The 144179-nt window shown below is 37.9% G+C and overlaps 5 protein-coding genes across 8 annotated transcripts in view; 1 reads left to right on the plus strand and 4 right to left on the minus strand.

Annotated features, from left to right (window-relative positions):
* Positions 1 to 3686: 3686 nt before the first annotated feature.
* On the minus strand, positions 3687 to 8152 carry FAM32A (family with sequence similarity 32 member A). Its single transcript, XM_074306177.1, has 4 exons — positions 7992 to 8152; positions 7711 to 7849; positions 4878 to 4931; positions 3687 to 4228 (listed from the first exon to the last, which is right to left on the minus strand). The coding sequence occupies exons 1-4, from the start codon at positions 8063 to 8065 to the stop codon at positions 4160 to 4162; spliced, it is 336 nt and encodes a 111-aa protein (XP_074162278.1). The 5' UTR covers positions 8066 to 8152; the 3' UTR covers positions 3687 to 4159.
* An 11366-nt stretch (positions 8153 to 19518) lies between these two features.
* Positions 19519 to 35509, plus strand: CIB3 (calcium and integrin binding family member 3). Its single transcript, XM_074272794.1, has 6 exons — positions 19519 to 19569; positions 20520 to 20554; positions 30071 to 30182; positions 32697 to 32844; positions 33414 to 33609; positions 35259 to 35509. Exons 1-6 carry the CDS (start codon positions 19519 to 19521, stop codon positions 35278 to 35280), a joined length of 564 nt encoding a protein of 187 aa, XP_074128895.1. The 3' UTR covers positions 35281 to 35509.
* Positions 35510 to 49043: 13534 nt separating this feature from the next.
* On the minus strand, positions 49044 to 74238 carry HSH2D (hematopoietic SH2 domain containing). Its single transcript, XM_074306191.1, has 6 exons — positions 74147 to 74238; positions 62409 to 62538; positions 60058 to 60147; positions 56936 to 57101; positions 52751 to 52873; positions 49044 to 50244 (listed from the first exon to the last, which is right to left on the minus strand). Exons 2-6 carry the CDS (start codon positions 62504 to 62506, stop codon positions 49861 to 49863), a joined length of 861 nt encoding a protein of 286 aa, XP_074162292.1. The 5' UTR covers positions 62507 to 62538; positions 74147 to 74238; the 3' UTR covers positions 49044 to 49860.
* Positions 74239 to 86350: 12112 nt separating this feature from the next.
* Positions 86351 to 114148, minus strand: RAB8A (RAB8A, member RAS oncogene family). Its single transcript, XM_074306200.1, has 8 exons — positions 113174 to 114148; positions 110313 to 110373; positions 108590 to 108650; positions 107216 to 107293; positions 95882 to 95971; positions 90229 to 90294; positions 88034 to 88084; positions 86351 to 87180 (listed from the first exon to the last, which is right to left on the minus strand). Exons 1-8 carry the CDS (start codon positions 113295 to 113297, stop codon positions 87088 to 87090), a joined length of 624 nt encoding a protein of 207 aa, XP_074162301.1. The 5' UTR covers positions 113298 to 114148; the 3' UTR covers positions 86351 to 87087.
* A 6383-nt stretch (positions 114149 to 120531) lies between these two features.
* TPM4 (tropomyosin 4) overlaps positions 120532 to 144179 on the minus strand; it is a 33391-nt gene continuing 9743 nt past the window's right edge. For 2 of the 4 annotated variants that reach the window (XM_074306214.1, XM_074306231.1), the window contains 7 exons: positions 138265 to 138398; positions 134391 to 134508; positions 133677 to 133747; positions 132402 to 132477; positions 129943 to 130005; positions 129797 to 129866; positions 120532 to 122189 (listed from right to left, as the gene is read on the minus strand). In XM_074306214.1, the coding sequence (XP_074162315.1) occupies positions 122107 to 122189; positions 129797 to 129866; positions 129943 to 130005; positions 132402 to 132477; positions 133677 to 133747; positions 134391 to 134508; positions 138265 to 138398 (615 nt within the window). In that variant the 3' untranslated portion in view covers positions 120532 to 122106. Of the gene's footprint in view, positions 122190 to 127673; positions 127941 to 129796; positions 129867 to 129942; positions 130006 to 132401; positions 132478 to 133676; positions 133748 to 134390; positions 134509 to 138264; positions 138399 to 144179 lie in introns of those variants that run through there. The other 2 variants (XM_074306222.1, XM_074306237.1) reach the window with 1 other exon arrangement.

The following is a 144179-nucleotide window of genomic DNA, read 5'->3' on the forward strand; positions in this document are numbered from 1 at the left end:
GGGAGGGGCCTTGGAACCCGGGAGGTCAGGGCCGGGAGGGCCCTTGGAACCCGGGAGGTCAGGGCCGGGAGGGCCCTTGGAACCCGGGAGGTCAGGGCCGGGAGGGCCCTTGGAACCCGGGAGGTCAGGGCCGGGAGGGCCCTTGGAGCCCGGGAGGTCAGGGCCGGGAGGGCCCTTGGAGCCCGGGAGGTCAGGGCTGGGAGGGCCCTTAGAACCCAGGATGTCAGAGCTGAGAGGACCCTTAGACTTGCACAGACTTACAGGGCCTATGTCAAAGGTGAAAATGGAACCAGGGTTTTCCTGGGTTCTAGGATAGGTCTTGTATCACATCGGCTACATCCCACTGCTCTTTTAATTTGAGTTCCTTTCTGTAACCTTTATTGAGCTCACATGCCTTCTAATAAGCTTTCCTTCCAATATGCTTCTCTGAATTTCTTTTATCCCCCCACTAGGCTTTAAGCTCTATGAAAGCAGGGGACTTTTTACCTAAACTTTGTATTTTCCCCATTGCCCAGAAACAATGCTGCTCTGCGTTGAAGAAGGAAAAACAATAGCTAATTGCTGGAACTCTGTCTTCCCAGAAATCAGCTGGAGTCAGGATAACTAAATGTCTTTATTCTTGATCTTTTACAGTCAAGGTCAGGGGGTTAGATCTCACACACAGGTTCCTCCCTCAAATGCCTGGAGAGACTGAGTCAGCTTCTGCGTCTCAATTCCTCTTCCTCCTCCCACACATGTCACTTCCCCCTTTTTGTCCCACCAATCAAGTCAGCACAGAACAGCTGGGGAGGGTCAACCTTCAAACAAGTTAATAGGGAACTGTCCAATTGGCAATTAGTCTCACATGCTTCATTATCCAAGTGCATTGCTCAGTTCTAGCCCTTTACAGCTAATATTGATATGATACTTAAAGTTCTCAGGAACTGTGCTAAGTATAATTAGTACTTCATTTGACTGGGAGGCGAATCCTATTACCCCCCCCCCCCACTTTACAGATGAGAAATTTAAGGGAAGCAGAGATTGTGACTTGCCCAGGGTCATTCAGTTAAGTGAGCTTTGGTTTTACTGACTCCAGGCCTAGCAGTCTGTGCATTATGGTTTCACACAATTATTTGTTGAAAGAAAATAGAATTTTAGAACTAGAATGTAACATACCCATTAACTAGCATTATATCTGAGACCACCACCATTTGAGGCAGCTAGTGCGGTAGGGATGGGAGAAGTAGGGAGAGCCCAAGTTTGGAGTCAAGACCTGAATTCAAATGGTCTCAAATATTAGTTGTGTGAAACTGGACAAGTCATTTAACTTTGGCTTCCTCAGTTGTAAATTTCCTCAATTGTACAATCGGAATGATAATAGGATTGTGGTGAGCACAGTGCCTTGAACATGATAGGTGCTTAATAAATGCTTATTCTCTTACCTCTTCTCTTTTGCACCAGGGATCCTTAATACAGGTCCATGGATAGGGAAAAAAAAGCCACATTTTTATTTCATTTCTTTTGTAATCTTACATGTCTTACTGCATGCATTTGAGAACATTTTTATTTTATTGTTGGGATTGGGTCTCCTGTTTTGTCCAGGCAATGGCCACTGCTGACTTGTGGGAAGATTTGCCTTGCTCTATTTCTGAGCTGGGCCAAGTACCCCCTTCCTTGGGTGGTGCAGGGTCTTTCCTCATTCTCCTCCACAATTTGGCTCTCATCTTGGTAATCAATAGTGATGCAGGTAACCTGATCAATTTTAGCCCTATTGCAAGCTCAGAATTCCCGAGCTAAAGCAATAATCTACCAGCCTTGGCCTTCCCAGAAGCAGGGAGGAAAAGCCCACAAAACTGCACTTTGACAAAATTATGATTCTGAGAAGGGGTACACAAGTTTCACCAGGCTGTCAGAGGATCCTGGACTCCTGCTCCCCATCAGGGTAAACTTCTCTTTATCTTTACCAGCAAAGATCATTTATCTACATATCAACTCAAATAAGCAGGCACTTTTGTTCAAGGCCGTTTTCTTTATCCCAGGCTATTTTCCCTTCCTTCACAAGTCAAATAATCACTATCTTAAATGTAGCCTCATTCAGAGAAGGATGGGGAGGGAACCCATGCCCAGAGGCCACAAGGCAGGATATACATGACTAGGTTTTGCATCCTTGGACCTGAGATGATTCCTGCCCAGACCCACCACCATCATCTCTAGAAGCAAAAGTGACTTTAAACCTTAAGCAAAATACTAAATCTGCCTCAGTTTCCTCAACCAAAAAATAAGGGTAATTATCACATCTACCTCCCAAAGTTGTGAGAATCCAATATTTAATAAAAGCCCTTAGCACAGTGTCTGGCCCATAGTAGACACTAAATGTTCTCTCCCCCCTTCCCTTTCCTTTTAAACTAGTTTATCTCCACATTGGGATTGCATACCCTTGTCTTAGTTTCTCAATCCCTTTCTTCCTTAAAAATTCAGCTCAAGAGCCATTTCTTACATGAAGCCTTTTCTGATCCCTGCAGCTGCTGCTAGTCTCTTTCCCTCAGAAGTTACCTGGTTGGTTTTTTTTTGTGTTTATACTTCTGTATGTATATATTATCTCCCTGATAAAAGAGGAAGCTTTTTGAAGTCATTATTGTTCTGGATAACTGAAGTTAGAACACAAGTCCATATTCTTTAAGAATGTTTAACACCAATGTGAACTAATTCTGTTAGCCAGTCACTTTATCAGAAAACATGGCTTAGTTCCTGGTGGGGTGACAGATCATGGTATGCATGTGCATGTTTATCATAAAGTTAAATGGCTGTGTAAAAGGAGATGGAACAACGATGGCAAGGTAGCAGGATTCGATATAGTGAGATCCCAAACTTCTTTGGAGATTTGGAGAATGCACCAGACTGAATCCTAATGGGGAATACAAAAATTGTAGTAATGAGGCAGACTGAATGAGACACAGGATAGAATATGATCAAATGGGGGAGGGGGGGATTTTAGCACCTAAGGAATGATTGTGAATCCACATATTGGATGCCAAATACAAAGCTGCAAGTTCAGGTTACCTAGCAGCTTTGTCACCCACTTTCTACTTTCAAGTCATAGATCTAATTCAGAATGAGGAAAATAGTTTTGGAGTGGTTTTCCAAGGCTGTGTCAAGGATCAATTTCAGAAGCAGTAGCTGTAGCTTCTGATCCCAAGAGTAGAACAGGATTTCAGTTTCATTCCAGCTTTTAGCCTAGTATGAAGTCTGCAAAGGAAAAATGAGAACCGAAATCCCAAGCCAAAAGGGAACCTACAATTCTGTCATGTTGAACTTGCAGAGCTTCTCAGATGGCTGATAGTGGCTGAGTCCAATTAGCCCAGAGAGGGTGAGGCAACAATCAGATACTGTAACACATGCCAAATACAGCAGGCTACAAGCAGCCTTGCTTCTCCCATGTCCTTCCTGAACCTTTATCAAAACATGGAAGCCACTCTGAAAGCTCCCAAAGACTAGGGCCCTGGCACACAAATTCTGGCAACCTACCAAACTAGGAAGGCTTTGAAAAACAAGTTGCAGTAATTGTCTATGAGCCTGCTGTGTGATGAATATCTAGCTCTGATAAGCTGGCAGCTTCATTACTTAGATTAGTCATCAAGTGACCACCTATCAAGTGATCACTAGAGCCAAGGCTGGGTGGAGGGTGAACATATACTCATGAAATCATCTTTTAAACATTGAAACAGCTTTATTATTTTCAATTAGGAAAGTAATGGAACGATAACTGGCAATAATTAGCATCTGTTGGTACTGGTGCAGCAAGGTTTTTTTTCCCCCTACAGACAGTGGAATAAAAGTAATTGTAAGCTCAGAGGCTGAATTATCACTCTCCTAATTGAACATCCTTATTTGTAAATAAGTGTCAATGACCTTGTATAAATAATTGATATTTTAAAATCTAAAGATCAGAAATTTTTTGTCACAAAGAAATTTAAATTACCACAAGTCTCACTTTAATAAAGTGTGACAAGTTACTAACTTGATTACAGAACCTTTAAAAATAATCTTACTGAGAAACATCCAGAAAAAGGGGAGGGAGAAGGGGAGGGTGGAGAAGGGTGGAAGCATTTATACAACATGCCACAGTTATCCAGAACACAGTCCTCTTCCTCAGGGCCACACCACTCAATATGACAGGAGTCTATTTTGTCCAGCTGACTTTGGGGATGTCGTAATGTTCAGTGAGAGTATCTAAATGTCTGTTGAAATCCTAGAGGGGAGAAAGAAAATGTTTCACCACAAGTCCAGAAAAGTCACACAAATTCCCTGCCTCTGCTCCTACTCCCCATAGTGTCCCCCTTTCTAATTAATGCACTCCCCCCACCCCAATCCAATCCATCCCAACATAGGCTGGAAGATCTTTCTTTTTGCTTTCTTTTGCTTTTTGATCAATCTACAAAGGGGCAATAGCACAATGGAAAGAACATAGGCTTTGGAGTCAGAAAACAGGTTCAAATCCTAATTCGAATGAGTCTCTTTTCTTCTCTTAAAGGGAAATAATTCCAACATCTGTCAAACCTGGCTATTATTCGACTAAAGAGCTTTTATAAATAAACCCCAAAGCATGTGATAAAAGCTTTTGTTATCAGTTACACTTCCTTGAAAATTCCTTTCCCAGTCAGTATCACCCAGAGTTACGTATTTGATAGACATTATAACATTTATAACATGCTAGTTTGCAAGAATCTCAACCAAACAAGCTATATAAGCCAATCAAAGATAAATGCCTCTTCTCAAATTCTTCCTTTCATCATTACTTCCTGACCTACTATACACTAAAGATGCTACAAAAACAGAAACAGAATGTCTGCTAAACCTAGAGTTTTAATCACGATTTTTTACTGCTTGGTAAGTCTTACCTCCACTCTCTGCTTATGAGTTTTGGATGCTTTCTTTAAGATTCTTTCCATTTGCTTAAAGAGGGGAAAACAAAGAAAGAAAGGTTATAAATGCATACATATTAACACAACCTGGGCCCACTTTAGAGCAAGGTGTAATTCAACTGGAGGTAACTGGCTTCTGTAACATTTTGAGTGGTTTCTTGAAATGTAACAGAGCAGCTAGTTCCATGGTTAGACAATTTCATGTGCTGTTGACAACTGGCAGAAGAGAGTTGAAGGATTTTTAACCACTGTAGTTATAAATTGTTTCTGAACAAAATCATAAAGCATGACTTCAATCTCCTCCTTATTCTACCACTCTCCACATTCTGATAAACTCCCACTGTCATAAACAAACTGTTCCATATTTTTTTTTCTTAAAGAACATTACATGCAAGAGACTTCACAGATCATCTAGTTGCACCCCTTAATTTCTAGATGAGGTAACTGTGTTTCCCTCACACTCTTTGCCACGATTACAGCTCGCCTCTTTCTACTCTCTGGCTTTCAAATATGTCCTTCAAACATGGCTAGATAACACTTTCTCACAGTCAGATCTTGTCTGCATTGGGTGGGTACAGTGGAAAAAGCACTGGACTTGGGAGAAAGAAAAGTCTGGACTTTAAATACTACCTCGATTTTTACTAGTTATTTTTACAAGGTGAGGCATTAGATCTCTCTTTGCCTCAGTTTCCTTACCTGTTAGAAGGGTAACCCCTTCTAACAATTGGATGCACCTTTCAGGGTTGCTGTGAGATTCAAATGAGATACTATAGGTAATATATTTACAAATCTTAATGTGCCCCATAAATATTTGCTATTTTTTGCTTTAAGATTTTCCTATGGTAATCCAAAAAAAACTTTGCCTCTCTTTGTAGGGTGCCTTTGCTCTGAACAGTCCTGCCTGGATGTTTTTCCTGGAATTTTATGTATCTGTAATCTTACAAGCTAAAAGCTTCCATGACTTATGAAAGGAGCTCCATCTCTACAACTTTTCCATCTGTGACATCAAGGTTAAAACAAAAACAAAAACAATCAAACCCTCCTGGGCATGGGATCCTGTCTAATGGAAATTCCTTTTCCCCAGCAGTGAGCATAGTGTTCTGCACAGGGGAGGTATTTTTAAAACCTAGATGACTTGACTTGAAGTTGGTGAATTAAAAAAAGATTCCAGAATTAGACAGATTCTTAGAGATCACCTGGTTGAGTCCTCCTGTTATAACTGAGGAAAATGAGTAATTCAATTTGTATTATAATTATCTTTGTATATGCTCTAACCTTGCACTTTGTGTTAGATTCCATGAATTCCAGGCAGTGTGGTATGGTACAAAGATGGAATGTTTTGACAACGGAGTAAAAAGTCTAATGTCTTCATTATCTGTGTGATAATGTGCTGGCCTTAATTTTCTCATCTGTAAAATCAAGAGATTGGCTTCCACGATCTCTTAAGTCTTTTCCAGAACTAAATCCTATGATCTCATAAGGAGTTTATCCAAAATTCATTCTTCTTCTAGAGATGGGCACATATTCCATGGACATCTAATGAAACCATTTTCTATCTCTTGTAGAACCATGATTTCTAGAGTAGGCACTACATACCAATACTGGCTGAATTGTTGTTCTAATTTGTGATCCATTTTCCTGTCAGGTCTTTCAAAGGTCAAAGTACATACAAGACCATGAGGACCAAACCTCAAATGCACTGCAGTGAATCCCACCAGAAACGAAAAGTGCACAAGAGTCACATTCTGAGAACTGGATGGGATCTCAATGTCCACTAGCCTAATTCTCTTACTTTAAAATAAAGAAAGCTGATGCCCAGAAAGTTCAGCCCTTCTTGATTCTGGCCCTGCAATGATCATAGTTTTATGCCACCATTTAAGTATTTTACTTGTGATAAAATGTCGGTGCCTCCTTTTGCTGCTGCTATTGTCATCATCAAGTAACTGGGATGTTGTGATGTGGAAAGGGACAGAGGTTCAACAACTGTCACGGCTCTTGAAAAATTATGTTCAGTTCTCCGCCACTGTGGAGCTTCAGAGTAAAACAAAGGTCCAGCTATTCTTACTCAGTGTTTGAAGAATTATTTTCATGGTTATTGGGGGGGGGGGGGAAGGTTGGTTTTATATAGTACCTGCTCAGGCCTTCACTTAATAGTTTACAATCTGAAAATGCCCAGAATATACATCAAATAATCTCAATTTCAAAATAAGGAGGGTTTTTAAAAACTTCAAAGGCAAAAATTCTTTCTAAAACCCAACAATTTATGAAAAATCCCAAAATTATCCTGGACATGTATTAATCCAGCCCTCTACTAATGGAGATTTATATATTGCAAGGCAGACCAACGTTCCATGCTTAATAGCAACTCTATAAGGCATGCATACAACCAGTAAGACAGGTGTTACATACAAACGACCCCTATTTTTTACAGATAAGGAAACTGAGGCTGACAAGTGCAATCACAGCACATGTCAGAGGTAGAATCTGAACCAAGAGTTTTCTTACAAATGCAGCCTAACCCTGCCTCTGTCACCGCTCCCGGCCCGCCTCCTCTGCTCTATCCTACCTTCTGCGGCAGAATACCTAAAACCTCTCTTCCCCAGGACCACCTTCCGGATGACGTAAGGCAGCTGCTCTTGCCCCTTCTTTCCCAAGTCTCCCTCCCCCCAATCTTCCTTCCGTTTTTCTCCACGATCTCCTGGGGCTTAAAGGCTGGCCCTCGGAACCTAACAAGGCTCCAGGGGGTCCCGGGCAGTCGGGAATCCCGCGCTCCCTCCTCAGAAGTTTACATGACGCCCCCGCCGCTCACCCGCTTCTCCTGCATCTTCTCGTAGGCGATCTGCGCTGGGGTACGCTTGTCCAGCCCCCTCCGCTTCTCTTCCTCGTTCTTCTTGCTCGTCACGATCTGCTCCAGGACCTTGCTCTTGTCCTTGTCCTTCCTCTTCTTCCTGCGAGGGGCAGACGGAGAGACGAGGCCTCCTTCAGTGCCAGGGCTCGACCCCTGCCTCCCGTCCAGTCCCTGCCCCCCCTCTGTCCCTACCCCCGTCTCTCCAGCCGCCCTGACAGTGCCGTCGTTGACATAGCACTTACCGCTTCGTTACGCCGAGTTCCGATACCCCTTTAAGCTTCAGGGCGCTCCTCTGTACCTGCTCGTACTCCGCCATAACAACTTCCGCCCGGCACTACTCCTACCTCACTTCCTACTTAGCGTCACGCGGGGCACGACGGGAAAGACGCGAATCGCGCTTAGGGTGGGGTCCTTTATGTGTGCCGGCGCCTGGACGAAGAAGAAAGGCCGCGGACGGCCGGAAGTTAAGCAGCGCGCCTGCGCAGCGTCACTGTCGAAGGAATTTAGTGGCCTCGGAGGACCTATAATAGACAGTGCGCCTGCGTAAAGTGTCAACCGCTAGAGGGTGGGGGAACCACTAGAAGGCGGGGAAACCGCTAGAGGGCGGAGAACCGACTTGTTTTTATTCCCCTTAGGGAGAGACGGAAAGGCTACTTCCTGAGGCGGGGGTGGGCGTAACTGCGTGTGTGAAACTAGCTCAGCTGTTTGGGTTGTTGTTGGTCCCTTACTATTGACTGTGTGACGTCACTCACGCGCCCTCAGATGCCAGTCTCCCCTCAGTGAAAAGATCCCCCCCCGTCCTCAGAAGCAAAAATTACGTCAGTTCCATCCTGTGTAAAATGGAGATAACGGCATCTACTGAGTAACTGGGGGCTCAACGTGCTTGTCTGACAGGCACCGAGCCCGGCGCTGGGACGCGGAGGCGGACAATTAACTCTCCCAGGAGAATCGGGCTTTCACCCGGACACGTGTATTTGAAAAAAAAAAAAAAAAAGAGGGGGGAGGGGGACCCGGCCATCCTGGAAGGCTTCCCTGAGGCCGTGTGACTCCGGACCGGCTTCTGCCTGGGGCTAGGATTTCCAGGGGAAGTTCTCACGAGGACGGTTATGACTTCCTTGTTGAACTCTCTCTTTGCCTGTCCTCCTGTCTCACAATTTTTGAACATTTTTTTTGCTGTTTTTGTATTCCCAGCTCCTAATGTAACGCCATGGATACAATAGTCGCTTAATAAATGCTTATCAATTGCAATTTCATCTACGTAAGAAGCTCCCCCATGAGGAAACCTGCAATCTATAGTTTTACAGAGGAGTCTTGTAGATAAGAAGAGAATCTAAATTTTCCAAGCACATAATACTAGAATTGAGGCCACTGAGAGCAAAAGATTTCTTTGCCAGAATAAGCCCGAATTTGGGAGTGAAGAGATCTGGTCTCTGGAGAAGAGCAGAAATTTCTGAGTAGTGGATCTATTGGAGAAACACAGGGATTTCCCCTGTGATTCCAACAGCTTCAAGTGAATTAAAGCTGTTTCGTGGGAGAACCAGAGGTTGCAATCTTGCCAGTCACTATTACTGTGAATTATTTTGAAGCGGGTTGTGGTCCCTCTAAGAAACTGTTTCCGGTTGATCTGTGATCCCTTTCAGATGCTCAGCTCCTCCTGGGGAAGGCATACCCTCCCCCCCACTCCCCGCAGATAAGTTATCTTTCCAAAGGATGCCAGGGCCTTTGATTCTATTAGAAATCCTGGTCAAAAAGCATTCTTTGGAGGGTGTTTAATTCCAGTAGGAGATCCAGGTTGTCCCAGCCCCCAATATAACAGCTCCCTTCCGGAAAAGTCTTTGCAGATGGACTTAGATATCTCATTCAGCTATCAGGACCCTTCTGTCCACTGAGAAAGTCCATTTCCATCCAAAATAAACTTTCATTTTGCAACCAATAATTCTGGAATGAGTGAATTCACTCCTAAAACCTGAGGCCGATTTAAAGGGGATTCTTAACAACTATCTTACTGCCATTAATCTCTAGACCACCAGGCATTGAGACCACTCAAACCGCATCAGTTTGAAAAGTACAAGTTTGATCGGAAAGGAAAAGCACAGTATCCCCAAGACTTTATTTGCCTTCTGAAGGAAATCCAAAACAGTGACACAGTCTGACAGGGCCTGCGCTGAGCTGAAACCTGTAGAGAGGTTCACTGTTGGAATCCTTTCCCGTTAACAATTCCAATTTTAGTTCTGAGAAAAGTTTATCTATTATTGTGAGTGCTTTGTATTTTTCCATCAATTTATACAGTCTAATGAATGCTTTGAATCTTTTGTATTTTCTGTATAGTGAAATAAACACTGTCTTCTACCAGATATGCATTTGTTACCTTGAGTGCTTATAATGCAGCTAGTGACTTTGTTAGTTACATTTGTGGAAACCTACATAGAAGCATATTTTGAGATTCCTTGAGGAAACTGAGTGAGAGCAAAAAGTCAAAGGTAATTGACCCTTTGGGGGTCAATCTTTCTGGACTGGACTCAGTCCATTTGAACCCAAGTAAGGATCCTTAAGATCCAGCTAGGAGGATAGATTTGGGCCTGGAAAAATCCTTTGGATGAGGAAGGAAAGTTTTAGTTGCTTTCCTTCTATAGATCATAGACATAGAGTTGGAAGTGACCTCAAAGAGCAGGGGTTCTCAAACTACGGCCCTCGGGCCAGATGCAGCTGCTGAGGACGTTTATGCGTTCCACGGGTTATGGCCAATGGGCTGAGGAGCGGAGACAGAGTCTGGCCCTCCCACAGTCTGAGGGACAGTGAACTGGCCCCCTATTTTAAAAGTTTGAGGACCACTTTTAGAGGATATAGTATAATCCTTTTATAGATAAACTAAAATTAATTGACTTACTTTAAATTAAATCAATAGGCAGCCAGGTGGCACAGTGGATAGAGCAGGAGGGCCTAAATTTGAATCTGGCTTCAGACATTTACTGGATGTGTGACTCTAGGAAAGTCACTTAATCCAGAATATCTCAAAAAAACCCAAAACAAAATTTAATAGCAAGTAAGTGGCAGAACTGGGATTCAAACTCAGTTCTCTTTCCATTGTGTTTCCCTAATAGAATATAAGCTCTTTGAATACTTTTTTTAAAATAGGGGCTCATAGTACACACTTAATAAGTAAAGGTTTGTTAATTGCATCATAACTAATATTGATATACGTTATATGACAGCCAAGTTGGCTGTGCCTTGTACTTTTCCACCATTAGATTTTTCCTTTTGGCATTACTCATAGCTGGAATGTTTCCTCCTTCATGTTTGTCTGTTGAACTTAATTCAAAAACCACCTCCTCCATCAACAATAACTTGCCCTTTCAGATATTTTGTATTGTTTGTTTGGTACATTAATTATGTATTTATTACAAATTTTGTTTTAAAGGTTTGTAAGATTTCTTAGCTTCTGAAAGTGGAGCCTGGCAACTGAATGAATTCTCCCTCTCTTTTTATGTATGATGTGAAGAAAATTATGATTTGCATATTTATTGATATTGACTTGGTGCAGCCCTTAGGAACGTTGTATGCTACCCAAATGTAGCAATGATGTTGTGGAAACTCCAGTACTGGTAGAGGACAGAACCCCTGGCCTTGGGAATGATGTAGTCACCTTAGGAATGTAGCTAATTGGGAATGATGTGGCCCAGTCTTGGAGAATGTATGTGAAAGAAAGGGAGTTGGGCCTGATATCTCTATTCCACTAAGCTATCCTTCAAGGATGTCTGGTTTCTCATCCAAGAGTCGGGACTGCTATCTCAAACCTGGACTCAGACAATGAGCACTTTTTAAATTCATGAGAGAAGAAAAGGGGTTGTTGTTAGTCCCATTACCAAACTTCCTGTGAACCTCAATCCCATGATGTACTTTACCGTGCTGTGTCCTTTGTTCTGTACTCCCCAAATCCCTATAAATTTACCTATTTGCCTCCTGCTCTTTGCTATCTTCTTGCCTTGAAATTTTGCTCATTTTAATTGGTTACAATTAAAATGAAACTTTTCTTCTTGACTTAGAAATTATGTAAGCTTCCAAATTCTTCTGGAAGTCCAGAAGTCCAAAGGTATAAACTCCTTTTAAAGGTGTGAACCAAAGGTGTGAATTCTGAGCTAGAGAATTGCCAAGTACTGACTTACCACCTAGTAAGAACCGAACAAAGTGTGGTTCACAGCATTTTCATTCTTTTATTGTTGTTTGTTTGCATTTTACTTTGCTTCTTTTTTTCTCATGTGCAGCACAATAATTGTATACATATGTATGTGTATATTAGATTTAACATATATTTCTACCATGTTTAACATATATTGGACTTCTTGCCAACTAGGGGAGGACATGAGGAAGAAGGGGGGAAATTGGAACACAGGGTTTTGCAAAGGCTAATGTTGAAGAATTGTCCACACATATGTTTTGGAAAAAAATTTCTACCTTTACTGCTACAGGTTTCCTTCCCAGGAGAGCTTCTGGTTAGCAAATCACATTTCTTCTTCTGAAAGTGATTAATTAAAGCACCACATGATCTAGCCTAGAGACACTTTGTGTGGCTCCAGCTATTCTCAGTTAAAATGGGCTAAAATGCTCTACGACTAAGATATAAAAGAAATGGCCAAGCCTTTCTTCTCTGAGCTCTGAGCTGAAATAACATTTCAGCTGAGAAACCAGAGGAAACCCATAGGATAGTTTTACAGGAAGCCTTTTCAAACCCCTCAACTTTACTCTGTTAAATATTTCCTTGCAAAACCATAAAGGACCCACATGTGCAAAAATGTTTGTAGCATCTCTTTTTGTGGTGGCAAAGAATTGAAAAACAGGTAGATGCTTGTCAATTGGGAATGACTGAACAAGTTGTGATATATGAGGATAATGGAATTATTATTGTTCTATAAAAAAATAAAAAGCTTATTATAGAAAAGCCTAGAAAGATTTACATAAATTAATGCTTAGCAAAACAAGTAAAACCAGTATATAATGTATACATTATATACAATAACAGCAAGAATGTGTGATCAACTATGAAAAATTTGGTTCTTCTCAATAGTTCAGTGGTCCAAAGGAATCCCAATAGACTTTGGACAGAAACTGCTATCTGCATCCAGAAAAAGAACTAAGGAGACAATGTAAATCAACATATGCTATATTCACTTTTTTATGGTTTTTTTTTTTAAATCTCTCCCATGGTTTTTCCCCATTTATTCTGAGTTTTCTCTTCCAACATAATTCATAAACCAACGTGTATTAAAAACAAACTAAAACAAATTTCATTGCTTGTTTTGCACATACTTATTTGCATATTGTCTCCTCTATCATATTGTAAGTTCCTTAAAGGGAGGGATTGCCTTTGGCTTTTTTTGTATCCCCAGCACTTAGCACAGTGCCTGGCACATCTTCTAGTTTAATTGTTTAGTGGTATCCAATTCTCTGTGACCCATTTGGGATTTTTGGCAAAGGTATCAGAGTGATTTGCAGTTTCTTTTTCCAGCTCATTTTATAAATGTAGAAAATGAGGCAAATAGGATGAAGTGACTTGGCCATAGTCACACAGCTAGATTACTATTATGTCAGAGATGAAACATGAACTCCATAAGTTGAGTCTTCTTCATTCCAGGTCTGGTATTCTGCCCACTGGCTGCCCAGCACATAAGTGCCTGGTACATGATAGGGACCATTATCCTAGATCATTGTAGTTGCTGAATGGACTTTCCAGTATCAACTGGACAAAACTGGCATCTAATCTCTGGATGGTTGGGATTGCCCAGAGCAGGAATCAAACAAGTTTAATTTCAAAGTGAGAGAAAACAGCTCACAAATAAGGAGGCAAACTAGACAGATGTGCTGGGACCTTTCCCATCTTAGGGGATTCAAATTAGTGAGTTTAAACCTTGATACCCTATGCCAATGGCTAGCCAGTGAGCTGTAATGTGACAATAAGGATTAATAACAACCATATAACAAATTTAATTCATAATAAAGCTTCATGACCAGAACTTATCCAAGCTTTTCTGGTGCTTGTCTGAACTCAGAAAATACCTGGTGATGGCCAAAGCAATATAATTTATATGTGATTTTTCTAGAGGGTGAGACTATCTAGAGATTAAGCACAAAGGATTGTTGTTATGCTAAACTCAGAGCACAGCTTGCATGTTGGAACTTAGCTCTGGAAACAGGATGTCTCTAATATTTTGTCATCAGATCATCTAGCTCAGCCTTTTGATTTTCTAGATAAAACTGAGGCTCCCAGAGGGGAGCTGACTTGCTAAAAAAAAAACAAAAACAAAAACAAAAAAACATAGTAATTGACGGAATCAAGACTCAAATCAAGGTTTTCTGAACCTAGATTTCATGGCTTTTCTCCTTACCTCTTAAGAGTCTCCAGGCAAAGCCTACACATCAAGTTAAAGGAATGTAGTTCCTCAGAATTACATTCTGAAGGGCTTTAGAATTGCCCAGACCCACTTTTGGCTCACTCATCTAGCCAGTCAGTTAAGGTACTTTGAGGAGCCCTTAATAGCTAGTTTGCATCTGAAGCAATTTGGTCTCTTGTACAGCTGAATCATGAAGTCAATTTAGCCTCAAAAAAATCATTCATTTGTTTCACAAATAAAATGATTAGGTGATTGTTTTTCCATCTCCCACCATTATTTCGTAGGACTTACGTGTCCTATGAAAAGGGCCAATTATAGAGGTAAAGCCATATACCTGTGGTAGGTGCTCTGTGATTCCCAAGTGCAATAGCAGACATTCCTCCCTACCCCCATACACTGTATCCCGAATGAGCCTTGGGAAGATCATGGAATTTCAGGATTCTAAGATAAATTGTGAAATAATAATTTACATTTCTCTAGTCCCTTGTGGGGGACAAAGTTCTTTCTTCACAACAACCTTATAAAGTAGGAAATGCAATAAAATTTAGTTTTCTTTTATATATGAGAATGATGAAGTTCAAGGTATTTAAATGACTTGCCCAGGATCATACAGCTAATACATATTTAACAAATTCAATTCAATAGTGCTTATTGCAGACTAGACCCTGAAAAGATATAAGGAATAAGGGAAAAAAATCAATAGTTCTTGCCCTTAAAGGGCTTGCAATTTACTGGGGTTATGGATATATTGGAGGTAGGTTGTAAACTGGAGAAGGAAATGTCAAACAACTGATGCTAAGTGAAATGAGCAGAACCAGGTGATTATTATAAAAAGGCAACAACAAGATATCCCATTGGTTAGCTCCTTTCAAAGTCTCTATTTTGAGAAAAGGCCCAAGGCCAGCCCTCCTTTATTCCTCTCCCAGGTATATTTAGTGGAAATCTATCTAACAGATGTAAAGTCCTTGAAGGCCAGAACTCATCTTTTTGTTTGCACGTTTATCCCCAGTGCTTAGCACTACCACTCCTGAAACTTGTAGGTGCTTAATCAATCTTGGTTGATTGAGATTGTTTGATTTCCCCACTTCTGAGTATAGTTCTCCTATAAGCACTTAAATGTTTTTTACTCCCTATTTGAGTCATTCAATAATTCCCTCAAATAGAAGTAATCTTGATTCATCAAACTTTTTTACAAATTTCTCATTGGTACTCAAGACATTCTCTCTTGAATATACATATTTGTGTGTATGTATGTATACACACACATAAATTGTGTATGTATTTATGAAATAGCTTTTTTTTGTTGGTTTGTAACATCCTTAAGGAAAACTGTGTTTTATTTTTCTTTGAATGCCTAGTATTAAACATGACCTTGTAGACAGTAGATGCTTAATAAATGTAGGTCAAATAATATTTGTGCAGAACTGCATAATATACTAACCCTCTGCTTCCTTGGTCAGATCTCAGCTTGAGTATTGTGTTTAGGCCTGGGCACCACACTTTAGGAAGGAGTTTGACAAAGTAGCCCTTGGCTGATGGAGGGTAATCCAAATGGAGAGTGTAAAGTTAAATCTATGGCATATAGGATTTGATTTAATTCAATGAACATTTATTTAGTGCCAGATATAAGAGAAACGTTAGAGATACAAAGATATAAACCAAAAAGTCTTTAACCTCAGGGAATTTACATTTTACTTCAAAATACTGAGGTGAGTTGGGAAGGAAGAAAAATAAAGTATTTATTTGAGAAGTATTTGAAAAAGAAAGTATTTGAAAGCGGTCATGTGGAACAAAAATTAGATTCCCCTTAGACCATGAGCCCTATGAAAGCAGGTGCTGTTTTTGCTTTTTGTTGTATTCCCAGCACTTGGCATAGTGCCTGCTACATAGTAGGCATTTAATAAATTCTTGTTGATTTGATTTGCTTTACTTCATCCCAGAAAGCTGAATTAGGTAGGAACGATGGGAGAAGTTACAGAAAGATAGATTTCAGTTTGGTATAAGGAAAATATCCTTACAGTTAGAACTCTTCAAAAGTAAGATAGCCCATGTCAGGAGTGACTTCTCTACCATTAGAGGTGTTGGAATAGAAGCTAAATGATCACTTGTAAGGGAGAAAGGGATTTCTAGTAAGGTACAGGTTAGAATGGAAGATCTCTGAGGTCCCTTCACATTCTGATGTACTCTCATTCTATTGTAAAGCTTGTATCAGAAGTTTTATTAGAATGAAGAGCTTGGTTATACTGGGGAATTAAAAAAATTATCTTGGAAAACAATCTCAATCTAGGAAAACTAGAGAAATGTTTACATAGTACTCCTAATATGCTAACACTTATTTCTTACTTATTAAATGTAATAAGTTTACAAAGGAAGAAAGTAAATTTTATTGATTAATCAAAGGAAACCCTTGGAAAATGTACAGATTCTCTAATGAACAGCCTCAAAATCTATAGAAATTCCCAGTCATTTTGAGTCCCTAATGAGTATGGAATAAATAATAACTGATTCTTTTACAATGCTTTAAGTGATTTCATATGTTATCTCATTTGATACCATTCTTAGTAAACAGGTTCTCTCTCTCCCTGTAAATCTTAAATGCTCATAGTGAAAGACCATTCTGCAATCCTACAGTTGCTCGTTATTACCAGCAGGTGATGTCAGGAGCTACTGTTCTGACTGCAAAGCTCCTTCAGAAAAGCCAGCAAGTATTAGCAGATATTTCTTTCTATTTGAGCCCCTTCTCTAGCTCCTTATGCCAAGAGCTACAGGTATGACTTCAGATGTGGAGGTAGAAATTTGGATAAGACAGCAGATACAGTGACTACACACCTTAATATCCTTTCTCCCTGATACCTGGGAGAGATGTCTTCCATTTCAAGAAGCAGTCTCCATATCCCCAATAGTTTAAAAATCAAGATAGCATTAGAATTTCTCCTAATAATCTCCTATTGTAACCTTGGAAAGAAGTAAAGATACTCTTATAAGAGGGAGGCTGATTAAAAGACTTCCCCCCAATCAATTTGATAAATTTAGGTCTCTATAGACTATGGTTCTGCCCAGTGGTACCTCATTAAGAGAACAAAGAAAAGTCCAGATTTTCTGTCAAAGGGAGATTGGTTGGCTTGGTATCATCCAAGGGGCTAGATTTCAGTGACTGAAATTATCCCCAAGATAGTTAATTAGCTAAAGGCTTAGGCCTGAAGTTGGGATGGCCTGAGTTCAAATGTGACTTCCAAGATTTTTATTAACTGTATGATCCTTAACTTGTGTGCCTCAGTTTCCTCAAGTATAAAATGGGGACCTTTAAGAAGAAAATGGCAAATAGCCCCCATATCTTTGCCAAGAAAATCTCCTATGGATTCACCAAGAGTTAAACTGAAATAGTCAGACTAAAAAACTATTTAACAACCACCACAATAGGACTCAGGAGGATAAAGTCTTGTCAGAAGAGGCACCCTTGGTGAAAATTTGTAACAATAAAGTCAGCTCACCTAAGCTCACTCACAGAAGGGGACGGAATAAGCATTCTATGGCACTTTCTATGTGTCATATATTTTAAGTGCTTTACAAATATTAATCTTATTGGCTCCTCACAACAACTCTGAGAGATAAGTCAAATTGTCTTCATTTTGCCCTTGAGGAAATTGAAACAAACAGATTTTTTTAAGTGACTTGCTGAAGTTTGCATAGCTTATAAGAGTCTAAGGCTGGATTTGAACTCAGCAGAGTAGACCTGAGTTTGGGGAGAGGGAGCAGTCAGTGGGATATATGTACATCTTTGTACTCTTTTCTAGCTAGGAATGACTTTCTTAGTGCAGAAGATTTTGGCATGTGCTGAGAATAACACAGTGATCAATTAAGAGATTATAACCTCCAGGCTGGGGATGGATAGTAAGAGTTTCTGCAGACGCACAGAGCAGAAATAAATACATTTCCCCTCCATTTGATCCAAGAAGGAAGGGGTTTATATTCTTAAACCCAAATTCAATGCAAAGGAGAAGGAAGAATCTTGATTTCTTAAGGAGTATGATACCTGAATTTAGCCTTCTAGAAAGAATGGAGATTTCTTAGCCAGTGTCAGCCTTAGGATGAGAGAGAGAAAGAGAGACACAGAGACAGATACAGAGACACATAGAGAGACAGAGACACACAGAGATAGAGACCCAGAGAGACAGAATCACAGACACAGACACACAGACACAAATAGAGACAGACAGACAGATTTTGAGAGATAGAAGAGGATTTCCCAAGTGAGCACTATAGTTGGAAGAGCCATAAGAGTTAAAATCTCAACCAAAGAAAGCAAGAGATTAGAACTTTGCCTCCCTACTATTAAAATAATTCAGACAGTTCAATTCTAATGGAAAGATGGTTATATATACAGTAGCCCAAAGTATTTTGGCCTTCTAGAATTTATTGTGCATGGAAAAGGTGGGGTGCCCCCTACCCACCATGGAACCTATGGTCACTGCTCCTACACGGTAGTGGTCCCATGTATTTTTAGGTAAACCTGACTTGGACTTTGGGTTCCTGGTTGCTTTTCATGGTTTATTTTTCCTCTTATCCCAAGCATAGGTGATAATCCAGAGATTTATTTACCTGAAGGACAAAAAGAAATAGAAATTCATAACAAGTGTATAAAATGTTATAGGGCTGAAGGGGATCTTAGACCAAACAACATGGAATGCCAGATCTGGGATCAGATGCCTTAGATCATAGATCACAGAATACTGTGGGTGATCTTAGAGATCTTCTAATCCAGAGATTCTTAGCCTGGCATCAGTGAATTTATTTTTTAAAAAAATATCTTGATAATTGCATTTGAATATAATTAGTTTATTTTCTAATCCTATATACTTTATTTTATGCATTTAAAAAATCATTCTCATTCTGATGAATCCTTCAGCTTTACTGACTACCAGAAGGATCCAGGACACAAACATAATTGAGAACCTCTGATCCAGTTTAACACCCATTATTTACAGATTAGAAAACTGAGGCCCAGAGAGGGAGCATAATTTGCAGAACCAGGATGAGAATTTGTTTCCCAATCCAGGTTCCAACCCATTCTTTTGCCTACCATATACTTACTCGTTGGACAGAGGATAGAACTGGACAAGATGGGCAGCAAGCAGCTTTGGGCCCTTCTCCACGAGAGACTGTAATGTGAGTCCTATTGAAGGTGGGGGCTGGGAGCAAAGGGAGGGCATAGGTTGCTGATGCCAGACAAGGATTTTGCTTAAATACTCTCCCGGGTGATTTAGAAATCTTCACAGCTGGCAGAAAGCTGACTCCTCTATGTGAGACTCTTACCCCTACTTTTTAAATCAAGTGAACACTGGGTTTAAGAAGAAAACCAGTAGAACTGATCCTGAATTAAGACATGGGCAATAAGCAGACAGTTTTCACTCCGGAACAGCTGGAAGCATATCAGGTAAGAGCCCTGAGAGGGAGAAACCAGGGTCTGCCATTTCAACCTAGTTTAGTTCAACATTAATATGTGTCCAACAAACTAAACGCTTGACCCTGGAGAAAAAAAAAAAAAGAAAAACATCTATTTCCCTCAAGGATCTTACAGTCTAATAGGGGGATAAACAGGAATAACTATAAGACTAATTGGAATGTGATAAAGACATATATGAGATTAAAAAGAAAAGGTGAGAGCTTTGGGTCAGCTAGAGTCACTTCAGAGAAGGCTTCAAGGACATTTATTTTTTATTTTAAGAAAGGGAAGGATTTCTATCAGTAGAAATGGGTAAGGGACATCTATTCCAATTATAGAGGATGGCTTGTACAAATATATCGAGATAGGGAAATATGAAACTCAAGGATGTTGAGTTCTGTAGTTTGGTTTGAGTGAAAGGGGGTAAATTGCCATTAAAATCAGATTATGAAGGGCCTTGAATCAGGGAGTTTGGCTTTTCTTTTGCAGGCAGGGAGCCATTGACAGGTTTTGAGTAGTTCGAGGGAAAGATTATTCTGGAAGCATGTGAAGGGCAGAGTGAAAAAGGCAAAATTCTTGGGATCTGAGATGGATGACTTTTACTTTGACCATGTATTTTATACTACTGCATCTTGGATTATAGCGATTACGCTCACTGACCTAGACTATATCTGTGTGGTGCTAAAACAATGCTACCAGAAATTCAGCTGGTTGAGGAAAAATACTAGTCAAAATGATTGATTTGTGTTGTCGTTTTCAGGACCATGGATAACTGACCTCTCAGATTAGATGTTCATGAAATCCAAAGGGGATTTTATTACCCTTATAAAAAGGCATGTTTGTGGCACAAATGGGAGAATTTTTGCTAATTCCCTGCTCTCTGAAAACGAGGAGGGGCAAGCTTTGAAAATCTAACATTCTCTATTCTACTTTCTTTGCAGGATTGTACCTTCTTTACAAGAAAAGAAATTCTGCGGTAAGTCTCTTCTATGACCCACCCTACAATCACTGGGAAGGTTCAAGCTGAGGATAGGTGGTTATAGAATCATAGGATTTTTTAAGTTTAAAGAGATCTCAGAGATCAAATAGTTCAGGGGTTCTTAACCTGGGATTTCAGGATGCCTGTGAATCTGGAAAAGATTCTTCTTTATTTAAAAAAAAACCCTCTGGATTTTATCTTATGCCTTTGAATAAAATTCTTCTGAGAAGGGATTCACAGATTTTATCAGGCTGCCAAAGGAGCCCATTATCCCTCCAAAAGATTAAGAACCCCTAATCTAGTCCAACTTCATCTTACAAATGAGGAGACTGTTGTCAATATTTAAGTCACTTGCCTATGTCCATACATGTAGCAAATAGCTGGTCTGGGATTTGAATCCAGATGCTTTAATTTCAAATTCAGTATAAGTCTGTTTGTATTGCTCAAAACAATGTATCTGGGTAAGGCCATCAGATAGCAAAACTTCAAAGCTGACAGTTTGTCTTCAGGGCAGAGAGGTTTGGAATGATTTTGTCATACTTTCTCAAAAGAGAGATACAACAGAGAAATGTAGGGGGAATAGAACATACTCTCTACATATTCTTAATCAGTCATTAGTGAGCTGAATTGTCAGTAAGAATTGTAATTGGTTTTCATGCTATGGCTAGTTTGGCTTGATGTTGATTGACAATTCATTCAGCCAGTGACAAAAGAATTTTTATTCTAACCTCCTCCTCCCCCCTTATTTGTGTCTTAATTCAACAGGTAATCCCTTACAGTGGGAAGTACATCATCTTCTCTCTTCTTCACCCCTGTCAAAACATGTCTTTCAAAGCCTTCACTGAAACTAAAGTATAAAGGACTAGAGCAACTGGGATTAGATCTGTTCTGCTTGGCCCCAGGAAGAGAACCAGGGGCAGCAAGTAGAAACTATAAAGAGGCAAATTTAGGTTGGATGTCAGGAAAAGCTTGCAAACAATTAGAGTTATCCCAAAGAGTAGTGTACTGCCTAAGAAACTCTAGGTCTCCTCATTGAAGGACTGTAGTAGCCTCTGGATAGCCTCTTCTTGGGTAGGTTATAGTAGGTTTAGTCATGTATAGTAGGTTTATAGTCATGTATAGTAGGTTTAGTCATGTGTAGTAGGTTTATAGTCATGTTTAGGCTAAACTAGGTGATTGGGGAGTTCCCTTCTGTCAAAATATGAGATTCTTTAACTGATAGCTTTAAGAATGAGTCCTGGCAGGATACTGGGGAAAGGAGTGGTGGATTGTAACTGAGATCAAAGTTTTAAGTTAAAGGAATGCAGTTTAAAGAATAGATAGCAAAATTTAGAGCAAAGAGGGAACTTAAGAATTATCTAATCCAAATGTTCTTATCTTGGTATCTGTAAAAGCTTGGGCAACTATTTCAAAACAGAGTGACCCCTACCCTTCCAAGTCTTAGCTTTAAATAATAATAGCTTAAAACTGATAAAAATTACACAGTTTTAAGCTATCAAAATTGAAAACTAAGATTCTAGGGACACTCTCTAATTGGCTTTTTTTTTTAATAACCCTGTCTTTTATTATTCCAAAAAGGGACCCATAGGCTTTGCCAGATTGCAGAAGGAATCTATAACACACAAAAAAAGGTCAAGAACCCCTATCTGCTTCAACTTTCTCATCTTAGTGATGGAGAAACTGAGGCTCAGGAAGGTGTAGACCTTAACTAGTTAATGGTTGAAACTAAAGCGTTTGTGGAGGCTGTGCTCAGCACAGGCAGAGTTGTTTAGTAGAAAGAACTTGGAGTCTAGAAACCAAAGCCCAATCCTGGTTTTTACACTATCTGTGAGACTTTGAGCAAAGCATTTCATGACTTTAGGTCTCAGTTTCCTCATCTGTAAAGTGGGGATAAGAATATTGTTTTCCAAAATATTGCTTGAAGGAGAGTGCTTTGTAAATTGTAAAGCACTATAGAAATGCCAAATGTTGTCATTAAGGTACTAAATAAAGAATAGGTGGGGTAAAATTCTAGGCCAGCTTATTAGGATCTTGAACTTTGTGGAGTTGAGAGGTGGAGAAGAGGAGAAAGAGATGTGACTTAGAGTTTGCCAGAGAAAACTAAATGCCAGCAATTCTGTAGGCTACCATGATCTCTCAATGACCTTTCTTCTTTTGGATTCCATCCAATGTCCTTCACATTTTTGTTTCTGTCACTTATCTTTAGGTCATTCTTCCAACTTTTTCAAAAAACTTTAGCTCCAGGTTCATAATCTTTTCATTCAATAACAAGCAATTATTAGGAAGCTATTATATGTACAATACTGGGTTCATTTGAAGAATTACTGGGAGATTATGAAGAAAAAATTATGTATTTTCTAGGATTTTATCTGTTATTAGGGGAAATGTGATATCAGTACAGCTTAATATAACACAAAGTGATGTGTGATAGATGCAAAGGTGAGAAGACAAAGAGCTCTAAGAAAATTTGGGAAAGAAGAGAACACTTTTAGTTTGGAGAACCATGAAAAGCAGTTGGGCTGTAGCTTGCTAAAAAAGAAAGATTCTGAAAGGCAGAAATGAAGGATGGATTTATGAACATTGGGCATGATTTGTGTAAATACATAGAAGTTGAGATGGCATGCTAAGTTTAGGGAAGCTACTTAAATTGGGTAGGAATATGGACTGCATGAATGGGGGTGTTTCACTTGCTTCCATATTAGGATTTGTCTCAATGGTTTGCCTTTCATGCTACCCATTCTGGAATGCTCCCATACTCTCTACCTTTGTCAGAGTGCCTCATTTACACTATTGTGCCAAGTTCTGAGCATCACGTTTTTGGAAGGACCTTTAAAGTCTGGATTGTCTCCATTCTAAATAATAATCCTATTAACCTAGCACACGTTTAAAAGTTTAAAATTTTGCAAAACATTTTATCTTATGATCACATTTGATATTTGATAACCCCTTGAGAGTAGGCATCATATATATGATTACTCTCATTTTATAGATGAGAAGATTGAAGTTGAGAAAGGTTAAGTTACTTATCCAGGATTATACATCTAGAATGCAGGATTTGAATACAGATTTTCTCCTTTTCCAAATCTAGTACAATATTCATTTTATCAGTCTGGAGAAGTAGGTTGGAATCAAATTATGAAGAGTCTTAAATCCCATCTCCTTTTATCATCATTGATGATCCAGGGTGAAGGATTTCTTGAATACCTAACATTTGCCAGGCACTGTGCTAAGCACTCAAATATTATCTCATTTGATTCTCAAAATAGCCTTGAAAGATAGGTTCCATTATTATCTTTATTTTATAGTTGAAGAAACTGAGGCAAATGACTTGCCAAGGGTCACAGTAAGTGTCTGAGACTTATATCCATGTTCCACTATTTAATGCTGCCATTCTAGAATCCCACTGTATCTACCCTGCTTTGAATACATCTAGAGTTTGTGTCTAGTTCTGGCCTTCCTATTTTGTGGAAAATTGTACTATTTCCATGAAAGGGCAACCATGATGATGAAGAAACTCCAAACCATATAAGAATGAGATGAAGAAATTGGGAATGTTTGGCCTGGAGTTGAGAAGATTTAAGGGACTGTAATAGTTCTTTTCAAATAATTGAAGGATCATTGTGTGGAAGGAAGACTTAGTCTACTTGGCTCTAGAGGGCAGAATTGGAAGGAATAGGTGGAATCAGATTTTAGTTCAGTAGAGAGGGATAGGGACTGGGCCATTTATTTTATTGGTACAAAGCTCAGCTATGAAATAAAAAAAAAATCTGGATAACTTTTGCTATATGATTGGTGTCCACTGTAGTCTTATGCATTTTATTTTATGCATGTAACAAATTGATTCTGAGAATGGATCCATAGTTACTAAACTTGACTGCTGAAGGGACTGAGAATACATAAAAAGATTAGGTAGCTTTCCTCTAAATTTATGATGAAGCAAAAGGGAATAACATACACTCTCAAATGGATATAGAAATATTTCTTACCCTACAGCAATCTAGGAGAGGAAAGGAATTAGATGTCAAGGTACTAGAAGGGAGGACAGATTAGAGGAGGTGGTACTTTTGAGGAGGGACAGAGTGAAAATCCAGAGAAAATAGAATAAGCTATGGTAACTGTGAAAAAAATTTGAAGCAACTATCTCTGATAAAAGCCTCATTTCTCAAACATATAGAAAACTGAGTGAAATTTATAAAAATAAGAACCATTCCCAATAAGGGATCAAAAGATATGAACAGTTTTCAGATGAAATAATCCAAGCTATCTATGTCATGTGAAAAAATGCTCTAAATTACTATTGATTGAAGAAATGAAAATTAATATAATATAAAATAATATAACCTAAGATATTACTTCATACCTATTACATTAGCTAATAGGACAGAAAATGAAAATGACAAATGTTTGAAGGGATGTGGAAAAAATGAGATATTAACATACTCTTGATGGACTTGGGATCTGACTTAACATTCACTGGAGCAATTTGGATGCCCAAACATGCCTTTTTACCTAGCAATACAACTACAAGATATCTATAAAGAGATAAAAAACAAAAAGGAAAAGGACTTATATGTACAAAAAGATTTACAGCAGCTCTTTTCTGGTGTCAAAGAATTTGAAATTGAGGGGATTTCCATTAACTGGGGAAATGCTGAAGAAATTGTGTTATGTGACTGTGGTGGAATATAATTGTGCTATAAGAAATGATGAGCAGGATGCATTCAGAAAAACCTGGAAAGACTTACAGAAACTGATTCAAAGTGACATGTTCTTTATACAAAGTAACAACAATATTGTAAGATTTATGAGTTGTAAATGGTTTAGCTATTCTCAGCTATACAGGAGTTTAAAGCAATTCTGATGAAAAATGTTATCCATCCCCAGAGAAAGAATTGATAGTGTCTGAATACAAATTGAAGCATACTTAAAAAAACCCAAAACTTTTTTTTCTTGAGTATTTTGTCTGTTTTCTTTCACAACATGACTATTATGGATATATGTTTTGCATGACTATATATGTTAACCTAAATCAAATTGCTTGCTTTCTTAACAAGAGGGGTAGGGAATGGGGGTGAGAGAGGAAGGGAGAGAATTTGGATCTTGAAATTTAAAAAATGAGTGATAAACATTGTTTTCACGTGTAATTGGGGAAAAACAAAATGTAAACAAAAAAATGATGAAGCATGCTACTTGAAAGAAAGGTAATGGACTCAAATTATAGAATGAGATATATTTTCCAGTATGGCCAAGTGTAAATTTGTTTGGCACTGTTTATATTTACAAGGGCCTTGAGTTTGTTGTTGTTGTTGTTGTTGTCAATTAGGGAGAGTGGGAAAGAGAAGCTAGAGATATCTCCCTCTGGACCTCTAAAGGTGAAAAGAATAGAAGGAAGTTCAGAAAGTCACAGATAAATAGTCCAACATTGAAAATTGCATGGAAGGAGGGAAGGAAGGAAGGAAGATAAGAAGAAAGGAAGGAAAGTGAGAAAAAAAGGAAGAAAAGCAAATAATTAGGTAGCATGGCAGATAAAGTTCTGGCCCTGAAGTCAGGAACACCTGAATTTAAATCTGGCTTTAGAGACTTACTAGCTGTGTGATCTTGGGCAAGTCACTTAGCTTCTAACTGCTTCAGTTTCCTCAAGTGTAAAATGGGGATAACAATACCACCTATCTCACAGGGTTGTTGTGAGGATCAAATGAAATAATATTTGAGTGCTTAGCATTGTGCCTGACATATAGTAGGCACTTAATAAATGCTTGTTTCTTCCCTAAAGTGGAATAAGTGTCTCCAGAGCCTGTGAGTTCCTGGCACTGTTTGTTTCCAAGCAGTCTGCTTGACCACTCGATAGGGATTCTAAATTGTAGAGGGAATTTTTGTTGAACTAGAAACCTCTAAAGTCCCATCCTACTATGATATAATTCCATGATTGCAGATCATAAAAAATATATATTTTGAATACTAATGTAGATGTCACTATATCCTAGATAACTTCTTTTTGCTACAGAGACGTAGATTGTTCCCAATCCTGGGAGCATCTTAATAGATCTCTCTTTCACTGATTTAGAAATCTGAAGAGGATTTTAATGGACTAGAATATCAGACTCAACTTAATGAAATGAATAAGGGCTTGAGGAAAAATGTTATGCATGATTGTAAAAATCCATTTCCCAAGTCCAAGAAGAGAAATGGCATTTGTGACAAGTACTTAGTGGACCTCAAGCTTGATGCAACCTTAGAAGCTATTGTGGTCTTAGGCTACTTTTAAAAAGCTACAGCTTCCAGTTATCTGAAGCTGGTGGTCCTGTCAGGCTCTGTCCTGCTCAGTCTATATATTGAAGTAGCAGTAATCAGTTTTGCATGATAGATTTAAGAAAAGACCTAAGTGATATGGAGAGCAACCTAAAAGGACAAACAGCAGGATGATAGTTCTTGAGTTCATGCCATTAAAGGATCAATTGAAGGAATAATTTAAACTAGAAAAGATATTTTAATTAGGGATATTGAAACCAGAGAAGATATTTAAACTAGAGAAGAAAAGACTTATGGATGATTTTATAGCTGTCTATGAAGCTGACATACATCCATTTAATATGTTTCTTTCATTGGTCTATGGAATAGAAGCATTTATTTCTTATGTATAAAGCAGAAAAATGGCTGTTTCATATGGTTTTCTGTCATTTGTCTATAAAGCAGATATGTGTCCATTTAATATTTGTTTTATGTATATGAAGTAGATACATAGCTATTTTGTGTGTTTGTTTCACGTATCTATGAAAAAAGACATATCTATTTTATATGTCTATGAAGGACTGTCACCTAGAAGAATTGGTTGCTTTGCTTGGCCTCTCAGAGGGAAAATCCAGGAATAGTAGCTTAATTATTAGAACTATTCCAAAGTGGAATGGAGTGCTTTTGGAAATTCTGAGTTTCCCTTACACTAGAAGTGTGTCTTTGAGCCAAAGCTAGATAAAAAGGTTGTAGATGGGATTCTTTTTTTTTTTTTTTGGGCAAGATTTAGACTAGATGACTCTGAGGTCTCTTCCAAATCCAAGATTCTGTGGTTTTGTGACCCTAGACATTAGGTCAGACAGGTGGGAGGGAAATGGTTCTCCCTTGCAGGGTACTTTCAGCACAAATTGCTCTCAGGACATTCGAGAAATCATGGAGTCTTCAGAAGGCTTGGGCTGGGCCATGTCACTAGTTATATAATTCATCTGCCCTTTGCAAGACCCTCATTCTATTGTATTCTTTACCTGAAGCCCAGACTGCCCGGGTCGGGAAGTCTGTCATACCTGAAACCTAAACCTGGGTTGATGTTTGATCATGTATTGATTGGAGGCCAACCCCATAATTGTGTCAGGAATAAGGCATTTATTATTGATGTGAAATCCTTTTCAAAATACTGCTCTATTGTTCCCAAGCATGTCCAATGATGACAGCTTTAACTGGGGCTTGTGGGCTTCATCTCAGAAGGAGACGCTCATACAGAAGGGAAAGTCAGAGTCACATGTCAAATGAATCCTCTAGATATGATTTTAATAATAATATCTTACATTTATGGAATACTTTATAATCATAGCATATTTTAGTCAACAAGTCAGTCAATAAACATTTGTTAAGGGCTTACTATGTACCACATGCTGTGTTGGAATATTAAGTATTATTTATTAAGTGTTGGAAGTACAAATAAAAGTAGAGAAAATGGCCCTTGTTTTGAAGGAGCTCATAGGCTAATGCAACATAGATTTTTGATCCTTTTAATGGCATGTCTTATTAGCCCCATTTATACAGGAGGAGAAACTAAGTCTCAAAGAGGAAAAATCACTTTCTCAAGATGGCACAGTAAAGTCTATAACTTGTACTAATGCCCATAAAGTCATTGAAATATGACTCTAGAGATGAAATGGACTTAAAGATCATTTCACCCAATCCTCTCATTTTACAGATAAGGAAACTGAGACCTGGAGAATTAAAGTATCTTGCTCCAGATCACACAACTAGAAACATTACATAATCAACCAACAAGCATTCATCATATGTGCTAGGTAAGAACCAGTGCAGTTTAGAGAGATTAGAGAGCCGGCTTTGAAGCTAAGAAGACTTAAGTCCCCAGTCCCTTTGACCTATATTGCTGTTTCAGCCTGGGCCAGTCATTTAACCTCTCAGTTCAATGATCCAGAGGTAGATCACTTAGGAAAAATAGTTAAAGAAATATGTTAAAAGTATTCTTTATGGCAGATGTGATAGGTGAAATTTGAAATAACAAAGGTTTGAGTTTCTGAGCATATTGATTTATTAAGCAATGCGTGCCAAATGTATATCAAATTGGGCTTCCTCAGCTTGGCACTAGGCTCCAAATATAGGGGTAGATGGATTTTTATGCATTAAAAGAAAATAAACAGGATATAAACCAGGATACAAAATTACATAATCTGATTTGTAATTGTGGAAAACGTTTGGGACCTTCCAATTTAGGAGGGGGAGAGTGAACAAGTGCAATTCCTTGAAAAAAAAAATGTCCCTCCCAGTCAATGCCTGTATTTAGTATTTAATAAGGAAACAGTAACTGATTGACCAGTGTGGGCTCAGTTTTCTTTTTAAATTTTTAATAGTACTTTATTTTTCTAAATTCATGGAAAAATATGCAATATTTACCTTTGCAAAACCTGGTGTTCAAATTTTTTTTCCCTCTCTCCTCCAGTCTCCCCTCCCCAAGACAGCAAGCCATCCGATATAGATTAAACATGTGATATTTTTCTAAACTTATTTCTATATTTGTCATACTGTGCAAGAAAAGTAAGATCAAAAGGGAGAAGAAAACATGAGAAAAGAAAAAAAAAAACAAGCAAGCAAACAAACCACCACACACACACACACACACACACACACACACACACACACATGAAAATATACACATTCAGTTTCTCTTATTCTCTCTCTGGATACCTTTGGCACTCTCCAGCAGGTTCAGTTTTCAGATGACATGTGGGTTGCTTGAGATGTATAATTATGAGAAAACTTCTTGTATCAATCCAGATTTGATTGGATTTTTGGTCATCAAAACCTAGGTCCTTAAAATTAAGGATCTCTAAGCAATGAGTAGTCTCTTAACCTTATTTGCCTCCATTTTCTCATCTGTAAAATGAGCTGGAAAAGGAAATGGCAAAATATTTTAGTATCTTTGCTTGGAAAACTCCAAATACAGTCAGACGACAAGTCAGACATGATTTAAACAACTGAACAATAACAAAGTTACAGGTAGAATTGGTCCAGCTTCCTAGTCATGCAGGGCTAGCCTTAAACAATATAACAAACTTATCCCACAATCCCTTCATAATTGAATCAAATCTTCTCCCAAGTCAAAAATTGGATTAGACCCACAACTGAACAGAAAGTGAATTGAACTAGCTCTAGAGCAGATTTGCAATATGGAGTCACACAATTTCCACAATTCTCTCACAGAATCCTCAAGTTTACATCCTAAACAGTTGTTTTTCTTCTTCTGTATCCTAGGTTGTTTTATCGTTTTCAGGATCTTGCTCCTCAGCTGGTTCCTTTTGATTACAGCAGCAATCCTGATGTGAAGGTGCCATATGAAGTCATCAGCAGCATGCCTGAGCTAAAGGTATAAGCTAGGAGGGAGAGTCTGAAAATTCATGGCAAGGGCAGCCCTCAGAACAACTATGAGATGATACTGATAGTCAGCTAGGCTCTCTACTTACAAGACTTTCTTTCCCTGGGGCATCTTGGAGCCTTCCATTTTCCCTTCTTTCATTGCTTTGGAATTCCTCTCCTCCTGCTCCCTGACCCTCTTCACCCAGCCTCTCCTTCTTACTAAGGCTTAGTGTCAGCCATTCAATCTGACAGTTAAAAATGCTGGTCAATCTATTCCCATGAGATACCCCTTATTTGCAGTCTAACTTACAAAGAGGGAGGAGGAGTTTGCACAGACCCTTCATCCTTCCTTGTTCCTTAAAAATAGCTATCAGCTATTGTTTGAAAGGAATAAGGGCAGTCCATATGTAACAATATTGTTTACAAACTTTTGTGGGATCTGTTTTTGGTACTTGGAGAATTCTAATGCAGCCCTAAGGTAGTTGACTAGTCTTAGCAATTTCAAAATCCAGGAGTTTCTCAGTGCCTTTAGGAGTCCAGTTGCCAATATCCCAGCTCTCATCCTATCAGAACTGTTCCTTAACTTTTTCATAGAATCACGGAATTTAAAAGCTGAAAGGGGTGATTTACCATCTAGTCCAATTCAAATATGAAGGAACTATAAAATACCATCCAGTCTATTCCTGAAGACCTCTAAGAAAGGGGAATCTCCTACCTCTTCAGGCAGCCTACTCTACTTTTGGATAATTCTAATCATTAGAAAAAATTCCCCTGACATCAAGCTTTGATTTGTCTTTTTGCAACTTCTACCCATTTCTTTCCATTCTGCCCTCTGAAACTAAACAAAGCAAATCCAATCCTTCCTGTAAGTGACTGCCCTTCAAATACTTGAAGACTATTTTCATACTCTAACCCCAATTCTCTCTCATTGCCATTTATACAATCTACAATTTTGTTGGCTTTTTTTTTTTTTTGGTTGCTGCGTTGACTCATATTGAGCTTATGATCCATTTAAATCTTCAGATTTTTTTTTCAAACAAACTGGTATTAATTTGCCTTTCTCTGGTCTGTATTTGTTCAGTTAACTTTTTGAGCTTAACAATAACATTTTCCATTTGTCCTTATTTAAATTCATCTTCTTAGATTTGGCCTCTACTCATCCACTGAGATATTTTTGGACCCTAATTCTGTTACTCAAAATTTTATTTATCTCTCCTTGGTTTGTTGTTGTCTTTCATACTCGAAGAGAATCAAAATGACATCACTACATTAGAGTTGAATTACAGTGTGTCCAACTGTGGCTGATCAAACCAACATGATTTCACAGGTTGGATTCAAATAGTCCATATGAACATTTGGGGTGGCTTCTCTAATTTTGCACATCTCACATTTCTTTTGGACTAATTCAATTCTACTTTGCTCATAGAGCCCAGCACCTTCTCTGGTGAGGGAATGCCATGCTGGTTGGTCCTGTGTCAGTCTCTCCCATGTCATATAATTGATTCTAAAGTTCTTAAAAGAGACTTTGAGAATGTCCTTGTATCACTTTTTCTGACCACCTTTGGAGGCTTGCCAGGTATAAAATAATTTTTTTGGCAAGTGTTATTTGGCATTCGAACAATATGGCCAGCCCAAAGGAGTTGTGCTCTCTGCAGTAGAGTTGCGATGTTTGGCAATTTAATTCGAGAAAGGACCTCAGTGTCTGGTATCTTATCCTGCCAGGTGATCTTCAGAATCTTCCTTCTATCTTCATCAGTATCCCAATTTATCAGTTTCCCAGGCTAGAAGTACAGTGGCCACTTATAGGTCTGATTCCAATGCTGATTATTATGATTAACTTGCTCCATTTTCTTTTAATTTCTTAGGATAGCTTACCCATCCTTAGCCAGTCTGGCAGTCCTGTCTTTCTGGGGCTCGTCATACTAGTGATACACTTAGTGTACACACTTAGATAGGTTTTAACCCTACTGCAGCTCAGGACTTCTATACCCAAATGATTCAATAGCTTCAGCATTCCCCAGTAACAGGGATGTGCCTGGCTATCAGCAAATTTGGCAAGCTCATCATCTATAGTTTCATCCAAATTATGAATAAAAATAAAAATCTAACAGAATAGGATTAAGAAAACATCCCGGAAGCAGTACCTTGGATATCTTCTTCCAAATGGACAATCAAGCCATTTAATTCAATCCAGTAATCACTTTAAAGACAAAAATTCAACAGTCTCTGCCCTCAAGGGATCTTACAATCTACTAGGAGAGAAAATTTATAGATAAGTGAGAATAAAATGATATATACAAAATGAATACCGGTATTAGGATGCTTACTGCTGGGAGGATTGGGAAAGTCTTCGTTGGTGAAATCCTCAGCTTGGTACTGGGGATGCAATGACAAAACAAAAAACAGGTCCTCTCCTCAAGATCCTTAATGGATCTACTGGATCCATTAATCCCTTTTGTTTGGGTTTGACCTTTGAAAAAGATTTTCATTTACCTAATGGTGCTTTTAACCCCTTTCTTTTTAGGATAACCCATTCCGTGAGAGGATTGCTCAGGTCTTTTCTCAGGATGGGGATGGGAACATGACCTTGGATGATTTTCTGGACATGTTTTCTGTGATGAGTGAAATGGCTCCTAGAGATCTAAAAGCATATTATGCTTTTAAAATTTATGGTAAGTGAAAGAAGCCTGGCCATGAGGCAGTAGGGAAAGATAGGAACTCTGATGTCAGGTATTGTTTTTTTCATCTAGAATGTGGTATTAATTCTGCCAAGTCCAAATAATGAGAAAATAGTTGAGAACTGGGTTCGATTCCCAGCTCTTGCACTAACTCACTTCATCATCTTGGCAAGTAAGTTTGCCATTCTATTCCTTAGTTTCCTCATAGATAAATGGAACTGGGAATGGCAAAGTGAGAATAGAATATCTTTAAGGACTTTCCAGTTCTAATAGATTTTAAATCATAACCATCACTGACTGCTTTTAATAGATCCATTGTGGGCCAATTCTCATCTCTAATACTTGTGTCCCTAAGAACTGACCACTTTATTCCTTTATTCAAATGGAACCTATCTCTATCATCCTTACCCCTGAACCTCACTCGATTCCTGGACATTGCTTGTCTCCTCATCCCCAGACAATGCCTGCTTCTCACAGTCCCTCAACCTCAGGGCACCCCTCCCTCTCCATTTTGATTTTTGCACTAAGGCCATGGTGAAAGTCAATGATAACATTTGGCCCAGATTTTAACAACGATGACTATATCTGCCCATCGGACCTAGAGAAGACAGTGAACAAGCTTACTCGAGGTGAGCTGACTCCTGAGGAAGTTGGCCTTGTATGTGAGAAGGTGCTTAATGAAGCTGATGTGGACAACGATGGCAAACTCTCTCTAGATGACTTTCAAAACATGATTCTACATGCACCAGACTTCCTCAGGTAATTGCCTTTAATCAAGGCTCTGCTCCCTATTAAAATGTACTTTTCACTTCCATCCCTAGACAGGTTGTGCTTTAAATTTTTATTAATCATTTGTAATTTAGTGTAAATTATTTCACATACTTTCCTGAGAAAAGATGTAATGTAGAGGGAAAGCTTCAAAGGACACCAAAAGCTTGTGAATAATAAGGAAACTAGAATCACTGAGTGCAAACTTGCTTAACATTTTGTCCACCATCCATCCATCCATCCATCCATGTTTTCTACTCACCCATTTATTCAGCTATCCATTTATCCAACCACTTTCTCATTTATCAACTCATCCATCCATTTATTCAACTGTATATTCAAATATCCATTTATCTATTCATTCATCTAATCTCTCATTTGCTCATTCATCCCTTTATCTGTGCACTTATTTGTATCTTTCTCAATCCATCCATTTGCTCATCTATCCATTCATTTCCTGTCTACCATCTATACATCTGTTCATGCCTCTAAATTTGTTCATGTAGCTGTTCATCTCCTTGCTCATTTAATCTATTCACTTATTAATATTCTCAATAATTTATCTGTCTACATACCTGTTTATTTGTCTATCTAGCCACTTATTACTTTATTCATCTTTCTATTCACTTATTCATTTATTCCTTTCCTTATTTATTCTTTCCTTCACCTAAATATCCATACATCCATCCATTTTTTTCAATCTTTTATTCTTTTATCTATCCATTTATTCACTTACCTGAAGCCACTGATTCATCCATAATATACATATTTACTTGTTCATTAATCTGTTGATTTCCCTCCTTATTCATCTAACCATCAATTCATTCTTCATTCATTTGTTAATTCTTGTATTCATTCCACTCATTCATTCATTTATCAATCAACCAACATTTATTAGTGTTTGCTATCTGCCAAGTACTATTCAAAATGTATTACTTCAAAGACAAAAGATCAGCAATTTCTGCTCTTATAAGATTTTATAGTCTAAAACAGAGGTGGGACTCCTTTTTCTGTCAAAGGATATTTGGATATTTATAATATCATTTTTAGGCCATACAAAATTATCAACTTATAGAACTCAAGCAGTAGGAAGTTGTTGTAGCTAGCTTTCAGCTCACCATCTCTTGCAGTTGTTTTAGAAATAATTTCAAGGGCCTTATGTAGTCCGCAGGCTGGATATTTCCCACCCCTGCTCTAAAAAGAAAGAAAATATGTAGATACATAAGAACATAAATTGTATAAAGAAAAGAGGTACCAGGGTAGGTTTTGGAGTTAGGACACCAGCAGTCAAAGGGTCTGAGAAAGATTTCATAGAGAAGGAAGCCCTTGAACACAAGGTATCTGAATCTTGAAAGAAACCAAGGATTCCAAGAGATAGAGATGAAGAGGAAGAGCATTCCAGACATGTGAGAATGTGATAAGGTTCTAGCAACTGGAAGATGGGGAGGGAAATAGAAAGTTTCCTGCAGAGGGAAGCATTGCCCTGAGTCTTGGAGGAAGCCAGGGATTCTAGGAGGTGAAGGCAAGAAGAGAGTAAAATATAGGGCTTCACAGTAAAGATCTTGAAATAGTATGAGCTTTATATGAGGTGGGGACACCCCACAAAGTTTCTCACTTAAATGTTTTGTTCTCTCCTACAGTACCTTTCACATCCGAATCTGAAGTGTAGCTGGCAAGCCTGGCCCAGCTTGGCCCTCCCTGGCACTACTGAATTTCCAGTATCAGCCCCCATCTCTCTGCCTCTACGATTGGATCTGTTCACCCCAGTCATGATCCTGGTGACCCATTTTTCTTTATAACCAGCTAGGCTTGACTCAGCCATGGTCTCAGTGTCCTATCCATTTCCAATATCTACTCAGTCAGACTGCTTGTGAGCTAGTACTCCATCTCTTTGACCCTAGAATTTATATATATATATATATATATATATATATATATATATATATATATGTATATATATATATATATATACATATATATATATGTATATATATATGTATATATATATATATATATACACACACACAATGATATAACTAACCTTGCCTGATCTAGTCAATATTCCAGATTAACCATGAGACCAGAACTCTACCCATCTACCCTATAATTATCCCTGCCCAGCCTAGATGTGATCTCAGCTTCCCATGCTTTCCCATAACCAATTTGGCCTGATTTAGTTTATCCCAGTGTCCTATTTATTGCAGTGATCTGGTTAACCCAGTCAGGACTCTAGATCTCCATTCTTCCCTGTGACCAGCTTGACCTAGCCCATTGTCCTATCCATCCCTACAGCTATTCTTTCTTGATCTAATCATGACCCTAATTTCCCATTCTTTCCCATGATATCCTTCTGGCCCAGATATGAAGCCACTCTCTCATTAGAATGTAAACCCAGAGGACAAGGGCTATTTATATTTTGCCTTTACATCCTTAGCATCTAGCATAGTGTATAGTACATGGTAGGTATTTAATTAATAAATGATTGTTGAATTGGGTTGACTTTTTTTTGACTCAGCTCTTTGTTTCTGTAGTTTGGTTTCTCATGACTCCAAGGTGCCTTGTCAATACTTATGCAGACTGTTTTTAATGTTCCATTTCTCCTTTCTTTCTTCCCCAATGCCTCTCTCATCTGTCCTGTAACCAAGTCCAGAAGAAGCCATTAAAGACTAAATTTTTCAGGGACCAAGTGAAGAGGGATCAGGACAATGTCTCCTTTTGGGAGGTGAGAGAAAGACTCAAAAGGGAGGTGGGGAGGGGGCTAAAGACAAACTTGACCTACTTTGAAATTTTGCTTATAGTTGAACTTGAAGGGAATTTCCTTCTTCCTTCTATGCAATCTGACCTCTGCTCCCAGGATTTAGAAGTTGGACTAATAATAGAATTTAGCTATACCCTGGGTCAAGTGGTTTTTGTGGTCTGTCCTTGAAACATTTTATTTTGGGGATTAATACCTTCTAACTTCTCTAAAACAAAAATCCAGATTTTTTTTTAAACAGCAGCTTTTTGTAAGATTTTCTTCAGCAGTACACTGTAGCTCCCCTACCTAAAGAGGCTCCCCTTGCTCAGTTTCCCTGGCTCTGTTATAAATAGGTACTGTTTGGTGTCTTCCCCAGTTGGCCTATTTGTTCCTTCTTGTGGGCCTGTACTCTACCAATGTCACTTATTCTGGCCGGGGCACATGTACTTCTACCCTTCAGGGCTGGAAATAGTGGTTTCCTTCAAGCCTTCTTTGGATACAGGAAGAGCAGGGTACTTTCCTGTCTGGGTGTTAAGTGCATCCTGTTTAGTTACTGCTAGTTTCACAATTGTTCCCCTGTTCAAAGCACCTTTGTGGTTCATCATTGCTTACTGAGAAACAGCGTCATATAGATAGTAGTTCTTTTGTTCTCAGAACTCCTTAAATTTTTTTGAGGAACTCAAAGAGATTTTGTTTTTGTGGCTAATATCTATCAATATTTACCCTATTTGGCATTAAAATGACAGTATAATTAAGAATATTATGATTAAATGATTTAAATTTGAAATAAAATTATGAATTGGATTTCATGGACCCTTTGAAAGGGTCTCAGAGACTCCCAGAAGTCTGGAGTCTCATTTTGAACCACAGTTTGATAACCACTAATGGGTAGAAGTTAACTTTATAATCTTGGATGAATCCCTTAACTCCGTGAAGTCTTACTTAGTTCATCTGTAAAATAGAGATGAATGCATGTCTCTCAGTGTTACTATGAGGAAAGTACTTTGTAAAGCAATATAGTAAGGAAATGTTCTATTAACCATCATTTAATAAACTCCAAACAGGTTGATGATCAAGGACCTTTATTATCTGTCATTACCCTTCTTCTCAAGCCTTATCACACTTTACTCCTCCCCCTTACTCTATGCTTTAGGCAAATAGGCAACTCATTTCCCCTGAATATATGCTCTCTTCCCCCAGCCTCCTTTTTTCAGGGGCGGGGTTATTGTCTTCTATTTTATGAACTTCAATCACAACAGACACAAACATTTTAATGTTACAACAAAGGATATGAAAGAAAAGTTTATATGAAATTTGGAATTTCTGGTGCATCCATAATGCAATAGTACAAATGTAAAGGGCTGAAGTAGGTGCACTTGGACAACCCAGTACTTAAGGCTAATTACTTATTGGACAATACTCTATTAGAATATGCTTAGAAAATGGCCTTTCCCACTATTCTGTGCTGGCCCAAACGTTTGGTATATACAGAGAATTATAGGAGGGACTAGGGGGTGGAGTAAGACAGGCCAGTGGGACTTTGGGGTAGAGGAAGAGGAAGAGAAGGAAGGTCGTGGAGATCCTTCGTCCATCCAACTCACTTCTATTCCCTAAGACCAAGAATAAAGACCAAGGACTTTTGCTTATCCTGACTCCGGCTGATTCTAAGATATCCTTTGTCCTCACATATAAAAGTCAACATGTTGCTGGACATGTCTGTGCCCCTTTCTGAATTTTCTTCTTCTTTCTTTTATATATTTTCAAATGTTTCACTATGTTCTTTTCTTTTCTTTTTCTTTTTTTCCCCAGTAGGTCTTTTTGAACTACTCCTATGGTCATTCTCTGTCTCCAGAAAAAGGACTCTTTCAGTCAATAAATATTTCAAGCAAAACAAATGAACATATTGGTTCTGTCTATAAAATATATATATTTCCTTCTTCACCTCAGTTTTTACCAACTCTCTGCCAAGGGATGCTCGAACAAGTTTGTGGTACAATGGATAGAACGCTGAAAATCAAATCATTTGAACTTGGGCAAGTCACTTACTATTAATTTCTTCATCAGTAGAATAGGAATATTTATAGCACCTGCTTTCTAGGGTTGTTTGAGTATCAAATGAGATAATATTTGTGAAGCACTTTGTGAACCTTAAAATGTTATGTGGTTATTATTATTATTCCTTCATCATTAGTCTTCTGAAATCATGATTGGTCATTATATCAAACAGAATTCAGTAGTCATTTGAATTTGTCCTTTGCATTATTATAATCAGCATGTGAATTGTTCTCCTAGCTCTGCTCACTTCAAGCCTTATCAGTTGATAATTTCCCCCCAGATTTTGGAATTTCTTACAGTTGCATTTATATACCATCACTTGTTCACTCATTTCCCAATTGAGTGGTACCTACTTTGTTTCTGATTCTTTGCTACAATATTTTGCTAAAAATATTTTTTTCCTCTGTCCTTGACTTCCTTAAGTGCATAAGCTTATTTGAATTATCATGGAGCCAAAGGGCCCTCAAAGTTTAGTGAGTTTTGGCTAAAATTTCAATTGCTTTCCAAACTGTTTAAACCAATGATCAGTTCTACCAAGAATGTATTAATGTGCCTACCCTCCCACAACCTTACCAACAATTGCCACTTTCATCTTTCATCATCTTTACTAATCTGATTGATGTGACATAGAACTTTAGAGTTGTTTTAATTTTCTTTTCTCTTATTATTAAGGATTTGGAGCATTCTTTCATATGATTGTTATTAAGTTGAATTTCTTCTTTTGAAAATAGCCCATTCATAACCTATGACTATCAATCAGTCTTTTGTAGAATTATGTCATCATTTTCTCTTTTCAATGGAGCCATAGCGAGGACATGACATTCAGAGCTATACTTGAGGGGAAATGAGGTGGCAAGGACTGATACCATCTTCCTTCCTTCCATCTTAATCTCCCTTCATCCTTTCTCCTCCATCTCTTTCTTATCTTGCTTATACTTGTTCCCTGGAAGAGTGGTACATCCCTTTCCTATCCCTCCTGCTCTGGAGCCTCTGTTCCTCTGCTTGTTTTGTACTTTTGCCAGTTGCCCAGCTTCTTCTTGGGCCCTGGCAGCCTTCTCCTTGGTAGCCACTTTCATTTCTACACTTTCAGGAAGGTAGAAACCTGGGATATCTCAGAGTATACTTTGTATTACTCAGATTCCTGTTCTCTCTTGCCCTAGGTCAAATTTATTTAAGATTCTGTTTCTCAGTGCTTTGGTTTATGTGTTTTCCATACATAAAATGCTTCTATTTCTTCTCCACCAATTCCTATCCACTAGAAATTCCATCTCTTCAGAGATCTTTCTCAAGCCTCTTCCAAAAGCTCTTTATGTCTCTCTCTCATGTACTTACAAAGAACCATTATGTGTTCTAGTTATCTGTATTGGTCATAAGTTCATAAGATCACAGATTTAGGGATGGGAAGGACCTCAGAGTCCGTCTTGTCCAACTTCCTCATTCTATAAGTGGTGCCTTGTCCCTCTATTATTATGTGAACTCCATGAGGGTAGGGATTATGTAATCTCTATCCCTTATATCTTCCCTATGACCCATTACAGGTTTCTGTACCTTCCAGGTTCTGCATCAATTTATGCTGTTCATGAAATGGTGGAAGCCACCTCATTCACCAACCTAGTAGAGACCATCCTCTGGGAAATGTTTTTCTACTTTGATTTAGAATTAAAACTTTGAAACGAGATTATGGAATTTGAGAGTTGGAAGAGACCTCCATTGCGACCTAGTCCAGCCTATAGAGGAAGAAATCCCCACTATGACATACCAGATCGGTACTCATCTGGTTCTGCTTGAAAATTTCCAAGGAGGGAAAACCCATCACCTCTCCTAGCATCCTATTTCATTTTGGGGCTACTCTCATTGTTAACTTGTTTTTCCTGAATTAAATCTGAAATTGACTTCTTTTCAATTTTCATCCACCGTTGCTATTTTTTTCCCTTTGAGATTAAATAAGACAAATTTAAACCCTTCATCCATCAAAAACAGGATGCCAGATATTCCTCTCCCTTTTTCTCCCTATTTCCTCTGAATCTTCTCTTTTTCAGCTGATCTTCATTTGACGTGCATTAGCCATAAGCATCTGTATCCACTTCATCAACCTACCTGGTTCTGCTGTCCTGCTCTGACCTCCTGGCAGAGATAAATTTTGCTAATCTTCTTGACCCTACTTAACTCATCTAGAGATTTGCTTTTAGCATAGTTGGGTAAGTATTGTAGCTGAGTTAGGCAGGTCAGGAAAAGTAACTACAGCCTGAGTGCCAAGAATAATGATGATTATGATAATGAGTTTTATGGAGGACTTGACTCACAATAGCCCCCCAAGGTTGGTGTGCCAGGATAGCACTGTAGAGTGGGAAAAGTGTGGGATTTGGAGTCAGAGGAAAGGGAAAGGGAGAATTCTGATTCTGCCCCTTGTGAGCAAGGTGACTCATGGACATGGGCCTTCTCTTCTTGGCCTTAGTTGGCTCATCTAATGGATTTGATGACTTCTGAAATCTTTCCCAGTTCTATGATCACAGTGTTATTAAATTAGCTCAGGGATGGGAAGTGACTTGGGTAAAATCATATTGTTAGTAAACATCAAGATTTGAACCAGCGACTTCTGACTCCAAGTACAGAACTCTGCTCTTTCCTCTGGGGCTTCTGTTTTGCCAGAAGTTGCAAACAGCTGGTTTGTTTAAATCATGGAAAACAATCAAAGGATTTTGCTGGCTTCTGATCTCTCAGACAAGCCATAACTCTGTGATCTGAGAATGTGTGAGGGTGAGAGAGACATAGATATAGATAGAAAGGCATGACTGTTATGTCTCAGGGATTTGAGTGCACATGTGTTTTTTGTTTTTTTTTTTCTGTCTATATGTGCTTTGCCTTTCCTCCTTGGAGAACATGTCTTACTAGTGTCCCCTGAGATATGTCTGATAGGAGGCTGTGACTTCCTGGAAGTTCCAACTTGGAGAACACTCCCTATGAGGTGTCTGTGGTGTCTACTTTGGTAGCTGCCCTAAGGGTGGGAAGGCTTAATTTAATATATATATATAAACAGAAGTCTTTCAAATGGAAGTATAGGGGCTCCTTTTAAATCAAAGACAAGTTCCCTCAGTGAATGAGTAATGCTCCATTCCTCTGAGTTGACCATATCTATTGCTCCAGAGAAACAAGACTACAATATGACTTTTAATTATCACTCTCCACATTGGGAAGAGAGTAGAGGGGTACACAGAAATGCAATTGTATACTCTTGGGAATTTGATTAGATCAGAGAAAAAGCAACCCTAGTCTTTTGAAAACATTATGGACAAGCTTCCATCCCCTGAAAACTGCCCCTTTCCCCTGCGCTTTCCTCTCCATCACTGGATTGCTTCCGCGTCCCTTGCTGCATTCAAAAGCATCTCTTTTGTCAAGGTAAGTTTCATCATTTGGTCATCTTCTGCAACCAAAACCTTTATAATACAGACAACAAGAAGCTTCCATTTTCTTGGATGGAATCAGATACAATTTATCATCTCAGTCTATGCAGCTCTGCTCAATGGTATGTATGTGCCATCCCTTCAACTGAGTTAATTTGGTCCTCCTAGCCTTGCTGGGAGATTGCGGACACCAATAAGAAACTAGCTGGTCTTTGATGATCTAATGCTCCAGACTCATTTTGCCACACTTTCTAAGATCATTCATTCTACACAGGGCTTGCCTCCATAAATCAAGGAATTCTGACTTTATAATAATAGATTTCAATAATCATAGCAATAGATAATATTTATATAACACCTACTAAGTACAAAGGGCTTTACAAACATTATTTCATTTGATCCTCACAACAAACCTAAGTTGGTTTTTACAACTTTATTTTACAGATGAAGAAACTGAGGCAGTTTAAGTGATTTGCCTAAGATCATATAATTAGCAAAGATCTGAGGCTGGATTTGAATTTCGATCTTCATGATTTCCAGTTCAGTGTACCCTCTATATACAATGCAATACAGTTGCCACTGATTGATTTCAATCACTTAATCAATCACTCAACAAGTGTTTATGAAGTGCTTACTATATGTCAACTTGGTGACCCAGTGGTTAGAGTGCTGGGTTTGGAGTCAGGAAACCCTGAATTCAAATTTGGGCTCAGACATTTACTAGTTTTGTGACTGCTCAAGTCACATAACCTCTGTTTGCCTTAATATACTGGAGAAGGAAATGGCAAACCACTCTGGTATCTTTGTCAAGAAAATCTCAAGGACAGTGTGGTCCAGTGGATCATGAAGAATTGGAAACAATTGAGCAACAACAATGTGTCAGGCTCTGAGTGAGGCACTGTGGATACAATCACAAAAGAATGAAACAATCTTTGCTCTCAAAATTGCATAGAATGATAGGCAAAATTGGAGAAAGCTTCACAAGTTTTTAGTTCTACCTGAATGTAAATAATTAAACTCTTCTTCACAAGTTAAGATAAGTGGTCATCCAGATTCCACTTGAGCATCATCAATGATGGGGAACTCATTACCCTTCAAAAAAACTGGTTCTATTTCTCAATAGCTCTAACTATTTTGAAAGTTTTCCTAACGTAAGGGAGTGGATACATGTATGGGACCCATATTCCCACAGTGTTTGGGGCTGAGTCAGTCCTGTTCGTTGAAGGGCATTCTCTTTGGAATACATAATCCAGAACCTTGTGAGTAGGCTTGATAGCCTGGTGATATCACCTCACACAGACTTAGCTTGGGTAAACACACTTATGGTGTGCACAGTTCAAGAGGTTAGGAAGTCTTATGAAACAAGAAAACTAAAGTAATGAAGATGAGAGACAAGAAAAAATGGCAGCTATATCTGGACTCTTCTTTCCTGGGATTAGCATGACTAGCAGAAGTGCTTGCATTAAGAGAAATAAATCACAATTTCTATAATGCTCTTGTCTTATCACTTTTTATCACCCTGCCTTATCACTTTTCTCTTAAGTAAATTGATATATCCTCTCCTGTTGTACTGGGGGAGGCAGGAGTTAATTAGCACTCCCAGGAGACATGCCTGTGGAGTAATCTTTTGGGATTGGGTGCCAAGAGTGCTTAAAACCTAATTCAATCCCCTATTATCATATAGTTTTTCTGTTTTAATTGCAAGAGTGGTTAATTAGAGGTGTCTGAACCATTTGAAGAGTTTGTTACTGATTTAGATGAGATTCTAATGTTTGGACCTTTGTTTGGAGACATTTTTAGGGCTCTTCCCAATGGACAGATAGGCATAAACACTGACACCTTAATCTTCAGGGTTTTGAGACTGGGGCTGACTTCAAGATATTTATTTGGATCAGAGTGATGGACTCTTCGTCTTGATCATATAAAAGAACATTTTAAGGTCAATTTATTGTCTTTCTTGCTTTCTTGAACTCTAAGAAGACAGATCAACATAAAGCAGAGCAGATTTGTGTTTAAGGAGTGGGGGTGATGTGGGAAAGAGAATGTATGCTCATCCATAGTTCCTTTAACTCAGGGATGATGGATGGCAACTGGCAGTAGAAGTGTGTGGTAGGGGTAGGTATGTGCTTGAAAGCAGAGTTTATGGACAATGTGAATCCCCAGCTCCTCCTGTGTGGAGGAAAAGTGGTTTTTAGTTCTTAAGGAGATTTCTGGGTTAGCATCAACTTTGGGAATTATCTTATGGGTAATCCCCATTTTATGAGTTTGAAAATGAGACCTCCTAAAGAAGAAGAGACTTTCTTATGTACTGTTCTCCTTGGAGAAAGAAGAGAATCATCAAATTTCTTCACAGTGTCCTTGGAGATAAAAACTAGAGTTACTGGACAACTCAGGTCTGAAGGGAAAAGGAGATTGCTTAACAGCCTCCAAAGGGACATTTGCCTTCTAGAGAGGATCTAACCCCAGGATTAGTGTTACAATTTTTGAGCAAATTGTATAGTAGATTCTCTGTGAAAGAATAAGTCACCAAAACATTAAAGGGCCTCCCTAAAAACAATCTTGCCTTCCTTCCACTGCTTACCTTCGCTCTAAGGGGGTTTTGAGTTTTTTGAGTGTTTTATACATTTTTGTATCTTTTTATAGACTCTTGTGAATTTTTTACATCCTGTTTTAATTTTATGTGGGGCACGAGATTTTCCAGTACCCGATATACATTTAGCTCCTTAAGTTCTTGTAGAAGAGCTAAGAATCCCTTTTATTCACAATCCTGGAAACCTAGAACTGACCTCTAGAAGCATATTTGGAGATTTTGTGGGAAATTTCCAGATAAGGGCAATGAGCCCATGAAAAATAACGATCTGCTGATTTTTCTTACACATGACAAATATGGAAATGTTTTAAAGGATTGCATGTTTAACTTACATCAGAATGCTTGCTATCTTGAGGAGGTGGGAGCTAAGGGAGAGGAGAAAAATTTGAAACATAAAGTCTTACAAAAATGAATGTTGAAAAGTATTTTTATATGTATTTGGAAAATAAAATACTATTGGTCAAAAAGAAAAAAAGAAAAAGGATGACCTGTTAACGTTACTCTCTAGGATTAAACCCAACTCATGCGAGCCCAGAATCTTGGGAAACCCTGGGCTATGGGTTGCATAATTAACTATTTTTGCTTTTAATTAATCTATCATCAGATTTGTTTTGGTATAAAGATGTACATTGGTGGGGGCTAAGAGTTATGAATTTAAACAAAAAATAGCAACAAGAGACAGCTATTTGGTTCAGTGGATAAAGCCCTGGGCCCAGAGTTAGGAAGAGTCAAATGTGGCCACAGATAGTTACTAGCTGTGTGATCTTGGGTTGTTTATTTTAATCAACTGGAAATGGAAATGGCAAACCATTCCAGGATCTTTGCTAAGACGACCCTATGTACAGTGCTGGCATGCTTTCGTCCACAAGATCATGAAGAGTTGGCATAACTGAACAATATTACCATTAACATAAGTATTACTTGGACAGGAGAAGGTAGGGGATGAATAACAAAGCTATTCTTATTTATAATCTTACAAAATTGGAAGGAGAACTCAAAGATCATTTAGCTCAAACCATATTTATATAGAAATCTCTTTTACAACCCACATAGCCCATGATCTTTACTTGAAGTCTAATAATAAGGGGAACTCTACTACCTTCTGAAGCAGCCCATTCTTTTATTTATTTATTTATTTATTTATTTATTTATTTGTTTATTTATTTATTTATTTTAATTAAAGCTTTTTATTTTCAAAACATATGTATGGATAATTTTTTAACATTGACCCCTGCAAAACCTTGTGTTCCAAATTCTCCCCTTCCCTTCATTCCTTCCTTTAGATGGCAAGTAATCCAATGTATGTTAAACATGTTAAAATATATCTATATGTATATATTAAATCCAATTTATGTGTATATATTTATAGAATTATTGTGCTGCACAAGAAAAATCAGATCAAAAAAGAGAAAAAATGAGAAAGAAAATAAAATGCAAGTAAACAACAACGAAAAAGAGTGAAAATGCTATGTTGTGATCCACATTCAGTTCCCACAGTCCTCTCTCTGGGTGTAAATGGCTCTCTTCATCACAAGATTATTGGAACTGCTCTCAATCATCTCATTGTTGAAAAGAGCCCCATACACCAGAATTGATCATCATATAATCTTGTTGTTGCTGTGTACAATGATCTCCTGGTTCTACTCACTTCATTTAGCATCAATTCATGTAAATCTCTCCAGGCCTCTCTGAAATCATCCTGCTGGTTGTTTCTTACAGAGCAATAATATTCCATGCCATTCATATATCATAACTAATTCAGCCATTCTCTGACTGATGGGTCTCCACTCAGTTTCCAGTTTCTAGCCCTACAAAAAGGGCTGCCACAAACATTTTTTGCATATGTGGGTCCTTTTCCCTCGTTTAAGATCTCTTTAGGATATAAACCCAGAAGAAACACTGCTGGATCAAAGGGTATGCACAGTTTCATAGCCTTTTGAGCATAATTCCAAATTGCTCTTCAGAATGATTGGATCAGTTCATAATTCCACCAACAATGTATTAGTATCCCAGTTCTCCCACATCCCTCCAACATTCATCATTATCTTTTGCTGTTATCTTAGCCAATCTGAGAGGTATGTAGTGGTACTTCAGAATTGTCTTAATTTGCATTTCTCTTATCAATAGTGATTTAGAGTATTTTTTCATATGACTAGAAATGATTTCACTTTCTTCATCTGAAAATTGTCTGTTCATATCCTTTGAACATTTATCAATTGGAGAATGGCTTGAATTCTTATAAATTTGAGTCAATTCTCTCTCTCTCTGTGTCAGTCTGGTGAAACCCATGGACTTTTCTCAGAAAGATGCTTTTAAATAAATAAATAAATATTACAAAGGAAATCAAGTGTACTGAAATAAAATTATCAAAATATGTGTGTGGGGGGCAGCTAGAACACCAGCCTTGAATTCAGGAGGACCTGAGTTCAAATCTGGTCTCAGACAGTTAACACTTCCTAGCTGTGTGACCCTGGGCAAGTCACTTAACCCCAGCCTCAGGGGGAAAAAAATGTGTGTGTGTTTTAAAAGCAAGTTCATCAGATTAAGAACCCTTGCTGAAAACCTTCTTTAGGCTAAACCTCTCTGGTTGTATCAATTAATCCTTATATAGCATGGTATACTTTCTCCATCCTGGTCCCTTGTATACTCTTCTCAGATAACATATTAAAAGTATAGTTCATTACTTAATTTTTCCCTGAGGAGTCACCATTGCCTTCCATTACTATATTCAAAGAACTTATTTTTAAAAATTGATTGGGCCATTTTAAACAGATACTTCAATTCCTGATAAAATTATAAAATTCATGGATTAATTCATGAGAAGCCATCTGGTCTACCTTCTTACTCCCTCCCATTTTATAGGCTGAGGAAACTGAGAACTAGAAACATAAAATAACCCCCAAGATCACATGAGTACTAAGATTTGAATCTCCTTTTTCTGATTGAATCCATCCTACTTTCCACTATCCCAATTATTTACTGAGGTGGGAAGGAACATGTTGTCTAGGGGATGTGTAACAGCTTCTCCAACCTTTCCCTCCTTTTTCATTTGGCATAAGCCAAACCCAAGATGCATCAGTACCATTTTGTCACTCTTTCTTACTAATTATAGTCCTGCCTGTTGAGAAGCACAACCATGAACCCCGTCTCTTCTGATTCAGTGGGGTAGACGACATTGGTCACCTGTTTTCGCTAATATCCCAGGCCTGTTACATGGTCCATTCTCCTAATAAAAGAGTGTTAAAGTTTCAGTTAATTGAGGAGTCTGATGAATGAATTCTGCTTAACCAGAATAAAGAGACTGGTTTGTAGCTCCAGGGAGAAAAAAAATTTTCCCCAAAACAAAAAAATCACTTTACCTGAGTGAGTAAAAATAATAGAATGTAAGTTGATTTTTTGAATTCTTTATTTGAATTCTTTTCAGTTCTTAGGTAGCTTTAGCTTATATGCCTAAATTTCTTAATGTTGGGATAGGGAATTGCAAGGAAATCACCACACTCAGGTTTCCATTTTTTTCATACCTCCCCCACCCCTAAGACTGTGAAATCACAAACTCCAATAGCTTAAAGATACTTTGGAGATCATGTGGTTTAAACTCCAACCTCATGCATTAATTCACTTCCTAATTCAACTTCGAAAATTCTCCTATAAAAACATTGCTAGGGATATAAAGAGAGAAAGAAATAAGTATTTATGAAGTTCCTACTATGTGCCACCACTGTGTGAAGCACTTTACAAATATTATCATTTTTGCTACTCACGACACCCTGTGGGGTAGGTATTATTATTATCCTTAATACTCAGCTCTTCCTGACTTCAGGTCCAGAACCCAATCTACTGCAGCACCTAGAAAGGAAATAGTTCCTGCCCCCAAGGAATTTCCAAATCATCTACTGGGGGAAAATAATATGTACATAGATAGATAAATCTAACATCCCCAACAAAGTGGTTATCCAGCTCTCTTTGAACACTGTCTGTGATCCCTACCCACCCAAAATAGCTTATTCCATTGTGAGAAATGTCTTCTTTTATGCAGATAAAGACAGAACCTGCAATCTCATTGATATTGGTGAGGAAATTCTGGCTACTCATGCAGGCTTGCACCTTTTCTGCCACTGATGGTTTTAGTGCTTAGAGGCTGTGAGTTGCTCAAGGTCATATACTGAGGCTGTGTCAACTTTTGTTCTTAAAATCAGGTCTTTTTTTATAAGGAAACCAAATCTGCCCTTCTGTTCTTTTCTGCCACTAGTCAAAGTTCTGCTCTTTGGGGCCAAGCAAATGATTTCTTACCTTTTTGCTATAATGGTCTTTTCAATATGTAAAGACAAAAATTTGATATCCCCAGTAAAGTTTCTTTTCCGGGATAAAATTCTTTATTTAGTCCTTCAACTTGTATGGATAGATTTCTGGTTTCTTTATCAACTAATTATTTCCCTTCGGATTCTCTTGAGCTTGTTAATGTCTCTTACAATGGGATGCCCAGAATTGAACACCTGGAGTACAGCGCACCTATCCTTGTGAGTCATCCCCAGTTTCTCAGGGCCCTCAGTATCCTGGAGCAAAGGGTGGTAGGGGAGGGTGATGGGGTCAGGGTAGCAGTTCATAGTTTGAAATAAATGTGACAAATTCACAATGGTCATTCTCTTTGGCAAAAGGTAGGTTTATTTAGGGTAAGAGGTTACAGAAAAAAAAAGAAGTAAAATCAGAACCAGGAGTGGCAAATATGACATATAATTGGGAGAGAATAGGATTACTAAGGAAGGGAATTTGGGAGAATCCATTAAAGGAATATGCCATAAAGCCTGGGTATGTCATTGACTGGCAGGTTAGATCCACAGAGTTTAGCAGACTAACTGGGGTTAGCTAGAGTAAGGAGAAAGATGACATTAGAGGGAAGACACTATGAGGAAGAAGAGAGAGAGAGAGTATCTTATAGTGGACTTAGTCCTGAAAAGGACTTAGCAAAGATCTTTATCATAAGCAGATCTTTTATAGTGGAAATATAATCTTGAGGGTATCTCAGGGAAACCAAGGAAATAAAAGCAGGAACTCAGAGGGAGGGATCAAGGTGGAGGGGAAGTCCCAGAGATCTCAGGGGAGCCAGGTGAAATACCTGGTGGACCAGGTTCCAGACCTGTCTAAGCATAATGTTAATCAAGGTTATTAGGAGATGCACAGAGATTGGAGAAAAGGCCATGGAGGTTGGTAAAGAATATCTTCCTTACAATCACTCTATACAAACAGGATAGCCTGGGAATTGGTTATGCCTGATAATAGTATTCCTCTGGAAAATACAGCATGTAGTTCCAGAGATTACTATCCCCTTCTAAGGCCAGGAAAGATGGTTTCCTTAGAAGTTGAAATGGGGGTAGCTGATGTCCCAACCATTCTTGAGGCTTGAGGGGAGAGGTGGGTGTATTTTGGAAATGAAGGTCATTGACACATGTAGATGTAGATTTTTAGGTATATATATTGATATCACTAGGAAGGTTCTGTGCTGAATAGTCTACCTGGGTGGCAGATTCATCTTCCACTAAGCCTGGGGCCCCTCTGGGTTGGTTCTTTATAGGGCTCCCAGGTACTGCTGAAGAAGGGAGGAAGAAATTATTTTCAGAAATATGGTTTTTTACTTGCTCTACTTTCTTCTTCTCATTCTGGGGCATTTTCTTAAAATTATTCCAGATTTCTTGTGGGGCATCATTCACCAAGGCCTTCTCAGACCTCTGGGTATGGCCTGGGGCTGGGTGTGGCTTTTCAGGTTTGATCCCTGGCTGGGATGACACATGTGATCTGTTAGCCTTGAACATCTTTGCCAATTTTTTCCGAGATGATTTCAGAGATATCTGTAAACAGAGCTCAGTGTGAGTGGCTACATCATTCTGACTTAGACCTTGGAAATATTGGAAAGCTGGTCTTTGTACCTTTCCACTCCTCCCTCCCCTTTTAAACATCCTCCCTGACACAGGGAAGGGTAAGCCCAATATTCTTCATTAGGGTAGCCCTCTGGACCTTTTCTAAAAAAAAATACACAGAGCTAGAAATCAGGAAACCCAAGTTCTAGAGCCATTTCCCCCACTAATTAGCTTTGTGATCTTGTGGAAGTAATTTTCCATTCTCTGGGACTTTTTCTTCAACTGTAAAAGGTGGGGTTTAGACTAAATTTTCTCTAATGCTTCCTCAAGGGTTTGACATTCTAAGTGTTAGGTTCTAAGATTTCTTCCAATTCTGACATTCTATGGTCTATGTTCTGTTTTTTTTTAGATATAAAAATTCCATTGTTCAGTCTGACAAAAGAATTCCCTATGAAATGATATTTTATTTTTTTGGAGGCAAAGTTAAGTGACTTGCTCAGGGTCACACAGTTAGTATCTGAGGCTGGATATGAACTCAGATCCTCTCGATTTCATGGCCAGTATTCTGGCCATTTTACCACCTAGCAATTCTAATGATATTTTAAAGAAATCTAGTAGCTAAGTAATACAATTTAATAAAGGTTCCCTTAAAGACTTGAAGATTTAAACCAAAGCACTGAATTGGCAAGAAGGGCATGAAAAGTGGAAAGTGAGTTTTTATAAAGCAAGAGCAAGAATAGACACTGGTATTCTTATACAGAAAGGCCAAGGCAGAGAGGGAACTTGATCTTAACCAAAAGATTATTAAGAGTCCAGGCAAAGTGACCATAAATTTGTTCCTCAACCTTCTTCCCTGCACCTGACTTTTACTAGCTATGTGATCTTGGGCAAGTCATTTAGAATGGGTTCTTTACCTGGGAACCTTAAGTTTCTTAAAAAAAAAAAACCCACAACTTTTCTGTTGGTAAATATATTTTAATAGAATTGATTTCCTTCATTTAAAACATTATTCTTAATATGTGGTTCCTTAATTGTGGATGGGATAATGAGCTGGAGAAGGAAATGACAAACCACACCAGTATCTTTGCTAAGAAAACCCCAAATGGAGTCACAAAAAATTTGAACTGATTGAACAACAACACATCTATCTAATATGAAATCCAAAACTAATTCCATTTTGTTTGGTTCTTTCCATTTTGTGATTTTCTTTCATTTTATTTTGTTATAAATCAAGTAATTATAGGGAATTAAGATATTGAGTCAATTCTAAGAAATTGAGATATTGAGTGCTAAATACAAAATGTTCCATATATATTGTGATGTGTTCTTGAAGTAACCACGGAGTGTTTCAGGTGACATAATAGATCAAATATCGTCCTTTCTGAAAGAACTGAGTTTGAATCCTACCTCAGGTACTTAGTAAGCTTGTGATGCTGGATATGTCCTTTAATTTCTCTTTACCTCAATCTTCTCAACTGAAACCAAGAGGATAGTAACAGCTTTCAAGGTTGTTGTGAGGATCAAATGAGATAACATTTGTTTTTGTTTTCAGTCATGTCTGACTCTGTGACCATTTGGAGTTTTCTCAACAAAGATACTGGAGTGATTTGTTATTTCCTTCTCTATGCATTTTACAGAAGAGGAAACAGAGGCAGACAAAATTAAATGACTTACCCAGGCTCACTCACTAGGAAGTATCTGAGGCTGAGATTTTCCTGACTCCAAGCCTGCACTTTATCTATTGTACCATTTATCTAGCTGCCCAAATGTTTTTATAGAATTTCATAAAACCTCAAAGTGCTATATTAATGATACCTACTGTTATTATTTCTTGGCTTTTGATACTGCCATCCAATGTATTAGGGATCTCTTCCAATTTTTTATCTTCTGCAAATTGGCCAAATATGTCACCTACACCTTCCTCCAAATCTTTGATAAAAATGTTCATAGGACTATAGATAAGAATTGGTAGAAACTTCAGAGAACATCTATCCTAATACTTATATGCTGCAGATGAGAAAACTGAGGTCTAAAGAGATCAAGTGACACCCCCAAAGTGGTACGTGACAGAGAGACTATTTGAACCTATATTTTCTACCTCTACTATTCTCTCAACTGGAACAAGGCCAAAGACAGATGATGGAAGTAGAAACCAAGAACAGAAGGTGAGAATTTCAGAGGCAGATTTAGCTTGGATATGAGGAAGAGCTTCATAACAATGAACATTATTCAAAGGAGGAATGGGATAACTCCTGAAGTAATGGGTCTTTCTTTCCTAGGGATGTTTGAAGAGAGGTTGGATGACCTTGTTGCAGGTCTTGTAGGGAAGATTGCTTGTCAGGTCAGATGAGATAGCCTCTAAAAGTCCTTCCAGATCTAAGATCCTGTGATTTTTTTCATTCATTACGGACCTCCTCGAGGTTGATGTTGGGTCACTGATTACGACTTCCTAACTTTTATCATTTAGATCACATTCACATAGGGAAAGATGGCTTACAGAAGAAAATGAGATCTGCTTGGACATCTGAGCAGATGAGCTGTCCACCGATCTGATTTTACTGTTCACTACCACATTGGAGTAAGGGGAGATCTCTTCATAATTTTCTTCATTTTCATTCTCCTGAAAAGAAGAAAAAATAGTCATTTCTTTCCATTAATTCAACAAGTCTTTATCAAGTGCCTACTGTGTGAGAGATGTAAGGCCCTTGAAAGTAGGGACAATTTCTGTTTTGTGTTTGTTTCACAGTGATTAGCAGAGTACTTGGCATATAGCAGGTGCTAAATAAAGGCCAAATGATTATTGAATCTCTATTGATGGATTATTATGCCCCAGATACTGCATTGGAGAGCCCCAAAGGCATTGGAAATAGTAATGCAAAAAAAAAAAAAAACCCAAAACGAAAATATGTTCTTGGCCTGCAATGTCTACCAAGCAAGCATATTAATGGGGACCAAATAAATAATAATTGTTAGCATTTATATAGCATTTTGAGGTTTCCAAAACACTTTATGTAGATCATCTTATTTGATCCTCTACGATATTGAAAAACTTATTACCTGTTTTTTACAGATGAAGAAACTGAGCCCTGGGGAGGTAAAGTGATTTACTCAGTGATTCACACAGCCAATAAATATCTGAGGCAGAATTCAAATTCAGGTCTTCCTGAAGTCCACAATGAAAGTTAGCAGAGAAGGCAGGAACCTAGAACAGAACTTATGGCACAAATCTAAAGGAGTTTTGTATGTAAGGCAACTAAAGCAGGAATAATTAATGACTCTGGAATATAGAACTGCAGCATCTTAGAATCCAAAGTCATAGAATTGTTCTACTCTGAGTCTTAAAGTCAAGTGAACCCAGATAATAGAATCTTAAGATCTCAGCTCATTAATAAGCATTTATTAAGTTCTTATTGTATACCAGGTGCTAGTACCAGGGATACTCCCCCCCCAAAAAAAAAGGACAAAAATAGCCTCTGTTCTTGAGGATCTCGTATTCCAATGGAAGAAACAAAAATAAAGATGGATGCGGAGTAGGTGCAAAGTAATCTCAGAGGGGAAGGACTAGGAGGTGTGGGAGGGATCTAGAAGAAGGGGGAATTTCAACTGAATTTTGAAGGATGCTGAGGGGAGGAGGATGTGCATTTCAGACAAAAACACTGAGTTGGGAAAATAACTGTTGTGTTTGAGCCTCAACAAGAAGGCCAGTGTCACTAGGTGATAGAGTAAATGGGGAGGAGAAGAGTATACGAAGACTGGAAAGTTGGAAAAAAGCCAGTTTTTGAGGGATTTAAATGCCAGAGCATTTTATATTATAGAGTTGCTAGATGGTACAGTGGATGGAGCACTGAACCTGGAGTCAGAAGAGCTGAGTTCAAGTCTGGTCTAAGACATTTATTAGCTGTGTAATCCTAAAGCTGTAAACCTGTAACCTTATTTGCCTCAGTTTCTTCACCTGTAAAAAAGAAAAAATGAGCTGGAGAAAAGAAATGGCAAACCATTCTAATAGTTTTGCTAAGAAAACTCCAGATGGGGTCATGAAGAGTCAAACATGATTGAAATGATACAATACCTTATATTATTTCCTAGGCATGACATGGTCAGTTCTATACTTTGGGAAAGTCACCTTGGTAGGGGTTGAAGGATGGATTAGTGGGGAGAGAGGTGAGGTGGAGAGACCAATTAGAAGGAAAGGCTTAAGTATATATTATTTATCATTCTTTTGTGTAAATTATGATTATGATTTTAGATAGAAAAAGGAGAATGGCTATTAAATCTTTAACATGTTGGAGTGAAAATCTAGCAATTTCTACATTAAAGGACTGAAGGGCTTGGAATATGATATTCCAGAGAACAATGGAACTAGAATTGCAACCGACAATCACCTACACAGCAAAAGTGAGTATATTCCTTCAGAGGAAAAGATGGTCGTTCAAGGAAACAGAAGATTTTCAAGCATTCATAATGAAAAGAACAGAACTGAATAGAAAATCTGATTTTCAAATACAGGACTCTGGAGAAGCATAAAGAGGTCATCAGGAAAGTGATAACATTAGGGACTTAATAAAGTTTGCCTGTTTACATTCCTACATGGGAGGATGATACTTTTAACTCAATAGAATGTTTTCATTATTATGGTAGTTAGGAATATATATAGACAGAGGCACATGTATGAATTGGATATTAAGAAATAATATCTTTTTTAGTGATGAAATTAAGGGGGTGAGAGAGGAATGTACTGGGAGAAAGGGAAATGGAGATGTAGAATGGTGCAAATTATCTGCCATAAAAAAAGAGGCAAGAAAAAGCTTTTACAATGAAGAGGAAGAGGAGGAGAAAAGGAGGAGTGAGTAAACCTTACTCTTATCAGAATTAGCTCAAATGAAAAATAGCATACATACTCAGTAGGGGTATATAAATCTATCTTACCCTTTAGGAAAATAGAAGAGGAACGGGATATGGGCAGGAGTGGGGTGGTTGATAAAAGAGAGGGCATATTGCGGATGGAGTGGTCAATAGCAAAACATTTTTGAGGAGGGACAGGATGAAAGAAGAGAGAATAAATAGGGGGAATACAATTATAAGCAGTAATTGTAAAAGAAATTTGGAGGTAAGTTTCTGTGATGGAATATTATTGTTCTCTGGGAAATGATGAGCAGGAGGCTCTTAGGGAAAAAAAGGAACCTGGAAGTCCTCCATGAACAAAGTGAAACATACTGTATACAAAATAAAAGCAATGTTTTGGGATAATGAACTATAAATTACTTTGTTATTATCAGTAGTACAATTATCCACAACTACTCTGAAGGACTTAGGATGAAAAATCCTATTTATAGCCAGAGAAGCAATTGAAAACAGATCAAAGCATTCTCTATTTCTCAATCTATCTCTCTTGTTTTAATTTAATTTTTCTTGAGGGTTTTTATTTTCCTTAGGGTAAAAGATCAATGTTTTCTTTCACAACTTGACTTTTATGGAAATGTTTTACCTAACTTCATATGGGGTTTCTTAATTGTGAATGGGGATAAGGGAGAGAACTTATATCTCAAAAATCTTAAAAACAAATAACAAATGATTTTAATGTAACTGGGGAAAATATTAAATAATACCTTCTTCCAAAATAGCGTACAAAGATCAACTATGAATGACTTAGCTATTCTCAGCAAGAAATGATCCAAGACAATTTCAAAGGACTTAAGTTGAAAAGTGCCATCTGTCTCCAAAGGATGAACTGCTGAGATCTAAATGTAGATTGAAGCATACTTAAATTTTTTTTTCTTTTTCTTTTCTGTGTGTGTGTGTGTGTGTGTGTGTGTGTGTGTGTGTGTGTGTGTCTGTGTCTGTGTCTGTGTGCGGGGGGGTATTTTCTTTCATATCTTGGTCAATATAGAAATATATTTTGCATGAATGAACATGTATAATCTATATCAAATTGCTTGTCTTCTTAAGGAAGAAAGAAAGCAAGGAATGAAGAAAATTTGGAATTCAAAGTTTTTTTTTAAATTGCATATTGTAGGGCAGCTAAGTGGAGCAGTGGATAAGAGCATCAGCCTTGAAGTCAGGAGGACCCGAGTTCAAATCTGGTCTCAGACACTCACACTTCCTGGCTGTGTGACCCTGGGTAAGTCACTTAACCCCAATTGCCTCAGGGAGAAAAATTGCATATAGTTATTGCATATAATTGGAAAATATAAAAAAAAATTTTCATATATACACACCCATATATGTATATGTATAAAATCTATTATATATCAGGCACTTGGGATTCTAATATAAAGAATGAAGCAGAATTCTTATTCTAATGAGGGAGACAAGTGCATATAAAAACAAAGTGAATATGCAAAGTGTAATGCAATATGAATGCAAATGCAAAGTGAATAAATATAAGTAAATATGTTGCTTATGTATTTATTAGAAGCTGGTTGCTTCTTCTACATATGTTTAGAAATGACCAACAGAATTGGAACACATGGCTAGACCTATAGGGAATTCTTCCTCTTGGGATCTTCAGATATCTTGCCAGGAAAAGGAGCAATTCTACTAGCTATTTCACTCTATTTGTAGGCTATTTCTCACCCTTCTGGTTTCTGGGAAAGGTTGACCTCAGCCGGCTCCATCTATCTGTCCATATGGTGGCAGAGGCTCCCTGCAAAGACCCTCCCACCCAAAGCCCTACCCCTCTCACCTGGCTACATGGCTGAGTTAGCAGTTCTTTGTAAGGATGGAGGGGAGTTTCCTGGTAGAAACTCACTAGTTCCACTAATGTTGGGTGGACTTCCATTTCTCCAGGGATCACCAAGTTGCCATCAGGCAAACACTTGATCATGAAGTGGCGGTAGCAATCCCTGGCTCTGAAGGGAAGAGACCACAAATCAAATCAAATTTGTACTGGGGGGGAATAATTTTGGGGGAGGAATTCTTAAAGCTCAGGATTGGGGATAAGAATGGAAACTAGACTCTCCAAAATCCCAATCTGAGGATTGAGAGAGGATTGGTCCTCTTTCTCTAAGGGAATGTTTCAAAGTTATCATGCCTCAGTTCTTGACCAAGGGCCAGGTATCATTTTATGTGGAGGAAGAGAAAAAAGATAAAGAAAGGAAGGAGAGGATTAAGGGAAAAGTGGGGAAGGAAGAAGAAAGGACTGGGAAGGTAGATTTCCTAATGAAAAAGGCTGTTTTGTTAATTAATTACAATTCATGACAGCTCTCTGAATCAATATCCATTTCTATTTGTTAATATTCCTCCAGAGAGATTTATATGAACTGATGTTAAGTGGAGTGAGTAGAGCCAAAAGGACATTGTACACAGCAACAAGACAGATGTAGCTCTTTTCAATAATGAGTGATTCAGGTTAATTCCAATAGACTTGTGATGGAGAGAGTCATCTGCATCCAGAGAGAGGACTATGGGGACTGAATGTGAATTACAATATCGTATTTTCATCTTTTTTATTGTTGTTTGCTTGATTGTTTTTTTCTTTTTTCATTTTTTCCCCTTTTTGATTTGATTTTTCTTGTGCAGCATGATAATTGTGGAAATATAAATAGAAGAATTGCACATGTTTAACCTATATTGGATTAATTACTGTCTATGGGAGGGGGAGAGAAGGAGGGAGGGAAAAACATTTAAAACACAACTTTTGCAAGGATAAATATTGAAAACTATCTTTGCATGTATTTTTAAAAATAAAAAGCTATTATTTGATAATAATAATTCCTCCAAAGCTGGGCCTACGTGTCATTCCTGTGGAGAATGGCTTTTTTTGAAACAATTGTTAGCATAAACTCCAGGGAAAACAAGACTGTCAAGTACTTGTATATAAATAATTAAGGTTTGAAATATGTGTTCTTATCTATTTACCAAAGCAGATCCCAGGAGAAGGAAATAGCAAACTACTACAGTATCTCTGCCAAGAAAACTCCAGATGGGATCACAGGGAGTTGGACACAATTGATAGGACAGAACAATGACTCTACTAGTTATCTGAATAACTTTATAAACCAAACTATCTCTTCCCCATTTCCCCTGCCACTACCAGTCTCTTATAAATATTGTCACTCCATCGTTAGTCTATAAGCTTACCTACCTCTTGGAAGAGACCTAGGGTGCAGAATTGAGGGGGGGAGGGAGGAAATATTTTTTTGGACATGACCAATATGTGGATTTGTTTTGTTTGACTATCCATAATTATTATAAAGACTTTGTTTTTTTTAAATTTTTTAATGGGAGAGGGAAGTGGGAAAGAGAGAAAGTAGCTGGAAAAAAAATAAAATTAAGTTAAAAAGCCCCCACCAAAAAAAAAAATAAAGAATATAAGTTACTTGAGGGCAGGGATTGTTTTTGTATTTGTATTACTTAGCACAGAGCTTGGCATGTAGTAATTGTTTAAATCTTTGTTCATTCATTGAAAATGTTATTCAGATCTTTAGTTAGAATTCCTTGTATATTGAAAAATTCCCTGGAAAAATTCCCTATGTCCTTTATTCTGCAAGAACTCAAAAGAATTTTCATTCAGGACAACTTGGTTTCTCACTTGAAGGGGAAAAGGGAACAAATATTTATTAAATGCTTACCATGTACTATATTAAGCATTTTAGTCATATGATGTTATTTTGATATGATATACCTTCTAGGGAAGCATAGTGGTGGGTTACTATTGCAATAAAGCTTTGCTCTTTGGCTAAGGAGATGGGTTCAAGCCTGCAAATTCTTTTGAGACATCTTGCAACACTGGTCTGGGACCCCAAACCCTTTCCCAACCTCAACAATTTGATCCTTAAAATAAGGGGATAACCTCCAGGCAACTTCAAATCCTCTAGTGCTGTTTGAGACCCTATTGGGAAAATATTTTCCCTCTGAGAGGGAAAGCTTGATTTTTCTTTTCTATTTTCTTTGCTTTACTGTCTTTGTATTTAAGAAGACTTTTGTAAGTACTAAGACAGGTAGATAGATGCCTATGAGAGATATTATGTCTGTTAAATTGTGGAAGCATGTATTTGGAGGTGAGTATAATCTCTATAAGCATGGACTCTCAAGGAAGAAAGTTAATTTCAATTACTCAATTACTAAACATTTATTAAGTACCCATTGTTCTAAGTGCAGGAAATTCAAAAAGAGGCAAAATTTCTGCATTATTTAAAAAGTGGGCCACATGAGACTTTCTTCACTTAAACAGCTCCTAAAATTTATACAACTTATTTAAAGTTTTAATTTTATAACGAATTCAGGTTAGGCTCTCTCATATGCAAATATGAGAAATTAGAAGGAGTTTGTCCCCCATCCCATCCTCTCCCTCTATCTGTTAATTGGGAGAAAAGGTCAAACTAGACCTTTCTAGTATTATGAATTAATAAGGGCAGCTTGGTGGTGCAGTGGATAGAGAACTGTTCAAATCTAGCCTCAGACTCTTACTGCTGTGTGACCCTGGACAAATCATTTAAGACTATCTGCCTGTTTCCTCCTCTTAAAATGAGCTGGAGAAAGAAATAGCGAACCATTCCTGTATCTTTGCCAAGAAAACCTTAAATGTAGTCATGAAATACATGATTGAAAATATTGCAGGATCAGAGATCATAAATTAAAAGCTGGGAAGAGTCTTAGAAGATATTTAGTCAAACTTCATTTTACAAACAGGGAGACGAAGGTCCATAGAAATTAAATGGCTTTGCCAACATTACATAGATTATAAAGGAAAAAACTGGGATTTCATTTCAAGTCTTTGGATTTTAGCTAGATACTGTGGACTTGTTATAGTCTACAATAGGTCTGGAAGTGAGAGATCTGTTTCTTTTGGTTTTGTCTCCTTACCTGTAGGACAGAGTGTAGCCCACATGACTTTCGCTTACTCGTACTAGGAAACATCCTACAGGTTTCTTCTGGAGCAAACTTTCAGCGGATCTAGAATATATACAAGCCTGAAATGAATCAGGGCAGATCCCAGGACTCAATCAACCTCTATCTATTCATTTAAAGCCCACCTCCCACCCCTTCACCCAAATAATTCTTCACCAAAGACTGTACCTCCCCATCTCCACCCCCCCCAATAAAAAAATAAAATCTTGTAAACTTAGGTTTCTTGCAAATCACCCTTCCTGCCTCCACTCCAATTATAGAGGTAGAAAGGACTTCAGAGAATCAACCCCTGCCAGTGCTGGAATCCCATGCAATTGGAATTGCAAAAAAAAAAAAATCTGATCAAGCTGCCTCTGTTGGAAGAACTCTAATGACTGAGGACTCACTACTTTATTGAATTACTGGTAAGTTTTAATTTCTAGGAAGTTCTTTGATCAGAATCTATCAATCGTCAACTTCCCTAATGTATGCCCTCACAGAAGCAATCTAATTTGGAGGCAGTTGATTAGTTTGTTAGTTTTTTAGTCTAAATGATGTGGGTGATGTAGACACCAAAAGTTGGGGTTCAGTCATGTGAAGAATTCACAATGGCCATTCTCTTTGGCGAAAAATAGATTTATTTAGGGAAGAGATTACAGACAAAATAAAGGGATACAATAGATATCATGAATGATCAATATGAAATAGTGTGGGAGAGCTTATGAAAGACAAGTTCCTTAGTGGAACTCACAATTATCCAGTGGAAAGGGAGCCCCCCATGAGGTTGGGGCAGGCCCTTAGCTGGCAGGCTAAATCCTAAAATGGACTTAATACCCTAAAAGAGATAGCTGTAAAGAGAAGAAGTGGGGTTGGGAAGCAGAGTGGAGTTAGGGGAGAAGGGGAAGGAGGAGAAAGGGGAGACATGGGAGAAGGGGACGGAGAAAGACAGCACAAGGTTGAGTGCCAATGGCTGACTGACCCAAAGGAAGGCAGCAGCTATGAAATGGCCCATAAGTAGATTTTGTAGGGAAAATTTAACCTCAGGGACATGACTGGGATTTCTGGCAGGACATGGCAAGGTGAGACTGCTCAAGACCTTTAGAAAGGGTAGGATTACAGAACTAAGCTGATGTCTACCAGTACCTTTTCCCAGCCTGCCTCAGGGTCTCATTTTTATCAATTCCTCTGGTAATTATACCTAACATTGAAGACCTCATCATAAGAATGCTCCTAATTGCCTTAGGCTGGGAATGACTAGACTGGGATGCTGGAGCTGGATCAGTTGCATCTGGGGATCTTCTATTTTTGAAGCTGTGCATATATAATGTTCTATAGCAGCTTCTGGTATGGTTCTAAAAATCTTTATGATTATATAATTTTTCAGTACAAGTTTTGGAATGAGATAGGACAGATTTGGGCCATTCTTTGTACAATGGATATACATGATATAAAAGGTAAGCATTTTGAAATGTCTGTGTTCAAAACCATTTCTTATCCCCATTCTGCAAGTTCAGTTTATGGAGATTTAAAAAGCTAAGTTTCACAATGGATAGAGCATTAGGTCAAAATGATTTGAGTTTAAATTCTGCTTCAGTTACTTACTAGCCTTGTGAACCTTTGACAAGCCAATTAACTTTTCTGTGTTTCAATTATCTCATAGGCAGAATGGGGATAATAACAGACCTTATCTCATAGGGTTGTTGTAAGGATCAAATAATAATGAAAATAATAATGAGAGCTAGTGTTTATATGGCATTTTAGGGCGTAGAAAACACTTTCTACATGTTAAGTCATTTGAGACTCCCAACAACCTTATAAGTGCTATTATTATTCCCATTTTACATATGGGGAAATTGAGTCAGAGAGTTTAAATTGCTTTCCACTCAATAAGTATCAGAGGCAGTATTTGAGCTTAGGGCTTCCTGACTCCAAGTTCTGTGTTTATTTATAAATCTAAGTACTTTGGGGACCTTAAGGTGCTATAGAAATACCAGCTATTATCATTATTATTAATAATTCTTCCTGGGGCTTTGCTCAATGCAAGGAAAGGGAAAAATCCAATAGCAAGCTAGCAGAAACATGGAGCTGGGAGTAGCACAGCTAACAAGTGGCCCTCTGCTTCTGCCCTCCTCCACGTTTGCAGTATCATCCATTGCTGAGGCTGAGAGATGGATTGCTTTGTCCCTGGACAGATGCCATGAAATTTTCTCTCTAACATCTGGGTTATGGGCACCCCGAATTTCTAGCTACTTCCCACTCTGACTGGCCAAGATGGAGAGGAAGCTTCACTTTCCCCACACTGCTGACACAAGGGGAGGTAAACTCACTCTCTAGAAATGGCTCCATGGTACCATGTGGGGATCCCATCTTGTACCAGACAACTGTTCTGAATCTCTCCAGAGGCAAGTGCATCTGCATTCTGCATTCTGTCTTCTGTGTTACCTCTCTATAGTCCACCTATTATAAGGGAAATGAACATTAAAGTCTGATTAGCTCAGTTCCAGGATCCTCATCTGCTTCAGGACATGCTCTTTCCAGCCCTGAATCTTTTGGAGTCACTGGTGAATATATAAATATTGATCCCAGGCATATGGGAATATAAGATTACAAACTGGTTTTTGCTCATAATATTCAATCAATATATACATTTTATGAAAGGCCCAGTAGATTCAGGACTCTATGGGAGAAATAAAGCTAAATGAATCATGATCCCCTTTAGTCCCGGAGGTCACATTCTGTTAAGGTGTTAAGGGTTATTAAGGATTTTGCCTATTTGACAAAGCAAATGGATAAATAGTAAAGATCCAGGCCATTGGTCCAGATCTGAAGGCACTGGGTTCCATAAATCAGCTTCTGACAAAATACCCTTTGGCTTGGATTCTCAATAAGGACAATACCTGGCACAAAGGGAATGCTAAATAAATGCTTATTGGTAGATTGACTTTGGGAACATCAAAAGTTAGCTCCTGTCTAGTCCTCTACAAAAAAGGTAAAACTCCCATGAAAGCACTCAGGCCCACAAAACGTTGTCTGTAGAGGATAGACTTGATTTAATTCAACAGAAACACAAAACAAAGGATTTACGTCCAAGTTCATGAACTATCAAAACAACCTCTTTTCTTCTCTAGTGAGCCTTCCCTTTTTGCAGAGAAGTATATAGTCTCTAGATTTATAATATTTACCTAAGACTGAGGGTTCATTACAAAGGGAAAATACTAAATATTATTACATAGTCAATGTGATCTGTTCAGTCTTGGGCTTGCCAAAGAATTGAACCTTTTCAAATATGCAGTCACAGAGCAAGTAGAAGGTAAGGTCTGAGTGTCTCTTTGTAGCTCCTCGACTCTAGCTCCTTTTTGGACTCAAATTTTTCTCTTTAGTCCAAGAGCTCACCATTGCCTATAAACGATTTCTCTCCAGGACATTGAATGCAAGAACTGGGCACTGTCCAGAGATCCTTGCTCTTCCCTCCAAGTGGCTTGGTCCAAGCACTTAGTGTTATTCAGAAACTCCTCCTTAGCATACAGGTAGCTTGGTCCCAGAGTTCCCCTGTCATCTTCCAAGGCTTCACCACTGACAATTCATTTTGGCCAGCTCATGTTCCTAAGGCTTTGGGCGTAGGCAAGGAATTCTCTGTCCCACTGCTATGAGCCTTTACCGGGGACACATGGATCGCTCTTTTTCTGGGAGTTTCCCTGGAAAAGTCCAAGGAATCTTGGCCAAGTCTCTGTGAAGTCTCTTCCTTATCAACAGTTCTTTCCTCTGCTTCTCTCCTTTTATCTTGCTTCCTGCCTTTCTCTTTCAAAATAATCATCACCATCACCACCAGAATAAACATCATCATCATCATCATCATCACTACCATCAACTTCATCTAGACTTGACAAACATTAACAAAGATGAATATTTCCTTATATACAATAGAAAAAGAGAATTCTATATGACACTGTGGATCTCTATTACACAGCTCATTTTTAAAAGCCTATTTTAAAAAATAAAGTTTATATTAAATTTATCATGGTAGTTTCAACACGGGCATGCTTGTCTGTGTCCCCTTCTATGTTTCTTTTTGCTCTTTTGTGTATTATTATTAGTTTTTCTCTCTTTTTTTTTTCTCCTTCAATCAAAAAAAAAAAGAAAAGAAAAATGAAAGTCTTTGTTTATAACAAATCAATTAAAATACTTATTGGGAGACTGTTCAGAGAGTGAAATGATCCATATTCACAGGAGTTTACATTCTAATAGGGAAAATGATAATAAAATAAATAAAAATGCAGAAAGCATAAAGTAAATACATACCAATGTGTGCAAAATATGCAAATGTTAACTGAAGGTCTGTAGTGGATAAAAGATAAAAGACTAAAAGTTGAAAGCCTTCAAATACCAGACATTCCCCACCCTAAAAGGGTGGAAGATTTGAATATCTTAATTCCCTAGATATGCTCTTATTTCATTTCCTGTTCAGCTCACTTTTTTAAAAAATGTTTTTTCTAATTTATTTTTATTTATTTGGTCAAATATTTACCAATTAAATGTAAAAAAATTAACATTCTTTTTTAGTTCACAAATATTTATTAAAATTTTTCTTTAACATTTTTATTTCAAATTTTGAGTTCCAAATTCTATCTTTCCTCCCTTTTCTTCCCACTCACTCCCTGAGTAAGCAATCTACATGTGCAATTATGTAAACGTTCTTATATTAATATTTTGTACAAGAAGACTCAAATAAAAATTTCCATATTAGCCATGTTGCAAAGGAAAACCAACAGACCAAACAGAAAAATAAAATAAAGAAATATGTTTCAATCTGGATTTAGTTTATCAATTCTCTCTGTGGAGGTAGATAACATTTTCCATCATGGAGCCTTTGGAATTTCCTTGAATCATTGTTTTCATCAGAATAGCTAAATCTTTCACAGTTGATCACTGTTATAATATTGTTTGATCTTTTGATCTATTCACTTTATTTTACAGCAATTCACAAAGATCTTCCCAGTTTTTTCTGAAATCATCCCTCTTATCAATTTTTTTTATAGCATGATAATATTCCATCAAAATCATGTAGCATAACTTCTTTATCAATGCCCCAATTGATGGGAATTCCCTCAATTTCCAATTTTTTGCCATCTCAAAAGAGTTGCTGTAAATATTTTTGTACAAACAAGTCCTCCCCCCCCCTTTTTTTTTTTTTTTTATATAGACCCAACAATGGTATTGTTGGGTCAAAGGATATGTCCAGTTTTATATCTCTTTGGGCATAGTTCTAAATTGCTTTCCAGAATGTTTGGGTCAGTTCACAACTCCATCAACAATGCATTAGTATGGCAGAAATTAGATATGGATCCACACTTAACACCACATACTAAGATAAGATCAAAATGGGTCCATGATTTAGGCATAAAGAATGAGATCATAAATAGATTAGAGGAACAGAGGATAGTCTATCTCTCAGACCTGTGGAGGAGGAAGGAATTTATGACCAGAGGAGAACTAGAGATCATTATCGATCACAAAATAGAAGATTTTGATTATATCAAACTAAAAAGTTTCTGTACAAACAATACTAATGCAAACAAGATTAGAAGGGAAGTAACAAATTGGGAAAATATTTTTACAGTTAAAGGTTCTGACAAAGGTCTCATCTCCAAAATATCTAGAGAACTGACCCTAATTTATAAGAAATCAAACTATTCTCCAATTGATAAATGGTCAAAGGATATGAACAGACAATTCTCAGATGATGAAATTGAAACTATTTCCACTCATATGAAAGAGTGTTCCAAATCACTACTGATCAGAGAAATGCAAATTAAGACAACTCTGAGATACCACTACACACCTGTCAGATTGGCTAAGATGGCAGGAACAAATAATGATGAATGTTGGAGGGGATGTGGGAAAACTGGGACACTGATACATTGTTGGTGGAGCTGTGAAAGAATCCGGCCATTCTGGAGAGCAATTTGGAATTATGCCCAAAAAGTTATCAAACTGTGCATATCCTTGATCCAGCATTGCTGCTATTGGGATTATATCCCAAAGAAATGCTAAAGAAGGGAAAGGGACCTGTATGTGCCAAAATGTTTGTGGCAGCTCTTCTCGTAGTGGCTAGAAACTGGAAGATGAATGGATGCCCATCAATTGGAGAATGGTTGGGTAAATTATGGTATATGAAGGTTATGGAATATTATTGCTTTGTAAGAAATGACCAGCAGGATGAATTCAGAAAGGTTTGGAGAAATTTACATGAACTGATGCTGAGTGAAATGAACAGAACCAGAAGATCGCTGTACACTTCAATGCTGTATGAAGATATATTCTGATGGAAGTGGATATCTTCAACATAAAGAAGATCCAATTCACTTCCAGTTGATCAATGATGGACAGAAACAACTACACCCAGAGAAGGAACACTGGGAAGTGAATGTAAATTGTTAGCACTACTGTCTATCTACCCAGGTTACTTAGACCTTCGGAATCTAATACTTAACGTGCAACAAGAAAATTGGATTTACACACATATATTGTATCTAGGTTATACTGTAACACATGTAAAATGTATGGGATTGCCTGTCATCTAGGGGAGGGAGTAGAGGGAAGGAGGGCAAAATTTGGAAAAATGAATACAAGGGATAATGTTATAAAAACAATTGCTCATGCATATATACTGTCAAAATTTTTATAATTATAAAATAAAAAAATAAAATGTTAATAAAACAAACAAACAAACAAAAAGAAAAACTTGTTTTTTCAGTGATCCAAGGCAATCCCTATAAACTTTGGATGGAAAACACCATCTGCATCCAGAAAGAAAACTACGGAGATTGAAGGTAAATCAACATGTTATGTTTACTTTTTTTTTCTTGTCATGGTTTTTCCCTTTTGTTCTGATTTTTCTCTCCCAAAATGATTCATAAAGAAGTGTATATTTGGAAAGTGAATATACATGTAAAAAAATAAAATACACATGTAGAAAAAAAACCCAACAACTAGCATTAGTGTCCCTGTTTTTCCACAACCTTCCAACATTTGTCATTTTCCTTTTTCTCTCATATCAATCAATCTGATAGGTATGAGGTGGTACCTTAAAACAATGCACTTCTCTAATTAGCAGTGATACTAGAGCATTTTTTTCTTGTGACTTGATTCAGTTTACTCTTTGTACTGTGTGGGTGATGGATAAGAAAATAAAAAGACTTCCCAATGATGAGTTTCCTGGGGAAGGAAGAAATGATGACATTCAAAAGCAGTGTACTGGAGTGAAATGTGGGCAATAGGAAGCCACTTGAATTGGGGAGTCACATGTTCATATCAACACTGAAAGAAAATTATTTTGGCAGCTATGTATAGTGTGGATTACAGTGGACAACAGAAACAAGTATATTCAAATGATTAAAGTTAAGCAAAACAGATTCATACGATATCATCTCTAAAACTATGCTTCTTTTTGCACTTCTAGTTCATCAGTCATCTCCAAAAGGACAAGAAACATGCTTCCTCATCAATCTTCTGTTTGGTTATTGTAAATATCAGAAATCCCAAAGCAATTTCTCTCAAGTAGAAGCAAGATACTATATGAGAAAGAAGTGTGTACCAAGTAAGTCACTGCCTCCATCTCCCCTCACACATTCATGAAGATGAATCCAAAAGTCCCAGGGATGGCTGTAACTTCCAGACCACTTCCTCTGCTTCCAACCTGGCCCCCAACAACCAATAATAAGAGGAATAAACTCTGTGAATACAATCTATACCAACCACTGATTACCTGACCCACTGCCACTGATGGTGAGAAAAAGCCCAAGAGACCAAGAAATAATAGCACCCCTAGGACCACCAGCCTATTTCCAGATTGCCCCTTGTAGGGGAGCAACCCTTTTGGAGAAGGGGAAAAACAGTCCTATTATAATTGCTGAATAATTTCAACCCACTGGGCAGGCTTAGCTTCAATTTAGTTGAAGCTGTAGGGCTGTGGGAGAAACAGGAAGCAACATGTGTCAGGCAGGTCAAATCATCGCTTCCTTTCACATTTGGATGGAAACAGCCCAGAACCCTGGGTCCAGGCCCTGGCAGCTGCTATTAAAGCCTAGGAAAAAATTCTCAAACACTAAGTCTTTGAAAATGTCAGATAATTGAATATCAGAAATAAAAACGGTTTTATCTATAGAACATTAAAGAAGATGCATTCCCATCTATACTCTAAAGACTAGGGAATCTATTTGATTTGTGGCTGAAACCTATATGTGTTATCTCACTTTATTAGAATAGAATATAAATTCTTTGAGAGCAGGAACAGTCTTGCTTTTCTATTTATATTCCCAGTGCTTTGCATATAGTAAAGAATTTAAGAAATGTCTTTTCATTCATTTATTCAAGTCCTTGGAGATTTTCCTTTACATTATTATTATTTTTATTTAATTCTTTTCCTGGTTCTGTTTACTTCACTTAGCAACAGTTCCTAGAAATCCCAGATATCTATCTCTGAATCTATTTTTTTTGTCATTTCTTATGACACAATGATATTCCATTATATTTATACCACAACTTATTCAGCCATGCCATAATTGATGGATATCTCCTCAATTTACAAGTCTTGGCCATAAGAAAAAAATGTCGATATTAATATTTTCGTACACATGATACTTTCTTTGATTTTTTTCTGGCTATTGGCCTAGTATCTGATCACTGGATCAAAGGATATTCCCAGTTTAGTGACTTTGGGAATATATTTCCAATTTCTCCAAAGTCCCTTTAACAATTATTTTCCATTTTTGTCCTTTTTGCTGGGTGTTGACAAGAATGGACTGTTAGCTAACATGATCTCTATCCTTCCAAGTTTTTTAATTTTCAAATTTGGTAAATATAACTCTATGCCTTTATCCACGTCATTGATATAAATGTTGAGCAGAAGAAGACTAAAGGTAGATATAATAATGATACCTAGAAGAAAGGTGAGGGAAAGGGAAAAAGCAGGTATTAAAAATGTACAATGTACCAGATAGTGAGCTAAGCATTTTACAAATATTATCTCATTTGGTCCTAGCTAGCATTTATCTATCACTCTATGTGCTTTATGTGTATCATTTAATTTGTCTCTCACAGTAACTCTGGTATGTTCTGTTATCTCCATGTTGCAGATAAGGAAACTGAAGTTGATAGAAGTAGAGTGACACAGCCTGCTTAAATAGCTATTAAGTGCCTAATGCAGAATTTGAACTGAAGTGTTCAGGACTCCAAGTCCAAAGTATTATGTACTATGCTACCATGAACCAAGGAACATTCTATAGAGATTCCTTTTTTGACTAATCATAGTATCATAGATTTAGAACTAAAAGGCACCTAAGAGGTAATCTAGTCCAACCCCCCTACCAATCCATTAACTTATATTCTTTGGATTTGATTATTTAATCAGTTCTGAATCCACTTAAATTTACTATGGGTCATCTTAAATCTTTCTGTCTTCCACTACAATCCAATTCAACAATCATTTATTAAATGCCCTAGACTACAGTGATGCTAAGGTTATATAAAAACAAAATGAAGAACGATTATTCTTCTCTTAAATTCTAAAAGGGATGGAAAGATAGGGAAATATTTTTGTCTATAAGGTTATCAAGAGAGACTTGATGATATTCTTTCCTAAAATCCAGGAATATCATTTCTATACCATTCCACTGATTTGCTTATCTAATAATCCTGTCAAAAGAAAATTTAGTTTGAAATAATTTGCTCTCACTGAGCCCATGCTTTTTTTTTTTTTTTTTAATGGTCCTTGCTTCCCTTTCTAAAAGTTCAACCTTTTAATGACACATTCTAGAATTTTGTCAGGAAGTCAAGCTTACCTTCCTATTGTCTGAACAAATATAACTTCTTCTTTTGGGATTTTTCACTTCTTCAAATGGGTGATCAACTTCCTGGATGCCAGCTCTGAGAGTCCAGATGTTTGCCAATAGGCTGATGTTGAAGACTTAAAGGGTATGAGCCCTCCTAAGCCCAAGCTGACCTTACCTCAAGAAGCCCTAGCATATATATATATATGAAATTAAACCTCTGTCTATTTGATTGTTGTATTCCAGTTTTTGTTCAACTATGGTGAGTTTCAGTTTAGTGTTTGTATGCGACAGATGGGCAGGGCCTAGAACAGGTGTGTTTTCTTTCCTGAACCATAGAGTGATTGCCTGGGGAGCAGGTTTTCTGAGGTTCAGGAAGTGAATGAGGACAAAATGGTACTGTTAAATCTAAAAATTAATAAACAGACTAGTTATAATTCAGAGTAAGTGGAACAGCAAGCATAGAGATAATGTATGGCTGCAGATGGCCCTTACCAGGATCACAAGACAGAAGAAAGAAAACTTAGAACATACAGTGTGTGAGCTGGAAAGAGCTTTAGAATGCAGAATTACAGAGTTGGAAAGCACCTCAGATCACAGGATGCCAGAACTGGGAGGAAATTTAGAACACACAATGGCAGAACTGGAAAGGATGTTAGAGTCCAGCCTCTAATTTTATAGATGAGGAAACTGAGATCAAGAATGATATAAAGACAGCCCCAGAATGTGAGCTCTTTGAATGTTTTAGTTTTGTTTTTGTATCCTATAGTGTCAACCTCCCTAACAAGCAACTAATAAGTGCTTGTTGATGGATCAAAAAGTCAAAGGACTTTAGAGATGGAAGAAACCATAAAGATCATCTGGTTCTGGCAAAATTCAAACAGGAAATTAAGGGAGTGCCAGACCTAACTAATCTAGTAATTTTTCTGCTTTATCACATAGCCTCTGTTATATTTTCCATGAAATAAGCTAGCTCTGAAAATTTTAACTGCATACTAAGTCTGCCTGACAGGCAGATCCCTTTTTAAGGAAACTTATACAGATAGGTCTACAAAATAAATACTAGAAAAAGCTTACATTTAGATACTTTGGGATTGATGATGTGATTCTTCTCTTTGCAAATGACTCTTGGACTTTAGAAGGGGTTTCGAAACATCAGAAGGTTCTCAAAAGTGCTTTTAAATTATGAATCAATTGCAAAAGTTTTCTTTGTCCAAAATCATTTCAAAAGTCATCTGTTGCATACAAGGATATGTAGCCCTCTTTATGTGTTGTTTGTAGGACCAAGATGGTTCCTTCCCTAGCCCCCTCCTCCACCAGATTCTTTGGTTTTGCCATGCCATGAAAAAGTAATTGCCATTGATTATCTCTCTTCCCCTTCCATTTCCCAAACATGACTATTATGAAACCCACAGAAAACCCTGAACCCTCCACATTCCCCTCCCATTTTCCCCAGTTGACTCAATAGCACCAAATGTTATACCTATATCTGCAGTGGACATAGACACCCTGGAGAAATTGGTTGTGGTATGGCAGGAAGGACAGTTGATTGAAAATGAGGGTAGCTGGGATAGGTTACCTAGTAGGGAGGTCATTTAATTTCCCTGGGTCTCAGTTTCCTCATCTGTAAATGGAGAAGGCCAGAATAGATGATTTCTAAGGGCCCTTCTGTATTGTTTCTAGAGGCTATTGTTATATAAATAATAATAACATTTTCATTTCTTAAACAATTTAAGGTTTCCAGAGTTCTTCCCCCACAAAAATCCAATGACATATGTACAATTATTATTGTTCTCATTTTACAGATAAGAAAACTGACTTGCTCATGGGCAAACATTACAGAAGTGTCAGGATTAGGATTCCAACCCAGATCTGAGACAAAATCTGAGTGAGAAAGTATCAAACGGTATTTCCATGAATCCCTCAAATATTCCAGAAAAATGGTTATTAAGTCTTTGTTTGATAACCCCTTCCTCATAAGGCAAGTCATATATTCTACCTTCAAATGATTTTAACTATTAGGATTTGTCCCCCTTCAACATGCTCCTACTTTCATCCCCATCAAGCTGAAATATGCCATTCTGTAATCATCTCTTTGTATTGTATTTCACAATAAAAAATAAGGGGAGAGATACCTTTGATACAACTCATAAAACTTGGTCATAAAAACTCATAGCACAAGTGAGAGTTGTAGCCCACACATTCTCCTCCTGGGCTAATCCTCTACTCCTAGGAACCAAATTGTGGAAAAGTCTGTGAGGGAGGAGAGGCTGACTTGGTTCTTAGGACTTGGTTGCGTGGATGTCTTTCTATTCCTGATACTCTTTGACAAGTAGGGAGGGACTAGGTCACCCAGATTTGGTGCCATGGGCATTTGACATTTCCTCCCCCATCATCTTCCTGTGAGTCTGTGTGGGCTGGGTAGGAATGGGGGTAATTGATACATGTGTGTGTATGGAGGAGGAAATAAAGTCCTTTTTTTGCTCTGACCAGTGGTCCAGGAAGTAGCTGTGGCCACACTTTATACCCATAGCTGCAGGAAAAGGTGGTTTGGGCCCCGAGCCAGACCGCAGGGGTGCAGCAGAGTATGAAATCTTCCACGGACATCATCTGTCTGAAGTGCCAGGGCTATTGACCTGTCTGCAGCTTGTGCGGCTAACATGGTGAAACAAGACCTGGATTTAAGCCACAAGAATCTAGATTCTGAATCCTGGGTGCAGACTCTACTTTTGCCACTGACAGGTTGTATAATCTCTGACAAGTAACTTTTCAATTCTCTGTAACTTCATTTTGAGGTTTTCTTAGTAAAGATTGTGGGGTAATTTCAAGGAAATAATCCTGAAGAAAGGAGTGTCTTTTCTCTTTCATTGGCTTAAGTCCCAAGCATGTTTCCTCTACTGTTAGAGGGGGTCACTAGTACCCCAATCCATTTAACCATTTGACACTGATAAGCTTTTCTAAAAAGGTGTTTACTTTGAAGATATAATAAGAACAAAAAACAAACAAATGCCTTGTGGCCATTTTCTCTCCTATAACACCTCTGTCTCTGAGGTAGTGCAGGTTCATAATTTAGCATTGGTTCCATCTATTTCATTTCCCAAAACAGCATCTTTTCTTGATGAGTCTTGTCTCAGCTACTACTGCCCTGGGATCCTAAAGGTCACTCCTTGATTCTCAATGCATTGCTGTTATACTTGGATTCCTATTTTATTGAAAAAATTAAGGCTGTAACACCCTCTTATTCCCTTCTCAGATCACATTACTCAGGTGCCTTCCTTAACTGTCTCTTTCACATCTGTCTCACAAGAAGAGATAACTCTTCTTGCCAACCATACTCTTTATATGCTTGAATGATCCTATTCCATTCCAAATTTTTCTGTAGATTGATCCCTCTTCAATAATCCTCTTTTTAAATTGTTTAAAAAATTTCAAAAAAGATCAGCCTTTTCTTCCTTTAATTTCTCTTCTTCCACTCCACCCCCACCATGAAAAAGCAGGGAAAACAAATCCTCTGTTAAAAGCATGTATAGACAAGCAAAATAAAATTTCTCATTGGCCATGCCTAAAAAACTGTCTTTATCTGAATTTGGCATCCATTACTTCTCTGTCAAAAAGTGGGCAATGAGTCTTCAAGAACTGTGATTGGTCATTGAGTTGATTAGAGTTACCAAGTTTTCTTTCATATGTGTGTGTGTGTGTGTGTGTGTGTGTGTGTGTGTACACACATATATATGTATGCATGCATCTGTCTGTCTCTTGGAATCAATCAAACTCTGCCTTTTCACTTTCCTCACTTCTATCCCTTTCTCCCATTGAGAACACAAGGAAAACAAAACCTATGACAAACACGAATAGTCCATCAAAACAAATTTCCACATTGATCATGTCTTTAAAAATATCCTAGATCCTTCAGCTCTCTGTCAGAAGGCAGGTAATATGATGCATCGTTAATTTTCTGGAATGTTGCTTGGTCATTACACTGATAATGCTTCAGTTCAACATCTATCATGTTTATAGATCATAATTTCTTCATCCATTCCCAAATTTATGGGTATCCCCTCAGATTCCCATTCTTTGCTATCTCAAAAAGACCTAAAGGTTTTTTTGGATAAATCCTTATCATTTATTTTGTTTAGAATTATTTCTCCCTTAATCTACCCTCCTCACTTTTCCCCACTCCTTCCTTTTCCTTATATAGTAAAAAGTGTTTCTGTATCCAACTATTTCCCATGACTTACCCTTCTCCTTTATTCCCTTTTCTTCCTTTCCCTTGTAGAGTAAAATGTACTTCTGTACCTCCCTGTCTTCCTCTCTATCTCTTTCTGCCTCTCTTTTTTCTTCCTTCTTTTGCCAGTGCACACAAGAGTAAAGTTCAATCATCAACCACTCCCTCTTTCCTCCTCATTTGTATGGATGTCTACTTGTGTACACTGATTATGTGAGATAAATTTCTCTTTAACATTCTTTTCCTTCTTCCTCTTTTCCTCTGATCCCCCACTAAAGTATGTTCATCTTCCTCTGTTTTTTCTATTCTTCCCTTAAAATGATCAGGACATAACAGAACCCCTTTCAGGTCTTTTTTAAATGGACTCTAGGATGATGTTAGGGATCAGAAAGAATATGTATCATCTCCCCATATTTAAAGGTAAGCAATTTATCCTTGTTCAATCCCTTATTGTTTACCTTCTTATCTTTATTTTAACTCCTGTTTTTGAACTTAGTTCAAAATGACACTGATCTCTCCTGGTTTTTGTCCTATCTGACTGTTCTTTCTCAGTCTCCTTTGTTGGACCTTTCTTTTTATTGTTACTAGTAATCAAGGGAATATCCCAAAATTTTATCCTGAGTTCTATTTTCTTCTCCCTCTATAATAATTTGCTTAGTCATCTCATCAGATTGCATAGATTCAATGATCATGGGTTGGCTTAAGTTTCTGAATCACCTCTTCTGGTAGGTTTTGTGATGAATGCAAAATCCCTGGTGTTGAACTCCATGGAAAGGGCTAACATGAAGAACTGAATTCTTGGAATTGGTCTTTCATTGTGACAAAGAATGGAGGCTATTTGGTTTTCAAGGAAATGCCAGTTCTGATTTTATTCCTTTTAGTGTTATGATTTAATATCTATACACAGTTTACTTTTGTGATTAGTTTTAATTAAAATACAGAAGACATAGAAAGAAGGTCAAAGTTTCTAGTGGGGGCAACTTGAGCCATGGATCTTATTTCATAGAGTCAAATTGAGCAGTCACTAACCCAGTAGTTTTCAATTTTTATATAGCTAATGTTTTCTTTTTATAAAAAAAGAAAAAAAGATTGGGTCCACCTCATACTTTTAACAAAATAATTTATGAAAAGTATTTTATTAGATTTGATTTTATTAGAACAAAATGAAGCATTATCATTTTAACAACATATGAACATATAATAAAAATACAACAGATAGTTATTGATAAAATATTCAAAAGTTCAGTATTTGTAACATACAAATATGACCACTAGGTGGCACTGATAAGAAAGGCAGACTGAACTGTCTATCATGCCCTAAACCAAATTACCTGTATGATCATGCTTCAGGAATGTGTTGCTACTTCTTTAGCTTTTTTTCCTGGAGATGTGACTGTCTTTTCAACTACAGAGTACTTTTTTAAAAAATGAATGTCTCATTATATTTCTTCTGTCAGAAATCATATTTTAAAAACTAAATATCTCAATTATAAATTTTTAGACCAAGTTTATAAATTTATTACCAGAGCCCCCAGTTTTCCTTAACAGCTCTGGTCCCTAAGTCTGGCCTTGGATCTTAAACAAGGGATGCTTTCTCTAAAAAAGAGATTCCATCTTCCTCTCTTCTTTATCTTTTATTTATTGCAATTTGTTATAATTGTTGCAAGACTCTGGATTCCCTTTCAGAGCAAGTCTGACTACATAGTTCACCAAGGCTTCTAAGAGTACCTTGAGGGAACAATGTACTCAGACTTGCCTAGAAAAAAGGTAGCTTTTCTCTAATGCTATCAGTTTTAGCTCCCACTCTAATACATGCCCCCCAATGCTAGCCATAAGTAATTAGTTAATTTTCTCTTAGCCAATTAATGGCAATAAATTTTTTTAAAAGAATATTTATTGTGAAGATATAGCAATTCCAGAATTGCAAACATTTCCTTCTAACATCTGTACTACCTTAGTCTCTAGGGAGAGTAGACTCAAAAAAATTAAAGTAGTTTTTATGTAGCACACATCCCATCAAGTTTTTGTCAAATATGGCAGAGCCACTGGATACATTCTTATCTCAGCTGTTGTTGCTTCTGGATTGCTTAGTTAATTTTTCAGGGTCTTTCTACTGAGCTTCTCATGGTTTCAGTTCTGGGTGGGCTAATAGAAAAAACTGAGCATGGACTGTGGTTCCTAGACATCTGGTCTACTCTGACCTTTTTTTTTTTTTCCTTTTGAAGCTAGGTTATAGTTGTTTTCCATGTTTCTTTATGTGAGAGTAAGAAAAAGCAATACAAAGAAGCAAAGAAAAGAGAGCTGAATTCACAAATCACATGTTAGTTTAAGATGGGGAGGGCCAGAAGCTTTACTTTTCCTAGCCCTGCTTTTTTCCCCCTAAATAGTGGCCAAGAGAATTACTCTGACTGGTTGGTGCTTTTTGAATGTGTCCCATTTTGGGATTCACAACCAATAAGAAAGGTTCTTTCTCACCACGGGATCAGCGAAGTAGAGGCAGTTATCTAGTGCTTGTGTAGGCTCCAAATCAGGACACAAGGTCCTTCCATTGTACATGATCATATCTTTCTGTTAGCAGGCTCCCTAGACACTTCCAAGTGGGGATTGGATTAACTAAGCACATTTTGCCTATACACCAACCCCCTGTTACATTACAAATAATTAAAATATGATTATAGGCTATATCCAATTGTTTGCTTTCTCAAATGAGAGTGAAAGATGAGAATTTGGAAATAATTTTTTTAAAAGAATGTTAAAAAATTTTTGCACATATAATTGGGGAAAAAAATAAAATATTAAATAAAACCAAAACATGATGCACAGCTTCTAATTTATGCTTGCCAACAGATTTTTTATATGGTTAAGTAAAATTATTAAAAATAAAAGACAAGGAAGATATAAGTTTATTTGGCTACTTGGATAAATGGAAAGGGACTAGCTATCTTTGCCAGGAACTGAAAGGGGTCAGAGAATTTGTTCTAACTCTTTATCAGGTTCTCACCTCTTTGAAGTTGCTCTACTTCTTTCCACTGGTATTTCCTTGGAACTAGGAAAGTTGTGATCCTCCAGTAGACCTCTGGGGTTTTCTGTCAGTAGCTAGCCTCAATTTTGTATTGCATGAGTTTGTTTTTTCCTGCATTAAATGGCTTCCTCCTTGATTCTGCTTGCTTTGTAGTGCAGTGGATAGAGTGCTGGACATGAAGTTAGGAAGACACATCTTCCTCACACTTACTGTGTGACCTGGGCAAGTCACTTAGCTCATGTACTTTGATTTCTTCATATGTAAATTGAGCTGGAGAAGGAAATAACAAACAATGCCAGTATATTTGCCAAGAAAGCCCTAGATGGGGCCATGAAGAGTCAGACAAATTGAAAATTTAATTTTCATTGAAAATTGAAAACAACAACAACTCACAAGACTCCTTAACCAAAATAAAGAAAAGAAGAGCTAGGAAGTATGAGTATTGTCTATTCAGTTAGACAGGTCTGTCATCCCAAGTCTCCAACCTTTGTTTAGACATATAGGGCAAAAGTCAGCTTATAAACTCAAGAACCATAATGAATAATGTCACCACTATAATGGGCAGACTTGATTTTTTAGTATAATGCAGCCACTGGCCTGGAGTCAGGAAGACTCATCTTCCTCAAATTTATCCTCAGACACTTATAAACTGTGTGACCTTGAGCAAATCACTTAAAGTTTATTCACCTCAGTTCCTTATCTATAAAATGAACTGGGGAAAGAAATGGCAAATTATTCTTTTCCAAGAAAACCTGAAATAGGTCATGAAGAGTTGGACATGACTAAACAAAAACAACAAAATTTTGGATGCAAGTTTCTCAGAACATGGTGTAAATGATATTACTATTCACAATTAAAAGAGAGAATCAGGGAAACTACATTTTGCTAATAGATACCATAAACCAGGAGTTAATATTAAAAAATGTACAGAAAGTTTTTCTGATAGAATCTGATAAAGGCCTAACTAACTTCTTAAATATAAAGGGAACTGAGTCAAATTTTTTTTTTAAAAAAAGAGCCATTGGTCAAAGAATATAAAGAGGCAGTTTTCAGAAGAGGAAATCAAAGCTATTTATAGTCATATGAAAAATGCTTTAAATCACTATTGTTTAGAGAAATAAAAATTAAAGTAACTCTGAGGTATCACATCACATCTAGCAGAAGTGACAAATGTAGGGAATGAGGGAAAATAGGTGCATTAATACACTCTTGATAGTCTGCAGAACTGGTCCAACTATTCTGAAGAACAATTTGGAACTACACACAAAGGGTTATCAAACTCTTCATGCTTTTTGACCTCTAATGTCACTATTAGGTTTGTACTCAAGAGATTAAGAAAAAATATGTACAAAAATATTTATGGCAGCTTTTTTTTTTCCAGTGGCAAAGAATTGGAAATTGCGATGATGCTCGTCAGTTGGAGAATGGTTGAACAAATAGTGGCATATGATTGTGATGGAGTACTATAAGAAATGATTAGGAGAGTGATTTAAGAAAAAAACATAGCAAAACCTGTATGAACTGATGCAGAGTGAAATGAGAATTGGGAGAACATTGTGTATAGTAATAGTAATGTTGGACATGACCAAAACAACAACAAATGAAGTGTAAACAATGTATTTTCTATCTCTTCTTTTTGGTTTTTCCCATTTACTATATCTCTGTACCTTAATACATGGCTACTTGATCTTTAGTTTTCTTTCATCTATTTGGCTTTCATAATAGTATTAAGACCATTTTTACATTATAGGATGAATCCAGTAGGATCTGTATGTTGCTATTTTTGCAAACAATTTCTGTAACACTTTCTTTGAATGTTTGATAGGTTTCACTTATTAATCCATCTGGCCCTATCTTTTTCCCCCTTTCAGGAGTTTATTTATGACATATTTAATACTTTTTTTGAAACCTGAGATTGGGTTATTTAAATTCTCTACTTCTTACTCTGTTAATTTAGTCATTTTATATTTTTGTAAATATTCAACTATTCTATTTGTTTTCCTTGACACATATTTTAGGAAAAATATTTCTCATAATTTTCTTAATTTCTCCTTCATAATACATTTTACTCTAGCCTCTTATTTTAACTTTGTGTGAGTCTTGATGTTTTAGGGATTTTTTCTTCTTGTAAACAGCATATTGTTTAGATTTTGCTTTCTCATTTGCTCTGCTCTCCCCTTTAATTTTATGGATGAATTAATTTCATTCATTTTCATAGTCATAATAATTGTGCATTTCCCTCCATCTAGTTCTTTTATACTTTTCTCTCTCTTTTGCTTTCTGGACTCCTTCACAAAGAGGAAGTTGGTGAGTAAGAAGCCTGCAGTTGCTTGATGCAACCTACTTCTGTTCTTCTCTTTTCTCTTTCCTTTGCCCAGACAACACTTAGAGATTCTTATTCTTCCTCTCTTTCCTTTTAATCCTCCCATGTTGAAGTTTGCTTTGCTTATAAATAATCCCTCTTTGGAAGAAGGGAAATGGAGAAGTGTTTCTACCTCCATTTTCTCCTGTTTCCCCTCAATCTTCTCAGAAAGGTCCTTTTATCCATGTAATGTTACATTTTTTTGTAACAGAAAAAAACAAAAACAAATTTTTTTGTTTAAAATAGTACTATAATTATTTTATTCATTCATTGGACTTCATCTGGTTTCAAATCATGGAATCAAAATTCCCTAATTCACTTGTTTGGTGCTCACTCACTCTACTTCTAAATGTTTAACTTCTTTCTCTTACTCTTAGCATTCTCTTATTCTTACTTTTTCTTACTCTTAGCATCCCTGGCTTTTCTAAGACTGCTGAAATTCCATCTCTTCCAAGAAGCTTTTCCTAATCCTCTCCTTTTTATTGTCATCTTCCTTCTACTCTGTATTCATTTTGCCTTGATTTTCATAGTTGTCTCTATCAATAGAATATAAGCTCCTCAGAGTTCAACATAATCAAACATATAGCAAGTGCCCATTAAATTCTTATAAATTAATTGATTGTAGTTATAGAAATTAAAAGTAGGACCAATAACTATCAGTTATCAGAGGCAGATTTAAGCTTAATATGAAGAAGTTATTTCTGACAATCAGACTTTTCCAAGAATTAAAGTTACTATGCATGTTTTGAAAATAAAAAGTTAAAAAAAAAAGATTTAATTCAAGCTTGGAGCCACATTTTTTTGTACATGTGGGTACTTTCCCCCCTTTTATGATCTGAGATACAGACCCAGTAGTGATTAAAGGGTATGCAGTTTTATAGGCCTTTGAGCACAGAGAAACACTATTTCTTTATGTGGTACACAGCACCACAGGACCCCCCAAGGTCTATGCTAGAATTCGATGCATGGTCCTTCCTGGATGAATTCTCAAATGCCTGCAGTTCTTTGGCTATTTCTGGATATGTGCTATTCTGTGCCGAAAAAAATTTTCTTGTTTTGGTTTCTCCTTGGATTCCTCAGTCATTACTTGATCTGGTATTCTTCTTTGATCTTTATTGGAACAATTGTGGGAGATAGCTAGGTTTTACTGCTTCCTTCTATTCTGTCATCTTCATCAATCTCATTTATTCTCCTTTTAAATTTTTCCTCCCAAAGTTTCATTTTTTTCTTTTCTTTTTTCTATCTATTTTATAGTGTCTGCTAAACCATTTGAAACTAAAACCAAAACTAAAACCCTTCAGAAGGCCTGTTTGCAATTGTGGGATTTTTTTCTGGGTTAATCTCTTTTTACTTCATAGTGCTAATTGTGTTTGGTGTTTTCTTCCATTTACTTATGTTTTCAGCTTCAGTTCTTGTTTTAGGATTTAGTGTTTGGGTCAGGCCTCTCTGGCACACTTGGAAGGGTTAGATAAGACTTGTTTGGCCCTGTCTCTTTTGTAGTCTGGATGCTGTAGCTGTGGTTAGTCTAGATGAAGGGGCTGGTATTTGGGCCTTATCTTAGTGGCCCATCACTGTGACTCCAAGCTTGAGTTAAATCTTTTTTTTTTTTTTTTTTAAGCTTTTTATTTTCAAAACATGAATAGTTTTCAACATTCACCCTTGCAAAACCTTGTGTTCCAAATTTTTTCTCCCTCCTTTTTCCCTACCCCCTCTTTAATCTCCTGTATGTCAAATATGTGCAATTCTTCTATGTATATTTATACAATTATCTTGCTGCATAAGAAAAATCAGATCAAAAAGGGAATAACTATGTAACACATGTAAAATGTATGGGATTGCCTGTCATCTAGGGGAGGGAGTACAGGGAGGGAGGGGATAATTTGGAAAAATGAATACAAGGGATAATGTTATAAAAAAATTACTCATGCATATGTACTGTCAAAAAATTTTTTATAATTATAAAATTAAAAAAAAAGGAATAACTGAGAAAGAAAATAAAAATGCAAGCAAACAACAAAAAAAGTGAAAATATTCTGTGATCCACACTCAGTTCCCACAGTCCTTTTTCTGGGTGGAGATGGCTCTCTCCATCACAAGACCACTGGTACTCATCGGCACAATCCTTAAGCAGGAGTTGGTTCTGCTTCTGCTGAGGAGTCTCTGATAATTCAGAATGATGTTGGAGACTGTCTTAGGCTTCTCTTGCAGTCCTCTGCAACAGTGGCACTCAGGTGTCAAATTGGCCTGGTCTCCCATTATGGTTTTGTGTGTTTGTATTACTTGGATCTTGGGCACATAATGGGGGCATTTTTATCTCTTACCTGTGTTCTGATGGCATCTGGCTTCAAGAACCTGGTCACTGGAAGTAGTGCTGGTTTACAGCATCCATAAATAGCTATCTCGTCTATTTGAAGGAGTTTGTGTTGGCTCTATTCCCTTTTCCATCTCTGTTAGGTTCTAATCAGACTCCTGCGATTTGCTTGTTTCTTCAATGACATCCTCTCTGGTCTTCTTCCTGTCCCTTCTTTGTTTACTTTAGCAGGCAATGACCTATCTGGTTTGATCCTTCACCCTTTTCTGATCACCTTTTTTGTGTAATTGTGGGATGGATGGAACAACTTATTTTTGTTTCCTTTAGCATTGGTCTTTCTGGGGCCATATTCAGATATTTGCTGGAGAATATATTGCAGAACTAAGCTTCTCTACAAACCTCCACAACCCCATCTTAACTATTAAGAAACCATAGTTTTAAAGCTTCAAAGTGATACTTGTGCAAACTGAATTTAGTATTCCTGCATTTTATGGATGTTTGTTCTTTTTCAATTTTTAAGGAATTTTTAAAATATGGTCTTCTGAACTATAGTAATTAGGTTTTACTTTTGTTATCATTAAATCCAAAATCTTGTTCTAGATGTGTAATTTCCTGTGCTTAATTTTTTCCTGACATTTTGTAATCTGAGTAAATTCTTTTTTTCCCCCTGAGGCAATTGGGATTAAGTGACTTGCCCAGGGTCACACAGCTAGGAAGTGTTAAGTGTCTGAGGCCATATTTGAATTCAGATCCTCCTGACTTCAGGGCTGGTGCTCTATTTACTGTGCCACCTAGCTGCTCTGAATAAATGCTTTTCATCACAATTTTATTTCCCATTGATATTTACAGATTGTTGAATTTCATTATCTTCTTGATTAAAATTTCTTAACTGCATTCAGTCTCTTATTTCATCTCTTGGTAGTTCAGCTCATTTTCTTCATTTCATTGTATATCCTTTATATCCTATGGAATTTGTTTTTCATTTCTGGTACTTCTGTTTGTATATTTTTTCTTCTGATATCTTTGTTTTTCATTGTGTTGGAACTTTCTTTTCGTCATTTGAATGTTTTTTTTATTTCCAATGTTTAAAAGCTTTTAAAATTTTTTTACTTCCTTTCTTCATGTTTCTTATGTGTACAATTGTGATACTAAGCCGTCCTTCAACCTCTTGCCTTTTGCCTTCCTATAACCCCAATAATTATTCTTTTTAAAAACAAGAATATTAGCATGTATTTTGAAGAATTTGCCTTTGTCTCTTAGAAAAATGACATCACATTTAGTCATCTCCAGTCCTAAGGCAACTTGCTTAAGTTGACTTTTTAGAAGTATAATGCTTTTTATTTTAAAAAAAAACAACCCAGCTAAATAATCATGTTCACAGATTCTTTCACCTCAGAGGTTACACTTGGGATATATTAGCTAGAAGATAACCTCACATAAAATCTTCAACCAAGGTAATAGCACTGAACAATGGAGAAAACAAATAATAGATTTGAAGTTTATGGACCCAAGTCTGAAATTTGGCCCTGCCTTGGGCAAATGAGTCTCATGAACAATGATGAGGCTGAACCTGAGATTCTTTCCATCTCTAAATCCATAATACTAAGTATATATTGATGTTTTATTTTCTCTGTGCCCTGTGCTGGGGGCATTCTGGAAGGAAAAATTGGTGGGGTTCTAAGTCTATTTGAGGAAATGAGACATTTAGAACTGGGTAACTGAATAAAAATTCAAAACCATGAGTGCTCACCCAGGGAATAAAGTCAGAAGGAAACAAGTATTTTATATAGTGCCTATGATGTTCCAGGCAATGTAAAGCACTTCACAAATATTTCATTTAATCCTGATATCTTTGGAAGGAAGGTGCTGGTACATCTCTATTTTACAATCAAGACAGAGATTGTGACTTGGTCAAGATCACAAAGCTAATGACTTGAATTCAAGTCTTCCTGACTTGGGTCTAGTCTCTATGCATTGTGACACTTAGGTGTTTCTAAGGGGGAAAGATCATTTGGACTGGAGTGGTGAGGCTGCCTGGACAAGGGTGAAATTGAGTTGAACTTTGAAAAGTATGAAGAGGAAGAAAAGACCATTTAATATTAAAGGAATAGCTTGAGTAAAGGAGTGGAGATAAAAAAGGATGCACAGGATCTCTTTGGCTTATGTATGTTAGGTATAAAAAGGGGAGCATGAGATAAGCATAATTGGGACCAGCTTACACAGGCAAAGAAATCTGGACCTTATTCAAAAGGTCAAAAGCTGCTGACAGTTTTTAATAGGATTAAAAACAATTCCACCTCTGTCAAAGCATTTAGGTCCATTTTAAATCAGGGATATCCAAAGTCCCAATCCTCTAATGACTTTCAGTTTGCTGAGCAAGGCCATCTGTCCCTTTAGGGCCAGTGACCGAGGGTGTAGCCCTACAGAAGAGGGGAAGGTGTAAATCATTCACCAGCTCCCATCTTACCTTTTGACCCTGTCCCGTCTCTGGACAACTCAGTCTACGTAGCACCCAGAGCTTACAAAGAAAATGGGACAACTTCAACCTTATTCTATCTGATTGAGAGAGGAATGGAGATAAAATCCAGGAGCAGAGATAGAAAATGCAGAAAGCACTGGGTTCAAGGCCCAGCTTTGGCACCAGGTTAGAATGCCATTGAATCTATTCCATTTGTGAAATGATGCTTATTATTGGATGAAACTTTTTTCTTAGCCATCGGTCCCTTCCAGCTTTAACCTTCTAAGATGAAAAGGCCATTTCCATTTGTGGCATCCCTGAATGTAAGATGGCTAACTACTGCTGTGGCTTGTCTTGTTTACATTAAGAACATAGGTTAGAAGGGGCTCTCGTTATCAAGGTAAGGTAGGTGCCCTGTGACAGTTGCCCCATCCACAACCAAAGATTGGTTTTTTCCTGAACTTTATCTTTATCATGATCTACAAACTTCCAATGGGGAACTTTGAAAGAAACAAACTCTGGACTTTTCCTTGACTGCTTGATTTGCCAGCCAGAAACTTACTAGTCAGGAAGTCCATGCCACTGCCTGGAACCTCTGTATTTGGCACCATTGCCCAGTTGTGTCTCTGGCCTCCAAGGCCCAGGCCCGGGTACATAAATAAACCATCCAAGTACAGGATGATGGGCTTCTTTGGGAAAAGGTGAGACAAGACTGAGATACATTTAAGCCAAATCACCAACCCACACTTTGACCTCTGAGCTGTTTTTATGGCTGCTGTTCTTAGTTCATGGAAGCTGAGTTCTAGCATTCAAAAGGGTTCAAATCACAATAAATGAATAAATCAACAAACATTCATTGAAAAATTGATACCTATTCAAAGAAGCAGCTTAGTGTAATGTAATGACAGCTTAACTGGGAGTCGGAAGAACTGAGTTCAACTCCCTCCTACTTAGTATCTATGCAATAATGGGCAAGTCATTTGACCTTTCTAGTCTCAGTTCACTCGACTAAAAGTTCACTTTCTAAGGGGCGTAGGGAGCTCAAATGAGTTGAAAAATTACAATAAAAATCTATTATGACTTGTTCTTAAAAGGAGACGACGGGAAATAAAGTCCATTAACTTTAAAATGAGCTTTAATTTCTTTTCCTTAAGTGCATTTATCAATGTAAACAGAGCATGTTAGAGATTCCAGTGAATAGCAGGATACTGTTGATATGTTTGTTTTAATTCTGAAACTATGGAACTATGCCAATGACTTGATTGAGACAGCAGCTTCTAAACAACTTAGTTGTTGACGTTACTTCCAACCTAGTAAACTACTTTCAATTGTACAGGCTCTAAGCTGAAAGCCACTAGCTGTCAAAGAGAACCTAATAATGATAATTACAAAACAAAACAAAAACCCCAACCCCAAACTGTTTTACTGTTAGTATTTCACATTGGAATGTGTTGTGTGTCACTGGTACACCTTGGGGGTGGGAATGGGGCCTGTGGAGAGGACTCTTCTCTTCCTGCCACGGCCAATTGGAATAGCACAGACTCCCCAATCGTCTGCACCTGTTCTTGGAAATCGAAGACTGAATCACTTCATGGCACTAAGAATTTAAAAAATAAATCTCTGCTAAAAAGGACATCCCGTTTGGAGATAGGGTGACCTGCTGCCTAGCGTGGGGCTGTTTGTGTTTGTATACATGAGGAAGAATGTGTTTTGGCCACCTGATGTCCCCGACTGGAGGTGGCAGAGGAACATTGGCCATTGTGGTTTTTAAATGTTAGGGAGGCAACCCTTTCCCCCAAATCATAGGCAAAGAAGGAAATGGGTAAAGGTCCCTGGGTGATCCCTGTTTCCTCAGTCGTGAGGATCACCATCAGGAGCTACTTATACCACAGCTAGAAAGGCATTACTTTAGACAGTGAAAGGTCAGAGATCACAGAAGCCACTGAGGGGCTTATAGATAACAAGAAACTTGAATGGATTATGGATAAGAGACCGAAACCCAGGCACCAAAGAGGAGAAAGCCAGTAGTTCCCCCTTGAAACACTCTCCAAAGAATTCAATAAATTCATGTTTCACTTTGGTTTATTTTTACAAAACATTTAAAAAATGGATTTGATTTGGTAGATTGTCCAGAACTATGAATGTAGCCTTATGACCGAATAGTAAAGCGTAATTTGGAAAGGCCCAGGTTGAGGCTGATATATTCCCCACTCTCAATAGTCAGCTCTCTGCTGCTTAAATGAGTGACTTTTGCAGTGGGTCCTGAGACAGAAATGCTTGTAAGATAAATGCCTGAGTCCATGACTCTGTACAGTGGGTGCATGGGGATCATGTATACAAACACCTTTAATCAATATTGGCATTTAAGTGCCCTCTTCTGACCAGGCTGGTATTCTTGTTGGAGTTTAGACGTGTTCCAGATACCAAAAAATAAAGAGAGACAAAACACACCAAAACGCCAAACCACCCTCAGAGACTGAATCCTGATAGAAAGGTGCTATTGTTGGTCAGTTTTCAACTGTTTCTCTTCACTGGTCATACAATGCTGGAGCCGATATGGCAAACATTACAGGAAAAATAGTAAATTCTTAACTTATTCCATCTCCAAAGTTGGAAAAATCAGACCGTTACTAAAATAAACAATTTCTCAATTTCGTTCCGGCAGCCGGAGTCCCGCAGCAGCCACGGAGCCATGGGACAGGCGTGTTGGAAGGTGGGAAGTCCACAGATAGAGGAAAACTCACTCGGAACGGGCACAGTCCAGTTCAGCTGAGCACAGGCTCAGATTAAGGCGGTGTTCCTCACAGAAGAACACATCGGAAAAAGCTGCTTTTCCTTTGTTGGTCGGGAGTGATTTTGACGCCCTGGCTGTTGCCTTGTGGACTATTACCCTCCTGAAAAATAGAAAGGATTTTTCCCAGTAAAAAAGGGTGAGCTGGAGGAAAAGCCACTGAGACAGTACGCATCCTTAGTATTCAAACAACTCTTCCTACATGGCCACCATAAACACTTTACTTCCATTTCCCCATTGGACTAGCTTGACCTCCCCAGGGAACACATCAAAAAGCAGTCCCACCAAGGGGGGTGGGAGAAAGCCAGAGGGGTGTAGCACAGAGAATAATGAACCAGAGAGAGTCAGGAGAAAAAAGACAACTGGTCAGAGATGGAGAGTGGAGCTAAAATAGACCCAAGAGGCTGTCTAGGCTTCTCTTATTTTAACATAGGAGTAAATGGAAAGCCAGCAAGAAAAATGCCTTGAATCTGCTACTGATTCCCAGGGTGACTTAGGATGAGCCTTGTCCTTTTTCTCTGTCACATTTTCTTCATCTATAACACAAAGGGTTTGGGCATTTGATCTCTAAAGAACTGTATGTATGTATGTACATCTTATTCCCCAGCTCTGTCATTCTGTATAAGCACAGCCTTGCTGTTTTGGGTTTTTTTTTTGCATTACTGTAAAGTACTAACAAGATGATGATGATATAAGGCTGAAAAGTCAAATGGGAATCTTTTCACCTGACTTTTTCTAGTAGCTGCATATGGAGTTCAATGATGTTATTACATTTAAGTTTCCCTAAACACAGCTAATGCTAGTGTCAGCTCAACTTGGCAAGCCTCAATTAATTTTGTAGACAGTGAGGAAACATCTGCCATAACTAACACTTTATTGAAGAGAGAACTTGTCCTCAGGGGACCAGTTATTACTGTAATGATGCTTTCCACGATTTGGAATGAATCATTACTCACCAATTTTTTGTCCATTTTTGCTTTGATGTCTCTTGCAAGAGTGAAAAATGCCTAGAGTAGGAAAGAAAAGTTACTATCCATACTGCATAAGCAGGAAGTTACAAATGACTTAAAATCCATTTGAAGACCTTCTAGTCTGTTATACTAACTATGCTTTTTCCTCAGAGCATAGCTTACATTCTATGGCAATGAAAAACAATTTGTAGTTTTTTAGTCGTAGATTTGTAGTCAGGACTTGTATATTTACATTTTACAATCTACTTACAGGATCAAGTCCAAACTCTGGGGTCTGGCTAATTCTAGACCCCTTCAATTTGGATTCAAACTAACTCTCTAATCTTAACTTCTAACACTCTCTACAATGAACTTCTTGCTTCATTAAGAGTGTACCATAAACTATATTTTCCAAATTCATGTCCCCAACATCAAACAGAATGTTTTAAAACAGTATGTAATCTGTTGAATTTATATTCTGCATCTATGACTTTGTTCATGCATTCATTGTCCAGCCTTGATTCTCTCTACTTCTATTCATATCCTATCCATCATTCACAGAAGGCCTAATGAAATTTCACCTCCTCTTCTAGGAAGCCCTTTGCTGACAACTTCTGTCCAGAGGCATCTCTCCTTCCTTTGGTCTGCCTTCAGCACTTATTCTGCACCTCTCATTGGAGGTTTGTGATTACAAATAATTATGTCTGATCAATTCAAATAAACTGTGGACTCCTTGACAACAGCAAGTGAGTTATGCATTTTTGTTTCCCTGGCAGTGGCTCCACACCAGAAGTGGCTATCTCCACAGTATTCTGCACGATTGCCTAGCTCAATTTTCTCCCTAAAGAAATGATATTTTCTAATTTTCTCAGGGCTATCAGAATGGAAGGACATTCAAAACCAAACACACAAGGGGCAGCTAGGTGGCGCAGTGGATAGAGCACCAGCCTTGAATTCAGGAGGACCTAAGTTCAAATATGGTCTCAGATACTTAACACTTCCTAGCTGTGTGACCCTGGGCAAGTCACTTGACCGCAGCCTCAGGAAAAAAAAAACCAAAAACAAACACACTATAAATCATTTGGGCTGGACAAAGCTGAGAAGCAGTTCACAACATCTGTATCCCACCACAATTTTATTAATATTAAATATTAAGGGCAAGAAGAAAATAATTTATATCCATTATTGGATTTGATCTGGCAAACAATCCTGAGTTTGTTAAGAGATATTATTATCCCTATTTTATAGATAAAAAAACTGAGGTTAAGAAGTTAGCTGGCTTACTCAAGACTAGACAGTAATAAGCTAAGTTTACTCTGAATATTCTCAAATACAACAAAGGTTTTCTCTCCTAAGAGAATGTAAACTTGGGACAGCTAGATGGCACAGTGGATAGAGTACTGCCTTAAAGTCAAGAGGACCTGAGGTCAAATCCAATCTCAGATATTTAATACTTACTAGCTGTGTGACTCTGAGCAAGTCACTTAACCCCAACTGCCTCACAAAAAAACAAACAAACAAAAAAAAAAAAAACAAAAAAAAAGAGAGAGAGAGAGAAAATATAAAGTCTTTGAGATTAGGGACTATTTTGTCTTTTTCTTTGTAACTCATCCCTTACCAGACTACTCCTCATATAGCAGGGACTTAATACATTTGCTGATGAAAGTACCAGAGGGCAGAAATTAAATCAAATTTCCTTTTTCCAGTATACCAAGTTTCTCATAAGTTAAAATGTGGAATATTCACCTTGAAAAAGATCTATCAAAACATAGGGCAGCTCTCTACCAGTGTCACAATTAGAGGCTGGAGCAAGGAGCTTTTATATACTTCTTCTGGCCCATAGAGGCAGATACATTCATAGAAATAAGATAAAAAACACAGATTTATCTATGGCTAGGTCAATTTAATCCCTTAACTCAATTTTTGTCAGAATAAGAGAATCAAAGCTTAAATCTATTGACAACAGATCATAAGTGAGGATCAGGAACAGGAATTAAGGCCTAATTTGAATCTAATTCCTGAACATATCCACTTTGTAGAACACCCCCTGGAAATAAGTCCTAGGAAGGTCTGGCAGTTATTTAAAAAGCTATGATCGTAACTGATTAAAAGAGTTTTAATTCCAAAGTGTATGTCTGAGTAAAGTAGAACAAACTGTGGTGAGCAGATTAATATAATGTATTATTCTGTCACATACTCACATTCTCTACGTTGATATTGGCCTTTGCGCTGGTCTCCATGAATTTAATTCCATAATCAAGTGCTAGCTACAAGAAAGCCATATAACACAAGACAAGTTAGTAAGCATTAGCTTATATTTTCTATGAATACCTTAAGGTTGATAGTACTTTTCTTGCAATTTTGCAAAGTAGGTTCAAGAATTATTCAATAATCTTCATTTTAGACAAGAAAAGTGAAGCTCTAGGAGGTATATAACAGGGACAGGATTCAAATTCAGGCTATGAGAGTCCAGATCTAGTTGTGTCTCAACACTGAAAGAACATTCCATATTAGAAACTAGATAAAAGTCAGTGTAAAATTCAAAAAATGGAATAGAGTGAGTTGCAACTTGGGCATAAATTTTTCCCCCTATCATTCCTGACTGAGGAAAGGGCTTTAAAAAAGAAAGGAATACTTGGGAAATGAACAGTTAGAAAGATGGTGTCTGAGAATAGAATTTAAATTTCTGGACCACAGTTTAAGATACTAGCTAGGGATCAGAAGACACTCTGCATGTTCTAGCCAGATCAAGTGTGACCACTCATTTACCACTTTGTCAAACACCGACATTTCTACTATATCCAACCAGATATAGTGCTATGGAAGTGAGCATGGTGCTGGTTAACACACCATGTTTGCTGCCCCAGACCCAGCCAAGCTAAGCACAAAGAGGCTCATTGACAGCCACTAGGTGCTAATTTCTTTTATCATGGTTACCAAAGCAAAAAGAGATGATCTTCAATCCTTTTCATTATGTGCAGCAGTGATGGTTGAATAAGGAAAAAAAAAATGCAGAAAGATAGGCTAAGAATTCACAGATTTTAGATTACATATAAGTAACTATTGGTAAATTCTTTTAACATGAGATCTTTGCCCAAAGAGCAATGAGCTGATATTTTACTAGAGGAACTGGATTACATTAACAGTAACATTATCACTAAAAATGAAACCAGTAGCTATGAAACTTGTAGCTATACGGAAGGATGGTTCAGAGGTTCTGCTAATTGGTATGGCAAGTAAAGGTATTTATAGAGGTGGTTTTACTGTGAATCTAAGGACCACAAAAAATATTTCATGTGACACTTGATTAGCTTGAACTTCATTTCCTGTCTTTGTCAAATCAGAAGAATCTGGAGTCAAAGAAGTTATAGCATGCTACAAAAACAGACCCGACCTCACTGATTTAGACATTGAATTGACACAAATAAAATATGAGACACAGACTGTCCTCATTTGCTAAGAAAATGTAGACAATATAAAACAAGGCCAAAAGAGGCTAGAAAGGCTTTCAAACACCTGATCTTGTCATGCAGAACTATGCCAGCCAAAGGCAACAGTAGCTTAGGAAAATATAAACTCTTCTGCAAAATCTTATGGAAGACAGTAGAAGATTAGGAAAAAATATATAGAAACAAATGGTGAAGTGTTAGAGGCTAAAACAAGTTTGCAGAAAAATTAGCATGATTTTCCCCAAAGTATTTAAGGATAAAACTGAGAAGACAAGATAGACTTATGACAAATTGTAAAGATCTATCAACATTTCTTAAACAAAATAAAATAGTTTTCTCTATAAGTGAAGACACTTAATTGGCCCTTAAATGTAGTCCAATCAGGAGATGATAATTGTGAGAGATCTAATCTTAAAGCATCTGAAAGGGGAAACTACAGGAAACCTCCCAACCCCCAGAGGTATTATTACTATCAAAAAAAGTCACCAAGAAAGCACTGACAACTACCAAATCATGTGTCTACTTTCTCATTTTTACAAAAGCTTTGTAAGAATAACTTATGCATATACTGAAGGCATTTTTGAAAATACAAAATGAAATTTGTGATATTCTATAGCAGATTATATCTTCATAGTCATGCAACTAACAAAAGGTAGAATACAGGATCCCACTGAATTTAATGTTTGACAAGCAAGGAAAAAAAATGCTTCATTTTGGCAAACAAAGTTATATCTCTAAGGCTCTCCTCCAAGATATAGTATTTCCTGAATGTTAAAATCAGATTACTTGAAAAGCACTATATAACTAACTTTGGATCCACCAGGATGTGGGCTACTGTGGGTGGATTGGGAAAGGTAAGGTCCTGGTGGGTTCTATGAGGATGCATGGTAGACTGCATTGGCTAAAGTGTATTATAAATGAAGAATGATGAGAAAGAAGTGGCACAAGGTATTAAAAGAGTTATACAATCTCCCCTTTTCTATGGGGGTAGGCAGGTAGAGTAGAGATACTAAACAAAGATACCTTGTGCCATATTTATAGCTACATTAAATAGGAGACTTAAGAATATGCTTTGACAGACTTATGGATAGAAGGTCATGGACAAGGATTGTAGAAGTTAAGGTAGCCAGGATGGGCTGTGACCTGTGACTTGGGAACTCACAGGAATTCATTTAAGCATTAAGGATTTGCAAGGCAATAGTAGCTATTTAATACCTTTCTACATAATTTTTTGTGGTACATTAAAAAGCTTTAGGTATTATCCTTCAAAATGTTAGGTTATTATTCTTGAATTGTATCCTTGTGGACCTTAGCATAACAGTGTTGGTCATGGCATTTTTAAGGCAATGATACTGGAGTGGTTTGCCATTTTCTTCCCCAGTAGATTAAGGCAAATAGAGATTAAGTGATTTGGGTCACACAGCTAATCGGTTGTCTGAGGCCAGATTTGAACTCAGGTCTTCCTGTCTTCAGGCTCAGCACTTTTCTCTCTGAGTCACCTAGTTAGTTCCTGTGAGGTTAGCTTAATTACCTTCTGATACAACAGTCCAGGACAATTAAAAAACCCTCTAATTCACCTGTTGTAAAAACAAACATGTTCAAGATTTTACAACTGGGCAAAGTCAAAGGTAGTTCGTGGAAAAAAAGAGAATAATGAAAAACCTCAGCATTTTCCTGATCACACATCTCTCCCTATGTCTTACCTCTTATAAACTTATAAAATCAGTGTGGACAAAGGCCCATGTTGAAACCTCCAATAAGTATTTCCTCAGATCCTTGCCTTTGCTTCCTTCTTCAGAACTGACTCTATAGTTAGCTAGTTCAAGTCTACACTGCCCTCTTACCTTGAATCCCTATTGCCTCTAATCCCTTGACAAACTTCAGTCCAAGATTAGTCTGCCATCTGCCTCCTCTGAGCCTATTCATATGCTGCTGAAGAAAACTGGAGGAAGTACCATAACTGGATACATTATAAATTCACATATTATTCAACTTCATCTGGGCCCTTAATGTAGCAAGGTAATCCTTTATCCTTCCCTAATATTCTTTGATTTACTCCCTATAAAAATGCTTTTGCATTCTTTTGCTGAATAAACACTGAATAAAAAGAGCATTTCTACACATACTGTAGATGAGAGGACTAAATATAAAAACTGTGAATCTCTATTACGTAAAGACTACTTTTCAAATATATAATAAATCCTATATGTAATTTTCAAAGTTGAACTGTTTGTGATTCCTTTTTTCTTTTTTTTTTTTTAGGGAGGTAGAAGGAAGTAAGGAGAACTTCATTGCTTTTTAAAAGTCTCATTTCAGGTTTAAAAGAAAATTGTTCCACTTGCCCAAACTTTTTATTCTCAATCCCCCAGATCTACACAACTGAGAAAGGCCCCCCCCGCCTCTCTTGGCAGAGATAGTTTATTAAGAATACTGAAGACACTGACAAATCTTCCCTTTCTCTGTCATCCCTGTCCCTTCCCAGTCTCTGATAATGAGATGGACTTTCTCCCGGGAAGATCAATGACTCTACATGTACACTTGACCCCATCCCCTCCCATTCCTTCAGTAGATTACAACTTCAATCTCCTCCTACTCTCTACCACTCAATAGGCATGCCCAATCAGCTGGAAAGCTTTCCAAGCTTATACTGGTCTGATCAGCCACAGTCAGACACATTGTACTCTGAACCCAACATGGTGATGTCATTTTGGTCCTCTTTGAGAACAAAAGACAAAAACTAAACATCTCTTCCTTATTGTTTTCTTCCTCATGGACATCAACCGTGCCCAAACCTCAGGATGAGGTTTTATTTTTTTTTATTATGGCCTTACCCTATATCAAACTATCGTCTTCTCTCTCTGTTCCCTTCCTCAGATAACACTCAGGAAAAATCTGTCTATCTTTACTGTCTCCACTTTCTCGCCTTTCACTTGATCCTATATTCTTACTAATTTGAATTCCCACCTCACTCAACTGAAACTACTCCCTCCAAAGTTATCAAATGGTCCTTTAATTGCCCAATCTGACTGGTTTAAATAATTTTTCTTGAACTATCTGCTATATTTGATACCGAACACTACCCCCCACCCTCAAATATCATTTCTTCAAACTTATGAGCTTTTGTGATGACCTTCTCTCCTCATTCTTTTCTTAGCCACTTTCCCTATGACTTTAACTCCATATAACAAATTGTCTGTTGTCATTTCAAAACAGATGTTCTGGAGACATGTCCAAGTCCATCTACTCCAAATAAACCTAATTGTCTCTTTTCTCAAACCCATAGTCATCTTTCCACCTTCTCAGTTTTTATTTAAAGCATCACTATTCTTCCAGTCTCTCAGGTTCGTAACTCCAGCATTATCCTGTATTCTTCCCTCTTTTTCAACATACACCATCTAATCAATTAGCACTTCTTATATCTGACCCCTTTTTCTTACTCAAAACAGCTACCATCTTAGCTCATGCTCTCATCATCTTTCACCTAGATTACTCCCATACACAGTCCATCAATTTACTGATTGAAATCATAATGATCACTGTTTGGTTCTTGTTAGAAGATTTTAGGTCTTATTCACTACTTAAATCAATTCACTTAGCTGTGACAGACTGGATACAAAGAAGTTACTATCTTCATTACATGCTATGTGATTCTTTTCCATCTCCTACTACAAATACTTCATGGATCTACTAGATGTGTTTGAGAGTGGACAGAGCAACTCCAGTAAGACAGAGTATTCAATCAATCATTAATCAGTAAGCCATTTATTTATTAAATGCCTACTATGTGCCAGTAAACTGATGGGATATTTGGGAATCATTTGAAAATGTTACACAAAATGAGGAAAAAGAAAATGATTTCTGTTTTGAAAGTGAGGCAAAGATTTTAATTTTTACTTTTTTTTTTTTTTTTCATTTAATAACAATGAATTCTATTTAGTTGGCCATGTATGGGTATTTTTTAAAAATCACTTTCACTATCTTAATTTGAAGCTTCTGTGAATTAGGTAGGGCAAGTACGAACTACATGTAAAGTGCCAAATAAGTGTTATTATTTTCCTTCTTATCTTTTCCAAAGAAAGAAACTCAGAGGAATGAGGAAGCTTTTCCATCTTTGCATGGCTATCAATGGGAGAGGCAGGGTTGAAGTTTAAATTTGGTGTTCCTCCCACATGACTACTCTAAAGATCGATGTTGTTCCACATATGCACAGACATACGGGCATGCACAAACACATGCACTTGGATAAAGCAACCACCTTGTAGCTTGTGGCTGAAGTCGACAGATAAGGACAATTTTTCACTGTTAGGAAAAGGAAAAAAAATTAGTCTTTTAAGCATATTTAAGTCAACACAGCCTACAAGTGTGTCATTATTTTAAACATGACCAAACAAAACATCGTTCATACCTTTTCCCCTCGTTCTTTGGAAACTTGTCTTCTTTCATTCACATCACATTTGTTTCCAAGTATCATCTTTTCCACATCTGCAGAGGCATGCTAAAGGAGAAAAGAGCCAATAGAATTAGGCAAATATCAGTTTAATCTTCAGAAAACTTTTTTCAAGAAGAATTCTAACTCTTCATAAAGGGAAATGCCATAAGCAAATTAGGGAAACACTGAATAGTTTAACTGTCAGATTGATGGATAAGGGAAGAATTTATCACCAGACAAGAAACAGTGAGCATTATGGGATATAAAATGAATAATTTTGGTTCTATTAAATTAAAAAGGTTTTGCAGCCAACAGAAGAAAAGCAGAAAACTAGCAAAAAGGAAAAAAAAAAAAAAAACAAACCCAAAAAACAAACAAAAAAAAAAAAACTGTCTTCACGTTTCTCTGAAAAAGGCCTCATCTCTCAAATACGCAGAGAACTAAGTCAAATTTATAATAATATAAGTTATTCCCCAATTGATAAATGGTCAAAGGTATGAACAGGCTATTTTCTGATGAAGAAAATCAAAGCTATAGTCAAATAAAAAAATGCTCTAAATCACTTGAGTAGAAAAATACAAATTAAAACAACTCTGAGGTATCACTTCACACCTATCAGCTTGTTTAATATGACAGAAAAGAAAAATGAGAAATGTTGAAGGGAATATGAGAAAATTGAGGCACAAATTGTGAACTAGTCATTCTGGAAAGCAGTAACTATGACAAAGGGCCATAAAATTGCATACTCTTTAATCTAAAAATACCACCAATAGGGGTATATCCTGATTAAAAAAAAAAAAAAAAAAAAGGAAAAGAACCCATATGTACAAAATCATAGCTTCTTTTTTTCTGGTGGCAAAGAATTGGAAATTGAGGGTAAAACTATCAATTGGGGAATGACTAAATAAGTTGTGATATATTAGTTGTGATGGAATACTATTGTACTGTAAGAAATAATGAGCAGGATGATTTCAAAAAAACCTGGAAAGACTTACACGAATTGATGCAAAGTGAAATGAGCAGAATTAGAAGAACACTGCACATAGTGATAGCGATATCGTATAATGATCAACTATGAATGACTTAGGAAAGATCTAAGATAATTCTGAAGGACTTATGATGAAAAATGCTATCTATCTCCAGAGAGTGATAGAATCTAAATGCAGATCAAAGCATACTATTATTTTAATTTATTTTTCTTGTTTTTGTATGTTTTCTTTCACAACATGACTACACATTTATTACCATTATCAAATTGCTTGCTTTTTCAATGATAGGGGAAGGGAAAGAGATTGGAAGAGAATCTAGAACTCAAAATGGTCAAAAAAGAAAGTTAAAAATTGTTTTATATATAATTGGGAAAAAATAAAATATTAAAATCCCCCTTCCCTCCCAAAAAAGGGATTTTAACTCTTAACAATGCTCTAAAAGCATATGTGACTGCAAAGGGAAACTCTCTTTGTGCAATCTTGATTGTATAAAACACATTTGTAGATTCTAATAACAAACGTGTCAAATGCTTATTACTAAGTCTAATAAATAGTATGAATGAGATAACAAACAGAATTCAATTAAAACCAATTTTATTCTTGATTTGAATAAAAGAGAAAGCTATTGGGTAATATGAAGGCCCCAGAACCATATGAATGAAAAGCTGTTTAATTCAATATTCTATCAATTGGAAATTTCAGCCAACTTTACTTATTTCATTAGTATAGTGATGCTAAGGATAAAGATCTTGAGGCACTGAAATCTAAGATCCCAAGTATATTTCAACTAAGATGAATTTGGTTTAGATTGTGTTGAATATATTGTCTTTATTTTGAGGACTGGTAATTCATGGAAGATATGACTATGAATTGGATTGGGAAACTTTCAGGAAGGTGATAGGTGAAAGGAGACATAAAACTTCTGTTTGCTGCAACCACAAAGGTAGCCTCCAACTATGGCACCAACAAAGAGGAAGAGAGAGGAGCAGGAAACAGATATTCTACTTCCTAAATCTATAAAGCAACTTACAAAATGTGCATGCACACATTATTTAATTTTACCCTGGCAACCTGGTGAGATTAAGGTAGTAGGAATTATTGTCTAAATGAGGGAACTGAGGTCCATTAAGAAGTTACTTGTCTGAAGTAAACTGGCAATAGTGGTAGAGCTAGGATTTGAATCCAGGGATTCTGATGTTGGGCTCAAGCTTAGAGACAAAAGTATAAAGAATTAGTGTTAGCAACTTCCAAAGGAATCATAGATTCTAACAATGGCATGGCTCTCAGAAATCACCTTGGCTCAGCCTCATTTTACAAATGATGAAACTTGAGGCTCAGGGAGATTGTACAAGATCACATAAAACATTTAATTCTACTTAACAGACTTAGCATACATTTATAAACATGTGTAACAACACAGTTTGCTAGGCAACAGGGATACAAGGTGAAAAATATCAGCTTCTGTTCTCAAAAGCCTTCAACATATACACAAGAATGTTATATGAACTATGGAGAGATCCAAAAATGTGCTCTAAGAAAATTTGGGAGAGATTGTTTTCATTGAGGTAGCAGAACTCAAAAAAAAAAAGATTCATTTTGGCTGAAATGTAGAGTAGGTGAGTAAGGTAAACAGATAGAGAGGTCAAGTGGAACTTAAAATGTAAAGGCTAAAATAAAAAGATGAACTGGCAAAGTTTCTAAAACAGGAATGAAGAACATGAGGAGAACTGAGGCAGCAAAGTCTCAATAACGATACTGAAAGCTACACTAGAGGTTGCAAAGCTGGGCTATAGAATATAAATGGATAACAGTTTCATAGGAGAAACTCAAGACCCTAGAAAATAGATCAAGGAACTTCATAATGATTAGTAAGAGCACCAAAAGAGATAGGACACAAATAAATATGGGAGACATATGCAGTGATAAGAGTGAAGAAAGCAAGACCAAAAGAATATAGGTAGTGGCTGTAATTATGAAAATAAAAATAGTAATGAAATCTGGAAAAAAAGCAAAGATTTAAAGGGGGCAGTAACAAAGATGATTTTTGTTATTACTTTGTTAAAATTGATTTACTTAAATTTTAAAAGCTACAAATATTTGAGGTTTTTGGTTTTAGGTATAATTTTTTGTTTTTTATTTGCAGATTTATGTTTGTTGATAGTAAGTAAATTTAATTTTTAAAAAGGAAAGAAAAAAAAGATGAAAAAGGCTCGTACCACAGAAAACATAGCGTGAGAAATGATTAAAGAACATTTTCCAAAACTTATGGTCTCAGTCTGAACATGAAGAGAGGGTCACAGAGCCTCTTCCATGAACCATCCTCAAAGACAGCCCTCTAGACACTTACCTGGCAAGTTTGCAAACTTTAAGAGACAAAGATGGCATTTTCCAAGCTGCCAAGAAGAAAGGAGAGAACATTTAGAGATTTGAGGATAAGAAATGACTTGGGACATGCCCCAAAGACCTTGGAGAAGAACAGAACGGGGGCCAGGGTGGGGGAGAGGGAGGAACCCAGAAAGAACAAAAGAGAAACAGGAATTATCCCACTTGTAAAGTACCAAGCTAGAAGACACAAACAGATGACCCTATTTCAAGCTCACTTTTAGAACCAGAGGATTGCTAGCTGAATTTGGAAACTATTTCAAGACTTTGCAGAAATGAAGGAAATATTTCACTCAAGTCTCACATCTGCAAAGATCAAGAAACTATGGAGATCTGAAAAAAAGATGAGACATACTTGATAAAGAAAGCTAATGTAAAAAAAAAGATACACAACAGTGTGAAAATGTGAAAGAATAGAAACATAACATGGATGGACAGGTTGGTGATGGTTAGTTCCCAAAGCTAAATGCCATATTATCTTTATATAAACTTCAAGGTTTTTCAAGTTATCAATAAAAACCAATAGTCAGAAATAAAATATCCGAGAAATCACTGAAGTTAAAAGTATTACAAAGTGAGCAAAAATTGTTTTGAGCTGGTATACGGGAAATAAGAGAGTTTAAAATATACTATAGAAATTGTGTAAAGAGAAGAAAATGCCCAGAACAATAAAAATAAACTTACTGGATGAGTAGAAACCTAAGATGATAGAACACAGGCTCAATTCCCCTATTAAAATAATGGGCAGAGAGAGTCACTATTAGTTAGATTTTGTCTTTAATCTCAATCTGTTGCCTATGAGAACAATGGACTTAGATTCAGAAGAACTGGGTTTTATCTCTGATTCAGCCACTCATTTGCTGGGTCGACTATGGTCAAATTAATATTGTTCTCAAGGGCTCAGTTTCCTTATCTGAGAATGAAGTTTATATTCAATCTTTAAGGGCTTTGCTGGTATTTATGTTTTGTTCCCAAAAAGGACCATGACATCAGGGAGTGAACTGGATTTAAGTGAGGGAGGGCTATGCAAGATAACCAGCCTCACTTTCTCCCCTAAAGCCACCTGGTTCCAGTGGCAAGATTAGCCAGAATGATTGAAGATGGCCCTAGATGCAGTAGGGGAAGACTTTGACCTTTTTAAGCTAAGATCTTTAACAAGTCTCTGACTGAAGCAAGACTCAATCAATGATAAAGGTTAGGTAAGAAATAGGGAAGAGAATAGTCTGTTTTACCTAGTTAAAAAAATTAAATTAAATATTAAAAAAAAAAAATCAATCTGGGAGAGGAAGACCCTTAACGAGTTTCTGGTCAAAACAGTGACCAAACGAGGTTGATTTAAGTTTAGGGAACAGTTCTAGTCTGTAAACCCAAGATATCTTGTAGAGTTTCAGGGATGAAAATTTACTTTTCTTTCAGCAGAGTTAGGATATAATACCCTAGGTGGACAAAGGGAAAGAAGAGAAAGATAAGGGCCCTTAGAATTACTATAAAAGCAGGGGTGACTAGCAGATAAAAGTAGTCTACAGAGAAAAAAAACACTAAAATATATACAAGGACACTATATAATATTAAACATTGAAAAACTAGCAATATTGAATCTCTCTGGCCAGATGACACAGCAACAACAACAACAAATAAAAAACAGTAATGAAAGACTGAGAATTTGGAGAAAGAAACTAAGAAGAAAATATTTGGAATTAGAAACAATAATATTAGAAAATAATTTACTAAATAGACATAAAATTAATGAAGGATTAAAGAGCTGAAAACATAATAAATAAGGTGGAGTTAACTGATAAGATGAAGACGTGGCTGGTGAGGGAGTGGAAGGAATACTGGCCTGGCAGTTAGAACTGGGCTCAGAATGTGTTTCTAACTTGCTATGTGACTGACCCTAGACGTTAGTCATAAAATTGAACTAGACCATATCTAAGGTCTAAATTCTAAGATTCTATACTAAGACATAAAAACATGCTTTGTGAAGGGGGGGGGAAAGGCAGAAATTCTATACACTATATTTGCAGACTATCTTACATTAAAAATAGAAACATACAATCAAAATAGAAACACACAATTAAAAGGTACCCAGCCACATGGAAATTTAAACCATCTTAATTCCTGGTCAAAAAATAAAATCATAAAAGGGCAGCTAGTGTGTGCAGTGCTGCCCCAGGGGTCAGGAAGACTTGAGTTCAAATTTGACCCCAGACACTTATTAGCTATATGACCCTGGGTAAGTCACTTAATCCCCCACTGCCTCCAAAAAAAGAAGGAAAAAAGGATTGCCAAATAGCAACCGAAATACTTAGGAAAACAACAAATACGAATAATACAAGAAGGGTAAGGATAAAAAAAAAAAAAATCCTCCCTCCCTTTTAATGCAAATGGGTAAGTGACTTGCCCAGGGTTACACAGCTGGGAAGTGTTAAGTGTCTGAGACCACATTTGAACTCAGGTCCTCCCAATTCCAAAATCACTGCTCTACCTTCTGTGCCACCTAGCTGTCCCTATGAAGTTTTACTGAATGTTGTCAAAGCAGAATTAAAGGTAAAATTCCTTGCTCTAAGAAAGAAAAAAATTTATTAATTGATGAATTTCCTACATAAAGAACTTTTAAAGAGAACCACTTGACAAAATAAACTAGAAAAAGAAAAATAATAAAATCAGGAAGAGCAATCTCTGCCCTTCTCCAAGGCTTAATTTTCTCATATAGTAAAATGCTATAAAAGAGCAGCAAGGTACAGTGGAAATAACAATACATCTGGAATAAGAATACTTGGGTTCAATTCTTATCTCTGACACTTAGCTGTTTGCTCATTGCCAAGTCATGTAACCTTTATAAGCCTCAGTTTCCTCAAGGGATCCTCTGAAAATGGTAAAACACTACAGATCCTGGCAGCTGTATCAATCTGGAAAGGTATAAGTAGAGGCAGTGTTTTTCCCTTTTTTTCTATCTCCAGGTACCATAATACCTGGCAAATAGTAACTGTTAAAAAAAACCCCAATGCTTGTTTGACAAAGAAGATGCTTATCAATTCGCCTGCTATTTTGATAAATATTTTGGTCACAGCATCCTTCAAGACCATGGTGACTGTGATTAATTAGTGGGATGTCCCTACCAAAAAACCCATACCTTTTTGAAGTAATGAAACACACACACATACATACACACCCCAAATGGAATTTTGAGAGATAGGATTTATAATTTTATTAATACCTGCGCTATAACTCAAGAGAGTTGTAAGAGGTTAAATGACTTGCACAGCCATTCAGCCAAGTTATGTCTGAGGTTGTACTTGAACCCACAATTTCCAGTCTCTGAAAAGCCATCAACTATGCCATGCTATTTCTCATTAATGGGTTTCTTTCTAAAATTAGATAGTGATTTTGAAATGTATGTAGAATAATAAGTAGAAAACAATATAAGGGGACACTTGGGAGGAAAAATAAAGAAGACTTGTCCTGACAGATATTAAATTATACTACAGGCTGAAAAGAGAATGGACAATCTGGAATTAGAACCAAAGACATATAGAATATTATAGTATCTGCAAAATCCAAGGGCATAAAACACTAGGGAAGGATTCTTATAAACAAAGCAAAAAAAAAAAAAAACTATCAGGAAAACTGGATAGCAGTATGGTGAAAAATGGGATTACAAAATCTCATACCATATAGCAAAAAAAATTTGGAATGGATCAATAATCTATTAAAAAAATATGAAAACTGAATGGCATCTATTGTAATTGTAAAGGAGGAAAATCCTTAGTTATCCAACAAAAAGAAAAAAAAATTACAGAAAACAAATTAGATGGATTTGATGATATTGATATACAAACATTTATTAAGCAGCTACTATGTTTTTACAGAATAAAAAGCAAGGGGTCCAGAATATAAAGAAACAAAATGGAAAAAACTCAAAAATTATGCCATAAAATGTCTAATAAAAATCTGGTATTCCAATTTATATAATTCCAATTCCAACATAATTTATTTATAATCCAATTACTTCCTCAATAGGTCAAAAGGCAGAAAAAAGTGGTCTTCAGGGGAACCTCCCCTTCCCCCATAAAGTATCAATAATTACCTGAAAATTTGTTCAAATATTCTAATAGCTCAAGAAAAGAAAATTTAAACAACTCTGAAATATCACTTTGCACTTACTGAGTTGTTAAAGATTGACCTAAATAAATAAATAAATAAACGAACAGACAAACAAATAAATGAAATTCAGTGCCAGTGGGATCATACAAAGAAAAAAAGTGAGGAAGTAGCTGGAAAGCTATACTGGGGAGTCTGAAGGTATTAGATCAAATCCCCTTGAGGTAATTATTAATTGTGTAATGACTCTAAGCGATCGCTTAAATTCTCAGTCTCAGTTTCCTCATCTGTAAAATGGAGAGATAGATGTATAATAGCACATATCACAGAGCTGTGCTGAGAATAAACAAAACACATACAGCACTCTGCAAACAAAGTATTATATAAATGACAAATGTCACTAATAGGCATGTGATTATACTGCTGCTATAGGCTAAGAATTGCCACAATCTTTTTTTTTTTTTTTAAACAAAACTACAGAGCATTCCACAGAATTGTTGCTTATACTTTTGCATATAGTAATATTGCTATCAGGACCAAATCTTAAGGTGGTTCTATATTTATAGGAAGAAATCCTGAAAAATTGTGGAATAGGAATCAACAGAAATAATGTGCTATTAAAAACATCATTCATAAAGAATCTAAAGTAATATGGCTTATATAAAATTATGTAGAGCAAAGAGAGCAGAATGAACAAAGGAAAAAAACCCTATATATACAATATGTTCATTTAAAAAAGACTAATCTAAACAGAAGCTCATAGTTTCACAATCTTTTACTATAATTTGTATGTCAAGAATGTTTGCTTTCCTTACTAAGCTTACATTTTTCCTTCTAAGTTTATACTAAAATCAAAAAAGAAAGTTTTCTCTAAGATCCCTTCCAGCTTTAACATTTTGTTTCTAGGAAATAAAAAAAGCCCCCAGCAAAACTAAAAAACAACCATTTTAAATCTAAAGTTAATTCTTTGGGGAAAAAAAAAAACAAAAACCAAAAAAAACAAAAAAACCACAATCCAATGAACCATTAGCCAAATTGAAGAAGAAAAAAAAAGAAAATGCAATCAAATAAAACCAATAGATTATAGCAACTACAAAAAATATTTAATAAAACATTAGAAAGTGGGATTATTATTTTCAGTCCTAGGTCAATACAGTTGATAACTGAAAAGACATGGATGACTAGGAATTTCCTACTCACAGGGATTCCTTTCCCCCTCCTAATCCCAAGAAAAGAAACTGGTACCAGTAAAATAATAGACAATAATTCTGGATATTGAAGGTGCTTAGAAATGGTTTAGTCTAATGCTCCCCAAAACTGAAGTCCCAATAAAGAGAGTAATTTGGTGACAGATACATAACTATAACTCAGATCTCCTAAATCCCAGGTTGGAACTGAGCCACCCTGATTTGCTGAAGCTTCTTCCTCACGCCAACCCCCAACCAATCAAAAAGAAACATTCCTAATCCAGATTAATGCTTCAAAAATATCAAAAAAAGGTGTACAATATGATGTTAGAAGCTAAATCTTTTTTTTTTAAATTCCCAAACCTGACAAAGAGAACAATGAAAAATTGGCAGTTCAAGCATATTTAATGAGCACCCATACAAAAATCCAAAGTAACATGTGAGTAAACATACTGATTTGCTTCAAAATATCACTCACTCTGAATTAGAATATAATAGAAAGCCAAACTGGATTTCTCTCAATGGAAAAACTCCTTGAAGTCAATGATCTCAATTCCTTTATACTTATTTAGATCTTCCCAAGCTGGCCATGAGGCCTTTGGCATTTAATCTTTGCTTCTCAATGAATGTAAGGTTAGTATAAGTTATCATATTGTTAAAAAAAAAAATTGGAAAAAATCCTACCTTGCTTCAACAGATACTTGAGAAAGTAGTTAAGAAATTCAATATCTAATTACGATTAGAACCTTTTTAAAAAATGGGTATGAGGGATATGTATCTTTAGAGGATAATTAGCTTTCTGTTCTCTGGTCTGTAAAATGAAGAACTTGAACCAGACAATTTTAGTCATTTTGGGATCTTTAAATCAGCAACAAGTCAAGGATGTTCAATTATCAGTTGTATTTAATATAGTGGGGATGGGTACAAGAGATGAATAATGGGGACAAATCGAGTTAAATTTAAAATGTACTTTTTGAAAATGATATCATTGTACTAAACTAAACTAAACTAACTAATTAAACTAAACTAAACTAAAATATTACTAGAAGTCAAAAACGAGTTCAGCAAAGTTATAGGGATAAATATACAAAACTCAATTGCAATACTGTCTTTAGTGACATAAAATTAGAGAAATGCAATGGAAATAGATTCTACTTAGAAATAACAAAAACCATGAGGGATGAATACAAATCAGGCCACAATTTTTTTAAAAGAGAAATTATAATGACATGAGGCTAAATAGATACATCATTTGATTTTCACACCAATCTTGTGAAATACATTAACTATTACCCCATTTTTACAGATGAGGAAAACTAAAGTCTAGAAAAGTTAAATTGAGTTGGCCACAGTGACAGATAATGGCAGAGCTGAAATTTTAAGTCAGATTTCCTGCCTCAAAGTTCTATATGTTCTTTCTACTTGTCCAACCTGCTTTTCTTAAAAAACAAACAAACAAAAAACTATGGAAGACTAACTGAAGAACTAGAGGATGCTATGAATAAAAGGTAACAGCACGGTCATATGTTCTGAGCTAACAAAGTTTGCATACGGGGGCTGATGACACACTGTGTTAGTTGTTTAAGAACCAGACTACCTTTATCTGGAGAGACTCATCACTAGAAGCCTGATGAATTTCTTTTGGCCCACAACAAAGCAGGAAGCTATGTTTTCCTAAGGTGTGGAGGAATTGCCCTTGGCCTGCAGGAAGTACTACCACTAGCATGTGGTTCAAGAACACTAATGAGGACACACTATTCCTTGGAAAATAACCTCTAAGTGCTAAGATGAGCTGGGTTGGGAAAGACAGCTCTTTTAATCAGCTTTTCACAGAATTATATCAAAACCTATATCCTATATCCACATTTTTGATCTGATTGAAACAGACATAGCATTATGGCTCATCTACCTGAATGAATAGACTTTGGAATTCAACTGTTAAGTTAGCAGACATACTACCACCTCTCTAGCTGCAATGCACTTCAGCAAACTCTATATCTGTGAGCTCGTAGGAACGAGAATACAGGGGAAAAAGCAGTAAGAAATTTCATTTTTAAGACCCTTATTAACAGAGAAGTGACAATACTTTCCTGTTGCTTTATGATTGACTGAAGTCCTCTTGCTGAGCTTTAGGCCTGAAACACCTCCCAATTAGTCATCAATGCTAGGTGATATGCTGTTCCAAGGTTACTTCTGTCCAAAGGGCTTATTGTTCTGGGATGCCAAGAGAAAACTAGCAAATTCTAGCTCTAAATTTTTGACTATTAAAAAGTTTGGACCTCAAAAAGAAAAAAGGGTATCCTATGGCCTTGTTTTTCCCAGCCCCACCTATACCAGGTAAGAATGGCAATTTACATTTTTATCATTCTTTAAAATTTCAAAAGCACAAATAGTAGTCTCATTATATAAATAAAAAGATTGAGCCTCAGAGAGGTATTGGTAGTGGAGCTAGTATTTTTGAAACCAGATATTCTTACTTTAAGCTCCCAAATTCTTTCCACTACTTGCTATAAATTATTTCCTCTTGATCACAAAATAAAACTAAGGCTAGGATCCTAGCTCACATAAAAATTAGATAAAATGGAATCATTCACTTACTCACAAACATTTAAAAATCCCCAAGTAATTTAAAAGTACTAGCAGTAAACTACCTCTTCAATGTTCCGAATCCAGTTCCGGATATTATCAAAAGATTTCTCATTGGTGATGTCATAGACCAGCATGATGCCCTATAAAAGATAAATTAATAAATGCTTCTGTAAAAAAAAAAAAAAATTAAGAAATCTTGAAAGTTGGACCCACATCCCAGTAGCATTCTATGACTTCAACCTAAGTGCTCACATAACCCTTAGAGCTTTTCTGTAGGTGGAGATGGAAATCAGTGAGAAAAGAGTGATTTACATGGGAGACTTGCACATTAAACTCAGCTCAAGCTAAAGCAGAAAGGACCAGAAAAACTGGCTGTAATGAAGCAACAGGGGCTTGAAAACAAGCCAAATGGCTGGAATAAATAGGATATGAGAGAGTTCAGCTTGGATTATCTGACACTGTACTTTTATTAAAGAACAAAAGGGGATCTCATCAGCTGAGAAAAATCACTGTTTTGAATTGTTTTATTATGAATAAATCAATAATAGATAGGAACAGTAGATTGTAGTGAAGAGAACAATGGAGTCAGGGGGACCAGGTTCTGGTCTCTACTCTGTTACTTGTTAACTGTATAACCACAGGCAAACCAGGATCAGAGTTCTAAGCTCCCTCCCAGCCTCAAAGCTATAAGTCTATATTTTCAACTGAAATGAGATTTCTTTACCTATAAAATGGGAAAAATTACTAGGTTCATTCTGCCTAACTTACTAATAGCTTGAATTTTAAATAAGTGCTTTGCAGTTTATAAGTATTTTAATCCTCAGGGCCCATAAGATTTGCATAAGTATTATCACTCTCATGTTACAGATAATGAAACAGGTTCAGAGACAGGAAGTGACTTGCCCATGGTCATACAATGTGACCATGGGCAAGTCATGGTCACACAATGTCAGAGGTAGGAGCAGAATCCATTTCACAAGAATAGATATTTGGAACTGGATAAGAATTTGGGACCATTTAGTCTTATTTTAGAGATGAAGTAACAAAGGCCTAGTGGAGTCAAATAGCTTACCTGTAGAGAATGGCTAAGCTGGCAACTGAATCAAAGTTTCTCTGACCCCAAATATATCCCTTTTTGTCTTCTACCTTCTGATTCTTTATCTGATGTTCTTTTCTAATTCTCAAAGTTTCTTTTAAGATTTAAAATGCTATATCCCTTTTCAGTTTCTTCAAGGTTTTCTTTGTCAATCATCACCATATTCTTGAGAACAGTTAGAGAAAAATACCCATATTTTCCATGGCTCTACATTATTCACACAGTCAATTCTTTAGAAATAGATGTTTTCCTTTTAAGTACAAAATATATTTTTAAGGCCTGTAAACTCAAAGAAAAAAGATGATTTCAATAAAAAAAAAAAAAAGCAAAAAACTCTTACCATTGCACCTCTGTAGTATGCAGTTGTAATTGTTCGAAACCGTTCCTGACCAGCTGTATCCCTAAAATAAAAAAAAAATTTGAGTTTTTTAAAATGTACAATTATATTCACTCATATTCATGTGGAAGGTTTCGACAAATATTTATTAATGATCTATTATGTACAGAGCACTATGTTAGCACTGAGAGTAAGAGAAATGTTAGCTAACGGTCTTTGCTTTCTAAAAGAAGAATAATACACACAGTTAACCATAATACAAAATAATACATAAAAAGGTGTTAGCTAATAAAGGCTCTCTGAGATCCAAGAACAAAGTCAATATTATCTAGGGAAGGTAAGAAAAGATTTTCATGGAGAATGCATTTGAACTGAGCCTCTGGATTGGATTGGATTTCAGTAAGAAGAGTGGGGAAATGGTAAGTTTAAGATGTAATGAACTGTGTATAAAAAAGGCATAAAGTAGGAATGTGAATGGAATATTAAGGGGCCACAAACTGTCCATTTGGGCTGCTGTAAAGAGTGTGTTGAAGGAAGCTATATGAGACAATACTGGAAAAAGATCTTGAATGTCAGGATAAAGAATCTGATCTTTATTTGGCTAAAGGGGAGCTACCAAAGGATTCTGAGTAAAGGAGTGCTATGACCAGGTCTACGCATAAGGATAATAATCAGACAAAAAATGTGAAGGACAGATTAGAGGAGAGATATATGAATTTTAATGAATAATGCAATCTGGGATTATTTATGTTAGAATTCAACCATGTGTATCTAGCATAACATAGGTATTTTTTTTAAAAGTTATTAAATTTGAGTTGTGCCAACTTGGGAAGTCTAAAACTAAACAATCTCATTGTAGCATCTGTTCAGATGTTAAAATCTGAATACAATTTTATCATAACTGTCCATTCTTGGCAGCCAAACAAAATGTATACATCATAGATATGTCTAAGTATGCCAAGAATTCATCTACAATATTCTTAGATACAAGGTTTAGAGTCCTGGCCAATTTGGCACATTTTATTACATTATGGGAATTCACTCCCAAGGTCTTGAAAATGAAAACATGTATTTTAAGCAAGACATATCTGTTTTTAAACTTTGCTTTAGGATTTCAAGGAAACACACAAAGTGATGTTTGCATTAGTGATATGCCTCTCCTTGGATTTTCAGCAAGAGAATAAAAGGAACATGCTAAAGCCAGTCTACTACACATTGATATGATCCAAACACAATTTGAGCTAATGTTACTTTTCTAACGTTACAGGCTATCCCCCAAATTAAATGCAAGTAGACAGGAATGACAGTTCATACTCACATGGAAGAAGGGTATATGTGGCTCGCTCATGATAATCTTGGAATGATATATGATCGCAAAAGTTCAACTTAAAGAACACCCAAATGGAGTAGTCATAAGTCCTAACAACACAAAGCTTATGCCTGAGAGCCAAAAGGAAAATAGCTCCTTTGAGCTGGGTGTGAAACACAAAACTCTTTTGAAGAAAACCTGTTTGTTCAAATAACTAGCCAGAGTTGTGTAAACAATTAGACATGGTCAAGTTATTTAGGGGAGGGAGAAGGGAAAGAAAAGCTTCATAAGGGGTGCTGCCCTATATCACTGATAGTGAATTCTTCAAATCAACACACTACAGAAATTAAAGGTACTAGTAAAATGCATAAATAAAGAGAAGATAAAAAAAAATACTAACAATATGAAGATTCTTACCATATCTGTAGTTTAATTCTTTTGCCATCTAGCTCTATGGTCCTAATTTTGAAGTCAATGCCTGAAAGAAAAAATGGTATTACTAGTACATTTCCAGAAGTTCACAACTGCTTTTGTGATATGTTTTCATTATAGCCTCCAAGCCCACTTTTCACCACATTGAAATCAATTGCACACCCTTTCTCAGCTATCCAAACTGCACATTCACACAAAAGTTCCTATGGGGCTATCTAAAATGGAGCTTGAATATTGGGAGTATATTCCCAGAGGACAAAAGGTGAAGTTTAAAAGATAACAATCTTAAGGGTAATCAAAGAAAGTATATGGGGTAAAGCAGTGGCAAATATCACAGCAAGACAATTAGTGCAAAGCAACAGAATAGACCATCTCATTAGATGGTCCTCATACACGCTGCCTTCCACTATATTCTAGAGTTTGACTGCTTCTTCACTTTCAACTCTTTCAATTCAAATCAACTCAACAATTCAGCTCTTCTTCTCTTTCTGTGACAAGAATTTAAAGGGATATGTGGTTAGAAGTGAAGAATGTGTACTACCCTTAAGGCAACATTTTGTTTCATACTTTTCTTTGGTTTTGCTAATACCATAAGCTTAATTAAGAAGTATAATTTATGGAGCTTAAGAATCAGGCCTAATTATAAAGTAAAGAGACAAGACAAGAGCTGCCTTTGGAGTCAGTGAGCCTTGGGTGTGAGCCCAACCTCAGTGGGCTCCTGGGCAAGTCATTTAACTTCTCAGTGGCTCTGGAAAGTAAGACTATGAAATGCAGAGTATCGGAAGGAGGAGTTTGTTCTTAGTTTGTTCCCCAAAACTAAAGTGATCACAGGTTTAGTCTTCCCTCTTCTCTCTTCCTCCATACAAAGTACAAACTTTCCTGCCAATGCAGAGATTAAAGATAACTGAGAAACTAGACTTCACTGACCTGGCGGGGTCTAGGCTGGGCTTTGCCCCTGCTCTCTGGGTAACCCGAACCAAAGGTCATTCTCCAGGCTGGTTTTCCACTGGGGAAATGAACCGCTAGAACCAAATGATCTCAAGACCACTGCTCCTAAATGATAACCCCAGAGTGGATCTCAGTAGCACTGACAGGAAGCTAGAAAACTGTTATGCCGAAATCTTTGATGACTTAGTAGAAATGAGGTCTAAGTTAAGCACTACCTACACTACTGTCACATATGAAGCGAAGAGACTACTTCCACTTCCCAGAGAATTAAAAAAACAAACAAACAAAAACCCAGCCAACTCCTTCTCCACTTCTGTATCCTTTGGTGCTAAGGTTTCCCTTAGCACATTTGCTGGTTAGCAGTCGGGTCCTGGATGTTTACTGCGGTAAACTGCATACAGATGAAGAAACCCAGAGAATTAAAGGATCTTCCCCAAGATGACACAGGTAGTTAAACAGCAAAACCAACCAGGTAGTAAAGTCCAGACCATCTGACTCAAAAAAATCAATCTTCCAGTGCGCTATGTCTCTCCAGTCAACAATTTTCTGAATGGAACCGGCTCTGACCAAGTTACTCTAAAAGCCAGAAGAGCACTGCCAGCAGCTCAGTCAGTCCCCATTAGTCAATTTCCCATATTTACATCTTAATTCAACAAGCCTCATTCAAGTCAAAGCAGGAGTTTTCTAAACTGAAATCCCTCTCAGGAGTCACAGCCGCTTTCTGAGCACGAAGAGGGCAGTCTGGCTGAGGCTGATTAAGGTGCAGTGGGGTGCTTTTATCTGATAGGCATCTACTTTTGATGACATACAGGAAGGTACTATCATTTCATCTTAGTTTTGGGACTACTTTAACCTTGTATAATGAGAGGGTTGGAAACAGGAACTAAAGTTACCAACTCTCCACACAATGTCACAAACCATAAAGGACGGTACAAATGTGAACTATTATTAGACACCTGCGAGGACATCCAGTCCCGTGTCCCCCATTTCACAGATTGGAAAACCGAGGCCTTGCGAGGTGACGTAAGGGCAGAGTAGGTGACAGAGCGAGCATTAGACCCTCCGGTGGCATCTGGGGACCATCTTTTGGGCTTCTGGGCCAAAACAGACATTCACTAGAACTTATTACACTTAAAATGAAGAGGGCTGTGACGGGGCCTCGAGTGCGGAGTTCGCCTCGGACAAGTTCCGGGCAGGAAGAGCTCCAGCCTGAGAACGGCTGCCCGGTGGGGGCTTGGAGGGAATCGCAGCCTTGGGTCACCCTCTCTCTGTGACCTTGGGTAAATGGCTGTTCGCCTCCGGGTCTCCATAAGGCAGGGTCGGGTGGTACGGGACTAATGAATCTCAGGGGAAGAGGAGGGGGCAGCATCCCTGGGGGCCCCGGACGGAGCCCCTTCTATCCTCCCGGGCTGCCCGGCCCCTGTCAGCCTCGGAACCAGGGGCAGGGGAGAAAACTGATGCTCGCTAGTGCAGCTTCCCCCTGCTATCTGGTCCCCTGATCCTATCGCAACCCTCCCAGGCCCTGCCTCCCTCAGCCGGGACCCCTCCCCGCCCCAATCATGGAGGAGGAGGGGGCTGCTCCTTAACCATCATTTGATTCCGTTGTCGTCCCAGCCCCTGCCAGTATCCCCGGTTCTCTCGGTGCCTTCTGTGGTTCTCTCAGACCCCCGCCCCCACCCAGTCTCGGGCCCCTCTCCTTCACCCCGGAGTCTTGTTCTCCTGTTGTTCCCTCCCGGTCAGCCTGTAACCTCTCATTCCCCCACCCTCGACCCTAGCGGCCCCGCTCCCTCTTCTCCCCTCGAGTGGCTCCCCCTCGGGCCCTGCCGGCCGTCCCCGACCCCATTCCCTCCCAGCCACCCGGGGCCCCGCCTCTCTGCCCCTCGCCCCGGCCCCGCTACCTATGGTGGAGATGAAGGTGGAGTTGAAGGCGTCCTCGGAGAATCGGAACAGGACACAGGTCTTCCCCACCCCCGAGTCCCCGATCAGCAGTAGCTTGAACAGGTAATCGTAGGTCTTCGCCATATTACACACTATACCTCCTCGACGGGAAGTGCCGGCGGCGCCTCGACACTGGCCGCCGCCCTTGTCAATCTGCGGCGCTCCCGCCCACGATTGGCCGAGATCCCACTGCGCGTCACGGCAGCCACCGCCCACCCCTCGCCGGCCCCCAGACCCTTCGGCGGGCTCCGGGAAGAAGATGGGGAGACGAAGCAGGAAGCAACCCTGAGCGTTCCTCCCATTGGCTGGGGTCGCGTTCACTTCGACAGGACGGCCTTGGGATTGGCCAGAGGTAGAGACTCGAGGTTCAAATGAGAAGATGGGGAGGAGGCGGGGATAGGGGAGGGAGGGTGCCGCTAATTCCCCGAGCAAAGCCCAGAGACCCCGCCCTTGCCCTCAGCTGGGCGGGGGAGACCCAGCCCAGCTCCCGCGCCCCGAGGCGAAGCTCCGCCCCCTTTATGGGGCGCGGGAGGAGAGTCACGTGAGAGGAAAGGGTGGGGCTTAGTTGAGGGGCGGGGCACTGAGGGGGGAGCTCTGGACTGTCCCCGGCAGCCGTTAATCCCTCTCTGCAGCCGTTAACCGAAGCTGCCGGCAGGAGGCGGACGGCTTCTCCTCGGCCTCCGCTGGGGCTAGAAAAGGGAGCGAGCGGGGCCTGGCGCTGGCTTGAGGCATCCAGGAGCTCCTGAATCCGCGGTCCCCGAGCCGGCCGCCAGACCCCGGAGACCAGGGCTCCTCCTCGAGGCCCCCGTCCCTCCGAGGGCGTTATTCATCTGTCCATTCATTCATTCATCCATCCGTCCATCTTGTCCATCCATCCATCCGTCCATTCATTCATTCAGTCCATCATTCATCTATTCGTGCATCCATCCATCTTTTCTTCTGTCCATCTGTCCATCCTTCCTTTCTTCTGTCCATCTGTCCATCCATCTTTTCTTCTGTCCATCTGTCCATCCTTCCTTTCTTCTGTCCATCTGTCCATCCATCCTTTCTTCTGTCTATCCAACATACATCCACATGCATCCGTTCATCTGTCCATCCATCCATCCACCCTTCCATCCATCCCTTCATTCATCCATTGTTCTTTCTCCCCCTCTCCCCCTCCCCCCCCCCGTTTTTGGTTTTCCTCGAATTCCTTCCACGACTTTGCACCAGCGTCTCTGTGATTTGTTAACTTATTTGTTAACTGCCCTGGACCTCATAGCAAATATACAATATGCTTGAGGAGACCTGAGACTTGAACCCAGGTCTTCATCAACTCCAAGCCTGGTCCTATTAGTGCAAGGCTGAATGCATTGATTTTATTTTCCCTCCAGTGAACATGAGCTCCTTGAAGTCAGATACTCCCTCCCTTCCTTCTCTGTCTCCCTCTTTCCTCCTTTCTCCTTCCCCCTTTTCTTTCCCTCCTCCTTTCCTTTCCTTCCTTCCTTCCTTCCTTCCTTCCTTCCTTCCTTCCTTCCTTCCTTCCTTCCTTCCTTCCTTCCTTCTTTTCCTCTCTTCCTTCTTTCCTTCCTTCCTTCCTTCCTTTCCTTCCTTCCTTCTTCCCTTCCTTCCTTCCCTCCTCCTTTCCTTTCCTTCCTTCCTTTCCTTCTTCCCTTCCTTTCCTTCCTTCCTTCTTTCCTTCCTTCCTTCCTTTCCTTCCTTCCTTCTTCCCTTCCTTCCTTCCCTCCTTCTTTCCTTTCCTTCCTTCCTTTCCTTCCTTTCCTTCCTTCCTTCCTTCCTCCCTCCCTTCCTTCCTCCCTTCCTTTCCTTCCTTCCTTCCTTCCTTCCTTCCTTCCTTCCTTCCTTCCTTCCTTCCTTCCTTCCTTCCTTCCTTCCTTCCTTCCTTCCTTCCTTCCTTCCTTCCTTCCTTCCTCCCTCCCTCCCTCCCTTCCTTCCTTCCTTCCTTCCTTCCTCCCTCCCTCCCTTCCTTCTTTCCTCCCTCCCTTCTTTCCTCCCTCCCTCCCTTCTTTCCTCCCTCCCTCCCTCCCTTCCTTCCTTCCTTCCTTCCTTCCTTCCTTCCTTCCTTCCTTCCTTCCTTCCTTCCTTCCTTCCTTCCTTCCTTCCTTCTTTCCTTCCTTCCTTCCTTCCTTCTCTGCCTTCCTTCTTTCTCTCCCTTCCTTCCTTCCTGCTTCCCTCCCTTCCATTTTTGGTTCTTCCTTGGTATCTACCAGTCTGGTCCTCAATTCTTTCTGACTTATTAATAGTTACATCTCCATCCTCAGAGCTTTAACTTCTAGGGTGAATAAAAAAAAAAAGCTCATTCTCCTCTTCAAACAGTTTCAGTGGATGACATATGCCATCCTACCTGATGACATGTGCAAATTGTCCCTACAGGCTCTTTGCAGTCTAGCTCCCTTCTGACTGGTCACCCTATTTCAAATCAAGGAATATCAGACATAGGCACACAATTGAAATATGTATAACATCCAACAAATGACTGTGGGAGGGAGATAGTTTCCTGTCCCCTTCCTCCCACTAGGGAACACTTGTTGGAAGTAGAATTTTATTTGACGGTGAAAGAATGAATTGTGTTGTGTTCCTGTTCCCATTATGATTTATTTTTAATGGAACCTTTGATTTCATTGATATCATGAACCTGGAGCAAGGAAACTTTTATTTAGAGAGGGACCTGCTCTGCCCTTAGGTCTTAGGAGGGGTATAAAGAGGATAAGTGACTTGCTTATGGTCAAGCAGCCAGTTTGAACTGGAAGCTGTAATTGAACAAAGGTCATCCTGACTCAGGCCAGCTTAACCTCTCAAACCTTTTATTACTTGTGTTTTTATTTTGTATCAGACTCTTTACCAACTAAGGTTTCAGGGATAAAAGGAATTCATTCCTAAATGAGGGATCCTGCCCCAAGCATTTTGTCTTCCGTGTAAAGTGTTCAGAGGATTGCCTAAAGTATAGAGAATTTGAGTGACTTGTCTAGATCAACGTGTATCAGGAAATACTTGAACTTGGCCTTCCTGGTCGAAAGTCCAGGACTAACTTATGCTACCCCACCTTGCTTTTTATATCATGTAAAGTCAATAAGGATTTACTGATTCGATGGACTAAACTCTGGGAATACAAAGAAAAGTCAAAACAGTCCCTTCCCTCAAGAAATTTACTATCTAATAGGGGAGACAACACGCCAATAACTAAGTATAAATAAAATATATACAGGATAAATTGGAGATAATCTCAGAGACCCGGAAAAGATTTTTGCAGAAGATAGGATTTTGGATTTTAGTTGGAACTTTAAAGAAGTTGGGAAAGCCAGGAGGCAGAGTAGAGAAGGGCAAAGATTCCAGATCTGGGGGATAGCCAGTGAAAATGGACATACTATCTGTTGGGGTATGGAGCTTTTTGTTGAGAAATAACCAAGGAAGCTGGCATTAGTAAGGAGATCACTTCTTTGGAGGAGTAAAGTGAAATAAGACTGGAAAGCTAGGAAGGGAGAAGTTGAGGACCATAAAACCCAAGCAGAAGGTTTTATGTTTTTCATGAAGGGAAGGGGGACCATGTGATGGTATCAGACTTTAGAAAGATCACTTTGGGGCAGCTAGGTGGCGCAGTGGATAGAGCACCAGCCCTGAATTCAGGAGGACCTGAGTTCGAATTTGATCTCAGACACTTGGTATTTCCTAGCTGTGTGACCCTGGGCAAGTCACTTTAACCCCAGCCTCAGGGGGGGAAAAAAAGATAAGGAAAGATCACTTTGGTAGATGAGTGGAGGGAGAGTAGGCTGGGGTTGAGAGGGACTTGAGGTAGGGTCAATCAGAAGGCTATTGCAATACTTCTGTTGAGATGATAGGTACTTACAGCAGGGTCATGGCAAGGGTTGTGACAGCATCAAAGGAGAGGTGAAGGGAGATTCCATAGTACTATTAAAAGATTGGATGAGGGGTGTAAGAATGACATCTATATGGCAAGCCTGGGTGACTGGGTGACTGGGAAGATGGTGATGCCCTTGACAGAAATTTAGACGGACATAATGTTTGGGGAGGAAATAGTGCATTACTGTTTTGGACATATTGAGTATAAGATATTTATGGGGCGACTAGTTCTAGATGTAGAATGAAAGTCAGGAAAGAAGTTAGGACTGGATAATATGAGAATCTTCTTCACAGAGATGATAATTGAACCCATTGCAGCTGATCACCAAGCAAAAGAGAGTTAGTAGAACCTTGGGGGATAAGTATGTTTAGTAGGCATGATGTGATCATTATTTTTGGAAAGAGCTGTTGCAGTCAAGTGATATGGGAAGCCAAATTATAGAGTTAGAAGAGAAGAAAGGAAATAGAGGCATCAGTAATAGATGGTCTTCTCAAGGACATTAGCCACAAAAGGGAGGAGAGATGGGACAATAAGTAGAGAGGACAGACAGATAAAGTACTTTAAAGAGGTGTTTTTTTTTTTTGAGAAAAGCTAAGATATGGATATGTTTATAGATAGCAGGGAAACAGACAATAGAGACTGAAAATTAGTGAGCATAATAGAGGAAAATAGATAGAGGAAGATAGAGGAAATCTGCTGGAGAAGGTAAAATAGAATGGAATCATTTGTGTACATAGAGGCATTTACCTTGGCAAGAAGGGTCACCTTTTCATATGAGACAAGAATAGAGCAGATAATGGCAGAAAGCATCTGAGGGATGTGAGATGAGGAGGGGAGAAAAGCATAATTTTTTTTTTCAGTGAAATATGTGGCAGTTAAGAGAGATGAGGAAAGATTCCCTGAGATGTTTGAGGAGGAATGAGGTTTGCAAAAGCTACTGTAGTAACTGAAACTATACATGAGGTATGTAGAAGGCAGGGATAACCAAAAAGCTATTGGGATACTTTGGCAATCACCTTGCCAAAATGAGGACCCAATTTTATATACTTAAATACTCTCTTCAATACAATGTAAGCTACTTGAGAATAGAAACTGTATCACTATTTTCTAGTGCTTGGTACAGGGTGGCAGTGCAAGTGAATTGGATTTAAGGGAGAGTGGGGCTGTGAGCAACCACCAGATTCACTTTCTCTTCCAGTACCATCTTGAGAATAGGAACTATACCATTGTTAGTTTCTAGTGCTTGGCACATGGTAAGCATTAAAGGAATGAATAATAATTGATCCATAGGAATTCAATGAATCAAGGAGAAAGTGAGATCATTCCAGACATAGAAAACAGTAAAGGGGCATGGAAGAAGGGTTGTTTCAGGAGACAAGGTTTAAGTGCTGGGAAGAGTACCAGAAGAGAGAATAGGTGTGCAGATATTTATTTGACAATGAATGCAGGCCTACTTTCTTCAAGGCACTATGGATAAAGAAACCGCCCAGAATCCTGGAGTCTCAATTTGGAAAGGAATCCAGGGTTTGCCTAGGCCAACATGCATTGGTTTCTTTTGCAGGTACTACTTTGCTGAAAAGTGGTAATCCAACTCCAGTTAGAACACTGACCTCTAGAGAACCCACCTATTGTATTACCCAAGGTATTCCAATTTAGTTTTGCTTCATGAAACTTCTAGGGAACTCACTGTATTACCTAAAGCATCCCAATCTACTTTTGCTTTAAGTTCTCTTGGATGGGAAGCTCAAGTCTCTCTTGAACTTACATGCCTGCTGGACTTTAGATGTTGAAGATAGCTTTTAACATGACTATAATACACTCCTCTACTTTCCTCTTCAAATTGCTTCTGTTGAGATTTGTAACATGGAATCATTCTGGATTATTTTTTCTTTTCTTAACCTGATCCTGTAGCCTTCTTCAGGATAAATGCCATCATTTTCTTCAACCAGTCCTCATAATGCATGATTTCAGGGTTTTTTAAAAGTCTATTTCTTTTCTGGAACTTACCAATGCCCTTCCTAAAATGTGACACAAGAATAGAACACAGTACTCTAATTGTGATCTAATAGTATGCAGTAAATGCTTAATAATTGTTGATTTCTATTATTACCTCCAGAGTCCTGGACAACTTGCCTATCTCTTTTAAACATTTTTGTTGACATATTGTTTTTACATCACCTATATTCCCAATTTGTCCCTCCTTTTTTCTCCCTCCCAGAGAAACATCCCCTAAAATAAAGAATAAGAGAGGAAAAAAAAAAAAAAAACTGGTCAGCAAAACTAATACATCAATCAAGCCTGACATATGGAATGTTCTACACCCATAGTCTCATATCCACAAAGTGCAGCATTCTTTTTAGGTACTGGTATCTTTAGTTTTTATATAATCTATACTTAATGATTCTCTTCCTTCTCTTTACAAAAAGCCATCCTTTTTAACAATAAAAAACCCCACTCTACATTTTGCCCCACCTTTGCAAAGGGAAATGAATTTTCATCTCTTTTTGGTGCTATTTGGCCATTAAGTCTCTTAAGGCAGTCCAAAATTGCATTGGTTTACTGCCATATCAGTGTTGACTCATGGTGAGCTTGCAGCCCATGAAAAAATATCCAGAGATCTTTCTCAGATAAATTGCTGCTTGGTCATGCCTTCCCTATATTATACTTATTTGTAAAGTTGATTTTTAAAATCTTTAGTGGAATATTTTCCATGTAGTCCTATTTCTTCTTATTAAATTTGGCCAATTTTATAATCTGTCAAGATCTTTTTGCCTTGACTGTTATTACATGTGTTAGGTATGCCTTTCACAGAGGAGGGGCATTTTTGTTGAATTGAAATGGAATGCGTTCCCCAGACCAACTTAAATTCCAGTAAACTTTTAGTTGCTCTCCCTATTTTCATTTATAAGCCAGTTACATGAAAAATCACAACTCTTTGTAAGAGCTGGAATTTGAAACATTCCATTAAATGGGTTTTCTCCCTTTCCTGAATTCTTTTCTTACCCTTATTTTCATCTGTATTACATATTTCCTTGTATTACTATTTGTATTTAGATCTTTCTCCTCTACCAGAATATAAACTCCATTAGAAATCATGTTTTCTTTGTAGCTATCTTAGAACCCTACACTTGGAAGGCTTTTCAAAAAATGTTTGCAGAAGGGATGAAACAATGTACATCGTGGCATGCCATTTTGATATTTTGGTAGTACAGAGTAAGGAGAAAATTCCAAATGATTATGGCAGAGTGATAATCTATTACTTTATAAGATCTACACATAAAAAAGCCTTCTTGGTGTATTAGTTTTCAGTGGCCACTTACCTGAAATGGCTCTTACATGAGAAAAAGTGGATCACAGATGTTTCCATTTATGAGTATCCCATTGACAATTTAAGAATTTGGTAGTTCTATATCTCCCCCCACCACATTCATATTCACGTACCACACCACATTCAAAAACTGAAAAGTTTATGTAAAAATTTATTTGACCAAAAGCTAGAAAAAGGTGATACTATTACATATGATACATTTGGTAAAGATCTAAATGAAAAGCATTGGTTTCATTCAGCTTCACATTTCCTAGTGTGTTTCTGGGTAGTGTGATGCTTAATAAATAGGAATCAGGACTGGGATTACATGCTAGAATCAGGGTAATTTTTAATCACAACTGTAAACTTGAGTCTTCATATCTTCCACACTGCTGTGGAATAAGGAATGTTTTAGCACTGAGCTGTACACAAGGTAACCATTTAGCAACAACTACAGGTACTACCTATTTGATTTTCTGAATCCAGTTAAATCAGGTTTTTGGTCTTTATTAAATTGGTCCCAAAATAGGGATTAAAATCCCTCTGGAATAGAAGAAAAAGAATCTTCCATTTGCCATACAATGTCAGTCTATGAGAAAATCAAGACAATTCAAATTTTATTTTTCCTTTAGTGACAACGAGGCTCCTTTAGTCTTGTCTTTCTAGCCAGTAGATTCATGGACACAGAAAGTAGCATGGAAAAAGGCTGGAATCAATGATAGGAAGCAATACCATGCTAGACCATCAGGGAGACAGGCTGCCATATTAAATTATTCCATTACATTGCTGGCTGACTTTGTTACAGATGCTCAGCCATACAGAATCAGGAAAGAGAACAAATATTGTTCCTTATTTGGAATGAGAAGTTCAGTTGCTCTGCAGAAGTCAACTTCTAAATAAGAGAAGTTGGCAAAGTACTATATTGGTCCAAATATGGGCTGATCTCGCCTAAATTTTTAAAATGAGATCTCTTTTAAAGCAAAAAAATAAAAATAAAAAAAAATCTAGGTATACAGTGAAAGTAACAGAAATTATAGGTTACATTTGGGTTTTTATACAAGTCATCTATATTTAGACCAATATAAAAACAGAACCTCAAGTATTCATCCAGAAAAAAAATCTAGATGTTGTTGAAAAAGTATTTTCTCAGTGACTGTTCAGAGGATGTTTGCCCCGAAGTATGGAGTGGGAGGAACGGCCACAATAATTAGGCCATTCTTTGCGGTTTATGACTTCCTAAAGCAACCTTTTCACTGTGGATGGAAAGTCCCCTCCCATTTTATGAGATGTCCTTGCCCTTCTGTAAAATGGCTCAGGGTGACATAGAAAGCTTGTGTTCTTAAATCAATACAAGCATGATCCAGTAGCTCAGTGGGGTTCCCTGTTATTGCCTAGAGTGTAACAGAATGCCCTCAATCTTGGAGATTTTGGCCTAAGTTAAATACCCTGCCAGCCTAAGGGAAAAAAAAAAAATGCAATTTAAGGATTTAAAAAAAAAAAAAAAAAAAAAAGCTAACTAAAAGCTTTAGTGTGCCATTTGAAAAAAGGAACTAGATTTAACTGTGCCCAAAGCCTCTCTGATAACAAATATTAGAGGGGTAATCATAATTTGATTGACATTTCCAGTAAAGAAAAGATGCAATAAGAAAAAAAAACTTCTTACAAAGGAAGGGGACAACAATATGGAGATCTTGAGTTTCTGGCAAACAAAATTCTTCTTTTTTGATTCATATACAGTTAAGTTCATTTAATGTCTGATCCAGTGTCTGATGTAAGCCCACGTTCTCTTCTTTGGCCTGGGCAAGTTTTTCTAATCAGGATTAAGAGTAGGGGGAAAAAAGGTTAAAATACATTTAAAAAAAAAATTAAACCCACCCAAACTTATCAAAAGACCTACTTAGGAAATCATAATTGCTGTTAATTAACCTAACAGAAAACTTATGTTAACTATATCTCTTTCATTGCCAGATTGAACTTTTGTCAGATAACTTATTACTTGAGTGATTTCAAACTTGTGCCTGGGTCCTCTCAGACACAATGTTAAATACATTTTTTTAAGGCAATATTTGTTACTTGTTCCAACTGAGAAGCACAATCCTGTAATTTTCTTTTTTCTTTTTTTTTTTTTTTGAGTACTGAAAATGGTCCTAGAGATGTCAATTGCAATTTTTCTTTACTGAACAGATATACAAATCACATTTTTATGTATGAATTCTTCTGCATCTCTACATAATGTTCAATACTGAAAGGATGCCTGATTTCATTGTTGTAAAAATCTCCTCCCACACAATAGTTCTTTTACACCTAAGTAGAAAGTCTTTTTGAGTTATGGCAAAAAAACCCAAACTACAACAACAACAAAAAAACAACCCCAAAACACTTGATGGTTAGCCAACTGGTAATAAATGAGCCTTTCCATGCTTACTGAGGCTGGTCATCAAGTGACAGGCACAGAATCTCTCACTCTGAAAGCCTTTCCAGCTTGGGTAGGACCAGCTCCATTAACATAGGCTTCCAGTGGACACAGTCTCCTCTATATCACAGAAGGGTCAGTTACTGAACAAACTAAATATAATCTACTGAGCAAACTAAATACAATCAACCTCCTCTCTTCCCCACTTCCCTCCCCCCCCCAAGTAAGGCAATGCAATGACTTCACTTTTAATTATACCTTAGTCATTTTACTAAAGTCCTAATTTGGTGACAAAAATGAAAAAGAAAACTCCAAGGATTTCCATTTAGTACTGTGTTAGAATCAGCAGGAAGAGATAAAACAGTAGTTTGGAAAAGAGTACAGAAAGAACATGGGCAAAAGAAACTCTAGTGCTGGAAGAATGGAAGCACAATGCAGAAAAATGAAAAAAGATCTGACTTAAAAATTGGGAGAAGATAATTTTTTTTTTATTACAACTATTTAGACTTTCAAAAGTCTTTTGACAATGTTCTCAACTAAAGGCTACTTTAAAAGTTGAGTCATCAAGGATTTGGAGAACTTTGCAAAGGCTACATAGACTACTGAAAAAGAACTGGATTTTAAGTCAGTGATACAGCTCTGGATTTTGGCTCTGCTTCTTATAATTTGTACTTGCTGGGCATGTCACTTTCCTTTTTGGGTCTCAGTTTTTCATGTAAAATGAGGGAACAGAACTAGATAATCTCAAAGGTCTTTTCTAACTTGATAGTTATGATGCTACTATGTTGGGTGGTTCCATGGTTTGACTGTGGTATGACAGTTGACTTTGGCCACTATCTCTGTGTGTGTCCTTTCCTCAATGGGCTCTTCCAGGAAAGCTTTTTTGATCTTTCATTTCTTAGTGACTTCTTTCTTTTTCTTTAAGTCTCATGTCAATTCTCTAACTCCTGCCTCTATACTTAATTACCAATTCTTGCACACTATGGATGCTTAATAAAAGTTTGCCCAAATGAATTGTGCCTTGTATTACAGTTATTTTTGTAGTTCTCATAAACAACTATAAGCTTCTTGAGGGCAGATACTGGGCTTTTTTTTCCCCCATCTCTGTATTCCCATTGCCAAGCAGAGAACCTTTCACATAGTAAATGCTGGTTGAATTAAATTGAATGTCCTATCTTTTTAGATGATTAACTTTTACAAAATGTGAGAATGATTGAGATACTAAAACATCTTTAATTAGATTAGAAAGTAGTTTTGTTAGAACTAGCTCTGAAATTTGAAACAGAGTTCAGTTGTTGCAGGTTCCTTATAGTTTTTTTTTTTTTTTTTTTTTTTTTTTAAAGAAAGTACTGCCAGATGTTGAATTCTGCAAAGTGATTGGCCAGGTGTGGCTGCACACAGTTATTTAAAGGGTAGAGTTTACAGATGTCTGAAAAGATGGAGGACAAATATGTGAGAAGGGCTGGGCTGGTTCTACTTGAATTCATATAAGAAAAAAGAGCAACCAAACCCATCCCACTCATTAACTTATCCAAATATATATATGTATGTATGTGCTGGGAATGGGTAGAATGTGTGTTAAGGGTTAGAGTGAAAGAAAATGATTACCAGGAAGAAGCACCTGGAGCTAAGATGGTGTTTGGGAAGAAGAGAAAGAAACATAATAGAATTTGGGTGAAATTCTACTTTCTATATAGCACTTTAAGGTTTACAAAGCACTTTCCTAAAACCTACCCTGTGAGACAAATATATTTACTCCATTTTACAGAAACTGATATTCAGAGAGGGAAAAATGGCTTTTGCTACACAAGCTGGATAGGACCTTAAAGTCTAACCTATGACAAATGAGGATATATTAGCCCAAGGTCACAAAATCAGGACTCAGACTCAGTCATTTTGTCTCCAAGTCAGTCTTGGCAGACTGTCAAAAGAATGAGGGGAGGCTTCTTAGTCTTGTGGAAGGAGCTTGTAGCCAAAAGCCTGGATCTGAATCCCACCCCTGCTATGTGACTAGTTTTGTGCTAAGTAATATCTCTAAGCCTCAAGTTTCCACTTGTGCATGTTGGGGCTAATTCTCCCTGTGGTCCCTACCTTTTGAAGGTACTATGAGGAAAGGACCTTGTAAACTACAAATCAGCTCAGAAATGAGAGCTATCCTAGTTTATCTAAGTGGTTCTTTGAATTTATAGGGCTTAGAAACACATGGGACAATCTAATTCCTTAAGAGTCAATGGAAAGAGAAAGGCACATTACTCCCCCTCCCCAAAGAACATTGTCATCCCCCAGAAAGAATCATCCATCCCTTAATTCCTAGCATACATTTTATTGGTTCCTTTCCCAATTTTTTTTCTCTAGGGGCCAGGGAATGAATAGGTAAATCTCACTGGAGTCTTAATTTAGGAAGTTCTGCCAACCTAACCAAGACTAAAAGCAGAATTTATACTTCATTATCAATTAAGATTTGTGAAGTGCCTTTTACTAAAAGTATGCATGAATAAAAGATGAAGAAAAACAAATGAAATGAAACTAAAATGTATAACTTAGAATACAAGCCTTCCACCCAAGAAACAATCTCCCTCCAGGGTCAGAATTGTGCAAGTTAGAACTGGAAGCAGCCCTAGATAGTCTAATCCAAATCTTTCATATAATTAATGTGAGAACTGAGATGGTCAGAGGGAGTGACATGCTTAGTTACACAGGTGAATAAAAAAGATAGCTGAGATTCAATAAGCCCTTGGACTCCAAGTCTTAGAGTACTCACAAAAGCAATTTTATGCCTGGGGGCATAACACATCAAACATACTCTAAATTCATTTGGGGGCAAGAGAGGGGGTCTCTAAAATTCTGCTAGGCCATTGTTGGGGGTTGGGGAAAGGAAAGGGTGGGGCTGAGAGTGGGAGTATACATGGGACAGTAGCAGAGGAAGTACAGGCCACCTGCTAATTTCCCATTTTAACTAATTTGTTTTGTTAACTAGGCACTTAGTTTGGGTATTTTTTTTAAACCATCCAGAACTACAAATACTATCCTCTAGATTTTAAGAACAAAAACCCATTGCCCTATCTTAGTTACAATTCTGCACAGCACCACCAGCTTAAGGTTAAAAATGTTGCTGCTTTTGTGGTGTCTCCTGTCTTCCCAATTAATGTATCTGAAGCCTCTAGAATCCAGTTTCTTAAACTGGGGGTCTGGACCCCATATGGAGATTGTCAAATTATGATTTATTATCAATAAATGATTGGTTCCCAGGCTTATTTTATATTCCTATATACCTGGGGTCACATAAAAATTTATTGGGCAAAAAGGGGTTACAAATAGAAAAAAAATTAAGAAAACCTGCTGTAGAGATTTGGGGAAATTATAGCAAATTTCTATATATTTAAAAAGAAGGAAAAAGTAAATAGAGAACAGCAAATACATGTTTAATATACAATGAGTTACTTGTCTAGGGGAAGGAAGTGAGGGAACAGAGGGAGAAAATTTTGGAACACAAGGTTTTCAAGGGTGAATGTTGAAAACTATCTTTGCATATATATTTTTTTAAAAAAGCAATTATTAAAAAAAGAGAGAGAATAGTGGATAGAGAAGATTGGTCTTGAAGTCAGGAAGCCTTGGGCTTAAGCTTCAACTCTGACATATCCAGGTTTCGGAGCATAGGATAAAAACTCTTAGTGCTTTAGGCAACTCAATTGTAGATGGTACCCACTTGCACTGGCTGAGGGAATGCCTTCAGCTGGGAGTTTCTCATACCAGTGAAATCACAGATCCAGTCCCTAATACTATCCTTAAAAAGAAGCTTCCTTAAACTTGTTTATCCTTAACCAAGTCCTTTCATCACTATAACTGTTTCCTCATCTATATATCACAGGAATGATGCTACCTGACCATTATACCAATATCACAGGGATGCTGTGAGGAAAACAGCATTGCTACTAAAAAAAGCATTATAGAAATATAAGCTACTCTTATAATTGTCATCTATATCACCATAATGGCTGAATTCTAAATTCTGTCTTTAGGGACTTGTGCAAATATGGCTTTAATTAGTATTTATTACAAAATCAGGAAAGTGCTTTGTAAACTTAAAAGTTTAAATCTAAATGAAAATTGTTGGCTTTATTAGATCAACATTCAGAGAAATGAATCTGAAAAGAGCCCTTTTGGTGCCCAAAAGTGGGACACAGGAAACATAAGAAATAAGGAAGCAGCAGCACTTGAAAGCTGTTTGTGAGTAGGATCCTTCCAGAGTTCTTTTGGCAACCCATGGGGAAGGAAAAGGAGAAGAGACCCGGTAAGATTTTTTTAGTCAGGGTAATTAAATGAGCCAACACATCAAAGGGCTGAGCCAGGAGATTGATGAGAGACTTAAATGCCTGTTCTGACTATAGTCCTCCTCTCTGTTTCAAAGTTTGCCTCCACGACATCTCATAAGATCAACACCCGCTATAGTGCTGTTTATATTCTCTAGCATGCAGATTCAGATACCTTAGCATATAGTCTTAGATAACAGCTAATGCATAACCATACTGGCCATGCTATGGGGGGAAAATAATTATACTCCCATAAGTTGCAAGGCAGCCTTTGCAGATGTTCCTTGTGGATTGGGAATGAAATAAAGAGAGAAGAGGAGAGAGGTCAGAGAATGCAGCAGCCTCTCAGTCTCCTTGTATCATCATCATCATCATCCTCTCACATGAAGAGATCCAGTCTACAGGTCTGTTAGACCTCCAGCAGCCACTGGCAAGCGGCTCCCCTATCATAATAGCCCTTCTCTAAGATGTCAAATTTCTATGTGTGTGAGCATGGAAAGAGGATCCCTGGGAATGGTGCAAAAAGGAGCAAGTGGGAAAATGGGAAAGAAAGAAGAAAGCTTAGAGATCCAGACTGCTTGTCTTTATTTTAATAGGCCTTTATAGACATGGTTACTGGAGGATGGTGTGAGTGAGCAAAGTAAAGATGGTAAAGCCTAGAAGCCCCCTAAGAAAACCCTGATCACAGTGAAGTGGCCAAATCCAGGCTAAGTGGGACAGGAGGCAGGATGGTAGAGACAGAGAGGAAGTGCCTTTTAGAGAGAGGTCATGTCGTTGAGTGCGTGGTCCAGCTCCTCACTGATCGCTTTGTATTTCAGTTTCTGAGCATACAGCTCATCTGCCGAACACAGGGACCGGTGGAGAACGAACAGGGGGAAGGAATGCAAGGGAAAGAATGCAGGGGTTGGAAGGAAGCGATAACAGATGAGCAATGGGAGAAAAAAAAGTGAGGAAAACGTGTAAATGAGAGAAAGTGAAAGAAAAACCAAAAGCTCATGAAATAATATCTAAGCTGCTTAACGTTGAATGGAGGATTTGATCACTGGAACATTAATCTGTGTTCCACATGATTCAAACATTTAGATCTCTCAGGGAGACAAACTTCACCTCCCCAATTATTTCTGACTTCTAATGGCACCATTTCATCCAATTATTAAATATTACATGTATACTAGATTTTGTATAATATTGAATATAGAATATACTTTTAGACATAATTATATAATTATTATATATTATGTGTATATTGTATAATAACATATAAATATATAATATTTATATATTGAATAGGTCATCTTCCTTGTCAAATAGTATACATACCAGCTATCATTTCTTTAGATTCTAAGTTCTCTAATGACAGGGACTATGTCTTATTCCTCTAGCTGACCTCCTTTCTACCCTCAGACATCAGAGAGTACTACTATATAATTCTCCAATTCACTAATCATATAATATTGCATATTATCTATTTTGGTGTCATCTCTTTATTTTAGAAGTATCAAACCAAAGTGTGGCCAGAACCAGATTAAAATGTAATTGGGAAATACTGAACAAATTAAAAATACAATGCAACACGGACAATGTTAATTTATGATTTTCTAAATCAATATTCATTTCTATTTAGGTTTGACACCACTGCTCTACTAGGTTGTGAGTTCACTAAGAGCAAAGATGATGTTTTATTTAAAATCAGTGTTTCCTAGGACCTAGTACAAAACTTTGTAGACTGCTGAAAGACTGTAACCTGCTCTGAATAAAGCAGCCCACAGTAAATGTGAATGGGGACAAGTAAATGCTAACGCTGGACCTGGAAGATCGCCTAGTCCAGCATCTTTTTTTAAGATGGGAAAACTTAGATCCTAAGTCACTTAGATAATGGCAAAGCTATTCTGACTCTCTTATTCATATTTAAGTAAGGCCTTAATTCTCTATCCCAATTTTTTCATCTGTAAAATGGAATGGTATTAACAAGTACTATGAGCTTTAAAAAGATATATCTATATATATATGTATACATATATATATTCATATGTATATACACACATATACAAATATAAATGTATATTCATGTCATATAAATACAAAGCAACTTTGAATAAAGTATTTATATGCTTAGTACAAGTACAGTACTGGCACATACTATATAAATATTAGGTAAAATTATTATTACTGAAAAATTTAAATCAAAATTTCCAAGAAATTTGTTTTCAATTCTGCAATCTCTTTTAGACCTTAGAGTTCTTAACCTGGAGTCCATGAATTTGTCAAAAAAATTTTTTTTGATAATTGTGTTTCAATGTAATTAATTTTCTTTGTAATGTCATATATTCTTATTTTATTAATTTAAAAAGAGTTCATATGTTTTAGCAGACTGACTGCCAAAGGGGTCTATGACAGAAAGTTAAGAACCCTTGCTCTAGTTCATCTCTTATTTGATAGATGGGGAAACTGAGGTCACAGAAAGGCAGTGCTTTGCATATTATAGCCATTTAACAAATGCCTCTTGAATTGACAAAATTCACCCAACATCACATAGGCAGAACCAGAACATAACCTAGCAGAGAAGCCTTAGTTTGGTAGCTGCTTAATGGCAGCCTATTAAGATTTTTATGAGGAAAATGCAATTTATCTGAGGACCTCCTGCCAATCTTCTAGTGAGAGGGATGGGAATATATTTACATAGACATGTCATACCTTCCAGGTCATCAATGCTCTTTTCCAGTTTTGCAACAGTTCTTTCTGCAAACTCAGCTCGGGTCTCAGCCTAGGGAAAAGAAAAACCATTGCAACTAAAGCCAGCACAGGGAGAAAAAGTAAGTCACTGTCATGAGCAAACTGACCTCTTTAAGTTTGTCAGACAGAAGCTTGATTTCTTCTTCATATTTATCCTCTTTTTCAGAATACTGTAAAAAAAAAAAAAAAAAGAACAGCTTAATGTGATTTTAAAATGGTGAGAAAAGAGATAGTTTCTTTATTCCGTGTAGAGACTAGCCTCTGAACCAAAAGAAATCAGTAATCACCACAATTTAAATCTTGATTTTTGTTTTGTTGATTTTTTAGGCTTAAAGTGTTAATAATGCAGATACAAGTGCAAGCATACATTTTTATCCCCTTAAAGAGCCCAGTTGTTAAACATTGACAACTACTCCTGCATTACTCTTTAAGCACTGTTTAAGCTCAGCAAGAGGGCAATAGAAAAGTTAAGGAACAAAGTCATCCCCAAACTACATGCCTGGGAACTGCAGGCTAACAATAATAATAATAATAGTAGATGGCATTTATATAGTGCTTTAAGATTTGAAAGGTATTTTATATCCATCATCTTACTTGAGTCACAAAATACCCCTGGAGAGCTAAAGAGCCATCTAGTCTATTCAATGAGTCCCTTCTACTTCTCATTTGAAAATGTACCATTCAAGGCTCCCTTTAAGGCAAGTCTACTATCTTTTAAGATGGCCCATTCCACATCTGGATAGCACTCATGGTCAGGAACATTTTCCTCCTATCAAGCCTAGGTCTGCCTCCTTGAAATTTTCGCCCTTGGGTTCCTTTTGCCATTATGGATGGAGTAGAGCAAATCTAATCTCTCTTCCACCTGAAGACCTGAAGAACCCCAAGTCTTGTCCAGGCTAAATGCCCCCAGTTTCTTCAACTAAGCCTCATGTGGTAGGAACCTAGGTTCCTTCCCCATTCTCGTGACCCTCCTTTGGACTCTGTCCAACTTAGCAATGGCATTCCTAAAATGAGACTCCCAGATAGGAACCCAATGACCGTACTTATAGCACTTTCACCTCCTTTGTTCTAGAGCTGACACCTCTTTTAATGGAGCCCCCATTGTTCACATTGTTCACTTTCTTGGCCATCCTATTGACTGTTGGCTAATAATGAATTTGGAGTCTACTAAATCCCCCAGATTTTTCTTTTTTTTTTTTTTTCAGACGAACTGCTATCTAGTTATATCTCCCCTAAACTGTTCTTATGAGCTTGACTTATTGGTTCCTAGTAAATACATTTTAATTTTATTAGATTTGGCCTGGTATCAAGATCTTTTACAATGTTCCTTCTGTGTGCTTGTTATCTCCCAGTTTCATGTCATCTATAAATTTAATACGCATGACACATGCGTATAAATGTCTTTTAACCTAACCTTGTTCTCCTTCTGATTTTACCACTTCTCCTCATGGTACCACTAGTCACCTCTGGCTCCCATGTTTGTGACCTTGGGATTATCTCTGACTCTAATTTCTCTCCTTCACTTCTTTTATCTAATCAGTCACCAAGTTCTGCGATCCACCTTTGTAACAGCTCTCAAATTTGTCTTCTCCTCTCAGTCTCCACAGTTACTGCCCTGTCACAGTTCTCATTGTCATTTGCTTGAAGCACTGCATGAGCCTTTTGTCTAGTCTTCCTGTCTCTACTCTCTGTTGTTGAGCAGTCATGGCCCCATATCACTAACAACAGTGATTTTTGTATGTGTACACATACACACAGTCTCACTCTCTCATGCACATGCACACGCACACACACACACACACACACACACACACACACACACACACACACAGTCTGGTTTGGATGATCCTTTAATGACTGTTTTTGGTATTTGGGTCATTGAATCCTCTTCCCTTCTCCAAATCCTATTTCTGAGGTCTTCAGACTGCTTGGAATCCCAGAGTAGTTACATCTATAGCAAAATGGAATTTCAAGGGATCTGTAGGATTCCATATTCTTCTAAGACCTTTTAGGCTTACAAAAAAGTACTTATAAAATCCCTCTGTTAACTTCTCTTCCTTTCAGCTTGCCTATTTGATGGCAATAGAAGATGGCACTATAAATCCAGACCATGGAAGTTCTGGATTTGAATACTTCCTTTGTAAGGGGTAGAATGGAGAAGAAGATGAAAATCCCATTAGAAGGAGAACCAGAAGTATGCTCAGGATAAGGTGCACTTTGTCCTTCCTTCCTTCCTTGTCTCCTTCCTCTTTCCGCCCTCTTTCTTTGTCTGTCTCTGTCTCATCTCTGTGTGTTTCTTTTTCTCTCTGTCTCTCTTTCTTTGTAGTCAGGTTTAAGCAACTGGCCCAGGGTCCCACAGCTAGTAAGTGTTAAGTGTCCCAGACTGGATTTGATTGCAGCTCCTCCTGACTCAAGGGCCAGTGTTATACCTACTGTCCCACCTAAGCTCACCTGGCAAGACAGTTTCTAAGACATTGGGCCATTCTTTGATCCTAAATGTTTCTCTAACCACAGAGCAAACAAGGTTCAGATAATCCCCCACCGGAAAGCTAGCAGACCCCCTGACCTTCTCAGATGCAGCCTCCAAGGATTTCAGGTTGTTGGTGACATTTTTCAGCTCCTCTTCCAGATCGCCACACTTACTGCACAAAGAGAAAGCAGAACTGATGAGACTGGCTCCAGAGAAAGAACACAAGCTCTTTTGGGCAGGAACTTACTTATTTTTGTCTTTTTTTCCAGTGCCTAGCTCAATAGCTGGCCCATAGTAGGCACTTTATAAATGCTTATTTATATCTATTCAAGGGTCTTCCTCATCTAGGGGAACATTCTTGTGGTCAAGGCCCTGACAGACCAGCCGCCAGCCGCCAACTCAGCTAGAGGATTTTCTTTCTTTCCTTTTTTAAAAATTGGGTTTCCTGAGACATATTTGCTCCACACTTATCAAAACTGTGCCATACCATGCAAAGGCGTGGCAGACCCAGGAGTATTTGCAGGGCTTCCTCCTCCCCCTTTTAAGAATTTTTGGGCTCTTGCCAAGGGTGGGGCTGAGAGGCTGCCCAGGCATTGTGAAATCAGGACTGATGAATCCCATCCACTAACTGGGACTCAAGTGAGAAGCAAGAACGCAAAAAGCCCATTGAAAGACAATGGTCAGAAATCTGGATTACATAGTTTGGAGAAGGCAGAGAAAATTGAGATAAATTAATGAAACCAGATTTCCATTTATTTAAGATCCTGTACTCAGCTCACATTCTTATCTGAGGTAGGGAGAGGTTTTTTTTTTTTTTTTTTTTTTTTTTTTTGAGCTGGCTAGATCTGGATCTAGCTTCCTGCTTCCCTTAAAGACACCAAGAACAACAGAAAAGCTGCCTCTCATAAGCTGGACCTGGATCAGCAGCTTTCCACAGATAGTGTCTTAGGGGAAAGGCAGAGCTGCCTGGCTCTTCATTAAAGAAACTAGACTTTCTTGGGGGCTAGTCTATATTCTTTATCCCTTATTTCTCAATCTCTTTCAGTAGAATCAACACGTGGGCTGATCCTGCCAGGTTAATAAGCACAGCCAGCCATGTAGACTACAATTAACAACACACCTCCTGGATCCCAATCTTAATATTGCGTCATTTCCTAGCAGTACAGGGTTCTTCTGTAAGGGGGTAGGGTGGGGTGAGGGGGCTGCGTACGAGGTAGGTGACCTCAGCTTAGAAGTGGATGAACATCGAGGCTGTGGGCCCCTCAAGACCCTGTTCTAGAACAGATCTGTTCTTTGTGGACAAAGAGCTCGCTTAGAAGCACCCAGACCTCAGCCATGGCCTTGTGTCTGCCCACATGCTCTGGTACTTACAGCTCTGACACCTCAGCACGCTCTTCTGCTCGCTCCAGCTCGCCCTCAAGGATGACCAACTTACGGGCTACCTGCAAAGACAGAACCAAGTTTGGGCTTTTCTTCCCTATGCCAGTATTTGCCCATTTTCCTAGACACATTTTCATGATTTCCTTAGGTGGCTAAGAAGACAAGAGTTTTGTTGTAGTTATCATTAAAATACAGTTTAAAATCACGGCCTTATTTACAACTTAGTCTTAGAGAGTTTCTTGAGGGATACCAAGAGTTAAGTGATCTGTAGAAGGTTATAAAGCTAATATGTATTAGAGGCAAGATTTGAATCCAGATCCTCTGACTTCAGAACTAACATTCTTTCCACTGGATCATGCATGGGAAACTCAACAAAAGCCCTTCAGATCCTTCATAATAGGTTTTATTTAGAAGATGCTATAATCACTAGCTACAAACTGGAAAATGGAATCACCCAGTTCTCTAAATACCAGAACCAAATGGCCACTCTAGTGGCTTTACTCCAGCACTCCCCTAGCTGCCAGCTGCTTAAGCCTCTTGTGGAAATGGCTTGTATCCAAATAACTATCTTTGGACAAACAAACATGAAAACATAAGGGGCTGATTCAGCTCACCAAGAACTTCCTTTAGGAAGGACCCTTCAGGTTCTTTCTATCAACAGTTTCATTTCCCCCATTTCCTGTGACACTGGCCCCTAAGCCTTACCTCCTCGTATTTGCGATCAGCTTCCTCTGCGATATGCTTGGCTTCCTTCAATTGCATCTCCTGAATTTCCATTTTCTCTTCATCCTTCATTGCCCGGTTCTCAATCACCTTCATTCCTCTGCAGAGAGCCAACAGAGACTCCTTTTTGTCCAGGCCTTTTCATTACACGATCATTTCAAACAATAGCCCAGGCCCAGAAATGCACTAACTCAGAACTCAGTTTTAATACGGTAGAGTACAAATAGCAGGGCCTTTAAAATTCAAGTATAAGAGGTGGGAGAACCCTTAGAACCTGGGATGTCTGGGCTGGGAGGGCCCTTAGAATCCAGGATGTCAGAGCTGGGAGAATCCTTAAATCAGAATGTTTGAGTTGGAAGGAACCTTGGAATGTATTGTTGGGAGAGCAGAACATAAGAGCTGGAAGTGACCTCATGACTCAGTTTTTGAGCAGAAGGGATCTGACAATACGGGATCATAGATTTGTTCATTAGGGTTCCACCAATATCTAGTACAACTTCCATGTCTTATAGTTGAGGATGAGATGAAGTAAATGACTGCCCCATGGACATATGGCCAGTTAAGTATTGGAAGCAGAGTCTGAATGCAAGCTTTCCTTATTCCCAGCTCACCACTTTAGACATGGAAGCCAGAAGGAAACCTGTGACCATAGAATGTTAAGAGTCAGGAGAGCCTTAGAAATCATTAATTCCAGAATTTAAGATTTAATAACAAGAGGAGACCAAGTAATGGAATCCATCTTGTTCTTCATATTGCAAATGAGAAAAACCTGAGGCTAAGAGAGATTAACTGACTTACCTAAAATCGTGGAGGTAATGTCAGTCAGAGACAAGATTTGAACCCAAGTCTACTCATTCCAGAATTAGTGTCCTTTCAACTGGCCCATGTAGAAAACCCAGCAAAAGTTTTATGATCCTTCACTGCTAATACTACCAGCTGTATGTACTTTTCCAGCCCTGGTCTTCCAACAAAACATTTGAGGAAACAGAGGGCAGAGGAGGAAGTGGCCAGTTTATTATCACACAGGAAGTCAGCAGTAGCATTTGGATTACAAGTCTACTCTCTTCTATCAACTGAAGGGGCCTTTCTCTTCTCCTATATTGCTTTAGGGCCATATGCAAAATTACCTTTCAGCTATGAGCCCACAGCCTTGGGGGGAAAAAAAATCAGGCTACACTCTGGGCTAATAAAAATCAAATAAAAAAATAGAACATCATGCTTGTGTGGCATTATACTTTTAAAAAAAACTATTGTCCACCACTGCATTAGCCATATTATTACTATAAATTTAATAGCTGACACATAGCTCTTTTAAAATTTTCAAATTGCTTCACATACATTTCATCATATAAACTTTATAGTAAATCTATAAAGGATGTCCTAAAAGTATTGATGTCTCCATTTTACTGATGTGGAGACTAAGGATTAGTGGTGTTAAATAATTTGCCTACTTTCATTTGTTAGAAATCAGTGAAGGTGGGATTTGATCCCAGTATCTGATACCCCACATGTTATGCCATATTATTTCTCTAATATCAGAGTATCAAGAAGTTGAATTCCTGGTTAAGATTTTTAGTAGATTGATGGGTTCAAATTTTTCTAGAAGATAGGCTTTTTAGAGCAATAGAAAAACTTCAGTCTCTTTTATGACACAAATTAATCAGGATACCCATTTGTGGGAAGGAAAGAGATAGCATTTATTAAGCATCTACTACATGCCACTGTGCTGTGTTTTATAAATGTCTCTTTTTTTCCCCTCATAACAACCTATTGCTATTACTATCATCCCCTTTCACAGTTGAGGAAACTGAGGCAAATGGGTTAAATGATTTGTCTAGGGTCACACAGCTAAGATATTTAAATTCTGGTCTAATAGTCTCTAGGCCTGGCACTCTACCATGCCATCTAGCTACTTACTATTGGCTGGAAAAATCATTCCTGGATCAAGTTATCCAAATATTATTCTGATGTTACAGATGAGGAAACTGACATTTGTAGAAGCACAACCATAGGGACCCAGGTCTTCTGGATCCAAGATCTAAGTCTACCTTTCGAGAATCTTACTTATTAGACTAAGTATACTGGGTACCTAAGTGTGAGAGACATTTCCCCCATATCCTTCAATGGGAGGAGCTGTATTGTTGTAGAAAGAGCTTTGGATTAGGAATCAGAACCCTTGGGGTGATTCCATCTGATACCTCTCTGGACCTCAGTTCCCTCAGTCATAAAATAGAAATTTTTAAGAATTCTCTTAAGAATTCAGTCTTTGAAGAACAATGGCATGGATGTCCATTCCTGGCATGGGTCCTTGGTTTCTCTGGGATCCCACCCAGGGAGAGATCCAATGTGTAATGTCAGATTGGGATTCTTTTTGTCACAGCAGAGAAATCAGATGTGAAAGTTTTTGTTTCTGGATTTCAGACCTGAGCCATCCTCTCTCTACAAGGCTGAGGTAGCATGGCTGACATTGTCATTACATAAGGAACCCATTTAACATGACAAAGGTTTTTCCTTAAGAGAGTCACACAACACAATTCAGGCTCAGCCCCTCAACTCCCTGCCAACTCCACAGGGGAGCTGCTGAATGGAAATGGCTGCCCAGCATTGGAAGGAAACAGGAGCTGCTTAGACTTTATCAAATGAGAAATTATTAATGGGAATTAGCACATGTCTTCTCCAAATGACTGTCATAAATTGCCAAAGGGCTATTCATAATCATTTGTATATGGCTTTTTTCCCTCCAATTAAAGGAAGAATTAGGCTCATTTTGCTTGGCTTTGGTGGGCAGAAATAGGACCCAAAAGCATGGAATGATTGAAAGAATACTGGACTTGGAATCATCAGACCCAGGTTCGAGTGTGACATTTTCTAGGTATGGGAACATCATAGAAACACTATTTTTCTGGACCTCAATTTTCTCACCTGTAAAATGAGAAGGGAGGATGATGGAATAGATAGATGCCTGACAGAATAGGCAGAGATTATAACCCTGAATTTGGAGTTATTTGGGAACGGGTTCAAATCCTGCTGTTAGCACTTACTGTGTGGCCTTAGGCAAGTCATTTAACTCCTCTGTAAAATGAGAGGACTCAACTGAATGATCTTTAAAGTCCCTTCCAGATTTTGTAATGACATCTATTTGCTGGGAAATTTTTGGCCAAATATAAGGAAAAACTTCCATCAATGAGAGCTATCCAACAACAGAGTGGCTTTCCTCAGGATCATAGATCTAAAGTTAATGGGGACTCCAGATGCCACTAAGTAAAGAAGAGGCAATTCCCTACCACTGGAGGCTGGGTAGCTACTTTGCCAGGGGGTTATGCTGTTATGATTCATAGGTCAGAAAAGGGATAAGGCCAGATGGCCTTTGAGATTCATTAATTTTAAGGAAGAACTTCCAAACAATCAGACCTGCTTTAAAATGGAGTAAGTTATCTTAGGAAGTAATAAATTCCCCCCAAAAGTTCCTCTTTGTGGGGGGATAGGGTAGGGACAATTTATGATTTGTGGCAGGAAGTAGTCAAGATGACCTGCGAAATCCCTTTCAATTTCATTTCTATGGCTGATTTCATATATTCTAAAACTGCACCTTTTCTCCTTCTACAATTACATTATATACAAGATTACAAGCTATAAGAGTTCCAAGAAGAAAAGTGGATGTTGCAGAACAGTAGAGATTTTTTTATACTTAATTTTTGGCAGAATTTTTTCCAGTGAACATTGGCTACAGTTTACAACTATGGAGCCAACTAAACAGCAGCATGCCTTTCATTCCCTTTCTTCTCCTCCTTCCCTTTGTGGGGAGCCCCACCCCAACCCTGGGCTTCTTTCTTGTCCCAGGCTGAGGAAGCCCTACCTTTCACTCTCATCAGCTGCCTTTTCTGCCTCCTCCAGTTTCTGCAGGGCTGTAGCCAGACGTTCTTGGGCCCGGTCCAGCTCTTCCTCAACTAGCTGGATCCGTCGATTCAGGGCTGCCACATCTCCTTCAGCCTATACAGTGGACATGGACAGTTGGATTAAAAAAAAAAAAAAATCAAAACAAAACCACTATCCATAGACTGGGATCCAGTTTTAGCAACCATTTCTGAGATATTCCTTTCAGCAAGTCTGTTTCTGTTCCTGCTGACCTGACTCTCTAAAGGGGGTTGCCTACTGGGAGATGAATAGGTGCTCAAGAGTGGGGCAAGGAGGAAATAGTGGGATCAACCTCTGCCCTTCCTGTCTATAATGATAATAAGCTTATAATGATGCTGTATTTTAAGGCTTGCAAAGTACTTTATATATATTATCTCATGATCCTAGAGCAAACAAATATTTTCTTCCAATGATGTAGAAGGGAGTCACCAGGTGTGAAGGAATGAACAAGAAAGCTTTGTGCTCTATTTTAAAGACCAGCTGTTATCGCTGGGAACTCACAAGGGAACTGCACAGTATGAGCTTAAGATCTTACAGAGACTTCCCTGAAAACCAAAAGTCAGCAACTGTCAGGGCTGGCTGTAAGGTTCCTCGAGAGCACAGGCATTCTAGGAGCAGGCCCCCTAGCCCAGACCAAATGCATCTGTGCAGAACCTTAGATGAGGGTGCTTACTTGGCTGCTGTCTACTTAGAAGACCAGAGATTCCTTGTGCTTATGTATAAAGTAAACAAAACTTTTTTTTAAACCCCTTTCCTTCTTCATTTCAATTTGTCTTCAATTCAATCATATATAGTAAGCATTTATTAAAGCACCCATGCAGCCAAGCACTATATTAGGGACTCATACAAAGACCAGAACAAAATAGGTCTTGCCTTCATTACTCAGAGTAATTCTAGTGGGGAAGGGGAGAGAAGAGCATTAATTAATATCCTAGGGATAGGAATTAGGAAAGACCAAAATGTGATCAGAAATGATAAAATATAAGCACCCTTTTCTTTTCCCTTCCCTTTGGATTAGGAGCAGCAAAGGCAGGAAAGATGATAAGATTAGGTGTCAGATCTAGATTCAAATCCTGTTTATGTCACTATCTCTGAGGTCTCCTCCAATAACTCAGTTTTCTCACTTACAAAATTCAGGACTTCTGGGTACTTCCCAGCTTTAGATCTGTGATCTAGATCTCAATAGGATTGTGCATTCAATTGTGGAATGATTATTGCTTAAACTTTAATCTCATCAGATTTAGCTCAAAGAGGGAATATCATACATATTTAGTTTGAAACAGAAACTTGTCCCACCCTATAGGGAAGTAGGAGGAGAAAGGGGAAAGGAAAAGGGGAGGCTAATAGAAGATAATGTGGACACTGGCTCCATGGAAGCCCATTCCAGACTTTTTGGCTTGCCTGATGGCTAGTCTTCTGGTTATGAGCCAGTGAAGTACAAATTGTTGCTGGGTCTGTACTTGAAACTTGGCAAGAACCAGCAGAGTTTGTCCTTAACTGGCATTGGCTTGGAGGAGCCAGGGCCACCTCTATGCCAAGATGTTTCAAAGTTGTGTAGGCCTTTAGGCTTTTTAAGAGTGTTTTCTCTCTAGCAAATCATTCAGCCACCAAAATGATGCTGAGATGTATTGTGATTCAGTTGTGTCTGACTCTGACCCCACTGAGGGTTTTCTTGGCAGAGATCCTAGAATGGTTTGCCATTTCCTACTTCAGCTCATTTTACAGATGAGGAAACTGAGGCAAAAGGTTAAATGATTTACCCAGGGTCACACAGCTACCAAAGATGTAAGGAATGTAACAGTGCAAGTATCATGGTCTCTCCCCACCTGCCCCCCAATTTTGTGGAAGAGGAAGCTAAGGTCTGGAAAGAGAAACTGACATTCTCCAAATGACATAGATACTAAGTGGGAGGGCCACGACATGAACTCCAGGCTGCTGATTCAGGCTAGTGATCTGTCCACTATACACTATTTGCACAAGACCTTAGCACAGATGGTGTTTGACCTAAAAGGGATTATGAAATTCTCAGATATGGAAGATACCTTCGAATAGAGAATATTAGAACTAGAAATCTGAACTTCTGGTCAGTTAGTGCAAGTATTAGCCTCCTTATTTTAACAACAGAGAAATTGAGGCACAGAACCCAAAAGTAGCTAATTTAGAACCATGTGTCTTATTAGTATAGACTTTAATCAGTCAACTATATATATTTAGTCCCAGTTCTTTCACAAAAGTCTTCTTTTAAATCTTCCTTGTTGCACTAAAATGACCCTGAGCTCCTGAAGACACTGCTTCCAATATAGATTGCACTGAAAAACTGGACCAACCAAGGTAAAGGTGGCAGGATTCACCAGAAGGTTGGCTCCTGGGAGATAATTTTTTTTTTTGGTCTCAGCAACTCATGGAGATCATCACCTAGCAACAAAGCCAGACCTAGAATCCTGGTCTCCCAACTACTATATTTTCCGGGCCCAGGGGTTTAGGGATGGATTGAGGCCAATGGGGATTACCCTAACTGTCCATTTACTGGTAATGAATTAATGGCCTTATATGCATTATCTCATTTGATTCTCACAATAATCTTATAGTGATAATTCTATTTTGTAAATGAGGAATTTGAGGCTGAGAAAAATTAAGTGATTTCTCCAGAGTCAAAACAGGTAATAAGTGTCTTAAATGGGGCTTAAATCCAAACTTTCCCAACTTGGAGTCTAGCCCTTTACTGTGCCTTGAATAGAAGAAAAGGTAGGTATTTATTACAATGTAGCTCCAAGTTAGGGAGGGGCATGGAAATCCACGGAAAGAAAAGAAACTATTTCAAAAAGCAAAATCTGGAGGTATAGGAATAGACTATTGAGGGAAAAAATTGGGTGTGTTTGTGTGTAAGCAGTGGCTATCAAGAAACATTTTTTAATCATGGGATGTGGCTGTTCAATAGAGGGAAAACTGAATCCCTGAGAAATAAACAAGGTAGGTGATGACTGTTGCCAGACATAACTCAGAATTAGCAGGGAGAAAGATGATGTTTTGATAGTCTTTTCTGATATTCAATTCCCACCAATTACTGATCTGGGGAAAGATTTCACTAAAATGACTAAACAGCTATTTTAAGGAACTGCTTCTGCTCTATTAAATTATGGACCATCAAACTCTTGTCTTCTTAGGGGGTAGTTGAGGCAGAGCTCTCTCTCCTCCTTTCTTTCTTAGAAATAATCAAGACTTAAAAGACAAAGTCTTGCTAGTAAAGAAAATTCTACAATTGAACTCTTTTCAACAAGCCAGCAATGGTCTCTCAGAAATGTAGACTTAAAAATTCCCCCCCAATCACTTTTAGTCACTCACTGCTAGTAATTTCTTGGACTCCACCTCTTCCTGCAATCAAAGCCTTCCACATTCTACAGAGGATTTTCCTTATATGGTAAAAGAGGCTCACTAAATCCAAGTGGTAAAGTAACAGGAAGATGTCGGCTAATCACACAAAAATCTAAATGAAACCAGCTGTCTGGATGCAGTGTCTGCAGAATGTTTGACTCTCCACTTTTCTAGTGGATGCCAGAGTGGATTTTTTTTTTTTTCCCTGCTTGGGGTTCAGCTGTATTTTCCCAGAAACCTCCAATCTTTATCTCCTCCCCACTGTGGGCTGCTTTTGCATGAAGTTTTCAAAAGTCATCAACTTTCCAAAAATATCCTTCCTTCCAACTGAACCTTCCTCCCATCCCTGTCTTTTGGCTTTTAAGCAGAAGGCCATTTTCGGCAAAAGTCATCTTTCTGAATGAAGGAATGACTTGCTATGAGATCACAGAGGAAACAGGACTCAGGAGATTTAAGATGGTTGAATGTGGTGGGAAAAGTCCAACTCTGCTACCGTTTTCAGACTAAAAACATGTTTCTAAATGTCCCCAGGGCAACATAAAGAGGGGTGCTTAACAGTTGAATGCTTTAACTAAGACCAAACTTTAACTAAGACCAAAACAGGAAAACTGAAGTTGCCTAACAGTAATTCTTTTTTTTTTTAAATTTTGTATTTTTATCCATTTTTTTTAGCTGAGCGGTCTTAGATTGAAGGATTTAAGAGATAAAGAGTGACATAAGATGAAAAGTCATTGGATGGAACAGCTTTAGAGGTAATCTCACCCTACGCCTCTCTCCCATTTTGCACAAGATACTCAGGGCTAGAAAATCTCACAGGTAGTGATTCAGTATATTCAGAATTTTGTAGTAGATTCAGGATTTTGAACACAGGTTCTAAAACCCAAAGTTTAGTATTCTTTCTACTACATTATGCTACTTCTCTTGGATTCAGTCTAATACCTACATGTACTTGTGCAAATATTTGTGGAAATGATGAATCTGAGGTGAAAAAAAATTGACCCTGGACCTCAATGCTAAGCCTCCTCCCTCCCAGCCTTGTGTTTCTGCTATCTCACCAATCTAGAAAAGGCATTCAAATTTGTCCCCTTTTATTTTCTTTGGGCTTGCTAAGAGTTAATAATGCAATTAACACCTTCCCTGGCAGCTAAGCTGCAGTGGCATCTGTATGCTGACTCCCATCTGCCTTTCCAGTCTCAGCTCACATTACTCTTCTCCACTAAGTTCAGTCACACATGTGGTCCCTTATGTCTGGAATAAATTGTCTGGCTTATTTTATCCTTTCTGAAAATTTTCTGTACCTTCAAGGCCAGTATACACATTCCTTTCTTCATGAAGTCTTCTTTGATTACCCCTAGTAGAAAGGATTTCCTCCCTTCTTGAATCTCCCAGGTTGCATTTTGGATTCTCTCCTATCAATTAATCTACAAGCATTTCTAAAGTGCCTTTTCTGGGCTAGGCACTGTGCTAAATTCTTATGGGTTTAGCCATTTTTTAATTTGTATGAAAGTTATTTGTGTCAGTATCAAGTACCTTGTTAGATAATTAACTCCAGAGAACATAGACAATTCCCTTTTCATCTTTGTAGCCTTCTTGGACACTGTCCTGAACAAATGATTGTTGAATGAAATTCCCCAAATACCATGGTTTTCAAAAGCCTAATTTGAAAATAAGGCTAAGAGGACCTCTACTTTCCAGATGGAATTGGGGGGGGGGGTTTCCTTTGAAAAAGAGCCAGGAAGTAAGAATCAGAATATCAAGACTAAAGGAGTCCTTATGTATCAAAGAAGGTCAAAGATAAAAGCATGATTAGAATCCTACAATCACAGATTTAGAGTGGGAAAGGACCATTTCTACAAACATCTTATTTTGTAAAGGAAGATATTTAGGTCTTTGGTGGCTAAATTATTTTCCCAAGGCCACATGATTAGAAAAAGAACAGAAAAGAATCCAGATCCAGATCCTTGTCCAATTTGGTGGGAAGAGCATTACATATACATTTGGCTGGGAATATTAATGTTGGAAAGGACTTCAGAGATTATCTACTCCAAGACACTCTGTTTATAGAGAAGGAACTGAAAAAAAGGAAAATTGACTTGCAAGAAGTGACATAGCCTGTTAGTGGCACAGCCAGGGATAGAATTGAGGTCTTCAGTCCTAACTTAATGCCCTGCCAAAACCTGGGAAGTGTGTGTCAGAAATCTATAGCGATTCTTCCTTGAGAGATTAGGGAACTTCTGGCAACTGCTCCTACAGTGTGGAAGATAGTTGCAGATAGAAGGTAGCAGGGAAGAACAAAAAGGAATGGGGGAAAAAAGACTGGTGGGTCAGAAAAAAAGCCCCCAAGAGAGATCAACAGGGAAATACTGGAGGGGCTAGGAAGATAAACAGCACCATTATCCAGGGGACAGCGATAAAAGTAATCTAGGTGAACACAGTGAAAAGAGCCCTGGATTTGGAGTCCAAGGATCTGAAATGGAGACTTGT

Source organism: Sminthopsis crassicaudata, chromosome 1 (assembly GCF_048593235.1).
Source record: "Sminthopsis crassicaudata isolate SCR6 chromosome 1, ASM4859323v1, whole genome shotgun sequence".
NCBI lineage: Eukaryota > Metazoa > Chordata > Mammalia > Dasyuromorphia > Dasyuridae > Sminthopsis > Sminthopsis crassicaudata.

Bases quoted from the DNA above. Each gene is read 5' to 3' on its own strand.
- FAM32A (XM_074306177.1), bottom strand. From the start codon at position 8,065: ATGGCGGAGTACGAGCAGGTACAGAGGAGCGCCCTGAAGCTTAAAGGG. The intron at 7,850-7,991 runs GTAAGTGCTATG...TGCCCCTCGCAG, and splicing joins GAACTCGGCGTAACGAAGCG to GAAGAAGAGGAAGGACAAGG. The intron at 4,229-4,877 runs GTAAGACTTACC...TCTCCCCTCTAG, and splicing joins CTCATAAGCAGAGAGTGGAG to GATTTCAACAGACATTTAGA.
- HSH2D (XM_074306191.1), bottom strand. From the start codon at position 62,506: ATGCAGAATGCAGATGCACTTGCCTCTGGAGAGATTCAGAACAGTTGT. The intron at 57,102-60,057 runs GTAAGGAGACAA...TCTTCCCTTCAG, and splicing joins GGCTACACTCTGTCCTACAG to AGCCAGGGATTGCTACCGCC. The intron at 52,874-56,935 runs GTGAGAGGGGTA...TCTTCTTTTCAG, and splicing joins TAACTCAGCCATGTAGCCAG to GAGAATGAAAATGAAGAAAA.
- RAB8A (XM_074306200.1), bottom strand. From the start codon at position 113,297: ATGGCGAAGACCTACGATTACCTGTTCAAGCTACTGCTGATCGGGGAC. The intron at 95,972-107,215 runs GTAGTTTACTGC...TTTCTCCTTTAG, and splicing joins GGATTCGGAACATTGAAGAG to CATGCCTCTGCAGATGTGGA. The intron at 87,181-88,033 runs GTGAGTAATGAT...TCTATTTTTCAG, and splicing joins CAAAAATGGACAAAAAATTG to GAGGGTAATAGTCCACAAGG.
- CIB3 (XM_074272794.1), top strand. From the start codon at position 19,519: ATGGGCAATAAGCAGACAGTTTTCACTCCGGAACAGCTGGAAGCATAT. The intron at 19,570-20,519 runs GTAAGAGCCCTG...CTTTCTTTGCAG, and splicing joins AACAGCTGGAAGCATATCAG to GATTGTACCTTCTTTACAAG. The intron at 20,555-30,070 runs GTAAGTCTCTTC...TCTGTATCCTAG, and splicing joins ACAAGAAAAGAAATTCTGCG to GTTGTTTTATCGTTTTCAGG.